This window comes from Drosophila miranda, chromosome 4 (assembly GCF_003369915.1).
Source record: "Drosophila miranda strain MSH22 chromosome 4, D.miranda_PacBio2.1, whole genome shotgun sequence".
NCBI lineage: Eukaryota > Metazoa > Arthropoda > Insecta > Diptera > Drosophilidae > Drosophila > Drosophila miranda.
Genome location: NC_046677.1, coordinates 4,870,814 through 5,011,437, shown reverse-complemented (window position 1 = coordinate 5,011,437; position 140,624 = coordinate 4,870,814). Strand labels below are relative to the sequence as shown.

The 140,624-nt window shown below is 38.1% G+C and overlaps 16 protein-coding genes and 4 long non-coding RNA genes across 22 annotated transcripts; 13 read left to right on the top strand and 7 right to left on the bottom strand.

The window, feature by feature from the left end:
• Positions 1-2,782: 2,782 nt before the first annotated feature.
• Positions 2,783-3,404, top strand: LOC108162443 (partner of bursicon). Its single transcript, XM_017297185.2, has 2 exons — positions 2,783-3,082; positions 3,148-3,404. The coding sequence occupies exons 1-2, from the start codon at positions 2,825-2,827 to the stop codon at positions 3,316-3,318; spliced, it is 429 nt and encodes a 142-aa protein (XP_017152674.1). The 5' UTR covers positions 2,783-2,824; the 3' UTR covers positions 3,319-3,404.
• Positions 3,405-10,523: 7,119 nt separating this feature from the next.
• On the top strand, positions 10,524-37,161 carry LOC108162434 (zinc finger protein Elbow). The gene is made up of 3 exons (XM_017297168.2): positions 10,524-11,790; positions 34,250-35,135; positions 35,959-37,161. Exons 1-3 carry the CDS (start codon positions 11,722-11,724, stop codon positions 36,711-36,713), a joined length of 1,710 nt encoding a protein of 569 aa, XP_017152657.1. The 5' UTR covers positions 10,524-11,721; the 3' UTR covers positions 36,714-37,161.
• Positions 37,162-53,015: 15,854 nt separating this feature from the next.
• Positions 53,016-56,155, top strand: LOC108164313 (pickpocket protein 28). Its single transcript, XM_017299962.2, has 7 exons — positions 53,016-53,750; positions 53,810-54,073; positions 54,352-54,862; positions 54,925-55,064; positions 55,133-55,263; positions 55,317-55,557; positions 55,632-56,155. The coding sequence occupies exons 1-7, from the start codon at positions 53,482-53,484 to the stop codon at positions 55,888-55,890; spliced, it is 1,815 nt and encodes a 604-aa protein (XP_017155451.1). The 5' UTR covers positions 53,016-53,481; the 3' UTR covers positions 55,891-56,155.
• Positions 56,156-64,732: 8,577 nt separating this feature from the next.
• LOC117189110 lies at positions 64,733-65,623 on the bottom strand. Of its 3 annotated transcripts, none has more exons than XR_004473191.1 (3): positions 65,546-65,623; positions 64,938-65,129; positions 64,733-64,873 (listed from the first exon to the last, which is right to left on the bottom strand). It is a non-coding gene; the product is annotated as an uncharacterized LOC117189110 (long non-coding RNA). The 3 variants fall into 3 exon arrangements; XR_004473190.1 differs by having other exon boundaries at positions 65,188-65,606; XR_004473192.1 differs by lacking the exon at positions 64,938-65,129 and having other exon boundaries at positions 65,173-65,606.
• A 10,978-nt stretch (positions 65,624-76,601) lies between these two features.
• Positions 76,602-78,715, top strand: LOC108164037 (cdc25-like protein phosphatase twine). The gene has a single exon (XM_017299614.2). The coding sequence runs from the start codon at positions 76,991-76,993 to the stop codon at positions 78,281-78,283; it is 1,293 nt and encodes a 430-aa protein (XP_017155103.1). The 5' UTR covers positions 76,602-76,990; the 3' UTR covers positions 78,284-78,715.
• Positions 78,716-80,062: 1,347 nt separating this feature from the next.
• Positions 80,063-81,668, bottom strand: LOC108163779. The gene is made up of 2 exons (XM_017299258.2): positions 81,500-81,668; positions 80,063-81,431 (listed from the first exon to the last, which is right to left on the bottom strand). The coding sequence occupies exons 1-2, from the start codon at positions 81,566-81,568 to the stop codon at positions 80,388-80,390; spliced, it is 1,113 nt and encodes a 370-aa protein (XP_017154747.1). The 5' UTR covers positions 81,569-81,668; the 3' UTR covers positions 80,063-80,387.
• An 8,957-nt stretch (positions 81,669-90,625) lies between these two features.
• On the top strand, positions 90,626-92,530 carry LOC117188871. Its single transcript, XM_033393392.1, has 2 exons — positions 90,626-90,825; positions 92,459-92,530. Exon 1 carries the CDS (start codon positions 90,698-90,700, stop codon positions 90,821-90,823), a length of 126 nt encoding a protein of 41 aa, XP_033249283.1. The 5' UTR covers positions 90,626-90,697; the 3' UTR covers positions 90,824-90,825; positions 92,459-92,530.
• LOC117188870 lies at positions 90,938-93,552 on the top strand. The gene is made up of 3 exons (XM_033393391.1): positions 90,938-91,082; positions 92,459-92,536; positions 93,060-93,552. The coding sequence occupies exons 1-2, from the start codon at positions 90,955-90,957 to the stop codon at positions 92,496-92,498; spliced, it is 168 nt and encodes a 55-aa protein (XP_033249282.1). The 5' UTR covers positions 90,938-90,954; the 3' UTR covers positions 92,499-92,536; positions 93,060-93,552.
• A 1-nt stretch (position 93,553) lies between these two features.
• LOC108161429 (protein tyrosine phosphatase type IVA 1) lies at positions 93,554-96,768 on the top strand. Its single transcript, XM_033393388.1, has 4 exons — positions 93,554-93,965; positions 94,136-94,302; positions 96,383-96,514; positions 96,579-96,768. Exons 1-4 carry the CDS (start codon positions 93,846-93,848, stop codon positions 96,688-96,690), a joined length of 531 nt encoding a protein of 176 aa, XP_033249279.1. The 5' UTR covers positions 93,554-93,845; the 3' UTR covers positions 96,691-96,768.
• Positions 96,769-100,422: 3,654 nt separating this feature from the next.
• Positions 100,423-101,896, bottom strand: LOC117188677 (putative mediator of RNA polymerase II transcription subunit 29). The gene is made up of 3 exons (XM_033392869.1): positions 101,356-101,896; positions 101,176-101,289; positions 100,423-100,924 (listed from the first exon to the last, which is right to left on the bottom strand). The coding sequence occupies exons 1-3, from the start codon at positions 101,679-101,681 to the stop codon at positions 100,423-100,425; spliced, it is 942 nt and encodes a 313-aa protein (XP_033248760.1). The 5' UTR covers positions 101,682-101,896.
• A 113-nt stretch (positions 101,897-102,009) lies between these two features.
• On the top strand, positions 102,010-106,027 carry LOC117188868 (protein tyrosine phosphatase type IVA 1-like). The gene is made up of 4 exons (XM_033393389.1): positions 102,010-102,417; positions 102,588-102,754; positions 104,832-104,963; positions 105,028-106,027. Exons 1-4 carry the CDS (start codon positions 102,298-102,300, stop codon positions 105,137-105,139), a joined length of 531 nt encoding a protein of 176 aa, XP_033249280.1. The 5' UTR covers positions 102,010-102,297; the 3' UTR covers positions 105,140-106,027.
• Positions 106,028-107,226: 1,199 nt separating this feature from the next.
• On the top strand, positions 107,227-108,061 carry LOC108161430. Its single transcript, XR_001775464.2, has 3 exons — positions 107,227-107,339; positions 107,405-107,921; positions 108,047-108,061. It is a non-coding gene; the product is annotated as an uncharacterized LOC108161430 (long non-coding RNA).
• Positions 108,062-109,423: 1,362 nt separating this feature from the next.
• On the bottom strand, positions 109,424-111,106 carry LOC117188873. Its single transcript, XR_004472927.1, has 2 exons — positions 110,304-111,106; positions 109,424-109,886 (listed from the first exon to the last, which is right to left on the bottom strand). It is a non-coding gene; the product is annotated as an uncharacterized LOC117188873 (long non-coding RNA).
• Positions 111,107-117,843: 6,737 nt separating this feature from the next.
• Positions 117,844-119,883, bottom strand: LOC117188867 (GATA zinc finger domain-containing protein 14-like). The gene is made up of 3 exons (XM_033393387.1): positions 119,347-119,883; positions 119,167-119,280; positions 117,844-118,915 (listed from the first exon to the last, which is right to left on the bottom strand). The coding sequence occupies exons 1-3, from the start codon at positions 119,670-119,672 to the stop codon at positions 118,507-118,509; spliced, it is 849 nt and encodes a 282-aa protein (XP_033249278.1). The 5' UTR covers positions 119,673-119,883; the 3' UTR covers positions 117,844-118,506.
• Positions 119,884-119,999: 116 nt separating this feature from the next.
• On the top strand, positions 120,000-123,206 carry LOC117188869 (protein tyrosine phosphatase type IVA 1-like). Its single transcript, XM_033393390.1, has 4 exons — positions 120,000-120,408; positions 120,579-120,745; positions 122,827-122,958; positions 123,023-123,206. The coding sequence occupies exons 1-4, from the start codon at positions 120,289-120,291 to the stop codon at positions 123,132-123,134; spliced, it is 531 nt and encodes a 176-aa protein (XP_033249281.1). The 5' UTR covers positions 120,000-120,288; the 3' UTR covers positions 123,135-123,206.
• A 1,994-nt stretch (positions 123,207-125,200) lies between these two features.
• On the top strand, positions 125,201-126,023 carry LOC117188872. The gene is made up of 3 exons (XR_004472926.1): positions 125,201-125,313; positions 125,379-125,883; positions 126,009-126,023. It is a non-coding gene; the product is annotated as an uncharacterized LOC117188872 (long non-coding RNA).
• Positions 126,024-126,812: 789 nt separating this feature from the next.
• On the bottom strand, positions 126,813-128,296 carry LOC117188864 (GATA zinc finger domain-containing protein 14-like). The gene is made up of 3 exons (XM_033393384.1): positions 127,769-128,296; positions 127,589-127,702; positions 126,813-127,337 (listed from the first exon to the last, which is right to left on the bottom strand). Exons 1-3 carry the CDS (start codon positions 128,092-128,094, stop codon positions 126,839-126,841), a joined length of 939 nt encoding a protein of 312 aa, XP_033249275.1. The 5' UTR covers positions 128,095-128,296; the 3' UTR covers positions 126,813-126,838.
• Positions 128,297-128,420: 124 nt separating this feature from the next.
• On the top strand, positions 128,421-131,571 carry LOC108161428 (protein tyrosine phosphatase type IVA 1-like). Its single transcript, XM_017295693.2, has 4 exons — positions 128,421-128,830; positions 129,001-129,167; positions 131,244-131,375; positions 131,440-131,571. Exons 1-4 carry the CDS (start codon positions 128,711-128,713, stop codon positions 131,549-131,551), a joined length of 531 nt encoding a protein of 176 aa, XP_017151182.1. The 5' UTR covers positions 128,421-128,710; the 3' UTR covers positions 131,552-131,571.
• A 3,553-nt stretch (positions 131,572-135,124) lies between these two features.
• LOC117188863 (myb-like protein D) lies at positions 135,125-136,745 on the bottom strand. Its single transcript, XM_033393383.1, has 3 exons — positions 136,214-136,745; positions 136,034-136,147; positions 135,125-135,782 (listed from the first exon to the last, which is right to left on the bottom strand). Exons 1-3 carry the CDS (start codon positions 136,537-136,539, stop codon positions 135,284-135,286), a joined length of 939 nt encoding a protein of 312 aa, XP_033249274.1. The 5' UTR covers positions 136,540-136,745; the 3' UTR covers positions 135,125-135,283.
• A 118-nt stretch (positions 136,746-136,863) lies between these two features.
• On the top strand, positions 136,864-140,017 carry LOC117188866 (protein tyrosine phosphatase type IVA 1-like). The gene is made up of 4 exons (XM_033393385.1): positions 136,864-137,275; positions 137,446-137,612; positions 139,690-139,821; positions 139,886-140,017. Exons 1-4 carry the CDS (start codon positions 137,156-137,158, stop codon positions 139,995-139,997), a joined length of 531 nt encoding a protein of 176 aa, XP_033249276.1. The 5' UTR covers positions 136,864-137,155; the 3' UTR covers positions 139,998-140,017.
• The last annotated feature ends 607 nt before the right edge of the window (positions 140,018-140,624 follow it).

Genomic DNA, 140,624 nt, shown 5'->3' with positions numbered 1-140,624 from the left:
CAAAAAATCAGATTCCTCTAGGGAATTGTTCCCAAAAATAACAAAAAAAAAATAAAACCAGGGGGGAACGTTGTAAGTCGCTACTACGGCCGCGACTCTACAGTTATACTGTACCGAAGCGAACTCGACGAGTTTTTTGTGGGTCTTTATCTCGGCGATTCTTGCTCCTAGATCCTCCAGTTTGGCAGGTCCGCTGAGTGTAGCCTGGCGAGCCTATGCAGGAGTCTGCTACTGGCAAGTCGCCTCGCCAGCACGTTTGGGTGGCTATTGAGCCTTGTAGCATGCCTCGCGGCTTGCCGGTCGCCTAAGAGTGGGACGCAGATGTCTCTGGCGATGTCGCAATTCCGGATGTACCAGTCTGCATCGGAGATCCTGCGCAGCAGAAGTATAGCATCGCCCAAGCACACTGCCTGGCGGTACTCTAGCCCTGATGGTTGTGGTCGAGGATTCTGCACCATCCTGGACGATGCGGAAGGTCCTCTCTGTTAGGAAGCTTTTGACGGTTTCGAACAGCTGCAGGTACCTTGAGCTTGGCGAGCAGTTCCCGGTAATCAGCCTGCAAAGCCTTTGCCATGATATTGTCGATCCTGTCATCGCCAGGTGCCTTCTTGGACTTTAATTTCGTAATAACCACCGTGATTTCTTGGAAGGGAGCTCCATCTGGTGGGTATCGTTCAGCTTTTCGGCTTTAGTGTTCTGTCTCTCTCTCTCTCACACACTCTTTCGTAGTGCAATGTGTGCGCCCCTTGGCGGAGAGGAGCCATACTGCCTGAGTATCGGGTATAAATGTGGAGTAGCGGCCGTAGCCCTCTTTTTTTATCTTGGGCCTGTATATTGAACATTTTCCATTTATCCCAAAGACTTGTTCCACCGATTCCCAAGACACTACTCCAAAAACATTTCATTTTGTTGTTGATAAAGATTGAGATTCATATATGTACAATGTATGAACATAGGATAAAAATGTATTCGCCTTCAAAGCCTCTAGATTTTTTGGAAAATTGTCATCAAAACTGCACATAAAAAAAGCCGAAAAAAAATATGTCAAAACAAATGAGAACTTTGGCCCAAACGACAGGCACATATGCATAAAAATATATGTACATAAACGATATATGGTATGTATATAAGAAGAGAAAGCCGTCTGAATGAACAGCAATTTTGCAAACGGAGGGTAAAAATAAAATCAGCATTTTTAGTAGTTAATTTAATTTATTGCAGCATTTTTATGGTTGACTTTATTGCATAATAAAACATAATTTACGGCGCCATTGAGACTTTTTGCGTTTGCGTCGATGATTCTAAAGCGCAACCCATCGACCATATCCCCACAGAGAAAGAGAGAGAGAAGTAGCAGAGAGATGGCCAGAGAGGCATCAACTTTGTGGATGCTGCAAATTTTGGGGCGAAACACAGAGAGCGAGAGAGGGGTTCACAGGGAGATACGATTACGAGAGGTGATGCCAGAGAAAACGGCAGACAGATTGCGATTTCATTTCTTATGTTTTTTTGTTGTTTTTTGTTATGTGGGGAACACCCATTGCGGCAGACATCCGAGTATCGTCTACTGATTAAAGCTGGAATATTACGTGAATATATTTTACAATAAATATGTGTATGCCTAAGCGTATGTAGGCTGATAAAAAAAATATGATTGGTGGCAATCGCTGTGGGAATTGCTGGAGAAATCCGCAATTGCTCGTATTTTATAAAAATAAAAATAAAACAGTATGGCAAAGCAAAAAATATTCTAAAAAAACAGCTGGACCGATTTTTATGACATTTTTTTGTTGTATATTGAGTAGGAATGAGAACAGGTCGTAAGGCATTTTTCACCTTGGTAGACAACGACACATTCGAGTGCGTGCCAAATAATAAATATTCCGCTCATTCGAAAGTGATGAACGATGCTGTGGACAAGGAATGTGCACATTGTCATGGGCTCAAATTCAAAGATAGGTCAGAAGGTGTGTGTTGCGCATTAGATAATTTAGATTTAAAGATGTATAGCCGTTTATTTGCTCTGGAGGCTTAGAAATGAATATTAATATATTCAAATAAATATATTTAATATATTAAATAAATTTTTTCATATTTAGATAAAATATATTTGCTAAAAATTACAAATATTTCATTTATTTTAGAGTGTTTTATATTTAGATTAAATATGGGTCGTGTTTATAATGTACTTTTAAATACATTATTTATTTTTATTATTAATAGAATATTTTTATTTTCTATTTTCTTTATTTTTATTTTTTATTATCTATTTTTATTATTTATTATATATTATTTTTTTTTTTTGATTATTTATTATTTTTAAATCAAAGTTTCATTTTACTATGCTTGTATTTAAAACCGTATATTTTAGTTAAATATCTGTATTTTTTTTTTTTTTTTTACTATGCCAGGAATGCCTTAATTGTTGTTCAACTTCCCTCAATTTTTTTGCACTTCTGTTCCCAATCTTTCCCTACATTTTGCACTATGTGGCCTCATAAAAGCTTTAAGAGAAATATGTACGAGTATATGCAAAACTAAAATACTCGTATCGGATGTATTTCATGCACCGCAAAACATAACTTGTGGTCTGGCCATTCGATTTAATTGCCAATTAAGAGAACAGAAAAGTGATTGGAGCATTACGGCGTCGTCCTACCGCAACATAACCGACTTTCCCGCCCGCTGAGCAGGACACAAACATTCCATCAGCCAGTCATTGACATATATCCATGTATTGAATCGTGCAACTGTTTGGCCCTTCTATAAAAGCAGCCTCTGCGCCGTAGAAACCAAACAGTTGGGAGTTGGTTGTTGGTACAGAATGCAGGTCCAGGAATTGCTTTTCATTGCTGCGGTCCTGATGCCCCAATGCCTGAGGGCCTTGCGCTACAACCACCAGGGCACCGGCGACGAGAACTGCGAGACATTAAAGTCGGAGATCCATTTGATCAAGGAGGAGTTTGACGAACTGGGACGCATGCAGAGGACCTGCAATGCCGATGTTATAGTCAATAAATGCGAGGGACTGTGCAACAGTCAGGTGCAACCATCGGTGATAACACCGACGGGGTTTCTGAAAGTGAGTAACCAATAACCAATCTGGCCAGATCTATACCCTACTCGTATACCCCATACCCACGTTAGGAGTGCTATTGCTGTCGCGAAAGTTTCCTCAAGGAAAAGGTCATCACGCTCACCCACTGCTATGATCCGGATGGCACTCGTCTAACCTCCCAGGAAATGGGTACCATGGACATACGTCTCCGAGAGCCCACCGAATGCAAATGCTTCAAGTGTGGCGATTTTACGCGTTGATAAATGTAATCGAATATTTATACATATATTTCTAAACATTTCATAGTGAATGTAAATCGAATGTATACAACACACGGATAGTATTGGTTTTTTTTTATGGTTTTTGGTTTTGCCCCAAAGGCCAACAGATGTTTGATCCAGCTCTCTCTCGGGGGGAGGGGGGGGTGTTTCACATGTGACTGGAGGGCTTCAAAAATATTGGCAGCTATTCTCTATTAAGTGTCGATGCACTTTTGTATGGACTCTGATTGACTCATTTTGAAGCGAGAGTCGCCTGCCAGCCACCCGGAAACTCTCTCTCTCTCGTCTTGAAAATATTATAATCAAGCTTAAACTGCACTTGAGATGAAAACACGCTTGCTGGTTGTTAATTTTCAACGTTTTTCAGTCTTGATTAAAAGGCAAGGCCTGTCCCCGTCCCGTTCCGAACCGAAGGAAAACCCGCTTTCTGTGTTCTCGGGGGCTAAATTATAATTTCATGTTCACAAGCACATTTGCACGCACTGTAATTTACTTAAGCATTTTGCCCGCTGCGCTCCACCCAAAAAAAAAAAACACGGTACAAGAGTATGATCTCTCTTGGTCGATGCTGCTGCTGTTCCCGTGTCTGTGTGCGAAGCTCATAATTTATTTGACACGCCCATTAACAACTGGCAGGCAGGCGATCTTTGCAGGGCAAGGCAGGGACGTTTGGGTGGCATCAGTCGCCGCGTCAGTTGCTCCATCAACGGTAACAGCAACAGCACAACGTGCCGACACAATATAAATTATATGCTTAAACGAAATATACACCAACAGAGGGAGATTCCCCAGTTCAAGAACGGATCACTGGAAGACAAAAAAAACCTTTTAATCAAAAATTATGTAGTTTTTGTATGGGGCCTCCGCTGCAGCTGTTGAATGAGTTATTCAAGAGCACTTCTTGACCATCTTAATAGAAGAACTAGTGGTAGATACATCCCCTTATGAGCTAAATACATACCTTAATCGGTTGTCCATTCTTTAGCATTAGTCTCCAGCTATCATCGTAATAAACACCACATAAATTTCAATCAAAACGACTGGCCAAACCCAAAAAACCCACACAAAGAGAGAGAGAGAGATACTTTTCAGAAGATAAAGCCCAATCAATGATGTCACGCCTTCTTGTCTTTTTTTTGTGGCGTCTCTTGACACTAAAAGCATTTTTCCAGCCGATGTTTACATTTCGCCTTGGGCTTTGGGGGTTTTATTCAAAAACAAAACACAAACATATTTCACTCGAATGACAAACATATCAAATTAATTGCAAATTCATGCAAATCAAGCAACGTATATCGAAAATATCGAAAACAAGAAACAAAGAGTCCCCAAATGATGAAAATTAATTGCCATTATTAACGCGTTTTAACACAAAAAGTATGTTAGAAAATAAACATAAATAAAGTAGCTTTCGATTAAATGTTGATAATATTTTTGCTCTGGTGAGGTTTCAAATTTGTTATTAATTAACAAACATTAATTATCATCAAAGTGGAGAGGTTCGCTCGGTCTGGGGCTTTTGTTTTAATTTATAACTAATTGATATTCAGAAAATTTAGAGACCAATTGAAATTTATGAGTGTATTTAAAGATATGTTCTTAGGACAAAGGGTAACTGGAATACTGGCGGCCGATAGGAAGAGAGCAAAGATTGAAGTTGAAGACACTATATCTAACCCTTTCGGTACCAGTAAAAATCCTAAGAAATTAAATATTTTCTCACACAAAACATGAATTTTTTTTAGGAAATTTTTCCTAGCTTTGTGTCTTTTATAAGACTTCAAAATTACTCCTCTTTTAGGTTGCTAAAGAATAAATATATTTCCTTGAATAAAAATCTTCTATCCCCGTGCCTTGCCCGTCTCTACAAAAATTTCTTAGAGTATTTTTTTAGGAAGCTTCCGCACAATGCCTCCTCGTATATCATATTTCAGTTAGAAGATGAAAAATTCAGAATGCTGAGTGCCAGAGGGGAGGTTGGAGAGGTGCGAGAGAGGGTTCACCTGTCAGTGGGGTAAAAGCGCAACGAAGCGCAAAGCGTTTTTGCATTTTGCATTAAATTTATGATTTTTACAGCTGACATTTGTTTTGGGGCGTCTCCACTTGTGTGCCAGGCAGCCAGGCAGCCCGGCAGCATGTGCAACATGCAGAACATATAACAACAACCATCATGACAGCAACATATTTTTTAGACGCAACTGCAACTGCAACAGCAACAGCAACAGCAGCAGCATCAGGAGGAGCAGCTGTCATAAGATAAAAATTTGCCCGCGCCTGCATCATGCATATATGCAACTGCCACCCATTGCTGCAGCAGCAGCAGCAACGGCCAGAGGGGAAAGCCAAAGAGACAGCAACATGCAACATATTCTAATGCGCTGCGACATCAAGTGACAGCAACGGCGACAGTTGCTGTTGCCGCATGAGAGGCGGCGACAGGCGACAGCACCCAAAGATGAAGAGTGCTGCCACAGCCACGGCGGCAGCAGCAGCATGAAAAGCGAGCCTGCCTTTTCTTGGGCATGCAAATGAACTGCAATTATGATAAACGTCAGCAGTTGACCGGAAATGAGCAACTAAAACGAAGACCCAGAACGGAGCCTCTTAAATCACAATTAAGCTAATGAATAATGCCAGGGGACTGCAAAACGGTGAGAAGAGTGTAGGAAGTACCCCGATATGATCTCGTGCTTAATAAATTAGACAGAGAGAAACGGTTAGGAAATACTTCAGATACGGGGGGGTACGGTATCCGTTTGTTACACGTTTTATTCCGGTTCTTCTACGAGAGACTGAGAAATACTGCCAGAAGGTAGATACTTTTTCCCCTCCTTTGGATAGGGCTCCTTTTTCGTAGTTTCAAGCCTTTGCAGGGAAAAGAATGATTCGTAAAGCAGTTCTTCAACTAAAAACCTGAAGCTTTGGTTTCTTTTTTGTTTAAACCTGAACGTTTCGTTCGTTTTGAAACTAACATGCAAGCAGTGCGCTACTGAAACCTGAAGATTTGATTTCTTTTCCCCCCTTGGCAATAAATTGATCAAGCAGTGCACGGCTGAAACCTGAAGGCCTGGTAGGCTTTCTTTTGTAGGCAGTGCACGTTTGAAACGTTTTCATGCAAGCAGTTTTTCTACTTAAACAATGCGTTAGTTCCTTCCAAACGATCAAGCAGTAAACTGCTGAAACCTGAAGCTGTGTTTTTGTTCCCCTCGGCAAATAATTGATCAATCAGTGGTCCTTTGAAACCATAATTTATTCTTTAAATTACCATTGAAAGCAGTGCCCTGCAAGTTGTATTCGTGTTGCTGTAAGCAGTGCACCTTTGAAACCTGAAGCTTTGGTTCGTTTTCAGTTCTTCAACTAAAAAAATGTTTTTGTTTTATTTTTTTCTCCCGACAATCAATCGATCAAGCAGTGCACTGCAGAAACCTGAAGCTTTGTTTTTCCCCCTTGGCAAACAATCGATCAAGCAGTGGTCCCTTGAAACCTTAATTGCAAGGTTGCAACCTGCAAGTTTTATTCGCTTTCCTGCAAGCAGTGCACTGCTGGCCCATCCATTTTCAGCACAGTCCAAGAGGCTTCCATCCAGAGAGAGAGATGAAAGACGAAAGCTTATATTCCAGTATATTAAAAAGTAAAATGAAATTGATGCTAACATATGTTGCCTGCTGGCCTATGGCTTTTAGTATATTTTCTCATTTCTTTGCGCACATGGAGAGGGCGACACACTGCTTCTGCACATTACTCATACGCCCCAGTGGGCAAATTTATGAACTTGCCAGCACACTTGAGGCGGCCCCCGACCAGCAGCAGAAAGCGCAAAAAAAAGGCCAACGCACACACGACAAACAATCTCAAACACACAGAGCCCTGTACAGTGTACACCCACTAACAATAAGTGCGTTTGTATGTCTTCCAGTGCGGCACTGCGGCGGCGGCGGCAGTCAAGGAGTAAAAGTAAAGCAGCTTGTAAAAAATAAAATATGCCAGGGGTTAAAAAGTGTGCAGCATATAATTCATACTCGTACACACACGGTTACGTACACACACTCGTGGCAGAGCCCCAACATGGCCAAGGGTTAAGCAGACCAAAAAGACAGGGTACGGGTACAGAGAGAGAGAGAGAGAGAGAGAGAGAGAGCGAGAGAGAGAGAGAGAGAGGGAAAGTGCTTGGCAGTCTTTTCTGCAATAAGTAGATGAAAACCGGGAAATGCAGCAGCTGCTGTGCGAGACGCCACACTTGGAGAAATCTTCAATAGAAATGGGAAAAATGTATGAAAACTTCTGCTAAAATGTATCAATAAATTCGAATTAAACATACTGGATTCCTTTTTTTTCCGTTTTCCTAAATTCTCAAAGTTTTGGTTCGTTTTCCCTTGAAATTTCCGTGTGAACCTCCATTTCTGGTGGCGAAATCTCCCAGCAAGCAGTTCTTCAACTAAACCTGAAGCCTTGGTTCTTTTTCTCTTTAAAAGTGTGCTTTTTTTAGTCCTCTACGAGCAAACGATCAAGCAGTGCGAAGCTGAAACCTTCAGGTGTGCAAGCAGTTCATCGACTAAGACTGAAGAGTTGGTACCTTTTTCTCCACCAAAACCAAACGATCAAGCAGTCAGCTACCGATACCTGAAGCTCTGATTCGTATCCCATTGCAAGCAGTTCATCGGCTAAACCTGAAGCTCTGGCTAATTTTTCTCCTCCACAACCAAGAGATCAAGCAGTGCGAAGTTTAAACCTGCAGGACGATCAAGCAGTGCGCAGTTGAAACCTGAAGGTTTTGTTCCTTTTTTTTCTCCTTCACAACCAAACGATCAAGCAGTGCATAATTTACTTATTTAATGTTCAGCTCCTTTCCGCACCAAAAGGCACACTTCAAGAAGCCGACACATTATCTAGTCCGACCCACGGCTTCCTAGTCCGGTGGGGCTGTTATCCGGGATTCCCCCGGACAAATGACAACCACTCAACCACTTTGGTGACCATTTTGTGTCTGTAAAATGCCTTTTCCGGTCACATGCGCCACATATTGTGTACCCGTCTCCCGTCTCCATAAATGAACTGCTAAAATGCCAACAAAAAGTCCGTAACCGAAACCGAAACGGAAACGACCCAAACCCCAGAACTTATTTGTCTGTTGGGGATAGAAACCGACCAAAAAAAAGGATAAGGACATGCCCAGAGCTCTCTCTATTTTTTTTCCAGCCCGCTTTTGTGGTTTGTAATGCGGTTGTGGCCACAAAATACTGTTGGCCACTTAATTTTGTGGTTAACACGAGGATAGAGACTGGCAGAGAGCACAGTTTTTGTGTGAGGTTAATTGAAATTCGATTGTTTTTGTGTTAAACCAGAAATGAGTCTATTTCAAATGAAACTGAAGCGATATTTTGAAACAAAAGGAAGTCATAAAACGTTTTTGACTACGACTTCGGGGCCCATTAAAACGGCATCGAAATGGACATTTTATGAGTTTTGAAAGGCGAAACTTTCAAAAGCTTCCTAATGAACATGACAAATACTCGGACCACGGACGGGGGCATTTTTTATGAGAGCATCACCAAAAATGGTAGAGCCAGAGCCCCCGAGACAGCTGTCAATATATGGTCGAAATATGTTAATTATCGATTGTTAATTCAAAGCGCCACAGATTAGTATAATTGTGTATTTCTCTTTCCACTCTTTCCACTCCAAAAAAAAAAAGCCAAGAGCATTTAAATGCCATAAAGCTGGAGCAACATTTCGGCTCTTGAATTTCGGATTTCGGTTTTGATTTTTTTACGAGCGTTTTTTACGATTCTATGACGACCTGAATAGAGTTATTTTCCCCGGAGGTTATTATTTTTATAGGCTTTCGGGACATTCTTTTTTTTTGGTGTTGGTGTTTTTTTTTTTTTTTTTTTTGTTATTTAGTCGTTAAAATTTTTGCATATTAATTTTTGTGTAAAATAAATAAAATAAAGCTTGGTGTGACGCTTACAAAATTTTAGGGAATATATTTATAAAAATGATGCAAGCAAATCAGAGTTATATATATTTTTCAAAAATATTTCCCTCTACAAAAAAAAACACCCAAAGCGGTAAATTAGTCAAAGTTTTGCGGCAGACATATCCTGTCTCTCTCTCTCTCTCTGAGCCTCGGTTAACTTTTCCACCAGCTGTTTTCTGTTTACAGGACGGGAAAACACAACACACTCTCTCAGAAACGACTCTCTCTCTCTCCGCTAAACTCTCTCGCGCAATGCTCTAAATCATATTTGTTCCAACATACAACTTTTAACACATTTTCCACACGAACATGCGCCACACGCCCACCTGCTCGTAAACAATTATGGCCGACGCCGTTGCGCTCTCCAAAAAAAAACAAAAAAAAAAACCATTTCTACAGAAATAAAAATCCCACACAAGCAACAACAAAAATTACCCAAAATGGCTACACAGAAGCGTCGATCGTCCAATGGGGTGGCCAGACCGTATAAACACCATCCATGAGTACGGTATATATTTTTGGCGGTTTTGTTGATATGAAAAACGTTTTTGGCAATAATTTATTGGTTTTGTGGCTTACTCAGAGGCGTGTTTATCCATTAAGATTGTGGTGTTTCCGTTCCATGAGAAATGGTAGAAAATTCTGGAAAGGGTAAAAATAAATTTATTTTAGACGAAAATTTTTTGTTTTGAATTTTTTATACAAGATCAGTTCAAGTTTTCACTAAAGCCTCTAAAGAAAAGCCTTCCTGCAGCTACTACTTTTGGTTTCTACTACTATTTGCTCCACCTACTACGAAATGGCATTAATTTCTACTACATTTTTTTTGCACATGCGCAAAGAGCAGAGCATAAAACTAAAGCTCTCTTCGTTACTCTCTTGTTTGCTTTCTCTCTCTCAGCGCATGGCGCATTGTTGTTTGGCGGGGGGAGGGGGAGGAGTGCGCCTCAGACAACAACAAAAGCACACTTGTTGAAAATGAAAACCGACCACACAATGACAAAAACTGAACTGGTTTTCTCACCCAGACACTCGGCTCTCTCGGTCTCTCGCTCTTGCTCTCAAAAAACTACTCACTAAAAACTTTCAGTGAGAGAGATAGAGAGCATGTTGTCGTCTAAGAAAGAGAACAATAAACGACGGCATGCGAGCGGGCGAGTGAGTGAGCGAGCGAGAATGAATGTTGTTTATAGATTTTTAGTCGAATTTTGTTATTTCACGTTTAAAGTTCGTACGTGCGCTACGACCGGACTGTACGACCGGAGTGTTGCCACAGCCAGAAAGCCAAAATAGCGTGTGTGCGCCCCGCGTGTTTCAAAAATATCAAAAATAAATATCTAAAAAAAAAAAAAATTATATTTTTGAGAATCATTTATTGTGTGATGTTTGTTCTATATAACATGGTGCTTTATCATAATCTAGACTGAGTCTTAATCCAAAAAAAATCCGTATATACACGAGTAAAAATTTATACTTTCGTTTTGTTGCGGGGTAAATCTTTGGAATAACACACCCCAACAACACGGCACACCATACCATAATACTCTATGAGAAATCGGTTCCAGGCGCAAAAACCCAATCCAAAACATATACCACACGTACGTGCCTCATCATAAAACGCGCCCTCAACGAGTGGCATCCAAGCAAAACCACAAACCAAAAACGGCCAAGCCAAAGAAAATACAAATAAAAGCACATAAATAAAAATAAACACACAACAACAAAAAATTAAGTAAAATAAAAAAAATTAAAAATTCCATTAGCTAAAAGTGTAAATGTAAATTCTTTTACATATATTATTATATTTCGTGTAGCATTTTTGCAAAATATATTTGGCGCGTAAAAAAAAGTGTGCAAGTTAAGGCAATTATAATACTTAATGAATTTATTACACAATTAAAGCAGAGCGGCAACGGCAACGGCAACAAAAAAAAAATATAAATAAAAATTAATATGCCACTGGCGTGAAAGTCACAATATTCGAGGCATGAAAAAAAAGTTGAATTATTAATGAAATCAAATTGCAAACAAAGGCCAGCACCGCTATAACAATTGCAGATTAAAATAAATAACAACAACAAATAATTAATAACAAATCGAGCAGAGGCCGCGGCGTTACGGGCGTACGGCTTAATCAGCGAAAAGTCAGCGGAGCATCCATCATCGGAATTTCGGAAATTATTGCAACCGAGGCGCAGGCGCCGCTTTTCACACGAGTTGGCTGCAGCACACGCCATACATAAATTGGCATTTACCGTTAAGCGTGCTGCCTACCTGGCCACCATCTCTGCGGTCTGGAACGCACACCAACACAACACCACACACACACACAACTCAACACCTCTCCAACACCGCCGAATCACCAAAGAAAAGCCGTCAAAGTGGATTTAACAAATTATAATAAAATGCTGCAATCCAGCAATCATCATTATTTAAGGCCGGATTATATGACAGCTGCAACAGCCCCAACAGCGGTAAGTCTCGCGCATTCTTTTTGGGGATTCTTTTTTTTCCATTAAATTATAGTTTTTTGGAGGTGTGGGCAGTGAATCGTGTTGTTATCATATTGAATGTTTAACTTTTGAGGGTATTCCTTTGGTTGGGTTTTCCTTTGATTTGATGGGGGGTCTAAATAGTACAAAAGAGAGAGTATTCTACTTAATCTAGGATGGTTCTATATATGTTTACCCTTCTATCTACATATCCTAACCATAAAGAAAGAGTTCCATCTATCTTAATATTCATATCTCTGTCTATCATATCATACATAAACATATGCCATCTCTCTATCTAAATATCCATAATTTCCTGTTGCTATTACACTTCCTGGCTATCATTCAGAACATTACCTTATACCGATATTTGAATACTTAGAAGCATATTCTATCAATGTTTATATCCATATTTTCATAGAAGGACCTATAACTAACTCAAATACCTATCCTCCTAACTTTCTATTCGCATCTCCATTATCTACCTGTCGATCCTGTTGTTCAGTAATCTTATCAGAAATATCTATCATCTATATCCCTCAATCTATCCATTTCTTCTTTGATTCTTACAACCAATCTACAATCCTGCAATATCTTTCCACCAATTTGCAATTGGAACTAACTCTATACCCCTATCTTCGCAATCAATTATCTCTCAATCTATGCCTCCAATAAACCATCTGACTGATGGTTAATTTTTCCTTTTCCTTACTGCCATATCTATCCATCTAACGAGCTCCCCAAATACTTTGCACATTTATAATCGATTTGTTTCGCATTTCCTTTTTCATAAGGGCTTTGGGGCTTGAAATATTGTTTATAGATTTATAAGGATTAAAAGAAGAGTTATGATAGAGATTTGCATGATCTTTCGCTGTCTATGTCACCCCAAGGCACGTTCCAAGGCAAACCCAACTCTGTCTTGGGCCATGTGCCACCGAATAGAACTGTTTACAAAGGCGGTGGAGGGGGAAAAAAAGCAAATAACAAATTCACAATCGTAGAACAATAAATTTTCCAATATCTGCACATAAAACTTATTTATGTTTGTTCATATTAAACTATGTAAATCTGTGCAGCCTGCGGGGTCCCAGTTGCCCCGTGTCTGTGCAAGTGTTTAGAGAGTCTCGAAAGCACTACCACTCGTACCTCTGGAAATTGTATTCAAATTTATGGCGCGCCAAATTTGAATTTATAATGACAGAAAACAAATGCAATTTCTCGCACCGACTGAGACTGAGATGCAACGCAACGCAATGCTGTGCTGTGCGAACGAGACTCGTGTTCGAGCGAGAAACTATGGCAGTTAATCAGAGTCAAACTTGTGGCGGTCTCCTCCTGCTCCTGCTCCTCCTACCTCTCTCTGTGTACCATCTCTTTCGAACTGCCGTGAGAGCCATAAATTTCCATTTTAATTTGTAGAGTACATTTTGTGCATAAAGAACGGAAGCAGTTTATGGCAACCAGCCCCAGCGATGAGTACTCGTTGAGAACGAGTATCTGCGTTTATTAACTGTGTGGAACATCCGCAGTGATTACCATATTCGTTCGGGTGAAAGCTATTGAAAAGCCACGAACAGCGAGCTATTCATTTTCAAACAACAAATCTCAATGCCCGGCAAATGATGAACTGGTTCCGGTGGGATGATGATGATAATGCTAACAGGTGCTATAAATCATTCTCATGACTTATACCCAACAATTATTCCTTGAAAAGAACTGCCCTCAAATTTTATGGAATGGAAGCGTGTTCTAGAGGTTTTTTTTGGAAATAGTAAAATATTCAAGGGTTAACAAGAATCTCTTTAGTTTCTGGAATATTTTAACTATTTCAGAATTTTGGGATCTGAAAAAATATAAGAGACACATCACGAGGTCTTCACTATTCATTTGGCACCAAAAATCCAAGAAATAAATTAAAATATACTTCTGTCAAAATTTAAAAAAAATTAGATATTTTACTTTTAAAATTAACTAGTTTAAAATATTAAGGAACTAGTTCATAACGCATTTTCACTATTTGTGATTAAATGTAATAAAATTAAAAAGTAAGCCAAAATAAATAAATTTTAAAAAATAAAAAAATACAAGTACAAAATCTAAAAAAAACATAAAACAAATTGTAATAATAAACACAAAAAAATTATAATAATAATAAAAAAAATAATAATAATAAACCAATTTAAAAAATAATAATAAAAAAATAATAATAATAAACCAATTAAAAAAAATAATACTAATAATAAAAAAACAATTTTAAAAAAAATAATAATAAAAACCAATTAAAAAAATAATAATAATACAAAACAAAGTTAAAAAATAATAATAACAAAAAAGAAATAAAAAAATACCAAAAAAAAACATGCATAAACATCAGTTCTTAAAATCGGGTCCAAATATTTATTAAAATAATGTAAGGCTTTTCCAATACTTTCTTGAATAAAACAAAAAAAATAAAAGCGTTTCATGAACTAAAACTTAAATAAATAGAAATTCTGTACCAAAAAGAGTTCTTTTAACCTTAGATAAATTTTTGAATAGCCTTTGAACTAGTCCTTTAGCCCTAAAACAGAATAACTAAACTATTTATAACCCATTTAACTTCTTTAAATGTTGAAAACTCCCTTAAATCTGTATAGAAACTACATGAAATTAAATGTAACCCACAAGAAAGTTTCTCCAAGTGCATAAACTGCAAACGGGCACTTTAAATACTTAATGCTGCCCCCCTCAAAATTATTTATATGGGATATAAAATTTATGACTCTGTGTTTAATAAATTTGCCTTTTGCGTGTCGACTGTGCGCGACTGCTGGTGACTGACTAACCTTCTTCTTGGTCCGTTTTTCTGTTGTGGTTCGTGTATCTAAGATACTATCGGCTGGCGAGTGTATAAATTATTCAATGATTAATGGCATCTGCTGATAATTAATTATAATAAAATCAAATAAACTAAGCTTGACAGCTGTCAGTGTCATCATTTGTGTATATGTTTTGTGTGGCGCCTCAGAGCACAGACGATCCAAGCGAGAGAAGATCTCGAAAATGACTGTTGATAATTTGCTGTCACATGTTGAAAAATTACATTAAAAAAAAAATCAACTTTTCGCTGCCAAAAAAGGCAACGAAAAACGGCATTCGAATGGATAATAACTCAAAATCCAAAACAACAACAAAATTTAAAATTAAAAGGAATGAAAGTTAGTTTAAACAAACAAGAAGTTGGAATACTCTTGCTGGTTCCATTATATTCCATTATAGGGATATATATCGCATAGGTTGAGGTGGAAATCTGATGCTTATTAATTATGATAATTATTAGGACAGTATATAAAAGACAAGTCAAGATTTGCTTATGGGCTTGTAGTCTTCACAATAAAATTCTGAATAGATCGTTTCGATGGCAGATCCGATCCTAAACCTAAATTTCATACAAATTTCTTTAGTAAATAGTTATACCTTTTCGATCCGCCTGTTGCCAGTCATTTCTAGAAATAAAGACAGCCTTCAACCCAAGAAGATTACTTCACATAGAAACACCTACAGATGGACAGATAGACAGATAGACCTGCCTCGATTTGACATTATCTGTGATGCCTTTGGTCTCTGGCCTCTCGCCTCCCTCCCTTGTCCCGTGTGTGACCCAAATGGCAATACCCCCCACTTGACAAAGGGTATCTGTGAAAGTCAGTTCCAGTTTAGTTCATGTCAGTGCCAGAGCTCAGCGGAGAGCTCAGCTCAAGTCAGTTAAAATGACAGACGACCAGTGGATGGGAGATGAGAGGCGAACAAAAAAAGAAGGTGAATAAAGTGCAAATGTCAGATGACCGCAAACATCATTAATATAATTAAATGTGTCAGTCAAGCAGCCATTTATGCAGTCGGACATTCATTTCAGTTAACCACACGGCTGCCTGCCGTCAGTTTCAGCCACCGAGCGACCCACCGACCGACCGACAAACCGACAAACAACTGCTGTGGCAGCCAGTCGTTTGGTGCTCTCTTAACTGGCAGTTAAAGTGTGCGCTTGACACAGCGACGGGGCTCTCCAGTCTCAGTCTCAGCCTCAGACTCCCCTCTGACTACGACTTCTGGGCCATTCTTTCACTGTCTGTATGGCTGTATGTCGGGGGCTTTGTGTTTGCGTGTGGCTCTAATTAAAGTGTCATCAACAGCAAAAGCAATAGCATACAAGCAACAGCCAAACAGCAAACACAACAAATGAGCAGAGCAGGGGAGATGAGAGTGGAGAGCGGAGAGTGGAGAGTGGAGAGCGGAGAGCGGTGTTGTGTGCCCCAGCATGTTAGTGATAAATTGCCATGTCTAGAGCTGTCATGTTAATTTTTTGTACTCGCACACAAATAATAGTTTTTGTGCCTAAAGTGTTAATTAATTCTTGGAATATTTTTAATAATCACACACGTACAAAAAAAAACACACAGCAAGCAGCAGAGAAACCACTGGATTGCTTTGCACTCTAAATGAGGTTGGGTCTGGGTTAGAGGTCACATTTTATGGGAATGGTATGGGAATTTCAAGAAAGAAAAAAACACTTGAAATCTGTAAAGTTTCACTGGGGATTTCGAAGGAAAATTATTGAATTTAGTTGGGGAATGACGACAGGAATTTGTTTGTAAAATTATGTGTGAAAATAAAAAATATTCCAGAAGAACTGTGGCTGAAAGATCATTCTCTAAGAAAGTTTTGTGGACGAAATACACATTCTAGAAGAATCTACTGTCCCTGCGATTGTAGGTAATTTTTCTCAGGGATATATATTTTTTAGGGATGTTAAAAAGGTTTTCTTCAGGGATATATATATTTTAGGGATGTTAAAAAGGTTTTCCTTAGGGATATATATTTTTTAATGATTTAAAAAGGTTTTGCTTGGGGATTTCTATTTTTTAGGGATTTTATAAAGCTTTTCCCAAAATAAGAATTTTTTCTGCGTTCATAAATTTACAAAAAACACAAATAAAATATTTTCCATAATCCCAATCATTCAAAATATTTTTAAATAAAATTCCTTAATGTTCTGCAATCAAAGTTCATTCGAAATTTATACTAAAAATCAGTCCAATCCCGCGACTAAATGTCGATTGGCACTGCTTATAGAAATTCCTAGGAAATACTTATACGAATCGATTATACATAGGTATTTATATCTGTGATCAGCAGATGGATTAACTGAAAAAAGCACTTGGCTTATGGCGCGATAAGAAATCGATTAAGAGCGTTGCCTTAAACAAAAACAAAAACACAAACACGAACCGTCATCGAAGCCGATATCTTGTGGTGTTTCATTAAGAAATTTATTGCATTTTATGGCCCCGATCATAAATTTAACGATTCAACCAATTTCGTTAATAAGCAACTATAAATAAAAAGAAAAAAAAGAGAAAAAGTAAAACCATCCATAATAATCCATCTTTATGATGACGAGTATTATTGCCTGTTTTTGGGAGGAGAATACGAAACGAAACGAATACAATCGAATGGCATTTATCACTCGAGACACGAATGCTGTTCGACCCGTCAATCGTGGCCCTCCCTCCTCCCCCCCCCCCCCCTCGATTCCGTTTCAATCCAATTCGGACTTTAAAAAAAAAACCCAGCCCCACACAGCCACAGCGATAGCCATAACCATTCATGGCAAATACTCGCGTACCATTTGTGAAAATCGAAATGCTTACGAGTCGGGAGTCGGGCAGCGGTGTACAAATTGAATGAGTCGAAGCCCAATGAATTCATTTAAATGCACGCGAGGCGGTAACTATGATAATGAATTGCAATCGCCGCTTTAACCGCAAAATAATAACCCGTTTTTTATATATTATTTTATATTTTTTTTTTTTTTTTAGAGTAGAGTCCCGACCGAGATAATCGATGGGGTAGTGCGCGGGGTGGGGGGTTTTGGGAATGAAAGGTTATAAAACAGTCAAAGCCAATAATCGTAAAATGTTCCAACAAATTAACCAATAAATTCATATAGAAATAATCAAATTAATGTCCATGCTGATAACTGTCAATTGCATTATCGTCATTAACAGCCACAGCATCAGGCATCAGACTTCAGACATCGGGAGAGGGACAATTTTATATTCCAGAAATGGAAACAAGTTAAGCTTCCAAGAAATAAATAATCGAAGTAACTAAACTTTTTATGGGAGAACGTTTTAAGAAGACGAAACGCTGGGAGTGGCGGCATACGTGCTGCGACACTGGAATATACCCAGAGCTCTGGTTCCATAAACTGATCTTCTTGTATTTTAAAAACTCTGAGCAGAGGGTTTTTAATTGTTTAATTTGTAATACCTTCTTGCAGAAGATTTTTAACATAAAAATGTTTTTTTTTAAGATCATTTCTTAAACTTAAAACCAAAAAATTAGGAGTTTTTTTTAAACGTTCAAAATAATTTCTTAAATTATTATCATTAAACAAACAAAAAATTAAAAAGTATATCTTAATTATTTTAGAAGCTATGATTTTAATTCCACCAGATCGGCCGTTTCGCCCACTCTGCAATGTAAGGAAAACTCTCGAATAGCTTCAAAAAATTTTATTTCAAATAATTTCCTGTTAGTTTTTCAATTAAAAACTTTATCAATTTCCCCTACTGCCATTTGTTACCTTAAAAAAGCCATCATAACAACACTTTTATACCCAGATTAGTTTCAAAAACGGTTGAAAACTTTTCAAAAGAACTTCCTAATGTGAAGGAAACTCCCGAATATCTTTAAATGCTTTTGAAAATATTTTACCTCTCAATCTTTAAATTAAAAACTTTATAAATCTATTCCACTGCTATATTTTACCTTCGAAAGCCATCATCAGAACACTTTTATACCCAGATTGGGTTCAAAAACAGTTAAAAAACATTCTAAATATGGTCTTTATGTGGCCCCAATGTGATTAAAACTCTCCAGTAGCCTTAAATACTTTTTGTTCAATAGTTTCCCCCTCAATCTTTAAATTTAAAACTTTATAAATTTCCCCACTGCCATATTTTACCCCAGAACTCATCTTAAGTACACTTTAACACTAAATTCTGTTCAAAAACTGTTGAAAACTTTCTAAATAGTAGCTAGAAAAACATTTTGTAGCCACTCTTTTGGCCCCTTCCTTCCTGATTATTCAAATCGATAGATAATGCTAATAGAGAGATAATTTATGAGCAATTTCATTTTTTTGGTTTTCCATTCCGTTTTTGTTATCGCAATCGATTGAAAGTGCCCGATCGGTGGGTCCGACCGACCGTCGGTCTGTCTTTTGGTCACTTTCACTTTCTGTGTCTGTTTGTGGCTGCTTGCAACACGAAAAGTAATTTGAGACGCTTTCAAATGACTGCCCCACAAACAAAAATTAATGGACACCAATCAGACGGGACAGAAAACACACTCCTCTTCGACGGTGCGAGATTGAGAGACGGCGTTCAAGTGGCGCCAATTAAAATGATTAACATCGTGATAGAGAATAAATAAATACAAAATGTGTCCCGCAAGCGTACCCAAAAATAAACAAAGAGGTGGGGGGGGGGGGGGGGGGGGGGAATATGGTTGGCTGATGATAAGAGCCCGTGCTTTCATGGGGGCTCACAAGAGTTGTTTCAGCGCATAATTGATGTGATTGAGATTGATTGTTTATTGGTTTCTCCCCTCGAACACATCGCACATCGCACACACTCTCAGGTCTCAGGTCTAGCATTGGGTTCTCTGATTTGATTGAAATGGCCCCCGTGACCCGTCCGTTGGAGCCACGGCCGGCGCCAGTTTGACCGCTTTTGTGAGCTTATCAATATTACATTTCAGTTTATTTCTTTTTCTTCTTTTTTTTTTTGTATTGTATTTTGTTGTCTCGCCTTTTGGTCAGACAATGGTCGCCACATAAACGCCACATCAATAGCTCCCTTTTTTCGAAACCCCATACGAACGATACCTCCATATATGTATATATATATATATGTATATATTTTTTTTTGTGTGCGGCTTTGTGGCTTCTTTGCCTGGGCTTCAAAAGCAATTTGTGTGCATTTAGTGTCAAATGTTTTTTGTTGAGCTCTGAAAAGCCCTCTCCCCATTTGGCCCAATGATCTCTTTTGTGCCCAACACTGATTAATATTTATACACAATTTTCTGGCAATCAGTCATAGCGACCACCACACGGTGTATTAATGATTGATACCATTTGAAAACCATTTAATTTACTGTGGATTACCACGCATTACGTCCGTCCATGGTCAAGAGAGCCCTGGAGGATTTTGGGCTTTAAAACACATTTTGTTGTGGGCTACAAATATTTTATCATGTGCTTTGGTCAACTGTTTACTCATGTGCTTCGAAATGAATATAAGAACTTTAATCAGTAAAAATGTTTAGGCAAAAACCCTTTGGTAAGACTCATTTCCCGTCCTTAATTGGCACGTTTCTTGAGACCATTTTTAAACCCTTTAACTGACACTTGACACAGAGCAAAGTCTTGGATGTTTGTTCTTTTAAACAATGGAAATCCAAGGCAAAAGTTCATTTAAATACGAAAGGGACAGATGTCAAAGTGACACTTTTTGATTGCTATTCGGTTACAGATTTTCTAGCGCTCTTCTCTGCTGTAGTTGACACTTTTTGAACCCCACAGACAGACAGACAGATAGATAGACACTGTTTGTGACACTTCAAGGCAAAACGAAACGAAATCGCAAGGTTACAAACACATAAAAATATCCACAAAATATACGACTTGTATAGAGAGTGAAAAGTGAAAATAAATTAAAGACTGTGTCGGAGCTGTGTTACGTTTTCCAAAATGACATGAATGTCATGTCAAATGCCAAGGCGGGAATAACATTTTGCAGCGACAGACTGTTGATGGGTACTGTACGGTTTCTGTGTCTCTTTCTGCCAAAAATGTTGCATGAAATTAGAAATTAAATCTAACTTTTAACATTGCAATTTAGATGGGGAAAAAGTAAAGGATTTTTCAGTAAACTCTCCTTAGAAACTTTTCGTTTTTTAACTCAAAAATACAATATATTTCCTGTTTTTTCTGCCTTCAACAAAAATAAAGAAATAAAATGGCACAAAACAATGGCATTGCACATCTCACGCCTTTTTGCAATTTTTCCCAGGCTTTTGGCCGCATTATCACGTGTCAAATATCTTAGGGCCTGAACAAAAGCTTTCCACACTTTTTATAGGGATAGCATCATCATCATCATCATCAGAGGGATGGTGGCAGGGGCCCTCGGGGCAGATATACCCCCGCTACTATTGGACTGCCTGCCTGCTGCCTATTCAAATTAGCCAACGCGCGAGTGTTGCGAATAAAATTTACCTACTGCAATTCATTTATTCAGCTGTCTCCCTGCCTGTCTTTTTGGCTTGTCGCCCTGTCATTTTGGCGTACTTTTGCGAACGGTTTTTCGTTAGCTGCTGCTTTTTTTTTTGCAGGAGGGGGTTTCGTTTCTTTTGCTTATCGCAGGGAAAAAATCTAACGAAAAGGAAGACCCAGACCCCAGACCCCCGGCTACCTACGACTATCTCTGATCCATGCCATGTGTGTGGGTTGTACGGAGTACTCTTTGTTTTTTGGAGAGGGTATGAGGTTTGAGCGAGGGTTTTTCGAAAGTACATGGGGAACATAATAGATAAAATAATAATAAATAGAAAAATAATAAATAAAACAATAAAAAAATAAAATTAATAATAAATAAAACAATAAAAAATAAAATAAATAATAAATAAAACAATAATAAATCAAATAAAAATAAAATAAAAATATAAAAAAAAATAATATAAAAAAATAATAAAAATAAAAAAATTATAAATAAAATAATACCAAATAAAATAATAATAAATAAAACAATAATGATACAATAAAAAAAAATAGTAATAGAAATAAAATAATAACAAATAAAAGAATAATAATAAATACAAGAATAAAATAAAATAATTATTATTATATATTTTAAAATACATATGTTAACACATAGATTTGTATTCTTTGATTTTAAAGATTTCTGTTGGAAATCAATCGATTCTTTTAGCTTCCAAGAAACGCTAAATCATGTTTGTCTCTAAATTCAAACATTTTTCATCCCAATGGATCCCAAACTTAACGAAAATAAAAGGATATTGGATCCCTATATCCCAATTATATATTGGAAACAAACGGACCACATTTTTTGGTATAAAAATACATAAATCAGCCATATGCAGAAGCTACTCTTGCCCTTTTTCGACAATAAGAACTACAATAATTTATTTAATATCCTTTTCAACTAAAAATCTGCTCCAAATCGAACATTTTTCTATCAAAGATCGATCTCCAAGTGTATTCCTCTCTTCGGTCTTGTCTTTCATGTTGTGTTGCTGTTTTCTTGGTTGCATTTCTCGCGTTATTTGGGTCTATTTGCATATTTTCGCATTTTATTATGCAGACAGACACCAAAAGACCTGAAAAAGAGCAGAAGGGGGCAAGAAGAGGCGTCAGCACGTCATTCAGTCGGTCTCTCCATCTCCATCCCTCTTCCCTGTCTCATCCCTCTCCCTCCCTCTCTCTTTTCTTTCTGTTATGTTACAATTTTTTATATGCCAACTGTATCTGGTTTTTTATTTTATTTTTTCGGAGCTCCAGAGTGGAGTAGCGGGGTCCGAATGAACAGCTGTGCAACACAAAACTGTCAGACGTCTGGCAGAGAGCCGATTCGCGCGCTGCAGAGTGCTAAAATAGTGGTAGCCTCTCTCTCTCTCTCTCTATCTGTCTGTATCTCTCTGTCTTTCTGTCAGTGTTGACAGGCACCGGAAGTGCAACAACAATTTGTTTTCCTTTTTTAAGTTTTCACAGTTTGTCTTTTCTGTCCCGCTATCTGTTTTGTTGTGTGGCTACAGTGAATAATGGCCATGAAAGGAAACTAAAAGTGTGGGAATTTCATAATCAATATAAGGTTGAAGAAGATCAAGGATTTATTCTAGAAATATCTGAAAAAATAAATAAATATACATAAATTTAATTCATATAAAATAAATAAATAAAATAATTCAAATAAATATATTATTAAATAAAATAAATTAAAATAAATAAATTAAATAAAATAGATCAAATAAATAAATAAAATCGATCAAATAAATAAATAAAATAAAATAAATCAAATAAATATAAATTAAATAATATATAAATTAAATTAAAATAAATAAATAAATTAAATAAATATATTTAATAAATAAAATAAATATATTGAATTCATAAAATAAATATGTTTTAAATATTTTTAATTTATAATAAATATATTAAAAATAAAATAAATATATTTAATATAAAATAAATATATTTCAAAGTAATTCATGATTTTATTGATTTTAATATTACTCTTTTACTGCATATTCCCTGTAAAAATACATTCAATTTATTTGCGGAAATTAAAAACAAATGTTTAGAAAGTTAATTAACTCACAAAACATAAAAACGGGTTGGGGGGTAGAGAAAAAAGTTCAAAATATTTATTGCAAATGCAAATCAAGCACGCAAGCCTCAAGGAAAAGTGAATTATGGCAGGAAAATGTCGCGGAAAATTCACTATTCAGGTGTAGTGCTCGGTTCGTAATGGGTGAAAGGGTGCCCCGCAGAGGGGTACGGGGTAGGGGGTAGGGGGATGCTGACAACAGTTGTCAACGCAAGTGTAGAGGCGGCATAATTATAAATAACATGTAATTAACGCGATGCCAAAAGCGAATGACACCTCCACCTCAGAGGAAGAGCGCGGTCGAGTGTCGTCCCATTTTGTGGATCTGTTCTGTGGGCCGGGTCTTCCCCGCTTCAGCAGGGAGGGGTAGGGGAAGGGGGGGGGGGCTTTGGCATTTTGACAGGCAAGCCAAGGCGACAGCCAGTTGACAGGCAACAATGCCACAGATACGACCAGAGGCGACACCATTGCACTGCAATGCACGGTCTCCTTCGTCTCTGTCGCTGCTCTACAAAAAATTATATAGTGTCGTTGGATTTATTACGCCGATCGGTAGAGAGATGCAGCGAGAAATTTCATTAACGTTGACAACTTGAAATGCTAATTATTGTCAAATTAATTTAGTCAGCTGTCAGCTTAAAGATTTTTCATAATAAAAACAAAAAAAGGAAAGAATAAAGAAATATCAGTCGGAGAGCAAGAATTAATGAATGCCGCATGTGGGCACACGGGGCATTCAATTCGCTTGACAGCAATGACAGACACCTTTTTCGCCTGGCTTTATGCTAATTTGCCGGGCCAACAGCTGCCGCCGCACACCGACACAATTTCTGCTAAATAAATGGAATAAAATATCGAAATTATTGTTTCTTGATGAACAGCAAAGATTTGTGGCAATATAATCGGATGTGTGTGTGCAGGGAGCGGGGAGCGGGGGGGCCAGGGCATACTAATTTCTGATTCCGCGTACATCCTCCAGTTGGAGGTGCTAAATATATTCTACTTAACATTTTTTCTTTCTTTCTTCGTTTTTTTTTTTTTTTTTTGCGGCTAATGCGATTCTCAGAAGCCTTACCACATGGCAAACAAATTAAGTCTGAAGGCATTTTGTTTTGAGAAATATCAGCAAAAAATTAACAAAAAGGCGTACATATATTTTTATTGAGTGAAAGATGTAGTCTATAAAAGTATTTTTTATTTAATAAGATTTATTAAGGACTGAAAGAGATTTATTGAAAAAACAAAGGGATATAAATTAAAATAAAAAAAAGAATAAAATGCCTATAATATGGGAATATTTCTAGGGACTGTCCAGCTCATTCTTCTTCTTCTTTGACCAAAAAAATAAATATAAAAAAATCCACATAGCCCCATTTTTCGCTACTTCTGCGGCTGTTCCACCCACCTAATCCCTGCTTTCCCTAGCCCTCCCCTAAAGCCCTCCAAAACTGTATTCCCCATTCTCCATACAAGCCAAAAAGTAGCAGATCATTTGAAAGTTTCCCGCCGACAAAAATTGACAAAAGTAATCAAATATGTATATTTTTTCAGTAAACAACAATGAGGTATTTCTTCATGGCGCAGCTGTTCATATGTGGTTGAAAACCTTATAAAGACTTGCGGTGCCCCTCCCCCCAAAATGTAGCGCCCACACACTGCGGCATTCCATCCGAAATGCGGCACTCTGACAGGCTCACGTTGCGTATGATTGATAAACACGTTGTCCGACAAAAATTATAGACACGAGTGAACGAATCGCGAATGGCAAATGGCGCGTGAATTAAAAAATAAACACAGCATCTCCCCGAAAAAAAAAACGGGCGAGACAGCTGCGCTAATCTCTAGAGCACAACCTTGACGGTTGCTTCGTCTTTGAGTAAAAGCAAACAGAAATTTATTTTATTTATTTTCCGCTGCCTCAAGAGTGAGTGATGGGCCGCATAATGGAATCCGCCAATTGGCGTTGACATCAATCGCAATGACAGAAGTCAGCATTCGGGAAGTGGAATCTTAACAGAGAGAGAGGAAGAGAGAGAAAGATGTGTAAAGAGCAATGCCTTGTCAAGGTCACAAGGTTAATTATATTGCGTATACGCATGGGTGTCTTTACAGACATTGATGGAAGGCCTTTTAAATTTATTGAGAGGCAATCATTGAGGATAGAGGTCAATATTTACCTGCCTGTCTGTAGATCATTGAACCTCCTAGAGATTGACGCCAGATCCCCATCAATCTTGGGGGTTCCAGCACTCAAGCGACTCCCTACGAGGGAAAACCCTCGTATCTACAGTCCCCTAATTAACGCAAAACATTACTGTTTTCCCCAGCCAAAAGCGCACAAGAATTTGCCAGGCAAATACGAAAAAAAAACAACCCAGTAATTTGCAAAAAAGAGAGAAACAAAACACAGAAAAAAAAGAGATAAGTAAAGAGCCTGCCTGGAATGCGGTGACCAAAAACAAATGTTTGCATACACAATACGGGTAAAAAAAATAGTTGCGGGGTAAAAAAAAAATACAAGTACGAATACGAATACGAGTGTCTGCCTGTAAAACTGACAACTAAATAGACACGTAATGTTGACAAAAGTCTGACATGAAATCTAACAGAGAAACAAGACACGACCCGGGCAGAGTCGAGGGCGGGGGCGGCCCCGCACTGGGGGCACTGGCATCAAATAAAAGAAAGAGTGACACATGAAAATGGCATTAATGTGTCACTCAAAGTGCAACGGCAGCAGGCTGCAAGCAGCAACTGTGCAACTGTGCAACAACTGTGCAGCCAACAAACAACTGTGACAATTGCAATGATATGTCTGACAGTTGGGGACTCATGCAACGTCTAAAATTGCAACATTGTCTAACGCCAAGTGCACTTCAACTCTCGCTCTGTGTGTGTGTGTGCTGCCTCTCTGGCTTTGTGTTTGTGTCAAATTAAGTGGCAACTCTATGCCCTGGCATTGCCACATGCCGTACAGCACAGCACAGCACAGCCACAGTCGAGTGCTAGAGATGGCCTCGTCGAGTCTCAGTTTTATTTGCTATACGTCCCCCCTCCCTATCTCTCCCTATCTCTCTCTCTCTCTCTGTCTCTGTTCTTTCTGACAGTCAAATGACGCTGTCACTTGTCAATATGACAAGTGTCAGTGCTTTGCAGCAGTTGACAGTTAATGTGACAGCGTTTTGTGTTTCTCTCTCTCTTATTGCCATGCCATGCCATGCCATCGGCTGAAAATAAACCAACAGGCATATTGAATTGCATTTTGCGGTTGGTTTGTGCTCATTGCTCTTCAAGGGGGGCGCCCCCAAAACCTGGGGCCTGGCCTGGCCTGTCTTTCGGCTTGCTCAATGTAATTATGTTGGTTATTTTTAGGCTCTGCTCACGGTAGCACCCGTCAAATGGTTTTTGGGTTTGACAGAAAATTTAATTGTTTTAATATACATATCATATTTTTGGCTAAAACGAAACCCAGAAATGTAATTATTTTAATGGCATTTTACTTGTGCCATATCATATTCTGGCAAAGGGAAAGGTATATACAATATATCATATTATTGATTGCAAAAATTTGTAATTAAATAAAATGTACAAAAAGAGGATCTATATTTATGGGAACAATCTTTATTAGGAGAAATGATAGATCTCTAAGCCTTTTGCAAGCCAGCAAGAACAAGATTTTAGGGGCACAGATTTACAAAAGATTTCTACAAAAGAGGAGTCATGCAAATGAAGGCTCTAAGGGCAATGACTAGTGACCAGTGGTCTGTTCCGACCATAATCCTTGGTAGAGATCTACATATCCCCAATATTGAGGGTCACATTAACCACCATAGCAGTCGATACAATGATAGGCTATTAAATCGTCCAAACGAAGCAGCTAGAGGATTGCAGCACCCTCAAATCCCACGTAGAATCAAACGTCTCCACCAAACGTCAACGTCTCCAAAAAAAAAAATTTGTTAAAAAAAAATAATAATAAAAAACTTAACTATTAAATTGTTAAGCCACTGAAAATATCTTTAATATTAAATAATGTTTTAAACATGATTCAAAAAAAAAAGGTGCATATTTCAAAGAAAAATTTGAAATCATATCCATAATTTAGCGCTAAAATGGCAAAAATATTTTTGATAAGATTTTCATGCTTACGGAACTTCTGTAAAATTGTTTGAGTCAAGAAAAACTATATAAATTATTTATTGAATATATTTGATAAAGAAACAGGATGATCTAAGAGGAGCTCTACCCTCGAAACCTGGACAAATAACTGAACCAAATAATATCCCTCTCCAAATTCATTGAGCTTGATGTCAAGAATTTTTAAAATTTTTTTGTTTTATATCATTGTAATTTTTTCTGCGACTGTTGTATAAGTTGCTCTAACAGTAACAACAAACAACATAATTTGTATCAGTGATATTATCTTATAATCAAAAATATAAAATAAAATCCTAAGTATAATTAAAAAAAAAAAAATTGTGATGTATGGCTACAATAAAATGAAATAAAATAAAAATAAAAAAAAAATTAAAAAAAAATAAAAAAAAATACATAAAATAAATAAAAAGATTCCCTATATTATAGTGATAACCATTCCTAAGTAAATTTGTATAAAATCGTAGCATTCGCTGCAAAGGTTATCTTTCTGTCCAAGTATTTCCTAATCTTCTGCAAGCACTTCCCCATTTGCTCCTCACTATTTTTAGAGGCCAGACAAAGCCCAGCTACTATCGTACAAAGAATTTCTGAATACTTGAGTATCCGTATCTCCGATATGAATCATTTAATTCAACTAGGGTCCAAAGACCCACAAAAAGGCTCTTAATATTTGTATGACCATTTATGTAAATTTCTCTGTGTGTGTGTGTGTGTGTGTGTGTGTGTGCGGCAATATTTATTGTCACCTTAAAAATATACACACAAAGAGGTGTTAACAGGGGAAAATGATGCATAATATCGTATTTATAACGAGGACAGAGCCCATATTTCCAGTGAAAGACTTGGGGGGGGATATCAGACAGCAAAGAGAGTGAGAGAGAAAAAAAAAAATACAAAGTCTGCATAAAGTTTTATACAATTTTTATCGCTTATTTTATAATTCCCAACAAAACTGCAAAGGCGTCTTAAAAAAAGAAAATGTAGCCATGGAGCCATGGAGCCATGGTGCCATGGAGCTCCCCATTCCGCGCACCCCCTTTCCGTTGGCTTATGCAAAACGTTGTCGGGGACGACGTCGGCGGCGGCGGCACACAATTTCCGCTTTTTATGCTTATCCTGTAATTCATATTTATAGCAGCTATTTTCTATATGTGTGCCGTGCACGAAGGAAAAGGCAAAAGGAAATTTCCTGAGCCGTAAGAATCTTTGAAAATTGCATTTTCACAAAAAAAAAGAAATATTATACCCATAGGAAGCCGAGGAAAAGATGCTAAATTCTATTAACGATACAGTTTAAGTCAAAATAAAATGAAATATTAAAGTTGTTCAATGATTTGGATTGGGATACTTAATACCTATATTTTTTATGGGTTCCCTTAACCTGCTTTGATGTAGAAATCCCCATTTCGGCGCTACTTCAAAGCCCATCAAAAGTGCGCGAAAGCCATCAAAAAGTTTCAAATTTTTTCAAGAGTCAAACAATTGATCTTGGCTTGGTTTGAACTCTCGGCTGGTGAGGGGAGGGGAGGGGAGCCTGTCATTGTCATGCAAAAAAGTTTCAACATTTTGTTTGTCGTTTGATTTTTCAAGGGTCTCCCCCCGCCCCATCCCCCATCGAGTGTGTGTTGTAGCTTCGCGTGCCGGCTTTTATTTGTTTATAATTTACTTTATTTTTATTTTTATATGCCCGTAAGAGGAGCCCCTCTCTGTACTGTATTGTTTCAAGTGTATCTATCGTTGTTGTTGATGGCTAAAGTATGTCGATGTGTCATAAGTTTATTGTCGAGTGAGTCTCGTACGCGCACTTGTATCAAATAATTTGACACATTTAGCTTTTTGTTGTTAATTTGTATAATGCTTCAAGCATTTACTTGTGACAGTTGTGTAAAATGTTAAGCAAATAACACGCACTCCACTCCACAGCACAGCAGAGCATAGCACATGACGATGATGATGATGATGAATTGTTGTTATGGCTGGGAACTACTTTAAAAACTACAGTGGTAATTGCTTAAACAGAGAAATATTTGAATAATGGGTACACTCATTGGGTATTTACTCTATAATGCTGAGTGTTTGGGTTTTTATGGGATCTATCGATATTTTATGGAAAGGACAGGGTATAAATTAACATTTAAACTTAAGATACCATCGTTAAGACCTAACAGATACAACCAGACTTAAACGATATTTGAGACAGCCTGTTGTTGAAAGCAGAAGCGAGAAAGTTGAACAAAAGTCGGGAGACCATACTCATTAACTGTACTGTGTACTCTTTTTCGACTTAAACATTATTAATAAACGATACTTTATTATAAATCTCACATTTATAAGATTTCGATATTTATAACAATTGCTTATTGCACAATAATTACCCTGGTGTGTGCCTACCCCAACAAACATGCCTCAAACTTACAATAATGATGAGTTCTATAGTTGCCAGAAGCTAAAACATCTAAAAAATAATGCTATACATTTATGTGACCCCTAAGGTCAGGCCACAAACCTATGCACTAAGCTAAAACCCCCCATTATACAAATTATAGGCATATACCCGCTCTCTCTCACACACAGAGTGGCTTAGCAGCACCTCTCTCTATCCCTCAGGGATAGCACCAGAAAATAGATACATAAAAGCAGCAAAAGAACCCAAGTGCCGGGTGTCGCGATACGTGTGCCTCGATATAAAACGTTTCAGCTGATTTCTTCGTCTGAGCCAATGAAACCTGAACCACAGAGTGGCTTAGCAGCACTTCTACCTATACCATAGCCCTCCTCCCAAAAATAGATACATAAAAGCCTCGAAGAAACCCAAGTTTCGGGGTATTGCAGTGTCGCCATACGTGTGCCTCGATTTTAGCTGATTTCTTCGTATGAGCCAATGAAACCTGTCCACAAAAGCAGACCTCTCTCAACATTTACCCTGAAAAGCCTTTGTGCACACCTTTTAAATTAAAATTAGCATTAAAAATAATAATAAAAAATGGCGTTAATAAAATGTAAGTAAATCATGACAGCTCTGACTCCGACCACTCTGTGGCTATTTAGTCTGAAGTGTCTAATTAAATTATATGCATTTAACAAGCGACTGTGACTTGATTGTGCAAAAGGCATAACTAAAATGCATTCGACCCATGGCTACCTGTACTTTTGTTGTTGTTGTTGTTTGTTCACCTTGTTAGGCCACACATTTTTTGTTCCCACAAGGTGTAACATTTTAATTAACACAATATTCATAATTTGTACAGACTACAGTCTTTTTTTTTGCGAGTGCTAATTGAGTGTTAAAAGTACACTTTTTTCGGATTACAACGTTTTAGCAAGTTCATTAAAAAAAAAAAGAAATACAAAAATAAATAGCATTTTTAAAAGCACATTATAAACATAAAACTAAAGTTGATTTGTATGGCCTCAATTATTATATGGAACCCCCCCAGACCCAGAGCCAACCTCATATATAAACTATACGTACGATAAATATCCATACTCGTGCGTACACTTTATGGGCGGCCATTGTCCAATCATAAATTAAACACAGACCCATATGGGGCTCATTGTATCTATAGACACCACACACACACACACCGCACACCGCACACCGCACAATATTTATTATAAACTAAAATCACAAACAAAAACACTGCTATGTGCGACACGAATATGCGTAATACCGAAAATCAATACGGATACCTTATCAACATGGAAATAAATTATGACTAATTGTGCTAAAAACGAGACAGAATGTGACGGCACGGCGATGGAGCTCTAGAGCTGGAGCTGGAGCTAAAGCTGGGGCTCACAGTTTGTGTGCCAATAATTAATAAAGTGTTGACCATCGAGGAGTGGGTGATTGGTGGTGGGGTGGTGGGGTGGAGTGGGGTTTTTCTGTGAACAAAAATGCAAATCAAATAAATAAGCAAAAACGTCGCAGTGTCAATTGGGGGCCTGACTAATGGAATACACTATAAATGTTGTGGACAGAGGGGGAATATTTACACATTTGCAGTTGAGTAAATAGTTTGAGATTCTTTGGGTATGTAGAGGCATTCCCTAAGCTATACAGGACCTTCTTCCGAATACAATACAAAAGAGAAATTAATGTTCTTTCATTAAATAATTTGTATTGAAAATAATACTTTTTTTTAACATTTTCCAAAGAAAGAGACCAAATTCATTCGGCAAATACTTAAAATTTTGAAGTCCCATATATCCTATGGCACTTTTTTAAGCTTATGACAACCCTGACAAAAACTTTGGTAACTGTTATACAGTATGTATCAGTGTGTACACATTGCTATCGAAGAATAATAAACAGTGTTGGCACAGCTGTAACTTTTCAGTTTACAGCTGTTTTAAGAGCTTTTTTTTAGCGATTTTCAAAAGAAAAATAATTTTATCCCATAAATGAATCAATTTTCTATAATATGGGCTAATTTTGTATTGCCTTAATTTTTTTAATTTTTTAAACGAAAAATGGACCTAAATTTGGCCTGCAATGTTTTATCATGGAATGGAATAAATCTCTAAAATTTAAATAAAAAATAAAACACTCCCCAAGGAGCTTCCGATTCCCTGCCCTCCACGTATCATAACCTATTCCCAAGAGCTCAAATTCCTTAAAACTTGAGTGCCCCTTTTGCTACCTCCTGGCTCAGGGAGTGTACACACTCTCGACCAGATAATAGGGCATCCCAAAAAGTACTCTTAAGTACCGATAAGAAATTGTTGCCATTACAATAGTAGTATCATAATAATTTATGACAGCCCATTGAGTGTTATAAAAGCTTCAATATTTTGTAGTTTATGACTTGCGCCAGTTGGGGCACAAGCGTAATTACGCCAAGCAGCCAGACACACAAACTGCCACACCAGCGGACATACATATAAGGCGTATACGTCATTACATGCAATGTGTGTGTGTGTGTGTGTGTGTGTGTGTGCACGGATGAGTTATGGAACGAACGTTCAACTCTTGCCTCAGTTTTTGGGTTTTTCCCTTTTCCTTCCGCTTCCTTCTTCTTTTGGATACCATTCCACCACTCCTCCTCTTCCTCCCCTCTCTCCCCACTCGCCCTCTGGTAGTGTTGTGCCATAATTTATGGCATGCGGCGAAATGGATTTTATTGCAAAAACCGTGTTTCGTATTTATGGCTGAAACTTTGAGTGGGTAATATTCATTTCATTTATGTACACACTTACGACTCACGCCTGACTGCGACGACAGTACCGACTGCAATTCCATTCCACCGGCTTTGTCGGCACTCATCCGATCCCTCTTGATAGCACTACTCAATCGGTAATTTTCAATCTTATAGCTTTTCGCGTCTCGTCCGCCTGATGCGCGATTGCGGTCATATAGTACGTATAGATTGCCTGACAAGTGTCCCAATAATACGAATACGAGGCCCTCGATTGATTAGCCATAAGCGTAAAGCAATCAAACAATTTAGGCACAGAGACGGTGTAGGCAAAGGATTGTCAAAGGGGTAAACAGAGGGAAATATTTGTGAAGAAGTATTACTCGGATATACAAAATATTGATTGATCTATTAATTTTTATTCAATGCCCAATTTAAAAGAATATTTTCTTAAACTTAATTAAAGAATAATATACAAAATATTCTTTTGAAATTTAATACAAAAATATTTAAAAATTTTAGACACAAATAAATTCTTTTTAGGTATTTAATTCAATAAAATGTAGACCATTTTTCGTCTATAAAATTTTAAAAAATAATACTTTAAAGTCACGCTTATAAAAATATATAATAAAATATAAAAATTGATTTTTTGGAAAAAATTATTTTTCTTTTGAAAATATGGTAAAAACTTAAACCATAAAAACTTACGCCTTCCTTCTTTCTACAATTTGAAACCCCCTTTTCTACTCCGCCACTGTCCCCCATATAAGGTCTCTCCCCTGTGGTGTCATTTGTTTATTTTATGAGTAATAAATTTATGGGCTCATTAGGAATTCATTGGGGGCTCATTAGAAATGGCCTGATTAAATATTAATAAGAATTATTTTTAGAAAAAAAACAAAAACACTTCCTAGAGTGAGGAGAGTCTTTAAAAATAACATGCATTTGAAAAATATTCCTCCTCCACTTTAATACTTCAATACAGCTGTGGCTTTAAGACACTTTGGGGGTGATTCAGTGCACAAAATTTCCCCTAAACGAACAGACACATTGGTGAAACTCTTTATCTTTAAAGATATTTTTCTACACAATTTCTTAGATAAAAATCTATATGATTTTTCTGAATTTAAAAATACATAATACCCAATTTACATTCCCCGATATCTTGGCTTTTTGTACACCCCTCAGGGACCCACCCAAGGGTATATTTCTTACATTTTTTTTTGTGCCTTTTAGCACCACATTGGCATCGTTATATTAATGTATTTTTTATATCTTCTTCCGTCGAATTTTAATGGCCTCATAATTCCTTTTATTTTGTCTACGTTAGGATTATAAATATTTATGGTTACGCCAGAACAGAACCTTATTTATGTGGTTAAAGAGGGTCAAATACCCGAATGGGAATGGAGTGGGTAGTGGGGAATGGAGTGGGGAATTTGTTGTGAAAGATTACAATCTGTGGGGATGTGCGGCGACACACAACGTGCCACAGGGCAAGCAAAAAACCAATCGTTTACTCGTGGGGCACAAAAAAGTGTTTGCAGAACAAAGAGAAGATGTTATCTGCGATGCAAAACGCACGATATCGAAGATACAGAAACACTACAAACAATATATATATATATCTACCTTTACTTATGCATATCTCTCTCTCTCTCTCCCTCTCTCTGTGTTTCGTTACAGCTGGACAACAAAAGCAGTCCATTGGCGCTATTGGCGCAAACATGCAGCGCCATTGGAGCGGACACCACAAATCCCAAGCTGCTGGCGGCCAATATTGAAAAGGCCACAAAGCAACAGCAGCCCAAGGGAGGAGGGGGAGGCGGCAATGGTAGCGGCAGTGGCAGTGGCAGCAGCAGCTTCGGTCTGGGGGATAACAACGCACGCGATAAATCCTCGCCGGTTAGCAGTCATTCATCCAGCGTCAGCACCGGTTCTGTGGAACAGCAACAGCTGCCGCCGGCTCACAGCAGTAAGACCCCGAGCACCTTCAAGCCCTACGAGCCCAACAATAACCATACCACCACCGCCAATGCCACGACCATTGCCACCGATTGCGGCGCCACAAATCTCACCAACAGCAGCAACAACAGCGGCAATGGGCAGCACCAGCACCAGCAGCAGCAGCAGCAGCAGCAGCAGCAGCAGCGGGTAAAGACGCCCAAAACGACGTCAAACGGCCAGAGATGCGATTCGAACCAAAGTGCCAGCTCACACAGAGAATCGCCCACAGCTGGCGGGGCACGAGACTCCCTAAGACGTACCCCCACCTCATCATCAGGGGGCGTCGGGGGTGCAGCCCCTGGCCAACAGAATGGCAGTCCCGGACTACCCTCCGGACGCAGCAATTCCAAAGAGTCGGCAGCAACCATGCACAGCCCCAGTGCAGCAGCCCATGCCCATGCGGCAGCCGCCCAGGCGGCCCAGGCGCAGGCCAGCTCCAATCGCCTCCAGGAGGCGGCCATGGCCGCCGCCAAGGAAGCCAACTATGTGAAGGCTCTGCACGCAGCCAGCCAGCAAGGACAGGCCTCGGCAGCAGCAGCTGCAGCTGCATCCTATTATCCTCCAGGTGAGTGCAACGCAAAAGCAACGCAAAGCAACGAGGAATTACGAGGCAGGAGACCATATTCCGCCGCACCACCACAAGGGTGAGGGGCCAGTGGGCGAGGGGAGGGGTGGCCAATGTTGCATCAGTGAATTCTGCAATTTCGCCTGCAGCAAAGCCACGTGGAAATAGGGGAAATGCGAAATTAGGAAACAGCTTTAAAGGGAAATATGAAAATTATCCATGCACCGAACATCAGAAGGAATGGGGGAAAAGCAGGTCCTGGTAGCTTAGACACAGATCCTTAAAGGCTTTACTATTGCATGGAATAATCAAAAGACATAATTCTCATTCCATTAGGGGACATTTGGGCAAATTCAGGCCATTGTTTTCTGTACAAATTTCCCATAAACGAAAGGCAACATAAATTTCGAATACAAAAAAACAGAGAAGAATATTAGCCGCAAATGTAAATGGTAATAGAACTATATTCCAGATCTCTCTGGAGGGCCGAAGAAGAATTTTCCACAAGTAAATCTCCAATCATAGGAAATTCTTCCATTAAATATCTGGAATAGCGTAAAACGTTTCAAGAATCTTATGAAATAGTCAAATATTGATATATTTAGAGATCAAAAAGGATTCCGTGCTTTAGAAATTCCATTTAAGCTTTGTGTATTTATAAAGAACCCATATTTGTACTTCAGATTCGATTAAAATAATAGAAAATATAAAGAAAATGGTTAAAAAAAAGACAGAGACTTTTCTAAACTCCTTCTTCTATTTCCATTGGATTCCACATCTATTCCCCATCCACTTATTCAAATATTCTATCTTTCCCTTCCAGGCTATGGCAGTCCTTATCCCATGGACCTGATGACAGCCAGCTCCCTGATGTCGCCCCATCATGCCATGTTCAAGGCGTCGGCAATGAATCCATATCTGAACTATGCCCGACTCAAGGGTCTGTCGGATCAGTCAATGATGGCGGCCACACCGAACGTATGCCGGGATCCCTACTGCACCGGCTGCCCGGCCAGTCCGCATTATATCAACAAGGCGGCCGGTCAGCCCTGTCCGGCCGGCTGTCCGCAGTGTGAGGTGTCGGGCGGTGGATCGGGTAGCAGTAAATCGGGCGGACAACAGGGATCGAGTGGTTCCTCGAATGCGGCTGCAGCGGCGGCCGCAGCGGCAGCCCAGTCATATCACGCCCAATTGGCAGCCCTGGCCGCCGCCTCGCAGATGCCGTACGTGTGCTCGTGGATTGGCAGCGATGCCGCCTACTGTGGCAAACGGTTCGGCACCTCTGACGACCTGTTCCAGCATCTGCGCACGCACACAGCCTCGGTGCCCGATGCGGTGCTCAGTGCGGCGGCCGCCGGTGGCATACCACCTAATCATCCGTTGTTCCAGCGCACATATCCGACACCGCCGCTGAGTCCGTTGTCGGCAGCACGCTATCATCCGTACGGAAAGCCCTCGATGCTGCCGCCATCGTTGGCCCCGCCCGGCATGCCGGGTCTGCCCCCACACCCAGCATTGGCCCAGTACTTTGCCCCGTATTCGTTATACGGACCGAGAATGGGCTCGTCGCATCCGTAGTTGTCAGAGCGCGAGGATGGATCGGGATTGGGATCGCGATCGGGATCGGGTGGATCCGGGGATGGGCCGAAGTCGGCATTCAGTCAAGTAAATAATCATTTCTCTTGAGTCGCATATGAATATACATATAAGTATATAACTCTATGTCTATATGTTTTGTGTGTACGTATGGATTGACTCACTCGTGAAACGAAAAGCTAGTGATCTAATGTACTATAGTTACATACAAATGTGTTTACAATTTTAGGAGTCTAAGGAGTCTATCGATATACCGATAATTGATATCTGAAACAAACAAACCGATAAAATTATGATCGACAAAATGCAGCAATATCGCTCGTCCTTGCGTGTGTCGCGTCCTTTTGCCGATGTAATTATATGCTTATGTGTAGTTTTAATATTATTTATTACATTAAAAAACAAAAAAACGAGAAAAAACCAAGCGAAAAAAACAAAAAGAAAAATAATTGAAAAATTAACGAAGAAATGAAAAGATTGTCCAAAAACTTAAAGTTGTAAAATTCTTGTAAAATATATGATTAAATGAATATAAAATATAATAAATAAATTCGATATATATATTGTATGTATAATTATGAACAATATTTTAATGTTCAATTAAGTCACTACGAAACAAATCAATAAATCAAAGAAAATTAAATACCAAACAAGTTTTTTTTCCTTAAGAATATCAAATCGGATGGGCGGTATGGAGGGGATTATTGTTTCACTTACTTCTTGTCCATATACACTGCTTGTCGGCTGGCCTCTTACTGCTTTCCGCTATTTATCTAGTTCTTTCATTGTCTTTCTTTTCAGACGCAGTTCCACTCATTTTTGGCGTATATCGCCTTGCACTGCTTACAGTAGTCTACTGCTTGTCGCTTTTTATATAGTTTTTGAGGTACATTACATTGTTTTTTATTTTCACTCGTAGTCACTTTTTGCCCATATCGCCTTGCACTGCTTGCCGCCTGATACCCCTTGCCGTCTCAATGACCATCCTTCACTTGTATTTTATTGATTGATTTGATTTATTATTATCACATATTTTGCCAATATCGCCTTGAACTGCTTACATTATATTGTTTGATTAATTGATTACCACAACTTTTACAATGCACTGCTTGCATTTTATTTCACGATTTGATTGATTATTATTACACATATTTCCAATATCGCCTTGCAACTGCTTGCCTCCATTTTTTATTCACTCACTTTTCGCCAATATCGCCTTGCTACTGCTTTCCGCCATGAACTCCTTGCCGTCTTGATGACCATCCTGCACTTCACTCACAGAAAAAAACGAGGTGGAACGTTGTAAGTTGCTGCGGACACCGCAACTCTACAGTTATACCCGATACTAAGTCAGTATGGCTCTCCTGCGGCAGACGCCGCTAATATTGAACCACACGACAAAGAGTGCGTGCGAGAGAGACAGAAAATCAGTCTGAGCGTGACGTCGGGCGCTGCGTAGCCACTGAAAATTGACTTCTTGCTTTTGGCTACAAAAATGATCCGATCTGATCCAGATTCAGCAATCTGATAGATATGGTGATTATCTATGATTCTGCGTTTTCTCGAATGTGCAATATTGTGGATGCAACAGATTTTCGTCTTTTGTGGGGGCGGAAGGGGGTGGGGCGAAATTCTGAGATATACGTTTTATAGTGAGATCTAACAGAAGTGCGTATTCCAAATTTGGTTACTCTAGCCTTAATAGTCTCTGAGATTTGTGGATGCCCCAGATTTTCGTCCTTTGCGGGGGCGGAAGGGGGTGTGGCGAAATTTGGACACGAAACGGTCAAAGTCCGATATCACAGGAGTGTGGATACCAAATTTGGTTGCTCTGGCTCTTATAGGTTCTGAGATCCTTGAACTCATATTTTGCAATTGACAAAACCGACCATGAAACCTGTGTGTTAGAGAGAGACAGAGCGAGAAAGAATGAAATTGTTTTCTTGATTCTGGCTATAATCATTATACGATCTGGTTCAGATTTTGCACTGTAGAAGATATGGTCATCCTCACCGATTCTGCGTTTTTGGTTTTATCGTATCTTTAAAAATGTGGATGCCACAGATTTTCGTCCTTTGTGGGGGCGGAAGTGGGCGGGGCGAAGTTTTGAAATATTTTTGTAGCAGTGACATATCACAGAAGTCTGGATCCAAAACATCGTTGCTCTAGCTCTTATAGTCTTTGAGCACTAGGCGCTGAAGGGGACGAACGGACGGACGGACGGACGGACGGACGGACGGACGGACGGACGGACAGACTGACAGACAGACAGGGCTCAATCGACTCGGCTATTGATGCTGATCAAGAATATATATACTTTATGGGGTCGGAAACGATTCCTTCTGGACGTTACACACATCCACTTTTACCACAAATCTAATATACCCCAATACTCATTTTGAGTATCGGGTATAAAAACTCTAATTGTCTGCTGCCATTCATTGCGCTCAATATTTCCGCTCTTTATATAGTTCCTGCGGTACATTTGATCATTTTTCTTTTCACTCACTCACTTTGCCAATATCGCCTTCCACTTCTTGCCGCTTTGCACCCTTTTCCACCTTGATGACCATCCTGCTTCCTGCTCCAACTCTCGCAGAAAAGAAAAGCAAAAAAAAACTCTAGTTGAAAGGTGACATCATCGCATGGTGCCATGCATTTCGCTCAATTTTGTCTTGCGCCGTTTTCACACTTGCTGCGATCTTTTTGTTTCATTATTTCGAAACCTTTGGCGCTCCACAATCATGGGATTGCATATTCCTGCCTTTTCGACCACTTTTCATCACTTTTTCGGCTTCTCACAAAACTTTTCACCACTTTTCCGACTTGTTACAAGACTTTTCTGGCGCATTTTCATTATAAGCACTGCTACACTTATCACACGGGTTTTTATATAATTTTCCGAACATTTTCCACTATTTTTCAAGATTTTTTTTGCTCCACGGCACGGAAAAACGTGCGTCTGCGCTGGCAGCTCAAATTTGACACAGCATTCGGCCATTTATTTGTAGGTGAACGAACCGTAATCGGTGAGAGCATTGAAGCTCTCGTTTTGCTTTTGCAATTTGTGTGTGTGTGTAGTTGCTTGAGCTTATGCTCTAGAAAGGGGCGGGTGGGAGATGGTCAGTGCATTGATGAGATCATCAGCATCGAAAAAGTCTACTAATTTGAAGAATTTTTGTCTTTGATCCTCTCTTCCCACTTCAGTTGGTGAGAGTGCAATGAACTGAAGCAGAGGCGAAAAGGTGAGAGCGTCTTTGCTTTTGCAATGTGAGTGTGTGTTAAAGCTTCTGCTCTTGAGGTGTGGGTGGGAGATGGGCAATGCGTTGTTAGTGTGTTTAGTTGCAAGAGTTTTACCTTTGATTGGGAGTGTGTTTAAGCTTGAGCTTATGCTCTAAAAAGGTGGGGGGTGATGGTCAGTGCATTGATGAGATCATCAGCATCGAAAAAGTCTACTAATTTGAAGAATTTTTGTCTTTGATCCTCTCTTCCCACTTCAGTTGGTGAGAGTGCAATGAACTGAAGCAGAGGCGAAAAATTGAGAGCGTCTTTGCTTTTGCAATGTGTGTGTGCTCTTGAAGGGTGGGTGGGAGATGGGCAGTGCGCAGCTAGTTGGTTTAGCCTGTGTAAAGCGACGGCAAAAAGTAAAAAGCGCACCTTTGCTAAGAAATATTAAGAGAGCTTTGCTCTTGCAATCATTGGACTCTGGTTCTCTGCTGTTGTAAACTGTCTATGCACATATGTATGTGCATATATGTATGTGTATATGCTCTGCACGGTGTGTGAAAAAAGGGAGCGCGTTGAAGAGAGGAATAGAACAGTTGATGGTTCATTCTATGTGAGTTATTTTCCTTTTACGTTTTGCATGCTTTTTATGCGATCTCTCTTTCTTTTCACTGCAAAGCGATGATGTCATTCGAAGTGGAGTGCTGTAACTTTGCTGAGATAGGATTTAAGAGTGGACTTGCGTTTGAAATGTGGATTTATTGTTTTTGCCCCATGGAAGGGAGATATGGAGTGGAATACTATATAAATGATTGAAAGCAAAGTCAAATGAGTTTAAAACACAAATACCAAATACTTAAGTAACATTTTTAAAGCCATGCATTACACATGCAACCCAACCATTAAAACCCAGTCCAAACACTTGCTCAACGTCTCGAAGTTCAACACAAAATCCATCAAAACCCAAAAACATAACCAGCAAAGTGTGCCCATTCTCTCAATTTCCTGTCATTTTTCTGGACAAAGCACTGCATTAGAAACTGCCACAACAGGCCATATCTGAAAAGCTTTAAGTCATAGCCAAAAGGCAAACAAGTCAAAGAAACCAACAAGAAAAAATTTATGTATCTGTATGTAGCATGCAGTATGTATGTATGTGTATCCATTGGCTCACAAATCATAACATTTCGGTTACGTTTGCCGCTAAATTATACCATGGGAGCTGGAGTTGGAGCTGCTGCTACTGGAGCTACTGCTGCTACTACCACACACAATATGGCAGTAAATCAAATTTTATATTTCCTCCAAAAAGAAGTAACACGGCCAGTGAGCTAGAGAGAGAGAGAGAGAGAGAGAGAGAGGAACTTAAGGGGCAGGCACGGACACGGGCATGGGCACAGTCACAGGCAATAGTTCCCTCTGCTCAGTGCCCACATATGGCGTCGATAAATTAAAATTTTCCAAACTGGTGGCAGGACAGGGGGGGGGGGGGGGCGGAGAAAGAGAGTTATGCCCTTGCATTTTGACAGCTAGCCGCCCTACCTGACAATTTATTGTATTATATGGCTCCCACACTGTGGAGGGGAGCAAACTCTGACCTGGCCAGGGCTCTGGTTCAGGCTCTGGCTACGGTCACCATCTCTTTCCCTCTATGGGAGTCATAAAAATATATGCCATAAACTTTGAGGCTTTCCCACCCCCCAACCCCCACACACACATCAATAATTCTTTCATAAATGTCCATTTCGCCACATATAGCCGAGAATCGTTCTGGCATGGTTCTGCGGTAGATGCAGATTGGGAATGAAAATCGAGCTTATACATATGTATATATGTACATAGTTATACGTATATGTATAGGTATATACTGGTAAGTGATGCTCACGTTCAATGCTTTTGACAAGCAGAGTATGAAGATCTCTCGCTTGGACCCACAGGACACTCCTGCATCTCTCTGTTACACGGTTTTTTCTTCTTTTTTTTGCAGGTGAAAGCCACCGCCATCGCCATCGCGTTGGCCATTATAGTGGGTTCCCTCTAGCCGCGTCCATTTATCATTGGGAGGTTACCGCCATCCCAACCAATCCATTCAACCAGGCTGGACTTGTCACCCAACCTCATACAGAAAATACAGAAACGAAACGAAAGGAAAAAATGGCCAAAACGGCCCACTGACTGGGTGGGTTGGTGGGTGGATAAAATTTATCGGTTGGGGATTTTGTGGAAAATATTTCTTCTACCGTTTGCAAATTTATTTTTCCTGCAAAATAATGGAGATGAAAAATCGCCAAAAGATACAAAAATATTACAATTCAAGGAGAGAGAACAGCAAAAGAATACAAAAATAAATGAAGAACGAAAGTTCGCATAAAATATGACTGTTTCTTCTTTCGGATGGGGGGTGGTGAAGGTAGCAGCCAATTGGTAAAGAAAACCCCACAAAACACACACAGGAGACTCTCCCCCGGGGTCTCCTACTTAGTCACAGTGCCACCATCTTGGCAGCCATTAAAATCGCCGACTTGTTGTACCTCCGCCGCGTGATAAGTGTTGACTGCATATTTAAAATGCAGACATGCAGACAGCCAGCAGTCCTGTATACTGTGCGAAAGCAGGTAAAATCGTAATTCACTGAAATTTACGATTGCAGCACCACCACCGACAGCAGCAGCAAAAGCAAATGGAAGAAAAACAAGTAAAATGCTAAGCACTTGCGCGCGAAAAAAAGGAAAGCGACACGAACAACGAGTACTCTTTGATAAGATATTTTTTTGGGGACAAAAGTTGCAGATTTTCAATTAAATTCAGTACAAAATGTAGCTTCAATGTGGCATAATGGCTTTTAATCAGTGTTGGATAAGGGATTTAGTAAGAATTATGAGATTTTCCAGTGTTAAAGAGTTCATTAAGGAATGCAATTTATCATTTTAAATTTCTAATATACAAATTTATTCAATATGTTTGCTTTAGTTAAGAGTAAATTATAGTTTAAGCAAACTGCAGTGTTGTAGAATGTTTAAAAACAGTGTTGGTCAATAATTGAAGTCAATGAAGCTACTGCAGTACCGTAAAACGATGTGTAATATTGATATTTAATATAAAGAAATGCATAAAAAATAAAATTAATAATAAATCGTAAACTTTTGAAAGAATTTTATGTAAATTACTCTCAAATGTTTAATTTTCTAACCCTAAAAATCACCTCTAAAAAATAATATAACCATACGAGTGCAGTTTTGCTGAATGTTTAAAAACAGTGCTGGTCAATAACTGAAGTAAATGAAGCTGCTGCAGTGCCATAAAACGATGTGTAATATTGATATTTAATATAAAGAAATGCATAAAAAATAAAATTAATACTAAAGCCAACATTTTATTGAATCTACTCCCAACTGTTTAGTTTTCTAACCCTAAAAAGTACCTCTAGAACTCTACTGAACGAAAAAATAATATAACCAAACGCGTATATCCTTAAAAGAGTATCGAACAAAAGACACTCAAAGACGCCCAAAGTGCAGGCGGCCACCACAACAATAATTTTCAAAAACCAAATGACAGCCGACAAAACCATATATCATTGCGCATGGAGGCAATGCCAAGCCACCTCTTGTCTGATTCTCTCCGACTTTTGTGCCACCCACGAGCTGAACTTTTGTCACTTAACGCGTCGCGCAAGGCGTCGCGTCGCTGTCTCTTAACCAATGTCTGTCGTCACCCAATTTGCCCCCGGGTCCCCCCACCGAAAAAAAAATTGTAATTTCTTCAAAACCGAAAGAAGGAGGAGGAAAAATATGTACGAGTTTAATAAATTACCATGCAAGTGCTGCTTGAAATTGTCGCATGTGTTGGATGCATTTGCAAGCAAATTGTGCAAACTAAATGTATTTTTTCCTTTTTTAGGCGGAGAGAGACCTCCCCACAAGGGAACTACGAGTATCATCATCATCATCATCATCGTCGTCTGATGACATTTCCATAATTAGTCGAGCGTGTCTCGTTTCGTCTCTCGTCCCGTCTCCCGTTGCATGTTGCATGTTTGAACGCTTGCCTTGATTTGATTTGATGCTCAAAGTGAGCTGCACTTTGGAATTGAATGCGAAACTGGAGCTAGGAGAGGGAGAACAGTTTTGAACAGTTGGGTGTGTCGTCGTGAAGGCCTTTCATATTTATTTATTATGCACACAATTTCTGCAGACATCGCTGTGCATGTCCCTGTCAACGGGCTCTCCTTCAAAAACCCATCTACCATCTACCGTCTACCGTCTCCCCATGTGCGAATTGACGCCGCATTTATGGTGTTGAAATATTAATGCCCGAGAGTTGGTCATGTCATTTTGATTTATGAGTCTCTTGTACGTTTTTATACTCGCATACATAACGCACAGGGCGGGGGGCGGGTCTCAGCATTGAGATGTTGTAGGTACATGTCGCATATGAAAGAGCCCCCCCAATCCCGACTGACTGACAGACAACTGAGTGACATTCGTGAAGGAGAATTGTTAATCCTTCTATTGTGCATTCAAAATGATCAACTAGGCAGGGAATTTCCTCTATAACTCCACAATTCAATCGATTTATCTCTATCTCTTCAAACACTAAAGAACAAGCAGAATAACACCAAAAAAAAAAAGAGCCAGCACCCAATGCCGCGACAATCGCCACAAGAGGAAAACAAACTGGGGAACAGCTTACCAATCTCTGGCCACCAGAACAGGCAACAGGGAACAGGCAACAGAAAGCAGGGAACCAGAAGCCAAAGCTGAAGCTAAAATCTGCCAGATACTCCGTACGACAGAAGCAGGAGCTGCTACTACTTGTTTGTTTTTGTTTGAGTACGGTGGAGCCACGAGGTTGAGGTCGCCAAACGGCAAACTGCATTTTATCTTTTACTTACTCTTTGGGTTTTGGTTTGTCTTTTGTATACACTTTTATGGAGGGTATGGGGGTTTCGAGAGAGATGTTTGCAACGGAGGAAGTGTCTATAAAGTGTGGGTACATATTGTAGATTGCCAGTCCCTAAAGGCCATGAAGTGTGTTTCTTTATAAGCATTCTGTTGTTGGATTTTGGGACCGACTTATCGCTTAGAAAAGTTCCGCCACTGAATCATAGATTTTTCCTTAGATCGAATGGTCAAGAAACATATCATTATAAGAACATATTTGTCTACATATCCCAAGGATCTCGAGTCTGCAAGAGCATCTAAAGCTTCGCCTGGAATCTGGTGTTTTTTTTTTTTTACCCAAAAGCCAGATGAAAATGCTTGGACATTAAATATGCATGAGAGAACATTACATATAAATAAATTTTAGCAACAGTTTGTATGCAATGCAACGCTGCATTTTTATCGATGATGATGATGGTAATGATGATGCCCGTTTGAAGGTGTTGAAGTTTCGGCCTCGATGCTCAAACACGCAATGGGTACGTACCCGACTCGGGGACCCAGGAATGGAGATTGGAATTGGGATGGGGGTCTGCGACTGTGACTGTGACTGGGACTTTGGGACCGCCATGAAACCACTGCTTTTGACAGGCCTTCAGGGAGCACACCACACGGACCAGGGGACCGACCGACCGACCATGCACGAAATACTTTAGAGCTGGAGCTGGAGTTCGGGATGTCGATTGCCAATTGCCAGCATCCACAGCATCCATTGTGATGCTGGTGATGCTGCTGGTGGTCAGAATCGTTGGCCATTTTAAATATGAGCACAATGTATGGACAATATCTTGTTGGGGAATGTTTCTGCGCTGGCAGGCGCTCCTGACACTCCACGTACTTTGTCGCACCATTGACTCCAGCCATCCAGCCATCCAGCCAGCAGCACTCCAGAGAGACTCCTGTCATCGGCCTGTTGTCGTGTTGCATGTTAATTTTCTCTGTATACTGTACAACGTGAATATATATGCCACGATTTTATGGCCTCCACTTAGCACGCGCGTCTGTCACAGGAGAAATTCAAATAAACGTTCGTCGATCGTGCGGCTGTGTAAAAATTGTAATTGTCATTCAATCAATTTTTACGATTCTCTAATTATTTCTATATTGATCTTTGAATGGACGCATTTAAAGTTGAAATATTTAATATATATCTGAGCTTTTTTATGCTAATTGGCTGGGATTTTATGGTTTGGATTAGAGAGATATGTCTTACGACTTGGATAAGATTGAATAAATGTTTAGTGAGAGAATATAAGTGTGTGTTTCCATTTCCGCTTTGTTTCTTTAACTCGCATGCGAGTACGAGCCATATATTGATTATTCCGCTCATCCGAAAGTGCTGATTTTGCCTATGGACAAAGAACACGAGTCTGATGGTCTGTCTTGCACATCCGGAAAAGTGCAACTACCTGAAATAAAGCCACTATCAGAACTACCATTGAACAGATCCAGATTCAAACCTGTTTATGGATTCCATTCCCACATTCAAGTCATGATTCGGGGCAACAATACTGCGGCAAAAGGTTTGCCGGGTCAACTAGTAATCCATTAAATTAGCCACAACTACAGCTAAATAGAAACCAATTTAAAAAGTAAGCTTTAACTAAGCTTGAACACTAGTTAAGCTGCAGATAAAAAACCATTCAAGCCCACAATTTAGTTGCAGTGCCACAGGAATTTATTGGGCGTCCATTTCTGAGACAGTTGATGGGAATTAGCAATCAGTAGGGCGCTCACTCACTACTTAGTTAGATGCTATATCGGGCCATACATATATAAACAAGTACATAACTATATGGCTATCGAAATGAGTGTGTCAACGATATTAATCATGGGCTTACATTGTCATTAATAATGCCGCCAGCATCGGGCGAGTGAGAGAATTGTGTAATTCTGCGGCCCACTACCAGATGAGAAGTGAAGTGTACAAATGGCAATTTCTATGCAAATTTATAACAAATAATTACTGACAGCCATATTTCATTAATAATTGCAAGTACAACGCGCTCTCGTTCGCCCTCTCTCTCTCTCTTTCCCTCTCGCTCTTTGCCACTCAATCACTAAACTACAATATTTTAAAGATACTGAACAGATCGGAAAGTATCTGAACCGTACTGAACCCCATAATAGAGTGGAGTGGAGAGGAGTGGAGTGCCGCCTGGGCACAGTGTGGCAATTAAGCTGATGACGTTGATAAAAATCAACAGCAGTCAACTTGCCATAGCCCATAATTTATAGCCCACGGCACTTGTAGCAGCCACTCGGCCAGTGTGGAAATTATCTACATATGAAAATGTGGCGACACATTATTAAAAGGTTGAGAGTCTGTCGTATAACATGTCTCATATATATGCACATATATTGCAAAATCTCTACGGCTATACGAGTACTCTGTATAGATGACATACGATAGTTAACAAGTGCGATCAACTTTGTGGCTATTTATCTTTAATTACAGTTGTGCAAACAAAAAAACAAAGGCACGTTGCATTTATCGATGGATGATGGCCTTGGTCACTTAGTTGACCTAGTCTTTCAGTCTTTGAGGGGTAATTGATGGTAATGGAAGTGGGACTACAGATTCAGTGGAGATATTTGGGACTAAGTGGAGAGTTTTACAAGCAAAAAAGGTCTGAAATGTTGTTTTCAGATTGATTCAGATATTTCTGAATTACGATAACATTTTATATAGTATTTTGTTATGCTACGCATCTACAGTGCCTCGGAATGAGGATCTAAGTTCGGAGCAGCGCCTTCCAATGCCTCTTAAGATAATTCCTATAATCTCTACTCACATCTTCTAACCGAATGTTCTTCAATGATCTGTTTCTTATTGCTTATAGTGCATTGCCTTGCCCTTATCTAACTTGTAGTCCAAATCTTCGTCGAACGAGCAGCATCGGTTCCCATTGCCTTAGGTACAGTTGAACCCACTACTCGTAGTTCACGGCCAATCCCACTAACTTTGTACATAAGAAAATCGAAAAGCAAAACCCTAAATTAAAATTTAACAATGGAGAAATCTTATTCGTAATTGTGGAATCAAAATTGCCGATAAAGTTCGATAGTTGCCAACAAAGATAATTTATTCATCGATTTCTCTCACTTTTGAGCCTTTATTTTTCTCCTAAAAAGTATTAAGCCTCTAGACATCTCATACTTTAAATATTTTTGATTTAATTTCACAGCATGCATGTGAAAATTCCCAGCTGCGTGTGGAAATGGCGCCTTTTAATGAGGAAAATCAGCGACCAGCTAATTCGAGCCACAATTTACATTCAAAGTGGGGAAAAGTGGTGGACAATTTGCAAACAATTTGTGCGGTGGCTAATACTGAATTATACATTTAATTAGTCGTAATGATTGCATCGGATTTTTGCGATCCCAAACACAGAGACAACTTGAATGTCATAAATATGCCAAGGGATTGTATATGCAGCTGTGGGGAATATTTGTCGTAAAATAAATGTCTTTTCATAATTGAAATTCTGTGTAATCGAGCCCAAGTTTATAATAGAAATGATGATTAGCATTTGCTGTGCATAATTATAGTACATTTTGTGGAATACAGAACGTAAAATGTGAAATTACCTTGCGGGGCGAACTATGTAGTAATTTTGGCAACTGACAGTGCAGTCCGGGCGGGACCGACCCCCTGCGAATAATGTTAACAATCTCTTGACCAATTTAGCCCAAGGGTCTAGCTAATCGTCTGAGGTAATTCCACAACAAAAACGTTCAGCTCAACATGCATAATTTAGGTAACAAATGATAACTCGAAGAAATGTGAAGCCATGCATAAATTTCCCTGCACACGGACACAGGTACATGGTAGATGCAGATGCAGATGCCTCATGTGGCTGACAGGCAGACAGACTCCAGGCCAAAACGACACACAATTGCAGACGAAACTGCTTTTGATTTATTACAGAGAACCAACGTGGAGAAGGTGCACCAGCTGAAGGAGCTGCAGGAGCAGTCTTTCTCTCTCTCTCCCCGTCTCTCCCATCAGCAGCTGCAGTCAGCAGTCAGACTCTACCTACTGGCTCCTGCCTCCTTCCTCATAATTTATAAACAAATGTGAATGAGTCAAGTAGGAGATGCAATGCCAAAAGAGAATAACAGTCGTCCATCAGAGTGAGTCTTGAGGTTGGGAGGTTTCTGGGTTATGAATGTACACGGTTATCCATCCCCCCAGTTGAATGGAAGGCATTCTGAATTGATGAGATCATAACGTATGTTATGTTACCATATACATCTACTCGTACACGTATCCTTCACGTTTCTTATTCGAATCATAAAAGTAGTACTGAAAAATATACTACAAGAGTATCTTTGAGAATTTTAAGAACAGATGTAGTATTATCAGAACTGTTTCCTAAAGGCCAAACGAACTATAGAATACGGAATAGTCGTCTTAAAAAGAACTTCTTTGATGGAAGTCGAAATGTTTGTGTCGAGACTCACGAGTCTCAACCTTAAGATACCTGGAACTAAAAAGAAAGAAAATAGTAATAAACCACTTTAAACAAATTTTTGAATAATAATCAAACGGAGTTACTTAAGGAAGAGCTATTTTTAAAGATAAAAACTATTTCTTCGTTCAAAATTCAATCATAGTTTATCGAATAAGATATTAAACAACAGTACCTCGATGAAAATTTCACCCCGTCGAGCTCTCAAACAATCAATGTGTCCACACAGCAACAAAAAAAACCGTAGCATTCATTTTCAATTTAACTAACAAACTAAATAAATGAAATCAAACATCTAAACAACGAATTTTAAAACGAATTTCAAAATGAAATTGTATCAAGCCCTACTCGTATTTATTATTTTCGTTCAATTTTTGCCTGCAGTAAATAGTTAATAGAATATCTATGCCGTCGGGGACAACTAGCAAATATTCAATTTTTCAACAAAACTTCACATGGCCTGCAAAACCCCCGCCCTCCTCACAGGGCAATCAGACCATTTACATTCCACATGCAGCATCCACAGACCGACCTAGCGTCAATTATTCAAATAGAATTGCTAAAATGTGTAGACTGTCGTGACGTTTTGGAGCACTCGCCAATTTAATTACAGTTCCATCAAATGCACACTCGTCGGACTCGTCGTTGGCCAAAAGGAAGCAAAACACACACAAAAAATTCAGACAGGCAGAGGCAGGCAATTGAGTTTTTTGTGTCCATTCCCGGGGAGCGTTGTCTGCCATGAGATTTTTGCGAGTTGTGGCATATGTTCGGAACACATTAAAATATGAATAATTTAAGCTAAATTACTCAAGGGCCCTAGACAGAGGTATAAACATATTTGTGTACTCGTATATCTTTGTTAATTTATGGGAAATTCTTTTGATGGCAGTCGACAAAATATTTTGTTTGAGAAAAATTAAAAAAAAAAGTTTACTGGTTTTATTTTATTTTATTTTAAGCAAGAAATGTTGTTCTTAATTTTAAAACAGAACTAAAACAAATTGAAACTTGATCTGCATAGGCATCCAAAATATATATGCACTCAAAAGCGCCATTCTCAAGCATTACCCCAAACGGTAGGTATTTTATTCCTAATTTATTCGGTAATTTTTATTTGCTTAAAATATGTATAATTATTTTTTGCTGTTACTGTTGGAGAAACTTATACAACAATCACAAAAAAATTACGATGATTTAAGAAAAAAATAATAAAAATTAATTTAAAAATTAGTTTAAAAAAAGTTAATTTAAAAAATACGTGTCATCATGGTCGAAGAATTTTGAGGGGAATATTAATTGGTTTAATTATTTGTCCAGGTTTCGAGGGTAGAGGTCCTCTTAGATCATCCTATTGCGATGCTTTTCTGCAATCTAGTAGACAAATTTATACTTTATTATTCGTCGTTCTTTTTTTTTAAATATCGTTCCAGAAATTCCAGCCCCCGTTGATTGTCAATCAGTTTGTGATTCTATAGGTAACACTCATTAAGACCATTTATCAATTCAGTTAAGGGCATGTTAAGCCCCACAACTTACCCATAATAATTATCTCCGTAAGCCTAATGACTAATAACCATATACGAGGTGGAACAAAATGCCCAGAGACAGTGTTCCAGTGCGAGTGCTCGTAGGCGTTGGCTGTTGGGACCTGGGGGCATCACATATACGTAACAAACTCTATCTACATAATAATTTAGTGTAGTTTTTAAAAGGCCTTTAAGCCAATTGATCTGATATTGAGATCTTGTTAAACAGTAGGCACTCGGAACGAAGGCGTTTTTGCTCGGTCGGTGAACAAAACAAACAATAAAATTAAATAATTACAAGTCGTGAGTGAATTTCACGCGAAACCAAATGCTGATGCACACACTCTGATAATGGACAAAAGCAAGAAACCCAAAGAGTTGGCTGACTATTCGAAAAATGCGCAACGGATGCCTCCTGACCAATGGACAACAGAAAAAGCAACGGCAACGGCAAAAGCAACAGCAAAAAAGCCCGTTTTATATCGATGACAATGTCCCCGAAATAAGTGCCAACAACTAAGGATAGCACTACGCAGACAAAATCAAACCACGCACGAATGCAGTCAGTCCAACAGACCGCCAGTCAGGCATTCAGGCACTCCTCGGACAGGGGGGGCCCACCACCATGGGGACCGACCGACGGGCCGACCGGCAGTCCAGCATATAAGGCGAGCATCCCCACTAAATTCCAGGAACATGTTTAAACGATGTCGAGCATTCGGAAAAAAGAGTAATGTACGATGGCATGCCGGAGGCCGGCCATATGGGTGACAATCTTTTTAGCATAAAATCAAAGTAAAGACTCGCAGGATGCTGCCAAAATTGGCCGAGATGATTTGATAAGTGTACACCATCTATATAGGGTTCTTTTGATGCTCCCCAATGGTTTCGGCGACCACTATCTGATGTTGTAAATACTCATAAATGCTCATTCCTGTCACTGTAATGTAAATATCCAATAAGGGAAATTATTAAAGAAAGAAATGAATGTTGTATTGCCTATTTGGTACAGAATTCAATTGGTAGTACTTAAAATTGAATAGCTCATAAGTAAATCACCGCTGGGTGGAATTGCGTACCTGGAATAGAGAGAGAGATAATATTTTGTTTCATAAAGTAACTTTTTAAATTTAGTTTAGATATATAAAGTAGTAGACCCCAGAGCAGACTCTGCACTTGTGAAGTATTTTAAAGAGAAGGGAATAACAAAGTTAGTGGAATTGAGAAAACATTCATGTCACCAGCATCTTTACAATAAATCACTAATCTGTGATCCATTTGCAATAATTTCAGATTGAATATATAAATAGCAATACTGAATTTATAAATAAAATACAAAAATGAGTAATAATAATTAAAACAAACAAATACAAAATAATAATTTAAATATAAAAATAAAATTAATTAAAAGAAAATTGTAATAATGTTAATTAAAATAACAAAAATTGATGCCAATAGTTAAAACAAAAAAAAAAATAAAAATGTTACTAAAAAATAAAAAAAGTAATAATAACAAGGAAAATAAAAAAGCATTAAAAATTAAATTAAAAATAAAATAAACATTCATATTTAAAATAAATCAATGGTATAAAAATAATAATAATTAAACTAAAAGAAATTAATAATAATGACAAAAAAATAAAAATATACCAATAATTAAAATATATAAATACAAATAATTAAAAGAAAAATGTAATAATGTTAAGTAAAATAATAAATATGGGAAAAGTTAAACAAAAAATAGTAATAAATAAACTTTAAAAAATAATAATAATGGAAAATGGAATTATGGATAATAATAGAAAAATAACCATTAAAAAAATATTTAAAAAAAATTGCTAAGAATAAAAGTACAAACAAATATTAAAAATAGAAATATAAATTAATACTAATAATATAAATAAAAAATTAATTAAATAATATAAATACAAACTAATAGTAAAGATTCAAACAATCCAATTTAATAATAATAATAAGGATAAAAAAAAAATGTATTATGTTAATTCGATTAATAGCATTTAGGTATAAACCTTTCCTGCATGTAACTTGTCCAGCGTCATGCAGCAGTGCCCTACGGTTGGTTTAATAGAGGGAGGTTCACATGTGAAAGGAATTTAGATACTAGATACTTCAACAACTTTTTATTAACATAAACTAGACGATTTCGTTGACATATCTCTGTCCGCTGTCCTTCAAAGAAACTGAGGAGGAGCATTTCCAAGCTTTCTATAAAGACGTCCCAGCGAACATTAGAGCTAAAAACCTTAAGATATTACTTAAGGACCCCTTTAATAGGATAATGCAAATGAGAAATTAGCAGTCACTTTATTATTATTAACACCTTCACATATGTATGTACGTACGATATAGGGTGTGTGGGTCTGTAATTAAGTTTAAGTACACGGAATACGTTGCTGGTGCGTGCGAATCGAGGTCCCTGGAGTACTCCGAGGACTACGGAACATTCCCACTGGAGACGAAGAACGCACCCAGTTTTTGCAGCTGTAAAAGCTATAAAAGGACACGCCGTATGGCTGGCGCAGCTTAGTTGGCGATACGCTTACGGACACAGTGCAACATGTCCGAGATCAAGGAGGAGGCGGCGGAGGAGAAACCGTGCAACATATTGCCCGGACCAGAGCTCCTGGGCCTGCCAAGCTACGATCAGAGGGCCAGCATTGCCTCCGCGGCCCTGAGTGATGTGCCCAGTGATGTGATCATCAAGTCTCGCATTCGATACGGCAGTCCTCTGTCCGCCTGCAAGGGTCTGCTGCTGGAGTACTCCAAGAGCACGACCATACACGGCATACGATATCTGTTTGAAGTCCATCGCCCCATCTATGAGAAGTATGTGGTGTGATATATCGAGGCTCTTGCTTGGTTGGCTAACCCTGTTTTGGTTTCAGAGTTTATTGGCTGTTCTTCACATGCATTTCCGTGTACTTTGCCATTTCCCTCATCTGGGATACCTATCTCAAGTGGCAGGATTCACCGGTGATACTTGGCTTTGATGAGACCCTGGTGCCAGTGCATAAGATACCATTTCCTACGATAACCATCTGTCCGGAAATCAAAATGGAACGCAATCTCTTCGATTATACGAATGTATCGCGTTTGCTATGGGATGAATACCAGAAGAATGGTAATGCAACCAGCATGGATGAGGAAGAGTTGAGTATTTATGTTTCTATATCTCTTTTATCTTTAAGATCTTTTCGGAACCATTTACTTGTTATATTTCGTTAGATTATACTCGTAATGTGGCAACATAAAACGTTTTCTTTAGAAACCTTATAGATTTCAAAGGGTTTCTATCATTGTTTTCATAATATGAAGCTGTTATCCTTACTGTTCGTTTCCAATACACATATATACCTCTTCTTGCAGTATTATATCCCTCAAAACTTGTCGAAAATTCCCTAAATTAGGCATATCATCTCTATTACAGATTGGCCCGCATGGCTGCTGCCATGCACATCTGTGATCCGGATGTGGTTCATCGTTTCATGCCCATACTCGCGGAAATGAATCCGCCCTTTGTGGACGTAACCCAAACATTGATAGACCTGAGTATATCCAAAAATGAGACTGGTCCGTTCTGCAAATGGAATGGACGGTTCTATTTTTGTGATAAAATCTTCGATTTTGTTGCCACCGATGAGGGTATATGCTATCAATTCAATGGCCTTCGTCCCAAGGATATTTATCGTGACGAGAACTTCATCAGCTATAAGGATCCCGATGTTGTCGATTTCAATAACTTCTTCGATGTTGATCTGCCGCCCTTGAATAACATCACTGGCAATTGGTCGCTGGATACGGGTTACGGGAATCAGGGACAGAATACCTATCCACAGCGCACGGTCTTCTCATCCGTGGGCAATGGTTTCTTTGCCTTTCTGCAGGGACTGCAGCACAACTTTGACTACGATTGCCGCAGCTTTAAACAGGGCTATAAGGTATAAGGTATCATTATACAGAAACTGGGTGTGGCGTGTCTTCAGTTGTGTTATTTTTCCAGGTCTTTCTCAACTCCCCGGAGAGTGTGCCGCTCACGTCAGGCAATTACATTCTGGTGCCCCATGGCGATGAGGTGTTGGTCAGTGTATTGCCCAACTATGTCATGTCTACCGACAATTTGCACGAAATCAGCCCAGAAAAGTAACTACAAAAAAGGTGTTGAAAGGAATTTCGCTTTAGACCAAAACCAATTTCCCCTTTGTTTTCAGGCGTCAGTGCCTGTTCGATGATGAGCGCTCCTTGACCTTTTTCCGTTCGTATTCGCAAAGCAATTGCCAAACCGAATGCCTGGCCAACTTTACGATTTCCAAGTGTGGCTGTGCCAAGTTCTGGATGCCCAGTAAATATCTTTAATCTTTATTTAAGTTCCATATTAATCTTCTTTTTTTGTAGAACCTTTGGGCACTCCTGTGTGTGGTTTGGATGACATTAACTGCTATACGTCTGCCCAGGATGAGCTCTATACTTTATTGCAAAATCAAACCATGGAAAAGAGTGTCAATGACAATGTGGAAATCATGTGCAACTGCATGCCGGCCTGCACATCGCTGGAGTATAATTTTGAGATATCCAGAGCACGATTCGATGTGGCTAAGACTATTAGGGCTTTTCGGGAGGTCTATGAGCATACGGAGTGAGTATGGAGTGTATATACTGTATATATCTCCATGCATCTATCATTATTTCATCCATCTATTTTCCTTCCAGTGCCATTGGTTCACGTCTCTCTGTGTACTTCAAGGAGCATCAGTTCACGGCCATCAAGCGTACCATTCTGTTCGGTGTCTCCACATTGATATCCAACTGCGGTGGCATCTGTGGCCTCTTCATGGGCATCTCGAGTCTCAGCTTCCTGGAGCTTCTCTATTTCTTCTGCATGCGCATCTGTGGCAGCTGCCGCGATCGTCGCAAGCACAAGATCCAATCCATGTGCCCCGAGGATGAGCCAGAGCAGAAACTGGAGTAAAGTCAGTGGATCTACAAGATCCTGGCATACATTAATGCCATTTGAATATTTTAATTTTATCTACAAACCATTTAATAAAGAAGTTGTACGGCAAACAGTTATTTCACACTGTCAATAACACTTTCCGGGTGTCCACAAAATAAATGTATTTATTTAACAGACACAAGCGACTGGTGGTGCACTTTAATTGATTACAAATTAAAAATGCATTTGATTAGCACATGGCCAACGCAATTGATTCGCTCTAATTAAACGATTGTAACACTTGAGCAAAACATTGGAAAACTGAAATAAATTTAATTGCGGAATGGATTCTAATGGAATCAGAATAAATAATACACTCAACCTGTTTGCCACACACAGCACAGACCAGAAATTCCTGCATTTGGGCCATAATTCAGCTAAAGGCAGAAAAGGCAAGTACTGAATATTCCTAAAACTCATAAGCGGGTGGCTCTGGCCTTAATAGTGCTCGAAAGCCAGGTGTTCAAAGAGCCAAAGAGCCTGCTTTCGTTCATTCTGCCTAAAATAATGATCCGATTGCAAAATTGTGATCTCTGAGATCAGGAATATATATGATTCCTACGCCCTTCATTTGTTTGAGTAACGTGCATAAAAACCATTTTTAAATTTAATCTGTTAGCACCAGATGTCACACCGGTTGACTTTTGTCACTGGCCATAAATCATAAAAGAATATTTAGCATTATTAATAAGGCACGACAATCAGAAATATATGTTCGCTCGATTTCTTTGATCTTTCCCCCTGTTCGGGTCGTGTGGCTGTCAAAACGGCCATACAGGCCGGAAAGATAATGGAAATTTATCGGCGACAAATATTTGCTGCCTTAATCTTTATTCTGCGTATAGGTTAAGTCTCTAAATATCTGTGTCACAATTTGTTTTCGAAGAAATTATGAACAATTTTTAGTATCAGATATTTTACGATAAGTGTCTGTGATATATATTTATTTCGTTCAGAAATTTCGTTCATAAAAATTATATATTTATCTGTGTGACTGACAAATTGTTGGCACAGCTGTTTGTGTTTGAAATAAGCGCATGGATTTTAGTTAATGACCCTCAAAAACCATTTTCTACTTAAGTTGTTTATGGCTTTTCTGTGTGCGACGAAAATAAATTTCAATTGGAAATGGCCAAGGAAATGTGTGCCTTTCCATACAAATATTATGTTTAACATAAATCAAATGTGTACGCAGTCACAGCTCATAAATTGCACTGAATTTCACAACATTCTTTTGGGGGCAAACTCAAGACTTTAGTTTGTAGGCATTTCATTGAATGGAATGTCTATACAGAACCTCATCTAATAAAATTCTGGATCTTAACAGATATTTTATAAATTAATCAATAAGCGGAAGGGCTATAAAGATCGCGTCTAGACATCTTGATCGCTAACCGCAGGGAGAGAGAGGTACACTCCAACAGGGTACCGCATAAGAGTATCTATAAGGAAGATAGAGTACCGGTTGAGGATACTATGGGATATGCTAGGGCACTCAGGTTATGGGGAATTCTGTATTTAGACCTTAACAACATTCACAATTTTAAAATATCATTGCCAGCGGAAGATCCTGGCGATTGCCCACTTGTAGTGGAAACATCTTCATCTTCTTCCTGCATCACCTGCTATGGCTGCTCCTCGTCAGATTCCCCCGATGAGAATAGCTTCCTGCAGATCTTAAGGGCTGTCAACTTGACATACTTTGTCGTTGCATCGCTCTTCACCGACATCCGGAAGCAGCCAATCACATGTTTCTTAGGGCATTGCTGGTTCGTCTCCTCCGCCTGAAAATGATCGATGATCACTTTGAGGCAATCCGGCCGTCTAGTACCCGGCTGTAACCGAATGGTATCTGGAAAACCAGCCTCAATGTCTGTCAGCGGCATTTCAAAACTCAAAATTTGTACATTAACTCTTTGCTTAGAAATGTACATATATACTACTCGTAAATCTCAGATCTGATGAGAGCCCAAACGAAAACCAAGAGCCAGCTTAGTTTTAGAATGAAGCTATACAGAGAGGGTTAATTCAAACCAACAAATATATAAATAAATACAAAAATACAAAAATTAACAAATTTAAATGGAAAGTGAATTCAATTAAAAAATATTTAATAAATGTATTAAAATCGAATAAAAATAGGAGTATATATATTTAACTCTTTGGGCTATTTTTTTCAAGAACATTCTTTATATCTATAATAATTTCAATATAACTCTTGGCCCATAAATTCCCCTTGAGGGATTTAAAAGCGTATTTCAACATGACAAATACACATACATTAGAGAAATAATGCCACACAACGAAACATAAATCAAGTAAAATAAACACCATTGTGCCTCATAAGCGAATAGAATGTTAGAATTCCCCACAAAAAAAAAAGAATATTTAGATATGTAAAACGCACAGAATATAGTCGAAGAGCTCATAAATAAATCGCACAAACTACAACGTACTTAGGAGGGAAACGAAATAGATGTGAGGCGAAAAATACAAATTAGAAAAACAAATAAATAAAAATCTTAAGCTATGCCAGCACCCGCCAGCCAGCCAGCCCAACCCCATGCCCGAGGCGAAAGCATTTTAAAAAGTATTTTCAAATTAATTTTTATTAGCAGAAGGCTAATAAACAAAAATAAAAAAAAGAACGAACATTTGGATACCCTGGTAGAACGCCTATAAGTAGATCGATTCATAGAAATATTCTTCTGGTGAGCTCTAAAATTCTGGCTCTTCTTTTAGAATGGTTTTTTTTGCTCCCTGATTCAGCAAGTTTATTTATTTTTAAATCAGCCTTTTTAATGAGTCTATTCGCTTATGGGAAATTTGTACAGCAAATCAACTGGAACTGGGGTATAAGTCCTGTCTTAAGCCTGAAAAAATACCATTTTTTAATGTTTAGAATATTTAAGAAAGATAAAGCTCTGTGGTCTCATCACACCCTCTGTAGAGTTAGCTCTTGTTCAATTTTAAAAGAAAATATAAATCTATTCTAATGAGAGAGAGGAAGGAAAGGCAAATATTTTTATTAGCATGTCGCGACATTTTTCAAGGCACATGCCTAGTCAGTGTTTAACAATTTCATTTGAGAAATTTCTTGCGAGTGTTTCTGTATGTTTTCCACTATTTCGTGTGTGTCTTTCAATTTAATTTATTAATCGTGCGTGCTCACCCGCAATACATTTGTGGGCGAGCAATGTTGGATGGATGGACGGTGTTGGCAGTCATCGCGGCTCACTTAAGATCTGTCGTCTTTTCGAAATTATTTTTCTTTAGATTTTTCGCCTGTGAATTGGTCAATGAGCACACAACCCACAAATTGAGGTGCAGCCATGAATCATGGGGTGGAGTGGAATGAGAATCCATTAAATTAAATATGTTATGGTTGGCTAATAGGAAACTGTGGTTTTTTTCTATATAGATTAGATCTTTGTGGAATATTTAAATATTTAATGGAGAATCTATATCTGAAAGACGACACTAGAAATCCCCAAATGAGGATCTTCTAACTACCATTTTTAGAAACATTTTAAAGAATTTTTTGCACCTAAGAGACCTACTTTCATTAATTGTTTTTTTAATGCTGTATATCTTTCTTTAATTTCTTAATTGGTATTTATTTTAATTAATATTTTGTTATTTGTTTTTCGTAACCTGTATTTTCCCTTATTCAATATATATTTATAAATTTAATTGGTCTTAATTGCTACGGAATACGCTCTTCAGTTACATCACATTTTTTTTTTTACATTTTAAGCGAATTTATTTCATTTTGCAAATTAACCAAATTTATTGCTCAGCCTTGGTTTTACGTTATTTATGAATGCAATCAATGAATAACCAAATCAACTGTCAATGTAAAAAAAAGCACAGAAAGAGTTATATAAAACGACATAAAATTATTGAACAATTTTCATTAATCGATGGCAATAATGTAATTACGATATACGCAAAACCCACAAGCAAATAAATAATTATAAACAAACAGCACGGGCAGCGCCAAGAAAAACAACAAAAGAAAACTGAGCTTTGGGGCCGAATATTTGATACCCTTGTAAATGATTAATTTCTGTTGGAGACACTTATTTTTAAACGATTTTTAAAACGATTAATTTTATTTATATTTATTTCGCAAATTAACCAATTTTTTTTTTCTTTTCATTTTTTTTATTTTTTTATTTTTATTTTTTTTATTTCTTTAATTATACAATGCTTTTGTTTGGAATATAAATCTTTGATTTGCCAAAATTACTGAAACTAAATTTTCAAATTAATCTAAAAATTTCAAACTTTAAAAAAATACCCCAAAAACTCGTCTAAACGTTTGGAGTAGCGGGCCACGTGCCGCGACATCATAATACCCGAAATCTATTTAAAATATTTATACCCTTCGTAAATAAGTGTATAAAAACAACAACAACAAAAAACTGATAATTAATTGTGACACAATTTGTATGGCATTGCGTGTTGACAGATTTATGTTTATTTTCGAAACAATATTTGTACGTGGATATTTTGTTTTTGCATAACAAATGCTTGATAAGCAGACAGATAGATATACTATACATACATATATTCTACTTAATGCTCAAATTGCGTCATATTGGAGCATGCCGGATCGTTTTGAAGCCATTAATTATAGTCAAGATATTTGTATTGTGAATACCACGCCCAATGGGACATCAATGCGATTAATAAAGTGTGAAAAGAGCAAAACAAAAATCTATGATTAAGGGTACCAATTAATAATTTATTTTTTGTATTTAATTTTAAATTTACAATCCATAAATTCTATGAAAACAATAGCTAATTACCGACAATTGTCGAGCCCCTCTCTAAACATTTGCATATCGGTAAACAACAACAAATTGAGAAGACCTAACATTTTAATAATTTAATGCGCAATTGTTTTGCAGTACAGATCATTAATATATGTCAAACACGTGCATAAATCAGTTTGACAGGCAAACGCTGCCGTTTAGAGACGGCAAGGGGCCAAAGGAGCTAAAGAGATCAACAAATCGAGTGGGTTAGAGTTAGAGAGTAGCCTTAAAGGAGATGGAACCTATGATACCTTGGATTATGATACAGATTTGGCAATAAATACTTAGAATAAAGCCAATGATTCGTTGGAGAATGTGTACAACTTCGGTTCAATCATGATACCAAGAGAAAAATATAATTTATTATGTACTCTATTTATTTTTCAAGAATTTTTGGGGTCATTACATAGTTATAAAATAAATATATGTTACATTGGAAATTTCTTTACACTATAACTAGAAGAGTTTTTATTTCTAACTGTAACTCTCAATTTTGGAGTACCCTCAAAGACCTAGAACATATGATACCCTTCAGAATTTTGATTTCAGACATAGAGTACCACTTAAGCAATATTGATTTAAACAATTTGTCACTGTGGGGTAAGAATTTTTAGTGCCAAGCTACTCCGCGAGAAAGAGAGTACGAGTACAAAATTTAGAGGCTCCAAACATTTACCAATCTGATCCATATGATGTAAACCAACAAAGAAACTTCCTTATATTTTGTAGATTTAAATTCCCTTGAACAAAAATCTGCAAATATCTCTGAAATCTCCAATCAAATAATGTCTGCTATTCGAACACAAATCAAGCTACCTCTAAAACCCTCTTAATCTAGGGTAATGAAAACCACCACATATACGTTATTCTCTTACCTCCAACCCTACAAAAACAAAGTCTATAAGCGGTAACCGTCTGTCATTCAGACTCTCCGACTGTCTCGGCACTCGAGACTGTCTGTCAAATGCTGCGATTGATTGATTTATGCATGCATTTAACTTGGATTTGTGTACTTTTTTTTTTTTTTTTTGCACTCAACAGATAAACCCTTACAGATATTTATATGTATTTGCGATTATAGGTACAAATGAATCCATGTATAAATGTATCTTGTGTTCGTTCGGAATGTGCGCAAAAATAATTTAGAGAGGAAATATGACAAAATAAAGAAAAATTTGCATAGAACTTCCGCCTCAACTGTATCCGTTACCAAAAAAGAAAAAATCACAAAACTGTTTTTGAAGACTTTAAATTTTTGTGAGTGGAAAATTTGTGGTTTCTAAGAAAGAATAATGGTTACTCTATCTGTGGGGATGCTATAACTGATAATATATAGAAAATATATCCAAGGTAAGATAACATATTTCTTTCCATTAAAAAATATTTTCTATATATTTTCCTCACTCATATATTCGCAAATTCTTGTTCTTCTATCAATAAAATTTCTGACCAATCTATTGAACCTCTTTTCTCATAGAGTATGCTTTATAATTTATAGCAAAAATCTAGAAAATGATATTCGACTTTGGCTTTGGGCTTAGCACTTCATCATAATCAACTGTCGCGAAAAAACTCCAAGCCTACCAATCTGGCGACCTACCTCTAGCTCCACCATACCAACCCACATTACTGTTACTGTCCCCGCGTGTCTCTAACTGTTATTTCTATCGAGAGGCGGCTCTTGCTGTGCCACGCTGCGAGCATCGGTGTCCCATGAGCACTGGACAAAAAAATATAGACAAAACCATTTGGACACGCTTGGAGTCGATACTACAATACCCAGTACTCAGTTTTTATGTATCGAAAGAGTGCAATGCTTTAACATTAAAAGTTTTCGAAAGCCAGGTGTTCAAACAGCCAAACTTCTTTTGTTTGTTCTGCCTAGAATAATGAACCGATCGGGTTGATCTCTGAGATCTAGGTGTTCAACAAGACAACGCAAAGAAGGACAAGACAATACAGCCTATAAAGCCTTTATATAATATTAAGAAACACTTCCTTCTGTCTGTACATCTACAAAAACTGAATGTACTCCAGTACCCTTTTGACTAGCGGGTACAAAAATGGAGAACTGTGTGCATAAATCAAAATTGTTGACGCTATGATTATGGCAGCTATAGGTTTCGGGGTTTTGGTTTCGTTTTTTTTTTTTTGAGGCCTCTGTGGGAGAGCAGTAGGAGCCGCACCGCAGCAGTCGAGTAAGAAAATCGTGCTCAAAGGTGTTACGGCTCTGACAGTTATTCTATAAATTATGACAACTGACAGCTACATTTATAAGCCACAACTCTTGCATTTGTGCATAAATAAAAACGTGGACACACGGCAACAACAACGGGCCACGGCAGGCAACAATAACAAGAAGAAATGTCTGCTGATTGAGGTCCCAGCTAATTAATTTGACCGCATTAAAAATGTATGCAAAGCAATTAACTTAAATATGACGATGGTCAAGTGCAGATTGGGGCCAGGCCAGTCCAGGGCGGGCCAGGGCAGAAGAAGTTGTAAGAAAATGAATTAATTTGCCACACGGAGCTGCAAAGTTTAAATTGTGTGCGCTTTATCTTATCGAACGCATCAAGCTAATTAGCATATAGCCATACTATAGAAGGGGTTTCGACTCGGTTCGAACTGCAAGTCCATGTCGGAAGTGCACTCGAGAGTTGGCCACATCGATACGGGGATAAATTAGGTTAAATTAGATATGTAAAAAGTAGATCAGAGTTTATTTGGATTGAAGGAACGTTTTCCCGTGGGAGATACATCGAATCATAGGTACACAAATGTTTCAACGAAGTTCTATGTGATGGATTTTTGAATACTTTCAATGGTTCAAACCTTTGTTTAGCTCTGAAACATGGCTAATAATTAAAGGAATTTCGAAAGCGTCAACATCAATGCAAAAAGTTGGTCAATGTCACAAATAGATAGTGTTGTACGCCTAAGATCTTTTCGTCATCAATATATATGGTAGATACTGTAGATATACTGCAGGTTTTCGATTTGGGTTTGGGTTCAGATTGGTTTTTGCTAAGCAAAACCAAACCAAGGCCTATTATGCGCGTAACCCAGTCAAAAATGTGACAGACAGAGGTGCGCTGCTGCATTACTCGCTACATATATAACGAGAATAACGTATAAAATGATTTTAAAAATGATTTAACTTCCAATTTAAGCGTTTAGGACTGCGCTCTGATCATTTTTTGCACTAATTCCTGGTCTCTATTCATATTTATGTCATTCAAAGATGCCATACCCTAGAAATCGTTAAAAAAAAGCCTCAAAAATACACCTCACAAAACTGTAGTTTCTTTAAACCAAATACGCAAAAAACAGTCTAAACAAAAGCATTACATTTACGTGCTGAGTGTCTTTAAGCCTAACCAGATGACAATCTATTATTTAGCACAACAAAGCAATTTATAAAAGCTTTAATTGTCGTTGCCTCTAACACCTGACATCATAAATCGAGCAAACTATTGTCGTGCCATAAATTATATGATTGAATCTTTTGTGCTACTTCCCTGTTGATTTGCATAGCAATGGCAGTCGGTGGACTCTTTTGATTGAATCGAAGGCAATAAAATATAGATTTAAAAGCGCATTACAAAGGCCAAATCCACAGAATCCGCACCGAAACTAAGAGAACAAGTCTCTTCACATAATATACATGGTTTATAAAATTATATATCCATTGTCTGCCGCTGACATATCGTGAGCTACGTCGTCACTTTGCATTTTGCAAGCAATTAACATAAATTATACATATATTATAAACGCTTTGTGATCATTTTCCATGGGTATTAATGACTTCTGACAGCCTGAACTTCGATATTATCATTGATAGCCTGAAATCCGCAATAAAAAAAAAGGAAAAAAAAGAAACGTCACATAAATTCCATGTTTAAAGTGACAATTTTTCGGCTCGATTCTTCGCTGTTTCATTGGGCAACACAGTCTCTCAGTCCCTGGCTGTTGCATAAAAAAAACCTTATAAATTATTTATAACATTTCATATTAATACATTTCAATTTGTCCGAAAAACATTTCACACAAAAATGCCGCCACCGCCGATGTCGATGCCGACGAACTGTGTTTCGTTCCGAGCCGTACAATAAATATCAAGAGAGCTGCGTAAACTAAACGAAATGGAAATAAAAAAAATAATCAGCAAACTACTTTATAAGAAAAAATAACACATACAAATATTTTAATGAATTTTACGATGCGTGCGCTTTCCACTGACATTAAATATTGTGTTAATTTAATATTCAAATTTTGTTTAATGAAATGACAAAAGCATCAATGAACTAAGCGCATCGGCATAATCTACTGTCCACTGTCAGATATCATCACACATTTGATGCTCTTTCGAAAGTGGAACTAATAAGTGATCTAGGGGGGGTTTTAAATTAATTTTAAGACTATTAAAACTTACAAAACCAATAAAAACTTTAGCATTAATTGAAGCTTTATAAATCAGGCTTATTTTTTAGTTCCAGCGCAGGTTATTCAATCGATTTTAGCAGAGAAACGATGGTCGAAAGCACTTGTCGTTTGGCTATTTGAACACCTGGCTTTCGGGCTCTATAAATGCTAGAACGAAGCGCCTTGGGCGTACACTTTTATGACTTTTTTTTTGGCTATAGTACTGGGTATTATAGTGTGTTCGGACTGAATTTAATTGATTTAATTTCTCTATAAAAAGTTTAAATATTCAATATTTTATTTAATTTTGTTAAATTCCCCTCTTATTGCTTTAGTAAAAATCCCACCTTCCCACAATCAACTCGATTATTATGGTCATATACCTCAAAAAAAAAATCACTCGCCCAACACATGTTTCTAATTTTAATATTATTTTAATTCAAAACTCATCGCCCACTTTGCGTTTATTTTGAGGCTAACGAAATAACGAAAAACAATTAATTTTGTTGGCCTTTCTGACAAATCATTAAAATACAACATTTTAAGAGTGCAATAAAATTTGATAATAAACTTCATTAGTGGCTCGCCATTGATGTATATATGGTGGTTATTAAACTTTTTGATTTTTTTTTGTTCGTTGGCGAGCTACTATTAGCGCGAATCAAGATTATCGAACGATCAAAGATGGCAAAACACCAACAAAAAAATAGAGAATGAATTTAGTGGAATTTAGTCATCATTGTCACACCCATTTTTGGTGTAGATTTCATTTCGATTTAATTTCTGGCTTTTCAACAGATGAGTAAACGAATGCAGGGGAATTAGTATTCATTCAAAAATATTTTGAAAGATTTTATAATGTATTTAGTTTATATAAGGAAAGAAATCTATTCAATTTTACATAAATTGTTTTAATCAGAGGTTCGATTTTCTTAGAGGGGGCTTACTAGTAAGGGGAATATTTCTTAACAAAATTTATAGATAATTTATGGAACAATATGGTATTTATGGGTGTTTATTTATTGATGTTTAAAAGGATCTAAATTTAATATTAGCCTTCAAATTAATTAACGAGTATAAATATTTATAGATTCTGTGATGAGGAACAGGAAACATCTGAACATGTGTATTCCAATTAGCCACTAACAACTTTTAGACACCTTTAGGTCTCGGGGGCATTCCCTCCCTGTACTAGATATTGTCCTTCACTCTCTCATAGAGGTCTCATAGTTGGTTCCACCTCCAGGGTTGATGGTTTTTCGTAGCCTTTGATGCAGGCTTTTGAAATTCGAAATAAATACACGTATTAATCTTTTCTATAGGAATCTCCTGTATAAATCCCACAAACAAGTAAAAAATCAATTTCTTATGGTATGGTACTTATTCTATACGTTCTACCAAGCCACCTTTTAACCATCTTCAATTGATTCCATGGCTAACTCCTTTTCCAAAAAGTTTACCACCCAAAAGTTGGATTTCCCCCCGTTTCACTGAGCAATTAAACTCCGCAAAATCACAGAGACAGAGAGAGGAAACCGGGGGCAGGGGCCAGGCGTCAGGTAGAAAAATAAGACACCAAGAAAACGTTATAAACGAATGTCATGCAAATTGATATTGCAAATAAACTAATCGCCAATTACAGAGACTTGAGCCAGAGGCATTTTGGGCTAGATTAAATGGCACAACACGCACCACACCACACACCACACCACAACACACACATAAGCCAGATCCAACTCAAACTTCGGTCTGGGACTCGGAACAGCTATCTATATCCAATGGTCCTCGGACTCTGCACCTCCTCTGCTGCGAATTGGAAATCGTTGTCAACGTTGTCGCTGTCGTTGCCATGGTGGCATGTCCTAGACGCATTTTATTAACATTTTGCAAATGCCAAAAGTGGACAAAACGGACTGACATGGAGATGACAGAGAGTCTGGGTCTGGGTCTGAGTCTGGGTGTAGTTGTTGTTCCACAGCTAATTGGACTATGGGTGGAGGCAATATACAGCTGGAGTTTAGTACGAACGAGTACGACTACGAGTATCACAGACAAAGCCAGCTCTCTGCCAATTGAGAGGTTTGTCTTTTGACTTTTTGTGGAAGTATGTCTATAAGAAAGGTGGTTATATAAAGCACAAGAGGAAGGCAGTCATGACTCATTTTTAAAGGTATTAAATGGGTTTAAATAATGAGAAATAGTTTCTACATTTCTCTTTTGAAAGAAGTAAACTTAAGATCATACAAATTAGGTCTATATATTCCTGAGCAGCATCAACAGTCTAGTAGATTCAATTAATCTCTGCTTCAAGGTCGGAAATAGGAACTGCTCAGATCAGAGCATTGATTCCAGAAACTTAACTTAACTATTGGTCGAAAACACACATACTTTTCTATTCCCAAAGATAATCTAACCACAAGAGTAGATGCATGACTCTTCAAGTCTTCAAGGGACCATCGTTAAATCACTGAATCATATATCTATCATATGAAACCTAGAACCTTTGAGGTTCTGTAGATCAAGTCCCTTCTTTAAAAGTTAACATTTAGCACTATATGACACAGCTCTCCTAGGTACAAATGATTTGTAAGGGTGTCTTAAGCTTCGAACACCATATTTTTGCTCCGAAATCATTTGATTTTCGATGTGCCTTTGATGTGGGATTTATTTTGGAGTTTCTGTGGTGCCTTTTTTTAGATTTATGATGGAGTTCCAATGGTTATTGTGGAGTTTCTTGGGTTCCTTTTGTCCTCACTTGGACCATAAGGACCCTCACAATTTGTATCTTTATGATTAAAAAATAATCCTCCCCCATCTGGGATGACTCTAAAATCTCCCAATTTTAGCCAGCCCCCAGCTAGAATTATTAACACCATCGCCATGGCAGCCCCATGGGCCGGCCCACTCTTGCTGCTATCATATTTCGTGTTCCGCTCGGTTCATTTCAATCGATGCATCGATGGGTTCTCTATCATCGGGCCTTCTGGGGATCCCACGCCGTTCCGTTCCGGGCACTCCGAATGTGGTGTTTGCCACTTTATTTTCCTTTCGGTTTTTGTTTTTCCCTGCGTGTGTGTTTTTGTTGTAATATTTCGATGACGATGCCAATGGATACGTTGATGGCAGGACGGTGCATGCCACCACTCATCTGTGTGGGGCGGTGGGGGGAGGGCTCCCCTCCTCACCTTACCTTACCTTACCCCATGCCATGCTGTTTTCTACTACTCTTGGGCTCATATTCGTATTGTTGGGGGTTTGTAACGTTTTTATGATGCCTGGCGGCATGTTAAAATTGAAAAACGCATTTGCGTGATAAATTGCAATATTTAACACACACACACACACTGTTTGGGGCACACAGAGGAGGCAGCTGTAGATGTGGCTGTAGCATGTGGTGTCCAGTTGTAATTGCAACAACTGGTGCCCAGGTCTCAGACTACACGGCTCTCTCGAGCCGTAGACGAGGGGCTGGCGAGAGGTACATTCAGTTGGGAGCTGGGGGGCATCGGGCAATGAGTTATGGCCACCCGTCATTCTGTAGCTCGTTGTTGAATGTGGCGAAATACGAGCGTATAATGCAAACGCCATTGCATGGCAACGCACACACAAGAAAGCAGTTAACATGTTTCTCCTTTGGCTTTTTCTTGTTTTAAGCCGCCAGAGAGTCCGGGGCCATCCAGCCCAGGCGGCCCAGGCAGCCCAGGCAGCCATCCAGCCTGACGATATGAGTTACATGCCGTGCTTAATGGCATAATTTAAAGCTGCAAATTTTGTCATAAATTTTAAAATTGATTACCACAAGAAGGCAGTTTGGTAGTTTCCATGTTGCAGTCGTTTTTGCTGTTGCTGTTGCTGTTGCTGTTGCTGTTTTTGCTCGTTAGTTGAACATTGCATGCCGCCTGATGGCTACATTGGCGGCAGTGGCGGCAGTGCCAGTGCCAGCGCGACGGCAGTGTTAAAATTGTGCCTCAAGTGTTGGTATATCAAAATTACACACGTTTCTTTTTTTTCCTTTGCTTTTCTTTTCAGTCATTTTTCTTTCAACCTAATCATTTACCATAATATATGTCCCCCCCCCCATAGGGGATCCACTGAATACTCACCCGTATGTTGTAAAAAACATTGTATGAAATTTATTCATGAAAACATCTTTATAAGCCCTCAACATGATATTTGATTAATGCGCTTAACTTTTAATACAAAGTCGCAAAGCGTGTTAAAGGCGCATCAGTATGTGGCAGACTAATTAGAAGGGGTAATCGGATGCAGGCGATGAAATTGAAAAGATACATTTTAATCAACTCGAAATTTCATAAGCAATTTATGAGCCGTAAGAACGATTCCCAAGTGGGGTGGAGTCTGTCATAAAATGGCTTAGGCAAATATTTGTATAGGTATTTCTTTAAAAAAGTTTAAAATTTAATGCATACATTTTTATAAAGATTAAGTAGGAGAATATGTTTTAGATAGTCTTGAAAAGTCTCAAAAATTTATAACAGGCAGGTGTTCAAAGAGCCAAATAATAGTTTGTTTTATTCTGGTTATAATTTTCATTCGATTTCAACATTTTTGTACCATCAAATATTATAATAAATAAGTAAATAATAATAGATAAATAAATAATAATAAATAAATAATAATAAATGAATAATAATAAATAAAAACCTAATAATGAATAAATAAATAATAATAATAACAATAAATAAATAAATAATAATAAATATTCAATAATGAAAAATAAATAAATAATCGAATTAAAATATAATAAAAAAAAATTATATAATCAATGAATAAATATATTGAATTTTATATTGGGCATTCAATGATTTAAACCAAACATCCTTTGCAGTATTTAAATTAAAGCCTGACCCAAAAAGGACAAAATTAAATCGGAAAAAAAAATTTTAAAACAACTTTAATCAAATAATTTAATAATTAAATATAAATAAATAAAATATTAAAAATTCAAGAATTTGTTTAGACGTAGAAAGTCTGTCAAGGGGATTTCGTAGAGCCGAAACTACCTATAGTCTTATAAAAAAAACCTAAGGTAGAAGAGATATAGGACAAAAGCAGGGAAGATGTGTATTATTTATGAAATTTATAAAAATTTTAGGAGCTCTTTAACCTTGGCTGGCACTAAAAATATAGATAGCAAGGAATATACATATGTTACATATAACCTTTCAACTTTGTCTTATATATGATGCCTTCTATGTCTGAATCTACCTTAATCAGTATCAAAATATTCAGCTCGTGTACCATCTAGCTAAGACCCCTAAAAATTTCCCAAGCTCACTTCATAACTATCTAGAATCCTTTATCAGAACTTAGTTAAACCCTTAAGTTTTCCTTGAAAACCAATCACCATAATATGTACTATATCATTTTTAATACAATAAAAAAGCGAGTATGTAAAATGTAAAATTACCTATTATTTAAAACAAAAGTACGACCCATTTTCCAGGACCTGTCGAAAGGGCTTTTAATTTTAGAAATATAATTTGCATTGTTCGATCAAAAAGAACTTCATTTAACGACGCTGTGACGGGGCCACGAGAGCCACTTTTTCCCTCGAAAACTAACTGAATAATTTGTATAATTATTTCATTTCTTGGGGCATGGGGCATGGGGCAGCGAGTAAACAGTAATTACATAACTACTCGTACATGTTTACCCTCGGACACGATTTCGCTTGTTGGTGTGTTTTTTTTTTTTTTTTTTGTTTAAAACAAAATTGAAAACAAGTACTGAAAGGGAGGTACGCTATGCGAAAATATTGTATGAGAATGGAAGAGTAAAGGAGTAAAAGAGTGGATGCAAGCCATTGATTATATTACATGCTATAGGCGGCACACATCTTGGTGAGTGATATAAATGGCTTCATAAAATTTTGTAACCATAATTTACAAACGAATGAGCGAGAGATGCAGATGGAGATGGAGGAAGAGTAAATTGTTTTATCAGTGGATTAATAATTCCACCATTTCTCTGTGGTTGTGCCAGCGGCAAAGTGTGGGCCCCATTAAGCGATACATTATAATTAAGGGGAACAAGACGCGTCGAGAGCAGCAGCTGCTGCTGCCACAGAAGGAAATTGTTTGATAAGACAGCAACTAAGTATAAGTGCATACGAGTAGCGACTCCGAGTCCGAGTCCGAGACCGAGTCCCATGATAACATCATCAATGGGGGATGGCATCTCCTATGCAATTACCTAAATTATATGCATAGCTGCCACAGGGTGCTGCTGCTGGTGCTGCTGCTTCGTTTAAAATGAAATTAGTATTATGCATTGTGCTCTCTCCCCGCCGCCAAGTTACACCTTAAAGTCTATAATCAGTTGCAACCGGACCATCAACTTCTTCTTCTCGTAATTTGTCATGTTTCTTCCACCATTCGGACCGAACGATCTCCATGGCCAATCGGCAAACACCATCGCATGATATCGCTTTGGCGGCTCTGCTAATCATTCTTTGATATGGCCCATAATTATAGGCATTCCATCCATTCGAAGACCATCCATCCATCCATCCATCTGCCCCGTTAAAGGCTGGCAAGATAAGATTTTAATGGTTTTCCATTTCCATTTGCTCTTATGACTATAATTGATTGACTGCCGTGCTCCGTTGTGCTGTGGTGCGGCAATTCCAAACAGGAAAATAAGGGGCCTCGAAGCCACAGCCCAAAGGTGTGAGAGTGGATAAATGGGACATAAACACGAGAGATAAGGTGGGAAACCCTTCAGAGGGAAAGGTGTTTCGAGTGTTGATGGGGGCTGGCAGGCAGGCAAATGCAAAAAAAAACTGCTGCATAATTACATCCCATGAGATCGTTAGGATATTAATTTATGGTAGGATATAATAGTGTTGTTTATAAATAGTTAGATGAGTTCCAGTTTTAAAATTACAGCTGGATAGCACATCAACAGCTCTAGATATGATAAAAATAACGACGTCGAAGAGAGCCTTTTCCCCCTTTGGATTCTTTTTGGCATCATTGATGACTACTGATGGATTATTGGCATTACTTTTAAGTACTTATGGTTTTTAATAATATAAGTACCATTAAAGAAGAACTCCAAAATGTTACCCTGATCCAGTCTTAGCCTAAAAGAAAGAGGAACTCTAGAATATTGTGCAATAAAATCTATCTTTGGTGCCGATTCTTAAAGATCTAATTTTTTTCGACCAGCATTCGTTCCATTCTAGATCGGATTACAATATTTATGGGTCTGACCATTCAAGGGCGCTACATGTCAGTGGAGCCACGGATTCGATTATTCGATATCTCGATTTCAGCATTTAAGACAGTATTATAAAATGTATCAAATCTATTAAAATTCAAGAATTCAAGAATTTTATTTAAAATTTATTTAAATACAACATCAACCGATTGATTAGTCTACTAGTCAACAATATTGACATTTTTTCCGACTTTTTCTGCTTTTTTTTAGACTTTTCTTCAGAGGTTGTGCTTTTTTCACTTGACTTAAGTATCTTACGCCTGGTTGTATTTTCAATTGCAATTCTGAAAAGCTGATAAATGCAGCTATAAATCGGACACAAACACTTTGCAGCTTAGGTTTAGCGCTGGGAATTATAAAGCTTTCAAACCCAAATTGATAATTTTTTGCGGTATTATTCTTCCAAAGTTTTGACTTTGAAAAGTTGGGAAAAGTCGAAACGAATTTTGTCGTAAGCTATTGTATATTTTTTGTATAGGTCGTCTTTCAAGGTATCGTTCGTAGAAATCTATTGATAAACAGCTAAGATATATCCGTTTGACCAAACCTTCTAGTACCGCATTTTAGCCAAAAAATTTTAAATCTAGCAGAAGAACACGGTTTATTGCACAGCGGAAATCTGGTGTTGCATTGGGCTATCAAATCTATTAAAAACCGTGTAATATATCATGCTATGAACCCCCCAAAAAGCTCCAGTCATGCCACTTTGGGTCACTTTCCAACAACCAGCATGGGCATGGTCTTAGATCATATGAGAGTACGAGTATAATCAACTGCTGCTGCCATAAGTTCATAACACATACTCAGGATCTGCAGTCTTTGGCCATCGTTCACAACCTACGTTCCATCATTAAGTCGAACAGACAATTTGTCAAATGAAACAAGAAAATTTGCATAAAAAACTAACAAACAACTAACATTAGACACACGGCAACAACAGAGCAGAGAAAATTTGCATGTCTGACCGACTGAATGTTGGCCAACGATTCCGTGGCAGCTACAACAAACAGGCAAGACAAGCTGCTACCAGCAGCGGCAGCAAATAACAATTTTCCACACACAAAACTGGCCGCGAGAAGGGGCACCTCGTGGACGTGGGGTCTCCGAAAGGGGTCTCTCACTCTCTGGACGGTGGCCGTGGCTGTGGCTGTGGTAACACAGAAGCAGTGGACGAAGTGCAATTACCAAAAGCGCGCCACAGACCCAAGCCAGGCCAGGCCAAGCCACCAGATATCAAAGGAGATCGGCACAAGAGGCAAAGAAGTAACCAGTAAGCAGTAACCAGTAATGGTGCTTGTTGTAGCTTTTTGTTGTTTCTTTTGTTGTAAATTTTCGTTGCCGTTTGTTGTTGTTGTTGTTGCTGTGGCCAAACAACATGTGCGTTTGTGTCCGCAACGATTAAGTAAAAACAATTTACACGCCTGCCTGCCAAGAAGACCAGCCGCAGAAGGACGTCCACGAAAAGAGCCGGAGACAGAGGGACAGACACGGGGAGAAAATGAAGTGCTAGAGATGAACTTTTTGGTGATACTTGGGTCCATGGGAAGGAGTTTCATCTGGTAAAAGCTACAGAGACTGCCAAAGATCAAGGGAAATAATATAGGTCCTCTAAGAACCTCATCCGGAATCCGCTTAGATTTTATATTACACGTTACTAGGGACAAGCCCCATACGTACTCGCTACACTTGGGCGATAACCCTTGGCTCACTCGCCTCTCTCGCTCACTCCGATATGAGCAAAATATCAGACGATAGAGACAGAGAAAAACTTTTTGGTGCTTGCAAAGCCAAGCTTAAGAGTCTCTTTTAGAACAGCTGTTTCCGCAAAAAGCTTTAGAGCCACAAGCCCATACAGAGATAGAACAGATATAGCAAAGAAATCTTTTCGTGACTTATAACTTATTTCCATTATATCCAGGAGGTCCACGGGCGCACAGGAATCAAAAAACCAATAGCTCCTTCGTGATTCCAAAAACTCTGCCTTCGTTGGTCCATCTCTAAGGCAAGCCGGTCCTTGTCTCTAAAACCATGGCGTTAATATGCGTCGCTCTGGCTTAGCTTGTTGGCCAAGTTACTACGTTTCACCTTGCTGTTGTTGTTGCTGTTGTTGCCTGCATGTTAGTGCTTCCTTTTTGGCATCGGCAACATGTCAATTATATCGTATCAAATTAATAATTGTACACGTCGCGCCGCATTGCACGTCTTCGCCCCATTCACCAAATGAAGTTGGGTTTTTAAAGGAGAGAGCCTTGGTGGATGCCTCCACCGATGCCTGGCCTGTGCTCGGATGCCTGCCTAGTGTTTGCCTGTTTTGGAGCTGCCTCTTTGGAGCGGTGTGCCTTGTGCCTTGTTGGCCTGCTGGCTGCTGGCTGCTTGCCACTAATCGTGGCAGACAGGCATGCTGAACGGCCCCGCAAATGTAATATATTTTAACTTACCTGTCAATTTTGGATGCTGTTAAGCGTTGCTAACACGCCATGTTTGCCGGCCGAGTATTCGATATCAAACTGAAATGTGTGGTGTACCCTCGTACATACCATACGTATACTTATGTGCGTGAATGTGTTTGTTAAATAAGTGGCAGGAGTGTGAAATTAAACTATATGTGTGTTGATCATTGAAATGTTTGGTGATTTCGGTTTAAATGCCAATTTTATGGCTCACTTAATGGCTGGGAAAAATCACGAATGGTTGAAATAAAAAAACTAACCTGAATAACAGACTAGACTCTAAAATGTTCCAATGGTAGTTTTACGATTCAAATATTCAAATCACAGAAATTCGCCACGCACCTAATCAGCTGTGAAAGCATTTGCCATCAATTGACAGCCCCTAAAATGAAAAGAGAAATGAAAAGAGAAATGTGAAATGGGAAATGGGAAATGTATAAATTTAAACAGAAGCAACCAATACAACAAAAATCGAGGCCTTTTATCAATCACAAGGAAAATTTATCAACTAATTATTTGTTATTAGAGATTTTATGTCTGTAGAAAGCTTAGCTTTCGGTTTTCACTTCTAAAATTATTGATAAACGTTGCTATTTGGGCGGATTTTAGGTAAATCAGGGAAATCACACCCTACCAGGGTGTAGGGATGTTTGGCTTCAAAGATATTATTTAAAAATGGCAGGAAATATGTTAGAACTTAGAAATGATCTATTCTGTATCATCTAGACTCTTGATTCCAGAGGCCGACTAGGCCTGAGAAAAAAATATACATCTATTTACGCATTATTTCACACTTTTAATTTAAGTTTTTCAACAGAACCGCACGCACACACTTTTTTTGTTCTACTTTTTGTTGTCTTGCAGCATTCCGTTTTTTGGGGGGGCTGCCAATTGATCCTAAAAAGCGTTCACAGCTGATCGGGTGCGTGGTGAATTTCTGTGATTTGAAATTTCAAATTGAATTTAGTTGTTTCGCAGAGGCACAACGAAATAATGCAATTAATCAACGAATTTAGTGGCATTATTGAAGCACAGCAAGCCAGACAGACGCAAAAAACTGGTTTAAGCCTTTTAGAGCTGCTGCTGTTTCTGCTGCTGGTGCGATGTCTGCGTCATTTAGTTGTCTGTGGCCAGGGAAAAACAAAATAAACAAAAAAAGCTAAGCTAAAATCAAAACCAAAACGGTAATTATCTTTTGACAGCACTTAAGTTGAATTTGGTAATGACAGTCGGGCTAAAGATCGGGGCAACACACCGATAAAAGCGGCGCTTTAACTTAACTGACAGTTGAGGCTAAAGAGTGGCCGATTAAATTGACAGTCTGTCAGGCGAGTATTTTGCTCCGTGCTGTGTGTTAAAATGCGTGTCCAACGTGCGTGTGTGTGTCTGCGTCTCTCTTGGGGCCTCTGGTAATGTACCTTGAATGTTATTTATGGTGGTATAGTGATTCATTTGTTCACTTAAAGTTGGCGGGAAACCCGTTGAATCATCTATTTACCTGTCTAAACGTCTTTTCTTGCAAACTGTCTAAAAAATTGGTTCAAAAACCCGCAATAAATATTCCCTGAATATCCCTGAATAAATATTTCTTATTGAAATCACGAATAAAATGCAATCAAATTGTAAAAAAAAAACCCAGAGTGATCTTTTATCGGCTGGATAGATAATAGTAGTCACTGGCACAGTTTAAACGAACATTTTTTAGTCTTAGCAAATCTTTCACCTAAGTATATTCACTCAATTTTCATATTCTAAAATATTGTTGAAAAATTCAAGTATAAATCCCCCATAATTTTAAATTCAAATTTAAATAGCGTGAATTCACCACACTGCTTATCGGCTAGAGCTCATCTCTATAATTCTGCAATGTTTACCAACCTGATATTATGCCGGTGACTCGAACTAGAAAGGGATGGGGAATCGGTGAAAGGCGCCAAAAGGTTTTGCCGCGAAAAGCGAAAAGGAAAAGACAGACTAAAAGGAAGGCAAAAGAATCGCACCCAAAGCACGCTCTTCACGCATTTAAAATAATCCAAAGAAAAATTAGGAAAATCAGCGTATTGATCAAGTGAAAGTGCAGATCGCCAGCTGATCGGTTAATCGCAGAATTCTCACAGCAGCTGTCTGTGAATTATGGCCTGCAAGCGGCTGATGCTCGACGATGAGGAACAAGATGATGGTTTTAGCTTCGATTTGGAGAATCAGGAGAATATTGCGACCAATAATATGGCGAAACGTCGCAAGGGGCTGCTGGAGACGCCACTGCAGCGCATGCTCAAGCGGCACATTCCCGCCAATTCGGCCACCGCACTGTCGCCCATCACCGAGCTGTCGTACAATATGCGCGGCGCCCGTCTGAATGAGTGCGCCGGTGGCACACCCAAGTCCACCAACACCCTACGAACCTTCAATAGCATCAATAGCATAGCCTCTAGCTGCGATTCGGGCAACTCCCTGGACGACGAGTACCTGCACATGTTCGAATTAGACCAGAGAGATGCTGTTGACCATGATTTGCCTGTGGGTTTGCCCGACGATCTGGAGCAACTGATTACTGGCCAGCTGAAGACGGACCACATCTCGGAGAGCAGCAGCGAGCCAAAGGCCCGCTCGGCACGTCGCTGCCTGAGCATGCTGCCCAGTGACCCAGCGGAAGAGGACTCCAATGGTAGCAGCGTGTCTGTGCTTAGCCACAAGACGTCGCCCACCGCCACCCGCATGCTGCTGCGCAAGTCCGTGTCCATGAACGATGCCGACATTCTCACAGCCCTGGGCGACGAGCCCGAATTGATTGGGGATCTGAGCAAACCATGTGCCCTGCCCTGCCTGATCGCTGGTACCCGTCATCGGGACTTGAAGACCATTTCGTGTGATACCCTGGCGCGCCTGATCAATGGGGATTTCGGCGAGCAGATGGGGAACGACTGCTACCAGATCATCGACTGTCGCTATCCGTACGAGTACGAGGGCGGGCACATACGCGGTGCCCAGAATCTGTACACTCGGGCCCTCATCAAGGAGGCCTTTCCGGCTGCCGCATTGAAGCCTGTGCCAGGACAGCGCTACATCTACATCTTTCACTGTGAGTTCTCGTCGGAGCGTGGACCGCAGCTGTTGCGCTTCCTGCGCAGCAACGATCGCAGCCAGCACACGCACAACTATCCGGCCCTGGACTATCCGGAGCTGTATCTGCTGCACAACGGCTACAAGGAGTTCTTCAATCTCCATGCGAATCTCTGCGAACCCCGCGGCTATGTGCCCATGCTGGCGCCCGCCTACAACGAGGAATTCCGACACTTTCGGGCCAAGACCAAGTCGTGGCAGTGCGGCGATGGCGACGGCGGTGACAGTGGCATTGGCGGCGGCGGCAGTACCGGATCCCGTACCCTGCGCAAATTTCGTTCCCGCTTGCTTTACGCCGAGTAAGCGGCGCCCATCCTCATCCACCTCTCCATAAAAATTATTCTAAAGCTAAATTAATCGCTAGGATTGAAAGGACGCAAATTTATAGTTTCGTTTCGTTGATTTTTGTTCAAATGTTAAGTTTTTCCTTTTAAGATTTAATGTTTATTCGTATTTCGATTTCTAGCTGAGAGTTTTATACATAGAAAAACCCCACACCAACCAAAAAAAAAGAAAAGAAATGTTCTCTAGTCAGTGAAAGTGAAAATTTCGAATTGATTTAGTTTATTGTTTGTGTTCGGCATTTTAAAGTTTAGTTGCAGAATATATATATGTATTTCGTGTGTAATTTTAGTTTTAATAAATTAAATTTGTAAATCAAATGTTTCCCCAAATCCCAAATCCAATATATTTTAAGCCTTGAAGGAAATTAAGAAAAACTATTCAAACAATTGAGTTTCGGGTTCTTAAAACTTATATAAATTTCAGAAAGGGATTTCAAAACAAAACTTAACAACAAATTTTAAAGCCTAAGGGATTTTAAAAAAAATTGGAAAAAGTTTAAAATAATTGCTTAAGCGAATACAAAAAAAAAACCGAAATAAGCAGAAGGGATCTACTTATATTTCTATCCATAAAAAAAAAAGATTTCAACGCTTTGGGGATTTTAAAAAAATATTGCACAAAGATTTAAATGATTGCTGAAATAAAAGCACAAAAATCTGAAATGGGCATTATGGAAGTGTCTATAAAATAGAACGAGAAAACAATATTACTTTAATAAGATTATAGCTTTAATACTTTAATTAAGATCCTTAATGTCTATAATTTTGGATCTTTAGAAAAATCATATTTAAATATTCAAATTATTATTAAAAATATTAAAAAATTAATTCAAAATCTATTACTAATATTTAAAATATAAATAGAATTAAAAATTATATATAGTTTTTTACTAATAAATTAAGAAAGTTATTTTTGAAATTAAACAAAAAACTTGGGTAAAAAAAATGAATTGTTATAACACAAATGTGTGATTTTTTTAATATAATAATACAAATTTGTAGATTTACGAAAGTTCTATAAAAAATATATATAAAATAAATTATATATATAATTTTAAACAAAATCTAGAAAATTTGATTTTAAAAATATTTGCTTGAATTCAAAATACAATAAATAATAACAAAAAATAATAAAGAACAAAAATAATAAAAATGGGTTTATACTGAAGCAATAAAAGAATTTTAAAGTTAAATTAAATAAATCCAAAAAAAACCGAACTTGATAAATAAAAAACTATAACAAATAGTACAAAAGTCTTCTGTCATTAATACCAATTATTTCAAATAAATAAGTATTCTCGCAAATCTAAATCACTTTCACAGACTTGCGATTACAGATGTTCCTATACTATGCTTGTTCATATAGTAGGAAAATCCAGCGATCCCCTGGGCCAAAGCCAGTCTCCTACTGATAGCAAAAGCTGGCATTTCACATCACATGAATCACAGCTCATAGAACCTGATAACCTTCACAGAACCTGAGAGCTCTGCGAGCACCTTTTGCTATTGACAACAAATAAAAGATCGGAGGGGAGGCTCTTGCCTTATCAGTACCCTCGATGCAAATAAAACAGTCTTACAATGACAATGGAAATTAATTGACTTAATTATCTTGTGGGTTTTTCCATATCCCCCTGCACGCTCCAAGAGACTTTCGATTTGGTTTCAAAGCGAGTAAAGAAAATATTTTCTTTTATAAATATAAAACATCTTTTAATTGCATCATTAATTAATAGATGAAATACAAAAACATTATAATTTCAATGTAAAAACTCTTTTTTAAATTAATATGAAGGACACTTTTTATATTCGAGGAATTTTCGAAACACTTTTTGCATACGACTTTAAACTTATTTTCACATTTAAATGAGATTTTCAACGCGCAACGCATCTCATAATAAATCTCTTAAATGTTCAAATGTGTTTAATTTAATTTACAGACCAAGAGAATGAGTTGCCAAAATTATTTGTGCGCCACAGACTAACGAAACCATAAGACAAAATGTAAGAAAAGCTGCAGGCAACGACGTGGTGGCGGCTTCAATGGAGGAGCTCCTGTCCATCTAGGTATCGGCTGGTGGATTGAAGGGCGCCTTGCAGCCAGCCTTGTTGTAGAACTCCAAGGGTACATCATCATCGTTTTCAAAGAAATCCGAGTCGCGGGACCAGCAGGGACCCAGCTCCAGCTTGACGATCTTCTCCCGCCAAAAGTCGAGCAGCTCTTTGGCCAGGACCTCATCGCGCAGCTTAACAATCCACTCGTTGTAGTCCCAGGGGCCATAGAAGCCGGAATCGGTTTTATACTCCTGCAGCAGATCGGCCGCCTTGTCTTGATCCTCTTGCGAGGGCTGGCCCTCGAACAGAATCTGCCAGATGACATCCTGGGCGGCCTTGGCGATCTTCTTGACACTGGCCTGCTGAATTTCATCGGGTACAATGACATCGGTCAGCACAAAGCGCGTCATGAGGTCGCGGTATTCGCTGAGAGGCTGATCCCGGGTTATAACAGCATCGAATACACCCGTGAAGGCTGCCTCATCGTCGGCACTGCGCTCTGCAGATCTCTCCTCCCCCTCGGGTGCCTCCCTGGACGACTCTGCATCGGAGGCTTCTGATGCCCTCAGCTCATTGTTGGCTGCTCGCACCTTGAGGCTGGCCGCAAACGGAGCCGTGCATCCAGCGTGGGCGTAAAACTCCACTGGAGGCGTATCGTCACTGTCAAACAGATCACAGTCGCGCGACCAGCACGGTCCAAGCTGCTTCTTTACGATTGTGTTTCGCCAAAAGTCGAGGAGTTCCTTCTTCAGCACTTCGTCCCGCAGCGTGATAATCCATTTGTTATACTCCCATGGATCATAGAATGTGGCATCGCCTTTGTATTCCTCTAGCAGTTCGGAAGCCTTCTGCTGTGACTCAGAGGTGACGCCGCCGTCGCCATCCGTTCCGGTAAATAGCAGCTGCCAAATGACGCCACGCGCCGCCGCTGCTATACCTTCGAAATTATTCTTGATGACTTCATCGTCGACAATTTCATCAACTTGCACCTTCGTTTCGATCAGCTTCTGATAATCTTTCAGTGGCTCTGCCAGGCCAATGTTAAAATTGTTCTACAAAAAACCCGAAAAAAATAAAGCCCCAAATCTTTTGTTTGCAAAAAGTGTATTTTTATTCGTACCTTAGGGCTGATTTTCTCTTGACCTGATGCCATTTCGATGTTTGTATCCTCGGCTTTGCGTTTGGACATTCCCTCTAAGCAGTTTTGTGAATATTTTTATATTTTTAATTCGTCGAAATTTTTGCGTCTTGAACAATGGACAGTGTGACCGCGGACTACCGGCCGACCCTCAGAAATATACAGAAACATACCGTCTCATTTAAAAAATATACCGTAAGTATACTGAGGAATTCAAGTTCCATTTTACATATTCCTCGTTTTTAATTTTCCGTGGAATATTCTCAGCTATATAGCAAATTTAGCCATGCCTACATAATTTTATACGATTCATGCATAATTTTTCTACTTAACTGGCTTATTCTAAATACTTGCTCTTATTGCATTTTGACTGAAACAAGGTTTAAACAAAATAGTTCAACAAAAAAAACAGTCGCCATATTGCTGGTATTTTAAGACATAATGCCCGCATAACCTTTGTATACCCTATTTCGTTAATTTTATATGAAGATAAAACGTAATTTTCAAAACCTTTTCTCAAGTCGATATGTTTTAGACATATTGATGTATATTATTAGTATCTTGTATATATTTATCTCGATCCGATCCTGATACGGAGCCTGGGATGGCAAACATTTTCTCAACTCTATAAAATCCTTTTCCCTGGGTATGAAAATTAGTGTTGCCGGGAATCATTGTTGTCAACCGGTTATTCACCAATAAATACTCGTTTTTGATCTTCCGTCGAATATTCCCAGCTATATAGATCTCTCAGCTTTGCCCAGATAATTTTATATGATTGATGAATCAATTTTGTTCAAGATTAACTACTTTTAAGTACTTGCATGTTTTTATTTTGACAAAAACACGGTTTCAACTACAATGTTCAACAAAAAAATCAGTCGCAGTCTTGTGATGTTAATGTTGCTGGTATTTCCAGACTCATTTCTTGTCAACCAGAGTATGGGCATTTGTATACCCTATTTCGTTCATATTATATAGAGATACTGTTTTCCAAGCTGCTTTCAAACGTAATTAATAAAGACCTTGTCTTAAATTGCACTTTTTTGGCCAATTCATGCATTCGATTCGTTTCTTGTATATAAATCCTGATCCCAGGACCAGTTCTTGGTCTCTGCAAGAGAGCACTAATAGCCAAATATCGTTTAAAACAGAGACAGACTAGTTTCTACATTAATTAATGTCTGGGATGACAGATATTTTCTCAGTTCTATAACATCCATTTCCGCCAGGGTAACCGCGGACTTCCATACCTCAAGACATAATTTTATTAAATTGATAGATGAATTTTCTGCAGGATATGCTAATTTTAAGTACTAACTTTTTCTACAAGATAAACTACTTTTAAGCACTCCTTAAGCACTATAAATCACCCACCAAGCGGCTATTGATACCATCGACATTTGCGCGCCATATTGAAATTGATGGCCATATACGGCCCAGTCCTGATCACTTTTTAACAATATGAATGATATATGAATAAATCTACAACAGTTTGGTCAGTTTTTGGAATACCCATATTCCAGCTATCGACTGTGAATAAAATGCAACCGATAGGACGTACTATCGATTCTGGGTGACCATTTACGGTATTTCTGTATAATTTGACGCCGAAATTAAGTATATCAGTATATAATAATATTTTCATCAATTTCATCAAGTTATTAAATTTCATTTTTAAAGAAGGAACTTGAATTTGTCAGTATATTTACGGTATATTTTTCAAATCAGACGGTATATTTTGGTATATTTCTGAGGGTCGGACGGAATATTTTATCGATAAGTCGATAGCCGCTATCAGCAACAGCAACTCTAGTTAGTCTTCAATTAAAAATCCTACGAAATCCATATTAATTGTATAATACCAAGTGCTTGACTTAGCCAGAAAATCAAAGGTGGTCGTTTTAGCCTTCAGTGATTTCACACCAACAACGTCTGTTGTTCCAATTGATATTCGCCTCGCGCTGTGTCTCGCCCATCTGTGCGTGAGTGTGTGTGTGTGTACGTCTGTGTGCCACCAAAGAAATTTGAGGTTAAGCCCTTTTTGACCACGGCAGTAGCTGAATACTGTGTTAATGTCGCCCAACAGCAATCAATTGCCAATTACATTAAATATAAAACACTTATAAACTGAGTTGTAAAGTTTTAAAATACAATAAAAGCTGGGATTCTGCCTAGACACAGAAGCCAATTGCATTCGTGGAATTCGTGTGTCTGTGAGAATAGTCTCTGCCTGAGTGTGTACGCCCGTGTATTGTGCTGTGTGAGTGTGCGTGAATTCAATTTTCTCGTGCACCCAAAAAAGCAACGAAAAAGCTCCAAAAGTTATACTCAAATGTGTATGGCAATTGTGGTAAGTGTATATGCATGTGGGTGCGTGTGTGGGTGTAAAATAGAAACCATCAAAATATATTTTTATAATTTTAAAAAGAGAATATACAAAACGATAAGCCTGAAGGCATACGCATACACATGCTCAAGGCAGCAGTGTATATGTATGCATGTATGTATATCGCTGCTTATGCGAATTTGCACGTGTGTGGGCTTTTGTTAATTTCTGGTTATTTATGGCCAAAAATACAGCATTTATCACATAATTTATGAGAATTATTGTGTGTGAATTAATGTTGGAAAGGAAATTACATTTTTATTGGGGTTTTGTGCAGTAATAATGTCAAATTTAGTGATTTTTTCCCACCTAAAGCCATTCGAGTGTATGAGTGCACTGTTGTGTGCTGTGTTAGTGTGCGTGCGTGCTGTGCAAAATCAGAAATACTTCAGTATTTCAAATTGTGGCTTAAATTTATTTATTAATGAAACTCCTTTTACTTTCATTGACCCGGGAGCTCAGGAATTTCCGCATTTCACAGTCAAATGTAGGACAGCAGTAAGAGTTGACCCAGTTTCAGCAGCAAAAGTAGTAGGAAGTAGGACAGACCTGCCCCAGATCTACTTTTGCACGAAGACACTCCTTTTGATTTTGATTTTGATTAACTTTCTTGTTTTTGGCAACTTTCAATGCCTGCCTACGTCATTCGGGCACGTACGAAAATATCTATCTAATCTTTGGGAAGACTTTTTCAAATAGATTTATCATATCTCAAAATGAAGAGAGCCAACAAGTCAGCCGGAGATACGCTTTCAGCCCGCAAACCAAATCAGTCTACATTTTATTCCAGTCGAAAGAGTTTAATTCTTTTTTATCATCGGTTATTCAACAGAGATTGGTGGGTAGGAGTAATCGTATTTGATTTTGCAAGTGCCTTTTCGCTTTTATCTCACATTTTTGTCGCATTCTGTCATTGTATTTATCGCAATAATGCTCGGTTGCTAATCGATTTGACGCGATTCGTCGTATAGATATATCATATCAGGGTACCGCACCGGACCGAACCTACTTCCCCATTCATTTGCGTCAATGGTAATCGACTTCCCATTGAAAAGGGAGAAGGCGTGGAACCAGAATTTCAATTGAAAAACAAGTACAAAAAACAGTTAAAATCGCTTTTTAAAAAATCCCACCACACAAAATGTTGATTTCTCTTTATTCTGTTCTCTTGTTGGCTTCCGTTCTGGTTTGATTCTCCCTGTTCTTTCTGGTTCTGTCCTTGAAAAAGTTCAATGATATTTTCTACCCATACAAATGAAATCTGTGTGTATTTTATACAATTTAGTTGTTGATTTTCTCTTATTATTTATTCTTGATAAAGAAAAAGGAACACACAAAAATGAAATCATGTCAAACATGGGAGAAATGTTGGGACGAACGAAATGTATCGTATATAATGTGCCCCGTCCCCAACCCTCCCCCCACGGTACACAGCCGAAAATTAGGAACAAGAAAATGTTTCCGAAGTCGAAGTGTTGCATACCCTAGATATATGATATAGTAGTCTGATTTTTATACGATTTGTATAATCTATGAAAAAACATAGGCCACAATTCGTTTACTTTTTATTGTAGAAAATTCTTAATTTTTACTCAATGCAGACACCTGGGAAATATGAATATACTCTGAGGAAGGGTATGAAAACCGTATGAAACCATTAAGTATGATTTATCGACTATAACATACCCCTTTACCGCAAATAGGAAGACAGAAATGCATTACTTAACAGAGCGCTTAAAAATGTACCTCAATAGCAGTGCCTTTAACAGAATGTTAAGGCGCACTCTTATCTCACACACACACACACACACCCAATTGCATGCATTTGCTCGCTCTTCGGTGGATGACAAACTTTTGAACAACATTGATATAGTCCGTTCCTATCCAAGGGTATGCAAAGATAGATAGAGATAAGGCAGTGTATGTATGTACCCATGCATGTGTGTGTGCACACAGTGGATCCGATTCCCCCCCTCCATATTATTTTCCACTCACTCTTTCTTTTGGCTGCCTTGCGATTGCCGTTTTTTCTGGGTTCGTCTGCTTTATGCCAGTTTTTGAACGTTCCATATTCTCTCATGCACATTCGCATAATTCGTGAATACTACATAGTACACGCATACTCGCGCAGGGAGATCAATTGAATGTGGAATGACTTATGAAAAGGCTTTTATGATCATTAAAATGAATCATTTGTTGGCCATTTGTTTTTCGGTTGATGAAATAAATTATTTTTATTATTTATTATTATTATTATTTGATCAAATGAATCTTTTCATGTGCCCAAAACCGAACATTTCTTGGCATCGACATAATCCACACGTTAAATCTTGGTTCCCCAAACTCTGGGATTGCCTCGTTTCACTGTAGAAGTGCCCGTTATATTCATAATCACCTGCTAATTGAGGCCCCAGTTATCTCCGGCAAGACGCATTCTCCCTTTCACACCCTCCTACTGCATTTGTTTACTGTTGTCACGTTTCGGTGGCTTATGTGCAGAAAATTTCACCATTTCCACATGTCATTGCTATAAATAGATGGAAAACCAAACGACAGAACGACAAAAACATGCAATACAATTCACAAACGTCAGTGGGGGGTCGAGAATGAATAGAAAATGGTTGGGAATGGGGGAAGATGTTTCCACCGACCGCGCCCCATGCCCCATTACAGCCCGCCCCCGCGCGATAAGCAACAACAGTTTCTGGTTTCTATATATAGTACAATAAATATTCTGTGTGTGTGTGTGTGTGTGTGTGTGTGTGTGGTTTTTGCTTTTGTTGTTCCCGCAATAGTTTTGGCTTGCCCTTGCGCTTAAAGGCAAAAAGCACAATAAAAGGCACGTGGAAGAAGGCAAAAAGAAGCAGGAGGAGAGAGTAAAAAGAAGGAAGAAGTCGAGGATTTCCACAGTAGTTGATTGTGGGATACCCTGTACTAATCCATAGGATTTATTTAGCCAAAGAATAAACTTTTTAATGAGGCAATATTTCGATTCAAAAATGTCATTGTAATAATTTATACTATTTATTTAGGTAGATAATACTTTTGCCACTAATGCCACAGCTTGATATAAATTCACTATAATGAGTCCTTTCGCTTATGGGAACATTTTCTATAGTGAAGTCAGGGATAAACGAGTCAGCATCTCTTCCTTCTCCTTTTTTCTATCACATACCTCCCCACAAACACAATATACCCTCTGGAACCCTTCTGAGTACCAGGTATAATTGAAAGAAATTGCAACAATGTGATTTTTCGACAAGAGCTAACCTTGAAAGACATGCAATTTGTGAGGCAGAGGCAGCCAAGTGACAGAGGACATGCATTCCGATAATTGCAATAACAAGTTGATTATTTATCATTAAGACAAACATCAGAACGGAGGGCAGCTGTCTCTCAGCCCACACTTGCAATCCCTATCGCTATGGGGAGGGCAACACTCCAACCCAACCGAACAGAACTGAGCCTTGGAAGTACGTCAAAGCGATAAAGGCTCTGGACGGAATGACGCATAAGAAGCCGTCAGTAGCAACAGCAGAACACGCGTCATACAAATTATTACGAACGGACGGGCCACTTGGCAACTGACAGATTGTTAGGTTTCCTCCGATTTTTCCACTCGGAAACTCTCTAGATCCTACCAGCGCCTGCTTCTGCTGCTGTCCCCCTCCCAATTGATGCAAGAGTTTCCTTTAGAAATTCAAATTTCCATTATGGCGAAATAGGTTTCCCCCAAAGAGAGGAACAGCGCTACCCCTCCCTTTGCAATTTGTCGCAGAAAATCAATAATTCCCAACAGAGGCCCCATTTGCGGCTCGTTTCGGCTTTTTCTTGCTTTCGGGTTCTGTTTGTTTTCCTTCACTCTGCCCTGAATTTCTGTCTGTGTTCTTAACGTGTCTTCTGTTTGATTAAGTTGGCTGAAACAGAGAGAAGCCTTGACTATGCCGATAGACAGCTTAATGGTGGCTGCTCTTAAAGCTGTGGCTGGAGGTAAAATTAAACCTTAAGGTTAATGTTTTGTGGGGGAAATAATTCAAAGAAGATACACAAATAGGAGAATATTAATAGATGGAAAGCCTTGACTATGAATAGATCTTACTTAAAATGTTCTTTAAATATAGAAAGAATATTTAAGGGATTTTTAAAGGTTGTGCAATAAGTGGAGAAAGCCCCAGCCTTAAACATCGTTTGACTCTTAGAGAACATCTGTTCCCATCGAATTGAATTGCACACTAATGCACTCGTAATAACAATAGACATTTCCCAGGCATTTCCATATCTCTCACTCTCTGTTTATATAATGTCTGGGCGGCTGTCCGGGTGCGTCTGTCTCTCCCGCGCTAATCGACACCTCTTCTCTAGTGTCTAGACTTTGGTTCAGCCTCTGGTTTTGGGACATCAAATTACTTGCGCGCACTTTCATACTTTCCGATTTGTTTATGAATAAACCACGTCAATAGACATGATATAGATGTGTCCGGCTGCAATTCCAGGGAGGAGGTATTGTGTTGAGTCTGGGAAAAATTGAAAGCGAAAGCTGTTGCACGTACATATACAAAAAAAAAAGATAGACAGAATTTTGCAGTACTTTGAACCCCAGATACCAGACGGGAGACCCGAGACGGAGAGACACAGACCCCGAAATTCAATTCCCTTTTTTTTATGGTTTGTATCCCTCTTCACATTTTTTTTTTGTGAAGACGTTTTTTGGGTTCCTGTTCGGGAAGTTCTTTGTCTTTCGAAATGCCATTGACTGTTGCCTGTGCGGAGAGTCCAATAAACTTTTATCCCTGGCCACAAAGACAGCTGTTAGCCAAAGTGCAAAAAAAACTGTATTTAAAACTTTTAATAAATGTCAAATATATGGGGGAAAAGGGGTCTTGTCCAAATAGTTTCTTGAGTTCTGCAATGGAATTTGCAATAAGAAATTCCAATGTTGTACAGCAACCCTTATGATGTTGCTTTTGAATGATGATTGCCATGATTATACGATTGATTTCACGAAATGCGCTGCCAGATGGGGATAACACTTACTTTCTTAAGAGGTTTTTCCTTCAAGAAGCTCCATTTGTTCGGAAGTACTTCAAACGTTTTATTTTCCACCTCTTTGTTGTTTTTAAAGTTAGTTTTTCTGACTGTTCTGGCTTTAACCAACTGAACAGCTGATTTTGCTGCTGCCACCTGTTTTTTGTACGCAGTTAAGTTGGTTGCGCCTCACCATATCGCGAAATGAGGACTAATCCTTAATAAAGATATAAACTCTCGAATTAATTTGCACTGTTCACAGCTTTTTATATTAAATTCAGTTGCAAATTTTGTAATAGATAGATACCTAATAGATAATGACTGATGATTAGATAGGATTACATGGCCATCGGTAAACCTCTATTTAAAGTTTCAGTAAATGAATAGTTTCGCAACTTTTCAATGATTATATGTACATATAGGGTCCATATATACTGTGGAGCAATATGCTTTCTGTTTATGTCTGAGTGAGGGAATGTGCACTCAAGTGTAGCTAATTTCTATAGTAATAGAAACGTTATTTGTGGTTCCACTGACGTCATTGGCATTTGCCCAGATCTCTATGGAGGGTCTAACAGGTTTCAGTGCTACGAACCTTAAGACCATTTCCATATTAGGTTACACGTTTACGCGTGTAAGCCACAGCCTTAGCCTTGATTAAACCTCATTATGACTTTGTTTACGGCCCTTAAATAAACGCCCTGGCCTTCAGGCCCAAAGTTATATTGATAAAATATAACTTTCTTTTATGTGGCTTTTAATTATAATATTTTGTACAACGTCCTTCCGAAGGCAGGAAGCTTTAATCTGGTGCAGAGACCCCACTCGATGGCACAGCAGGCCACTCTTCCACTGAGAAGCGCTTGAAAGCCCCTGTGGTGTGTGCTATTAAATGGTGATGGGAGTACAGGTGGGATAATCAGAGTCTGGCCTGTGTTTGGGCATAAAAATTCGCCTTTAAAAGGCCATCAGTTTCCCAACCTTGACCTTAGGCATTGGGAACTAGGCTGTAGATTAGGCGCTAGTAGGTTGTATTAATTATATATCCAATCCCCAACTCCCACACATCATAATAAAAAGGGTTCTTCAAAAAACTTGGCATTTTCAAGGCTATGTATTTCCCTGGTGCACGCCCCAAAAAACTTTTAACATAATTCCCACGCGCCTGCCAGTGCGTTCCACAGTTTCCACATTACTTTTTCCTGTTTTATACGAGTATATTTATCCATTTACAGCCGTCGAAAGCGATAATGAAACAATTAAATTGGCAATAAATGAAAGTGTTTACAGGGGGAGGGGGATAGAGGGGTTTCAAGGGTGGGCTATATGTCATAAGACCATTTTGTATGTGTGCTTTCCGCAGTAGATATGTATTTATTCGACAGCCGCCTTTAAAGCGCTTTAAATATTCACCAGACTGTAAAATCTGTATATTCGCATGGCCCCCTGGGCAAGGGGAGGGAGCTGCAGAACGGCAGCAGAGCGGTAGGCGCCTCTAGAGTGAGAGCGAACGGTAGGGGGACGAAGTAGGTGCTTGGAGAGAGCGAGAGCTTGCTCTCTTCGCGTCAATTGAGTGTAGAAATGTGCGTCATTGAACAACTGACAGTCGTAACGTTTCACTCGCTCTCCACTGCTCTCTCCTGGTGTATGTTTTGTGCTCTCTTGCTGAAAGTAAGTCTCCACTTGGCCGAACCCGGACACGGACCCGCTTTTGGGCGGCCTGTCGACGTGTGGAAGCTCCCTCTCGCAGCATTCGACAGAAAAACATGAAACAGTGCTCATCGTGGAGCTTCAGAAGTCTGCTCCTCAGTGTTGCAATCGATCAACGTCTTAGAATTGACACCTGTCGATATCTAATCGAGATCCTCTCACGCCGCATTACGGGCGATTAAAGGTAATATCAAACAGCTGCAGTGTCTCGTTTAAGAAGTGCTTAGAGTAAGTCTCCACTAGCCCAGAGAGAGAGCGATTCTGGAAGTACAGGCCGCGTCGGCGATTGGCGCCCTTCACTCAGTCGATAGCAATGAAACAGTGCATATCGCGCAGCTTTAACTGTAATCTGCTCAGTGTGGTAATCGATCAGCGACTCAGAATTGACACCTGTCGATATCTAATCGAGATACTATCGCGCCGCATCTCTGGCGATCTACGGTAAAATCGCAACTAATTTCTGAAGTGTCGTCATAAGCCAGCCCCCCCCTTCAACAATCGGGCAGTACCTATATATAATCATATACAAATATATGTACGGACGTAGTCTGTGTGATTTTTTCATTTTCGCCAAGACGCAAAAACACAAAAAATACTCTCGGTTCGCTCATTGCATAAGTCACGAAAGTAAGAAGGAATCAAGCAGGCAGGCAGGCAGGCAAGAGAGGATGCCAAAATAAATGGCACCATCAACAAAAGTCTTCCAATCTGTTTCTGTCTGTTGTTTATCGTGTCATGAGGTGTATCTGAGGTGTATAGTCATATGCTAACAAGTGAAAGTAGTTTTTTGGTTTTTGGTTTGCAATTGTATCAACAATCGAAAGGTGCTGTTGCTGGCTGGCTGGCTAAAAGAAATGTGTTAATTAGTTCCACGCGTCTAAGAACCGATTCGATAAGTAATCTATAATGGTTTCCATTCGCAAGTATTTTCCCTGGTAACAATTCTTGCTTGAGGCCAAAAAATTCAATGGAATTGTTTGTCTAATACCAAAATAAACAAAACGGCTAGCAGCCAGACATCCCACCTATAAAAAAAGTTCAATATTTGCTCGAAGAATTATCAAATGTTTTATATATATCCATCCACTCATACAGGCACAGTGTTCGGTCTTCATTTTTGTGGACCATTTTTATACATATGTTTTTCAAGAACAAAAACACATTTAAATAATGTAAATCTTTTGTGGAACGGACACGACATTTTCGTTGACTTTGGCTTTGTCTCGGTTCGCTTTTAGGGAATATATTTGTTCAAAAAGATTTTCTTTTACGACAGCCAACGACCTACTTATTAAAATTCACAGAAATATGAAGAAAGTATACACCGGGAATATTATATTCCTTAAAAGAAATTGACACGGAACGGACTATTTATAAAACTTTTAGAATATGATAGCTGTTTTTTTCCTCATGGGCTATGATAAATATTATGGTTTGGAGATTATTTATGGTGGTATTAAATATCTACTAGATTGCATTTTCTGAGCGGGAATTGTACTAGACTTGAAGTTTCCTTTCTTTCGCAAAAATGGTCTATAATTAAATTGAGAAAAAAGCCTGATCGATCACCCATAGCTGATTAAGCTTTGAAATACTATATTATTTCCTATGATACGAATATCAGTCTCTTGCGAGTAGCCGAACCCATTTTGAGGATGTAAAACCGATTGGTTTTAAGGTCAGACCTTCATTAAAACCTAAGCAGTACCTTAAGTATTCCTTCATTGAAAGCCTATATATAACTATCTTCAGTACCCTTAGATATCTCCTTAAACACAATTTTAATATAAACATTCCATCATCTTTTGCCTTTGCAGTTGGTTAGACCTGTTCCCACATCTATGGAGTTTCATCTAGACAGTGCAGAATACTGCCAGGCACAGCACAAATAAAAAGTAAGTTTAAGTTTCCTATAGAGCCCATGATCCAGAAATTTCCACTTCTGATGGAAAATTAATTGGCTCAAGGAACAGAGTAGCCTTCGGGCAGTGCGTGTGCCGTGGGTGGGTGGTTCTTTGGAAAGACTAAGGTCAACTGGCTTTAACAGGGAATTAAGTGCGGTTGACCTTTATAGCCAATTTATTGCTCTTGCCGCTGCCACTGCCAATGCCGCTGCCACCGCCTCCCGCCTGTAAGAACTGAACAGAATGGATAATGGAGGAAGAATGGCAGAGCGCGCGTGTTCCAGAGATATTTTGCAAGAGTATAGAGTCTCTACAGAGTCGCTCCTCAATTATTCCATTGCGTGTAATTGAACTAAATTGCTTTTTCGTCTTCAATTAATGGGAATAATACGAGAGTATTGCTCCAACCAGTAAGGGTGCAGCTTTGGGCGATTTAAACCAGATTTTTCTGGGGACCAGCTTTTGCTGTATTTGATGCTTACTAAAGAATTCTTTTTCATTCTTTCGTTTGTAGGTAATCAAACCTCAAGCAAGGCGGTGATAGCCTGAGTGAACACCGGTCACCGGTCTGTCTCTTCAGAAGTGTCGACGCGTCGATAACTTGTGTGTGTGGATCATATCAGCGGATCAGAAGATCGGCTGGATATAGGATATATAGCGGCAGCAGCAGCAGCAACAGCGGGCCAACACAACGTCTGTCCGGTCTCTCACTCCGGTCGTCAATCTATGAGAGCGAAAGAAGGAGAGAGAGAGAGAGAGAGAGCGGAAGCAGCTAAATCTACACCTCCTTAAATTTTTTAGCATCGCAGCATCGTCTTCATATCATCGCTGAAAAGGAAATCTTTTTATTGTAACATCGAAAACTGAAAAAAAAACGTTGTTAAATCCGAGAGATAAACTGAAAAACTAACAGGGATTTAATTCACGGAAAATTTCATACCATTTTCTTTGTGATAGAAGGAAAAAAAAAATCTACAATTGTACTTAAATTAATTTAAAAAAAAAAAGATCACCTATAATTTTTACTTGGAAAATTGTACTCTAGTTTTGTGTTTTTTTAGTGTAGAACGATACAAAAAGGAAGAGAGCTAATTATATTTAAATTTATTTTTTATACACTAAACGAAACATCAATTGTAGCATCTAAATACGCTGAATTTTTAAAACTAGGAATCAAGAAAACTTCCCCTCTAAGAACTCAAATTGTAAAAGAAACAAATCACCCAAAAACTTTTCATTTCTAAGTGGGAAAAACACCACAGTTAGGACTGCTCTTTTTTTCCTGTAATTTACTGTTTTTATGAGCATCACTATGCGTCAAAAAGATCTACGCCCAGCCCCGGCTCTAATAGAGTACAAGGGCATGAAGTTCCTAATCACCGATCGACCTTCAGACATAACAATTAATCATTACATTATGGTGAGTGCATTTAGAATAAGAGGTGGGCATGGAGGTAATCAAAAAAGAGTGCAATCAGTCCGAATAAATGACTATAAGGTGAATTTTTGAATGCCTTCATGCCCCGATCTCTACCCCAAACCTATTCCTAAGGCATCCCCGCACTTATATCTTATTTGTTTTGTATATAGGAACTTAAGAAGAACAATGTCAACACTGTGGTGCGTGTTTGTGAGCCAAGCTATAATACAGTCGAGCTGGAGGCACAGGGCATCAATGTCAAGGATCTGGCCTTTGAGGATGGCACCTTCCCGCCACAAACAGTCGTTGACGAGTGGTTTGAGGTCTTGAAGGATAAGTAAGTAAACGCTATACCAAATATGGATCTCTTGTTAGTCACCTAGTTTATATATATTTTTTATTTTTCATCATTAAGCATAAGACATTTTAAATATTGTTTACATTTATGTAATGGAGTTATGGAACTATGATTCTATATTGTATAAATTTGGAATAGAATATGTACATCGTAGACCACACCATATTCATCGAATGTAAAGCCCTAAAGAACCTTCTCTCCAGATCCAACGAAGTGATTGTATAGTGTGTAGTTTTTTAATATTTTAGAGTGTATAAATGCAGTAAAATCATTCAATTTCAGTTCTTATTCTTATAGAACTTAATTAGAAATACATTCTAAGTCATTCTGATGTCTTGAAGAAAATTTACTATAGATCTAGATCATTCTTGATCAATTTCTTGGCGTGTAATATATACGAAATCAATATAGTATAGATCCATTATTGATCGTCCAACAATTGCCACAAAATTAAGATCATTTAAAGGTTTTGCATAGATTATAGATCAATTTCTGTGTAAAAAAACCATTTAATAGAGGCAGATCCATAGATCAGACATGGAATTCTCACAAATGATGTATCTTAGATGCAAATTGGTAGCTTTTCAATCGCCTGAGAGCTGTAGGGCCATGGCAGGCAGGTGCCCAAAATTTTATTCGGGTCATAAGAAGAGAACCTCCTGCGACTATTGCACTACGGGATGCGAATTTGTATGAGACCTTCTCAAAGGCATGGATCGACATGTTAACGAGAATATTCGGAGATATGCGAGTAAATCCAGGTCTAAATCGGTTTTGCAAATTGATTTGAAGGATTATAGATCAATATTCATTACGTTTCTAAAGCAGACTGTATACAGAACCGTATTTTATAGATATTTTGTTCATTATGGATCATTATAAAGAAACCATTAAATCGTATTCCCGAATCACAGATCTAGTTCCGCGTTGCTCCATTACTAATCATAGCTTAAAGTCATAATTATAGTGTATTATTTATATCATAGATCATTCGTTCGAAGTGTACGCGATAGAAAATACCTCAAGCGATCTTTATCAATTTATTCAGTATTATTTGTTGCTTTGAAAATCAAAAGAAAACTAAATTCCATTTTAAATAAAAATCAAAATCAAAATGAAAAATCTTTATGCTGCGCTAGCCAAACAAAATATCAAAAAAAAAAAAAACAAACAAAAAAAGCTGTCATAAAATCGAATAAAAGATGCAAAATAATCAAAGAAATATATAGAAATATGTAGCGCCCCCACCCCATGCTGTCCGGCTTAGCTCTCCACCGATTTATGATTTCTATTAGAACTCTTTTTATGATTTGCCTGTACAGATTTTGTGTTTGAAACCACTTGTAATTTTATCCCAACAAAACTATCTGCACATTTTTATCATGTTTTCTTGATACTTTTTTTTGGTTGTATCTCTCCATTTTTCACTTGATCTATTTTGAACCTCTTTAATCTATCGAATCTATTACCAAATGTGAACTTACGTTACTACCTTCCTTCCTTGTGTGTGCTATATTTGATTGATACAATTAACGCTGCCGCCTGTGCCCCAAAAATAGTTTTAGACAGTCCAACACCACAAGCGCCACACTATCCTACTACAAACATAAGCGTTTCTCGCTCAGACACATACCAAAAACAGTTCCACCAGAAACAACAGCAACCGGTACGGCCACTACTTCAACAATCAGGCATTCGGCAACCAGAGCCAGCCTCTCGTCCTCCGTCGCGGCGGCATCAGGTCGGAATATCACAGATACCGATACCATTCCCCTAACAACAGCCTATGACAATCTCAATCTCAATGATAATACCGGCAATGATAATGAAGCAGCATCATCGGCAATTTATAATAATACTGCATTTGTTGATAATGAAACTTGTCGGTAAGCCGTAGACCTTAGACATAGAGACACAAAATCAAAACCAAGTTTTAGCTAAGCGAATAATCAGTTTTTCAAATATCCTAATCTATGTAACGTATGTGTATAGGAATCTGTTAGATAACTCTCTGTATAAATATCCCTATAATGTTTATTACTTTTGTTTCGTTCTTTAGATATCGACAAACTCCAGAGGCCTGTGTGGCCGTTCATTGTGTGGCTGGTCTGGGACGAGCTCCTGTTTTGGTGGCCCTGGCACTGATCGAATTAGGCTTGAAATATGAGGCAGCTGTGGAAATGATTAGAGAGTGAGTACCATAACCTTACTCTATAAAGAATAAACCCAACTAAAGTTCAAATTCTATCTTCCAGTAAACGACGTGGCGCCATCAATGCCAAGCAGCTCTCATATTTGGAGAAATACAAGCCCAAGGCGCGTTTAAAGCACAAAAATGGCCATAAGAATTCATGTTCTGTGCAATAGATTTCCAAACACCATATGTATATTCCCACCAGATAAAAAGTGTTCATTTTTTCAAAAAAAAAAAAAAAAAAAAAAAAACAAAAGGAGAAGAAAAAGAAAGTAAAAGTAAAAGTAAAGAAAAAGCGGATTGAAAGGAATTAAAACAAAAAGAGAGAATCACCCAGAAACACCACAAAAAATCCCATAGGCGAACAAATTGAATCACAGCCCCTCCCCAGCCCCCCAGTAATTATTATAAAAAAATCTCAAATTTCATAATGTATTGGCATCCAATTGTAATTTTTTGTATGTATTATTTAATGTAATTTATTGTTATTTTATGATTTCCGAAAACCCCACAAAAACCAATGCTAAAAGAAATTTCGATTCACGATACCATATTCACAGACATTGTAATTATATAGATGATGTTTAGGGCCCCAAATACCCCATAAAATGGTTGTAGAAATGGGCCACCCCCCACGAAACGTAGTTTACATTTACATATTATTCTGGAAACAAAAGAAAAACAAAAAAAGCTACTACTCTGGAATAAACAGAAATACGAGCAAAAGAGAACACACAGAATGTGGAACAGTAGAGGTATCCATCCCTTAGACCCAAATTAAACAGATAAAACAAACAAGTGTAGAGTGAACAAAAATATAGATACTATATATACAGATATATATATATATATATATATAAACCAATTAAGCGGAGCGGCAGACATAGACAGAATTTAGACACCACGAAAAATGTACTTAATGCGGTATTTAGTTGTGAAATTTTGAATACTTTCGATATGGTTTTTGTATGCTTACTCTCTCTTCTTTAGCTGCTATCAACGAACGGAATTATATGTCTAAATACTTGATTTTCTACTTGCATTATACAATTACATATATATTATATATGCCAATCCCCTCTTTTATATATATAGTACATATGCTAAGCCCCCCCCCCCCTACCCCGTTGCCACTGAGAGCATCAAGGAATATACATATATAGTATATATATTTGTATAATAAAACTACAAATTTTTACATTAATGACTTACATACATTCAGTGAAAAAAAATAGAAAATACTTCAAATAATTTGCAGCAAATAAAAACACTCGAACAAGAACAAAACACCAAACAAAAACACTAAGTAAAAAATTGAGAAAATGAACATGAAAAAAAAATTAAAAATAATTAAACCTTATTATTAAAAAATAAAAAAATAAACAAATTATAGTGTGTGAGATGTGACGAAGATGAAAATAAATTTAAAAGAAAAGAAAAAAAAACAAAAGCCGAAAGTAAAAACAAATATAAAGCTTACAAATTAATTTATCTAAAATATTGAATTGTAATTTTTTAAAATGTTAGTCATTACAAGGAAATAAAAGCGATATATATTAAAATTAAAACAAAATCAATTGTGCGATGATCAATCAGGGATGGGATGCAGAGGCATCAAGGATGTTCGCCCGATCACGACCAGATCGAACAATAAATGTCAGCATTATGCGATGTGAGAGAGGCGTGGAACGGCAAAAAACGGAGAAAATTAAATATGACTGGTGAAAATATAATCGATCCTTGATTGGGCTCCATCAAATCGGGGACATTTTTGTTGTGAATTAGTGCCACTAAAAAATTACTTTGTTAAAGAAGGACCATAACAAAAACAAAAAATTAAACTTTAAAAATGGTATAAAACTTTAAGTTTAATTTTCTATATCTTTAGGTATATCCACTATATCGACACGAATAAAAAATCCTGTGAAAGATCGTTCAATTCTCTTTTCAAATCATCAATTTTGCGGCTATGGATGCTGCAGAGGCCGAGTAAAAATTATAAAAGTCACCAAAGAGCAGTTTATGACTTTTTAAAAAAGATTTTGGATTGCAAATTTTATGCATGAGGATGCGATCTACAGGCCTCCAAACTAATTTTGGCGTCGTGCCAAGTACAAAATGATTTTCGCATAGTTTAATTAATTTTAAGCACTTTATCCCATAGTATATTTCTATATTTATATAGTACTTTCACAGATAACTTGATGGAATTAATTTGATTATGTATATGGCATGTTATGCCAATCACATTACCCGAGGATCTGAATGTATAGCTGTCAAAATCTTGTAATATGTTCTATTGCATTATTTTTCCAGTTGTTCATCACACTCCAATAAGCACAGATCAAACAAATTTTGTTTAGTTTCAGGCTTCTGTTTGTTTTCTGGTAACTACTTTAACTTTTCTTATAACATCAATAGAGTTCAACATTTTTGTTTTTATATTTTCCAGAACTTTTACGGATCGAATATGTGTAGCCCTTGTGGATCGTGCTGCAGTCCATGCTGTGGTCCGTGCTGCGGTCCCTGCTGCGGTCCTTGCTGTGGACCCTGCTGTGATCCGTGCTGTGGGCCCTGCTATGGACCCAATGTCTGCGGACCGTGCGGTGCAACGGGACCCTGTGCAGGCTGTTGTGGAGGCTGTTGCTGAGCAATAGGAATTGCAAACGACAGGGTCTAAACCTTCCATCACAAGTCCGATGAAACCTCCAGAAAGCTTGAAGCTATCGTGTAGTCTCTACGAATAAAGCATTTACAAACACAAAAATTTCACTAATCACTAATCTTCTTTATATAGTAAACTATTAATCTTGCCGGAGCTGTAGCGAATTTTAACGTTAAAAATGAAAAATCCTTGTCCTTGATGCCACAGGGAACAGTCGGGAGCAGTCTCTCTATAAGAAGGAAGACTCGAAATAGCGGAGCTACATAATGCGACTTAACTAAAAATCGAATACAAAATACAGGTACAAATGCAGAATCCTTAATTTCCTTGAAGTCAAAGTGATTGAAAACGATCAGCCTAGATCGATAGCTGTATAATCGAGATATATCGTCCCAAAAAAAAGCTGTAATTAAATCATTTCCATAGGCAAAACTTGGCGAGGACTTCCTAGGATCGTAAGAATCCAGACTGTCGTTCTGCATCAAAATCTCACGCAAGCAGATCGGCCTCCAAATAGCCGATATATAGTCAGAGAAAAAATGCGAATTAAATCAGACGTCATGAGCGAAAACACTCGGTATTAGGCGAACAGAAATCAGCAAAAGATCGCTAGTTTTTGTTTGTTGGTTGTACAGTGGCGGCTCAACCGGTGATTTTTTGCAGTTTCTTTATCGGCAGCCAAAGCTGGAACTAAATGCATAACGCCTTTTTAAATTTGTAAACCGATTTTGATTACAATCGCTATAGCCCTCCCATTTGTTGTCCGATCTTGGCGTTTCGCGAATCCTTTTGATCGGGCGAGTGTCCCGGATTGTTTGGATTCAGATTTGCATCTAGGACAATAAGGATATTGACTGTTAATCGTTGTAAATCACTCCCGGCCTGTGCTCGGTGGCGACCAATCCTACAGTCGAGGTACATCGCTTTCCTCCACAAGGACCTCTACTTTTGATGCAATCCTTGAAATGTGCAATATATTAAGTGCAATTAGGGCAAAGACTGCGGGATTTTTCTAAGAGTTTTAACTCTCAACCGCTGTTGAAAAAACTATCTTATTGAAAATAGATGAAGAGCTAAGCCAATATAATTATATTCTATATATATGTATTTGTTTTTGATATATTAAAATCCTATCGACATCAATTTACGCGTAAATTAGACCACGAATAAGACATATGTACCATCAGGGAAATATAAATATACATATAGACATATATATATATATATATATATATATATGTCAAGATATCACAATGGATATGTTTTTTTTTCTTTGTGCTCGGTAGATGGTAACTTTATGAAAAGGTAGATGTCGTAGTGTCGGCGGAATGTCGTGAAGATCGTCTTTTTCAGATGCTTTTGGCGCTTGTTTGGGGACTGTCTGATGAATCTTCAACGCGTTACCAAAATCGTTGCTGGTGTCCTTGCTCTGTGTTATATTTTTATGGATGGGTTTCGTATTTGTGTCGATTTCTGTGAGTGTTCTGCCTTTGTTGTGTTTCTGCTCCAACTCCTCTTTGTCGGTATTATTAAGGACTTTTTTGTCGGTATTATTCTGAATAGTGTGGATGGGGTTTGTATCGGTTTGTGTGTGGGTTTTGCTCTTGATGGGCTCCTGATCCAACTCCTCCTTATTTTGGGTATTGTTGAAGGTCTCGTTGTGGGTATTGTTAAGGATCTTGTTGTCGGTATTATTGGTTATATGATTTTGGTCCTTGGTGTCCGTTACGTCCTCAGTCCGGCTGCAAAATATTTCAATGTTAAATATTTTGTTATAAAAAGAATCGATTTCACTGTGACTGGACTAGAAATTGTGTCTTGACTTATGATTATCTCGTTGGATAAAGGGATTTATAAACTAAAGGTGTACAGCGTGTGGTGGTCTATTACTTTATGCATCCTTCCGGACACGGAGGGTCAAAATGGGTTTCCTAGAGTTGCTATAATTCTTTATAGAAAACTGTTAAATGGAGTTTATTGGATATATATTGACCTTTTATATTGTTTATTTTTGCTGCTGTTCCTTCTCGAATCTTTTTTTCTTTCTTTTTCCGCCTTTCTGGATTTCGTAGTGAATCTATCCAAGAGTTTGGTTATATTATGCATTCTGTTGAAGATAACATAAGTATCTATTGAAAGTATTACAAGAATTTTAGGTATATGATGGCTTTACCTTTCATTTTGTTCTTTTCTAAAGGCATAAAAGTCGTTATTTAAGATATTTAAGGACCTTGCCAATTGCTGAACAGCTGCTACAGTGCCTGAGATTGATTCTCGTTTTTGATATCTTGGTCTATTGCCTTTGGATGAACGGGTTCTGGCAGATGGTTCTATCGCCAAGGAGCCATCGCCCGAAGAGTTGGTTGAATTTTTTGCCACACTAAGAAAGTTTAAGTTTTCGACAGTCTCAACGGATTCGTCACTGTTCTGATATGAATTTTCCAATGAATACTCGCGTATTATGGTTCGATAGTGCTTTGGCTTCACACGATCGTGCATATGACTCTCCAGATCAATTCTCCTGCGGTGTTTTCTTAGCTCTCGTGCCAAACGGATGGAGTCGTAAGGGCTCTTGTGGCGATACCAAGAGAAATTTATGTGGAATAAAAAGGTCGTGTCTATTAAAATTATATTCTTTTTGTTTTTGTTATACAATATTTTCTGCTTTCAATTTCGGTTTTCCCAAAGTTCTGATGTCATACTTTGATGCGAAGCATTCAAAATTATCCGGTTACCAATTGGTAACCATTGGTACCATTTTCTTTGTGATAGAAGGAAAAAAAAAATCTACAATTTGTACTTAAATTAATTAAAAAAAAAAAGGTCACCTATAATTTTTACTTGGAAAATTGTACTCTAGTTTTGTGTTTTTTTAGTGTAGAACGATACAAAAAGGAAGAGAGCTAATTATATTTAAATTTATTTTTAATACACTAAACGAAACATCAATTGTAGCATCTAAATACGCTGAATTTTTAAAACTAGGAATCAAGAAAACTTCCCCTCTAAGAACTCAAATTGTAAAAGAAACAAATCACCCAAAAACTTTTCATTTCTAAGTGGGAAAAACACCACAGTTAGGACTGCTCTTTTTTTCCTGTAATTTACTGTTTTTATGAGCATCACTATGCGTCAAAAAGATCTACGCCCAGCCCCGGCTCTAATAGAGTACAAGGGCATGAAGTTCCTAATCACCGATCGACCTTCAGACATAACAATTAATCATTACATTATGGTGCGTGCATTTAGAATAAGAGGTGGGCATGGAGGTAATCAAAAAAGAGTGCAATCAGTCCGAATAAATGACTATAAGGTGAATTTTTGAATGCCTTCATGCCCCGATCTCTACCCCAAACCTATTCCTAAGGCATCCCCGCACTTATATCTTATTTGTTTTGTATATAGGAACTTAAGAAGAACAATGTCAACACTGTGGTGCGTGTTTGTGAGCCAAGCTATAATACAGTCGAGCTGGAGGCACAGGGCATCAATGTCAAGGATCTGGCCTTTGAGGATGGCACCTTCCCGCCACAAACAGTCGTTGACGAGTGGTTTGAGGTCTTGAAGGATAAGTAAGTAAACGCTATACCAAATATGGATCTCTTGTTAGTCACCTTGTTTATATATATTTTTTATTTTTCATCATTAAGCATAAGACATTTTAAATATTGTTTACATTTATGTAATGGAGTTATGGAACTATGATTCTATATCGTATAAATTTGGAATAGAATATGTACATCGTAGACCACACCATATTCATCGAATGTAAAGCCCTAAAGAACCTTCTCTCCAGATCCAACGAAGTGATTGTATAGTGTGTAGTTTTTTAATATTTTAGAGTGTATAAATGCAGTAAAATCATTCAATTTCAGTTCTTATTCTTATAGAACTTAATTAGAAATACATTCTAAGTCATTCTGATGTCTTGAAGAAAATTTACTATAGATCTAGATCATTCTTGATCAATTTCTTGGCGTGTAATATATACGAAATCAATATAGTATAGATCCATTATTGATCGTCCAACAATTGCCACAAAATTAAGATCATTTAAAGGTTTTGCATAGATTATAGATCAATTTCTGTGTAAAAAAAACATTTAATAGAGGCAGATCCATAGATCAGACATGGAATTCTCACAAATGATGTATCTTAGATGCAAATTGGTAGCTTTTCAATCGCCTGAGAGCTGTAGGGCCATGGCAGGCAGGTGCCCAAAATTTTATTCGGGTCATAAGAAGAGAACCTCCTGCGACTATTGCACTACGGGATGCGAATTTGTATGAGACCTTCTCAAAGGCATGGATCGACATGTTAACGAGAATATTCGGAGATATGCGAGTAAATCCAGGTCTAAATCGGTTTTGCAAATTGATTTGAAGGATTATAGATCAATATTCATTACGTTTCTAAAGCAGACTGTATACAGAACCGTATTTTATAGATATTTTGTTCATTATGGATCATTATAAAGAAACCATTAAATCGTATTCCCGAATCACAGATCTAGTTCCGCGTTGCTCCATTACTAATCATAGCTTAAAGTCATAATTATAGTGTATTATTTATATCATAGATCATTCGTTCGAAGTGTACGCGATAGAAAATACCTCAAGCGATCTTTATCAATTTATTCAGTATTATTTGTTGCTTTGAAAATCAAAAGAAAACTAAATTCCATTTTAAATAAAAATCAAAATCAAAATGAAAAATCTTTATGCTGCGCTAGCCAAACAAAATATCAAAAAAAAAAAACAAACAAAAAAAGCTGTCATAAAATCGAATAAAAGTCGCAAAATAATCAAAGAAATATATAGAAATATGTAGCGCCCCCACCCCATGCTGTCCGGCTTAGCTCTCCACCGATTTATGATTTCTATTAGAACTCTTTTTATGATTTGCCTGTACAGATTTTGTGTTTGAAACCACTTGTAATTTTATCCCAACAAAACTATCTGCACATTTTTATCATGTTTTCTTGATACTTTTTTTTGGTTGTATCTCTCCATTTTTCACTTGATCTATTTTGAACCTCTTTAATCTATCGAATCTATTACCAAATGTGAACTTACGTTACTACCTTCCTTCCTTGTGTGTGCTATATTTGATTGATACAATTAACGCTGCCGCCTGTGCCCCAAAAATAGTTTTAGACAGTCCAACACCACAAGCGCCACACTATCCTACTACAAACATAAGCGTTTCTCGCTCAGACACATACCAAAAACAGTTCCACCAGAAACAACAGCAACCGGTACGGCCACTACTTCAACAATCAGGCATTCGGCAACCAGAGCCAGCCTCTCGTCCTCCGTCGCGGCGGCATCAGGTCGGAATATCACAGATACCGATACCATTCCCCTAACAACAGCCTATGACAATCTCAATCTCAATGATAATACCGGCAATGATAATGAAGCAGCATCATCGGCAATTTATAATAATACTGCATTTGTTGATAATGAAACTTGTCGGTAAGCCGTAGACCTTAGACATAGAGACACAAAATCAAAACCAAGTTTTAGCTAAGCGAATAATCAGTTTTCAAATATCCTAATCTATGTAACGTATGTGTATAGGAATCTGTTAGATAACTCTCTGTATAAATATCCCTATAATGTTTATTACTTTTGTTTCGTTCTTTAGATATCGACAAACTCCAGAGGCCTGTGTGGCCGTTCATTGTGTGGCTGGTCTGGGACGAGCTCCTGTTTTGGTGGCCCTGGCACTGATCGAATTAGGCTTGAAATATGAGGCAGCTGTGGAAATGATTAGAGAGTGAGTACCATAACCTTACTCTATAAAGAATAAACCCAACTAAAGTTCAAATTCTATCTTCCAGTAAACGACGTGGCGCCATCAATGCCAAGCAGCTCTCATATTTGGAGAAATACAAGCCCAAGGCGCGTTTAAAGCACAAAAATGGCCATAAGAATTCATGTTCTGTGCAATAGATTTCCAAACACCATATGTATATTCCCACCAGATAAAAAGTGTTCATTTTTTCAAAAAAAAAAAAAAAAAAACAAAAGGAGAAGAAAAAGAAAGTAAAAGTAAAAGTAAAGAAAAAGCGGATTGAAAGGAATTAAAACAAAAAGAGAGAATCACCCAGAAACACCACAAAAAATCCCATAGGCGAACAAATTGAATCACAGCCCCTCCCCAGCCCCCCAGTAATTATTATAAAAAAATCTCAAATTTCATAATGTATTGGCATCCAATTGTAATTTTTTGTATGTATTATTTAATGTAATTTATTGTTATTTTATGATTTCCGAAAACCCCACAAAAACCAATGCTAAAAGAAATTTCGATTCACGATACCATATTCACAGACATTGTAATTATATAGATGATGTTTAGGGCCCCAAATACCCCATAAAATGGTTGTAGAAATGGGCCACCCCCCCACGAAACGTAGTTTACATTTACATATTATTCTGGAAACAAAAGAAAAACAAAAAAAGCTACTACTCTGGAATAAACAGAAATACGAGCAAAAGAGAACACACAGAATGTGGAACAGTAGAGGTATCCATCCCTTAGACCCAAATTAAACAGATAAAACAAACAAGTGTAGAGTGAACAAAAATATAGATACTATATATACAGATATATATATATATATATATAAACCAATTAAGCGGAGCGGCAGACATAGACAGAATTTAGACACCACGAAAAATGTACTTAATGCGGTATTTAGTTGTGAAATTTTGAATACTTTCGATATGGTTTTTGTATGCTTACTCTCTCTTCTTTAGCTGCTATCAACGAACGGAATTATATGTCTAAATACTTGATTTTCTACTTGCATTATACAATTACATATATATTATATATGCCAATCCCCTCTTTTATATATATAGTACATATGCTAAGCCCCCCCCCCCCCCCCCTACCCCGTTGCCACTGAGAGCATCAAGGAATATACATATATAGTATATATATTTGTATAATAAAACTACAAATTTTTACATTAATGACTTACATACATTCAGTGAAAAAAAATAGAAAATACTTCAAATAATTTGCAGCAAATAAAAACACTCGAACAAGAACAAAAACACTAAGTAAAAAATTGAGAAAATGAACATGAAAAAAAAATTAAAAATAATTAAACCTTATTATTAAAAAATAAAAAAATAAACAAATTATAGTGTGTGAGATGTGACGAAGATGAAAATAAATTTAAAAGAAAAGAAAAAAAAACAAAAGCCGAAAGTAAAAACAAATATAAAGCTTACAAATTAATTTATCTAAAATATTGAATTGTAATTTTTTAAAATGTTAGTCATTACAAGGAAATAAAAGCGATATATATTAAAATTAAAACAAAATCAATTGTGCGATGATCAATCAGGGATGGGATGCAGAGGCATCAAGGATGTTCGCCCGATCACGACCAGATCGAACAATAAATGTCAGCATTATGCGATGTGAGAGAGGCGTGGAACGGCAAAAAACGGAGAAAATTAAATATGACTGGTGAAAATATAATCGATCCTTGATTGGGCTCCATCAAATCGGGGACATTTTTGTTGTGAATTAGTGCCACTAAAAAATTACTTTGTTAAAGAAGGACCATAACAAAAACAAAAAATTAAACTTTAAAAATGGTATAAAACTTTAAGTTTAATTTTCTATATCTTTAGGTATATCCACTATATCGACACGAATAAAAAATCCTGTGAAAGATCGTTCAATTCTCTTTTCAAATCATCAATTTTGCGGCTATGGATGCTGCAGAGGCCGAGTAAAAATTATAAAAGTCACCAAAGAGCAGTTTATGACTTTTTAAAAAAGATTTTGGATTGCAAATTTTATGCATGAGGATGCGATCTACAGGCCTCCAAACTAATTTTGGCGTCGTGCCAAGTACAAAATGATTTTCGCATAGTTTAATTAATTTTAAGCACTTTATCCCATAGTATATTTCTATATTTATATAGTACTTTCACAGATAACTTGATGGAATTAATTTGATTATGTATATGGCATGTTATGCCAATCACATTACCCGAGGATCTGAATGTATAGCTGTCAAAATCTTGTAATATGTTCTATTGCATTATTTTTTTAGTTGTTCATCACACTCCAATAAGCACAGATCAAACAAATTTTGTTTAGTTTCAGGCTTCTGTTTGTTTTCTGGTAACTACTTTAACTTTTCTTATAACATCAATAGAGTTCAACATTTTTGTTTTTATATTTTCCAGAACTTTTACGGATCGAATATGTGTAGCCCTTGTGGATCGTGCTGCAGTCCATGCTGCGGTCCGTGCTGCGGTCCCTGCTGCGGTCCTTGCTGTGGACCCTGCTGTGATCCGTGCTGTGGACCCTGCTATGGACCCAATGTCTGCGGACCGTGCGGTGCAACGGGACCCTGTGCAGGCTGTTGTGGAGGCTGTTGCTGAGCAATAGGAATTGCAAACGACAGGGTCTAAACCTTCCATCACAAGTCCGATGAAACCTCCAGAAAGCTTGAAGCTATCGTGTAGTCTCTACGAATAAAGCATTTACAAACACCAAAATTTCACTAATCACTAATCGGCTTCTTTATATAGTAAACTATTAATCTTGCCGGAGCTGTAGCGAATTTTAACGTTAAAAAAGAAATATCCTTGTCCTTGATGCCACAGGGAACAGTCGGGAGCAGTCTCTCTATAAGAAGGAAGACTCGAAATAGCGGAGCTACATAATGCGACTTAACTAAAAATCGAATACAAAATACAGGTACAAATGCAGAATCCTTAATTTCCTTGAAGTCAAAGTGATTGAAAACGATCAGCCTAGATCGATAGCTGTATAATCGAGATATATCGTCCCAAAAAAAAGCTGTAATTAAATCATTTCCATAGGCAAAACTTGGCGAGGACTTCCTAGGATCGTAAGAATCCAGACTGTCGTTCTGCATCAAAATCTCACGCAAGCAGATCGGCCTCCAAATAGCCGATATATAGTCAGAGAAAAAATGCGAATTAAATCAGACGTCATGAGCGAAAACACTCGGTATTAGGCGAACAGAAATCAGCAAAAGATCGCTAGTTTTTGTTTGTTGGTTGTACAGTGGCGGCTCAACCGGTGATTTTTTGCAGTTTCTTTATCGGCAGCCAAAGCTGGAACTAAATGCATAACGCCTTTTTAAATTTGTAAACCGATTTTGATTACAATCGCTATAGCCCTCCCATTTGTTGTCCGATCTTGGCGTTTCGCGAATCCTTTTGATCGGGCGAGTGTCCCGGATTGTTTGGATTCAGATTTGCATCTAGGACAATAAGGATATTGACTGTTAATCGTTGTAAATCACTCCCGGCCTGTGCTCGGTGGCGACCAATCCTACAGTCGAGGTACATCGCTTTCCTCCACAAGGACCTCTACTTTTGATGCAATCCTTGAAATGTGCAATATATTAAGTGCAATTAGGGCAAAGACTGCGGGATTTTTCTAAGAGTTTTAACTCTCAACCGCTGTTGAAAAAACTATCTTATTGAAAATAGATGAAGAGCTAAGCCAATATAATTATATTCTATATATATGTATTTGTTTTTGATAGTTTAAAATCCTATCGACATCAATTTACGCGTAAATTAGACCACGAATAAGACATATGTACCATCAGGGAAATATAAATATACATATAGACATATATATATATATATATATATATATATGTCAAGATATCACAATGGATATTCCTTGTTTTTTTTTCTTTGTGCTCGGTAGATGGTAACTTTATGAAAAGGTAGATGTCGTAGTGTCGGCGGAATGTCGTGAAGATCGTCTTTTTCAGATGCTTTTGGCGCTTGTTTGGGGACTGTCTGATGAATCTTCAACGCGTTACCAAAATCGTGTAACGTGCAACCACGATGTAGGCGAGATGGTCCTCTCAGCTTGAAGCGGCACGCTGTCAATTTTCCGGCTACTGGCTCGTCGGCCACGAGTGTGGTGTTCTTGTTTATTTGCTCCTAAGCTGAGGCCTACCCTATTATTATTCTACATTTAATGCGTGTCAATAAGCCATATGAAACCGGACGGAAAGCACAACACCTAAAACGAAAGACAATAACTGCACTGGTGAACGGACAACGAAAAGAATTCCTCAGCTGTTCATGAGGAGTGATGTTCGCCCACCCTACCTTGGTCTTGCTGTGCCCGATACCACATAATTTGTTACAAGACCCCTTATATTATGCGAGACCTACAGGGGCTTGCTGCAGGAGATCAAACACTATTTCTTCTACTCAGACATTATAAACGTTTATTTATTTCTAATGACTAAAATTAGTGATCCCCAGTAATTTAATGTTCTCATTTGCCCTTCCCGAGTATTGGCTACGACTTAATTTTAAATAATTTGCGTAAAGTACTGTAAATAAATAAGAAGCTTAGGCTAGATATGAGAGAGAACAGATGATTTGAATAGGAGTGAAAAGAAAAGAAATGTAAGAAAATTTTATGTGAGCAATTGCTGGCATAGCGATCCACCAAAAGAGAAGGTGTAATGTACGAGAGGCGTAGGGAAAAGAATCAAGAGGTGACTTTCTGATGCCCTCTCTTTTCAACCCACTAATTGGGTGCGCTCCCGTGGCGAACTTTCATATTTTTATATATTTTTCGAACTTTCATATACATATTTTATTTATTCAATTGAACGACTTACAGGAACCTCCATCGACGAAGCGCTTCCGATTTGGGCCCCTGAAAAGTATAAAAAAAGAACACACACAATTCGCACACACAAAAAAATTGAGATGACGACCGAGTGGCTCAGGCAGATCGAGTTAATTTTAACGGTGATTGCCTGTCTCTTTTCTTCCCGTCCCTCACGCCGCCTTACATTCCTCTGCGCTCAGTCTTGCATTCCTATGTGCAGATTAGCGGCGCTTATCGGGCGCCGGTATGTGGGGGCTCGCCCGCAGCGCAAAGTTAGGTGGAGAGAGATAGATAGGGATAGAGAGCTAAAGAAGCCTAAATGAGAGGGAGAATAAAATAACTCGGGTATTGATGCTTAGAGCATCTGACTACGATCCGTTATTTGTTTCTTATATTTGATTCTTTTTTTTTTTGTTATTGTTATTTTGGGCGGGGCTGGCCTTCTATGAGAAATTTTCTAACTCGATCTGCCACTATTTGTCGCCACTGAAGAACACTTTTTTTTCTTTGCCTCCTCCCATGCGCACGGGGTATGGACGCATACGCGGAGCGATGAACAAGCCGACGCGGCTGCCGTCTGCCGGGCACTCTTTGGCCTCTCCTCTCTGGCTCGCCGAACTGCTCCAAGGCGACGACCCAAAGCTCCGGCGAATTTCTACGAATTTCAGCTGGCGGTCGTGGAAGACGAGCCTCCTCCAATTTAAGACCCAAACGGGTGACCCGTCGAAAGGGTGTATCGAAGAGGTTTCACTAATCACCGTCTCACTTCCTGGCTACTTTTCACTAGTTATTGTATTTATATGGTTTTTCTCTTTTTTCTTTCTTTGAATATTCAACTACGGCTGACACTATAGAGGACACTTGGAGAACAAAATCCAATGCTGTCGACCAGGCTTGGAATCTCGCAATGGCGTCCAATGCCATCTATTTATAGCCGTTTATCTTGTCCGACTTCGACTTCGAACTCGCTCTCCTTTCGACGAGGAAGTCTGACCTGGCTCTGACCCACTCTTTGATCCCAGGCCCTCTTTGCCGACTGTTAAAGAGAGTTTGTCTTGCCTCTCGTTAGACGGTGCCTAATTTTCGGCGGACCCCAAAAACCCTAGGCCTCCTCACAGCAGCTACAAGCCTCACCGTACAACTCCCCCCTGCCAAGATCAGACTTGGGGTGCAGAAGGCTCACAAGGATGAACCGCTTGTAGCTGTTATTGGCGGATATCTTTCCCGTGGTATTTCCCAATGCTTCGGCCCTGCAAATCTTCCAACTCATACAGCGAATTTCCTAGCTTTCTCCGAACTCTAGCCTTTACGAAGGCGTGCCCAAGCTTAGCGTTGTATCCAGCTTGGAAGTTGCTTTGTTTAAAATTCCTTCTATAAACTTCCTGCCCAACCTGGTATACTATCTCTCTTGATCTTAGATTATACTGCTTTTCATTACGTGCATTTTGCTTATCCATTACTTCACGTGCTTTCTTCCTGACCAACTCCAAGGAATCCTCTCTTGTAAAAGCTGCCGCCCTGTCTTCCAACATCTCTAGTGATCTCAGCAGAGAGTAAGTGCCACCAGAAGTGATCATCTGCTGACCAAACACCATGTAGTATGGCGTAGCGCCTACTCCCGAGTGGATGGACGATCTCAGCGCGCAACAAATGCTGCTTAAATTCTCGTCCCAATCTTTTTGATCCGGACGCACACACGCTCTGATGGCGGCAATCACTGAGCGATTGACTCTCTCGGAGGCATTTGCCTGTGGCGCGTGTACCGCTGTCAAGGTATGTGAGATACGGTGGCTTTTTAAAAGGCTTTGGAATTTTTCAGCCCTGAATTGGGATCCATTGTCGGACACTATGGTTTCGGGCACCCCGAAAGTATGAAAGAGATCCTCCCGCAAGTATTTGATAATTACATCAGCTGTCAGCTTCTTAACGGCTTTGAGGAAAACAAATTTAGAATAATGGTCTAACACGATAAAAATAGCGACGTGACCACTTCGTGACCTAGGATATGGACCAAGAAAATCAATGTATAGTCGCTGAAAGAATCTTTGTGATTCGGCCGGCTTTCCCATGGGTGGCCGCAAGGTAAAGTTTGGCGCCTTTGTGGTCTTACACTCACTGCAATTGTTCACATAAGCTTTGACATCGTTAACCAATCCTGGCCAAAAGTAGTACCTACGGACGCGCTCCAAGGTCTTGTGAATACCCCCATGCGAGGCTAACGGATCATCATGTGACTGTTTTAAGATCTCGCCGATCAATTCCTTAGGCACCCATAATTTCCAAGCAAACGAGTCATGAAGTAAGTCGCCATTCGCATGCTCAGCTCTCCGGTAAACTAAGTTGTCGACCACTTTTACGTCTGGCAATCGTTCCTGGTTGCTCTTTACCCGCTGCACCAATTCAAGATACCCTACCGCTCTGAAGTGAGGAGAATCTAGATCCACCAGGAGCCCATTACTCTTGTCTATTGCTGCGATCTCATCCTGGTGAACCCTTGACAATGCATCTGGGACTATGTTCTGGGTTCCCCTTCGGTGCTCGATGCTAAATCGGAAACCTTGCAATTTTAGTGCCCATCGAGCTAACCTCGAGTGCAGATCATTTTGGGACATCAACCACTTCAGTGAGGCATGATCCGTTATCACGGTGAATTGATGACCTTCGACATAAGCTCTGAACTTTTTAATGCACACTAAGGCCGCCAGGCACTCTAGCTCGGTCACTGTATAATTGCGCTGGGCTTTATTCAGCTTTTTAGACACGAAAGCTATCGGCATCTCATCCCCTTCTTCCGTCTTTTGGACTAGTACCCCCCCTACTCCCGTATTGCTCGCGTCGCAATGTATATAGAAGGGCTTTCCAAAGTCAGGACTTCTTAAAACTGGCGCCTTGCACAGCGTTTCTTTCAATTTTTCAAAGGCCTCTATTCCATCCTGGGACATGACGAATTTTTTTTTTTGTTTTAGCAAGTCTGTTAGAGGGGCGGATAGTGAAGCAAAATCATGTATAAATTTCCTATACCACCCGGCCATTCCAAGGAAGCTCCTTAGGGCTCGGAGAGTTCTTGGGAGCGGAAACTTAGTAATGGCGGAAATCTTTTCCGGGTCTGTTTTAATGCCGCCTTCGCCAATTACGTGACCTAGATATTTTACGGATCTCCTACAGAATCTGCTCTTCTCTATATTTATGGTCAGCCCTGCGTGACGAATGTGTTCTGCCACCGAACGCAGTACCTCAAGATGCGAGGGAAATGTGTCTGAAATGACCAGCAGGTCATCTAAGTAGACAAAAACTTGATTTCGGAGAGCGGCGGGTATTACCTTATCCATGAGTCTGGACATGGTTTGTGAGGCGTTGCATAAACCAAACGGCATGACCTTGTATTGGTACAACGGCCTCCCTGGTATGGTGAACGCAGTCTTGTCTCTCGACGCCACCTCCAAAGGTATTTGCCAAAATGCATCTTTCAAGTCCAGGCTAGTTACATATTCTGCCTTGGGCAATCTACTCAAGATGCCATCAATCTGGGGCAACGGGTACGCATCTTTTTCTGTCACCGCGTTTACTTTTCGACTGTCCAGACAAAGACGAGCTTTCCCAGGCTTTTGGACCAGTACCACCGGAGAAGACCAAGCGCTTCCTGACTCCTCAATCACCCCTAATCTCAGCATCCTATCAACTTCCCCGTACAGCAATTTCTCAACAGCCGGTGAGACTGAGAAATGTCTCTGCTTTACGGGCTTCGCATCCCCCACATCGATGGTATGACAAAGCATATCTGTTCTTCCCAGACCCGACACAGCGAAGGATGGAAATAGGGAAATAACCTGGTTTAACGCCGCCTCCTGAGCGGACGTAAGTGTATGAACATCAGAACTCTCGCAAATTTCGGAAATCTTCCATTCGGACGGTAATAATTCAAAAAGGGACCAAAAATCAATACCTAAATATAAATCTTGACTTAAATTAGGAATTATGAATAGCTCTATGTTTTTAGACTCCCCACGGTACTCTATCTTAGTTGTTAACTTTCCTACTATTTGATGCTTCTTTCCATCAGCCGTAAAAGCATTGGACGACACCAATTTAAATGGTTTCTTACTGCATACTACCTCCTTTGCCAATTGACCACCCACGCAACTCATTCCGGCGCCGGTATCTAGCAATCCTACTACGGTTCTATCCAGTAACTTGACTTCGGCATAAGGCCTCTTATCTCCCTCCTTTTTCCTTATCTCATTAATACATTTGAGAGAATTAAAATGGGCCTTGATCCTACGTGCATTTCTAGTTAGTCTCCTTGACTTAACAATTTCCACTGGAGGTTCTAACTTCTTACCCTCTATCAACTTCATATGCCATCCCACTATCGGTGGTTCCGCCTCCCCAAAATCCCGAGAAGGCTCTCCTTGCGTTTCGCCACTTGCTACATCTAGTCCTGTTTCGCCGACCCCCTCTGCGGAACACTGGTCAGCCGACGAGACTCTGCCGTGTTCTCCTTGGTGTTTTTTTGACATTTTTTGCAAGATGGCTTATACGTGTTTGGCGCTCCGCAGCCAAAGCAGAATATTTTCCGTTTAGCTACGCAGTCGTGGTAACGGTGCCCTTCTTTTCGACAATTCCAACACACCAAGGATAAAGCTGCTATCTCCTCCCCAAACTCCGATTCCGAGAATTCTTCCGCATCCTCTCCCAAGGCTTCGTCCACTAGCTCCGAGATTTGCTTTCGAAATGGAGCAGGTTTTTGATAGCCATGAGTCCGACGCACCTCTTCCATAAAACATTCTCGCCTCCGACATATATCCCGTAGTGCTTCTATTGAGTCTATTTTTTGATTCAGGATTTCATGTTGTATTTCCGGCCGCAAGTTTCGGCGAACGATCTCGACCAAAGTTTTATGAGAAAGAGGCTGCTCTAACCTGTCAGTGAGCTTTTGGATTGCGTCAAAAAATACCTCGAAAGTCTCTTTTTCTCTTTGTTTCCTATCGCGAATCATCTGTCTAATGTCTACGTCCGTCCGGGAATCTCTGAACTGCTTCCTCAACGCTTCACACAGATCCATCCACCGCACTGAGCCAGCTGTCTTGTGATACCTCCAATAAAAATCAGATGCTTTCCCTTCAAACAGAGTGTTTGCATTGCTGCACAACAGCATAAAGTTCCCTTCCAACGTTTGATGGGTAAGGGCCTCTACTCGGTATATAAATGAATCCACGCTTATGGAGTCTGAGGCTCCCGAAAAGCGAAGCTTCCAATTATTCATTATATGACCCACCTTGTCAGGTCTCTGAGCTAAATCAGATGCTGCTGATCTAGAGAGCGAAGTCCGGAGTGGAGGTGTGTAAACTGCGCCCTGGTTCCCCTCGGGAATTTCTAGCAATTGATCCAAAGAAGCGTTCATATTCAGGCTCCCTACTGACGGCTGCGGAATTTGCGCATTAGAAGCTAGACGAGCTTCTACAGTGGTACTTATCATTTGAGACATCTTCTCCGTCAGGTGGATAAGTAATTCATTCTGCATACCCCTAATAGCCGCCCTGATCTCCCTAGACACTTGATTTGAATTAGCCGCTTGATTTGAAGTAGACGCTTGACTTGAAATAGACGCTTGACCCTCCGACCCTGCTTGGGATTGCTTACTGCCTCCCGCGAGAACTGACTTTGTCTGCTGTCTAGTCTTGCCAGGCACCAGAGGAGGCTGACCAGCCGTTGGGGCACTACAAACCGCATTGCAAACTGGACAGGTTGTTTGTGTCTTAAGGTATGTTCGCATGCATGTTTTATGGAATTCATGCTGACAAGGAGTTCTATAAACATCTTCGGGGGCCATTGTGACTTTGCACAGCCTGCAACAGATTGCTGAGGCGCTTGCCCCTTCATCATCAGACCGATCCAAGCCCATCTTTCTTCTTATAGGTGTTTACTAAAAAAACTATCTGCTTAACTCGTAAAGGTTATGTATGTTTTCTTATATATATGTAATAAGGAAATTTAAAAGTGAAATGAAATTTGAATATTAATTAAACAAAAACTTTCAACTCAACAGTTTCAAATAAAAAAATAATACAAAAAAATTCTAATGGTTTGATCTCCCAGCTAGCCTGGCTCCCTGCAGAGCCTCTCTTAATTGTCCGAATTATTTCACCAAGTACAGCTAAAGAGGAAAATACTTTCTGGCAAGTTAGAACACCTAGGCCGTGGGCAGTGGTAATTCTAAAATTCTGCGCACCTGCGTCCAACAGCGCTTATAGAAGCAGTGATCCAAACTGCCAAACAAAGATAAGACAAAGCAAACTGAGGCACTTAATGAAATGATCCGTGGTCAGGAGTGCACTTAAGCTAAATGCATCACCAGTGAATCCAAGACGGTTCAGTTTTCCCTTGGTCCCTCAGGCATAAAGTTGAGTAGCACTTACAGCGCAGACTGAAATGACATGGACAACAGATAGCTTCTTAAAGCTATTCTAGTAGTATTCCTATTAATCACGACAATCAGGCTATTTGTACAGAAATAAGTCAAACTCACTCAGAACCCTTAGAATCGTGGCCCGGAAACATCCCCTGGGGCTTAGTTTTCTATCGGTGTTCCAAAGATCCGTAAGAGAACTGAATGAAAGCGGAAATGATTTGCGTTTCTTTGTCTTCAATAAAGACATCGAACAGTCGATGGAAGGAAAATTTTAAAAGTGAAGGTTTGTTTTAGGTCATTGTTCGTGAACCACACCCCTAAGTACAAATTGTAATAATTCCCACCTAACAGTGAGGCCCCACGTTGGGCGCCAAAAATAATAATAAATGTAACGTGCAACCACGATGTAGGCGAGATGGTCCTCTCAGCTTGAAGCGGCACGCTGTCAATTTTCCGGCTACTGGCTCGTCGGCCACGAGTGTGGTGTTCTTGTTTATTTGCTCCTAAGCTGAGGCCTACCCTATTATTATTCTACATTTAATGCGTGTCAATAAGCCATATGAAACCGGACGGAAAGCACAACACCTAAAACGAAAGACAATAACTGCACTGGTGAACGGACAACGAAAAGAATTCCTCAGCTGTTCATGAGGAGTGATGTTCGCCCACCCTACCTTGGTCTTGCTGTGCCCGATACCACATAATTTGTTACAAGACCCCTTATATTATGCGAGACCTACAGGGGCTTGCTGCAGGAGATCAAACACTATTTCTTCTACTCAGACATTATAAACGTTTATTTATTTCTAATGACTAAAATTAGTGATCCCCAGTAATTTAATGTTCTCATTTGCCCTTCCCGAGTATTGGCTACGACTTAATTTTAAATAATTTGCGTAAAGTACTGTAAATAAATAAGAAGCTTAGGCTAGATATGAGAGAGAACAGATGATTTGAATAGGAGTGAAAAGAAAAGAAATGTAAGAAAATTTTATGTGAGCAATTGCTGGCATAGCGATCCACCAAAAGAGAAGGTGTAATGTACGAGAGGCGTAGGGAAAAGAATCAAGAGGTGACTTTCTGATGCCCTCTCTTTTCAACCCACTAATTGGGTGCGCTCCCGTGGCGAACTTTCATATTTTTATATATTTTTCGAACTTTCATATACATATTTTATTTATTCAATTGAACGACTTACAGGAACCTCCATCGACGAAGCGCTTCCGATTTGGGCCCCTGAAAAGTATAAAAAAAGAACACACACAATTCGCACACACAAAAAAATTGAGATGACGACCGAGTGGCTCAGGCAGATCGAGTTAATTTTAACGGTGATTGCCTGTCTCTTTTCTTCCCGTCCCTCACGCCGCCTTACATTCCTCTGCGCTCAGTCTTGCATTCCTATGTGCAGATTAGCGGCGCTTATCGGGCGCCGGTATGTGGGGGCTCGCCCGCAGCGCAAAGTTAGGTGGAGAGAGATAGATAGGGATAGAGAGCTAAAGAAGCCTAAATGAGAGGGAGAATAAAATAACTCGGGTATTGATGCTTAGAGCATCTGACTACGATCCGTTATTTGTTTCTTATATTTGATTCTTTTTTTTTTTGTTATTGTTATTTTGGGCGGGGCTGGCCTTCTATGAGAAATTTTCTAACTCGATCTGCCACTATTTGTCGCCACTGAAGAACACTTTTTTTTCTTTGCCTCCTCCCATGCGCACGGGGTATGGACGCATACGCGGAGCGATGAACAAGCCGACGCGGCTGCCGTCTGCCGGGCACTCTTTGGCCTCTCCTCTCTGGCTCGCCGAACTGCTCCAAGGCGACGACCCAAAGCTCCGGCGAATTTCTACGAATTTCAGCTGGCGGTCGTGGAAGACGAGCCTCCTCCAATTTAAGACCCAAACGGGTGACCCGTCGAAAGGGTGTATCGAAGAGGTTTCACTAATCACCGTCTCACTTCCTGGCTACTTTTCACTAGTTATTGTATTTATATGGTTTTTCTCTTTTTTCTTTCTTTGAATATTCAACTACGGCTGACACTATAGAGGACACTTGGAGAACAAAATCCAATGCTGTCGACCAGGCTTGGAATCTCGCAATGGCGTCCAATGCCATCTATTTATAGCCGTTTATCTTGTCCGACTTCGACTTCGAACTCGCTCTCCTTTCGACGAGGAAGTCTGACCTGGCTCTGACCCACTCTTTGATCCCAGGCCCTCTTTGCCGACTGTTAAAGAGAGTTTGTCTTGCCTCTCGTTAGACGGTGCCTAATTTTCGGCGGACCCCAAAAACCCTAGGCCTCCTCACAGCAGCTACAAGCCTCACCGTACAATCGTTGCTGGTGTCCTTGCTCTGTGTTATATTTTTATGGATGGGTTTCGTATTTGTGTCGATTTCTGTGAGTGTTCTGCCTTTGTTGTGTTTCTGCTCCAACTCCTCTTTGTCGGTATTATTAAGGACTTTATTGTCGGTATTATTCTGAATAGTGTGGATGGGGTTTGTATCGGTTTGTGTGTGGGTTTTGCTCTTGATGGGCTCCTGATCCAACTCCTCCTTATTTTGGGTATTGTTGAAGGTCTCGTTGTGGGTATTGTTAAGGATCTTGTTGTCGGTATTATTGGTTATATGATTTTGGTCCTTGGTGTCCGTTACGTCCTCAGTCCGGCTGCAAAATATTTCAATGTTAAATATTTTGTTATAAAAAGAATCGATTTCACTGTGACTGGACTAGAAATTGTGTCTTGACTTATGATTATCTCGTTGGATAAAGGGATTTATAAACTAAAGGTGTACAGCGTGTGGTGGTCTATTACTTTATGCATCCTTCCGGAAACGGAGGGTCAAAATGGGTTTCCTAGAGTTGCTATAATTCTTTATAGAAAACTGTTAAATGGAGTTTATTGGATATATATTGACCTTTTATATTGTTTATTTTTGCTGCTGTTCCTTCTCGAATCTTTTTTTCTTTCTTTTTCCGCCTTTCTGGATTTCGTAGTGAATCTATCCAAGAGTTTGGTTATATTATGCATTCTGTTGAAGATAACATAAGTATCTATTGAAAGTATTACAAGAATTTTAGGTATATGATGGCTTTACCTTTCATTTTGTTCTTTTCTAAAGGCATAAAAGTCGTTATTTAAGATATTTAAGGACCTTGCCAATTGCTGAACAGCTGCTACAGTGCCTGAGATTGATTCTCGTTTTTGATATCTTGGTCTATTGCCTTTGGATGAACGGGTTCTGGCAGATGGTTCTATCGCCAAGGAGCCATCGCCCGAAGAGTTGGTTGAATTTTTTGCCACACTAAGAAAGTTTAAGTTTTCGACAGTCTCAACGGATTCGTCACTGTTCTGATATGAATTTTCCAATGAATACTCGCGTATTATGGTTCGATAGTGCTTTGGCTTCACACGATCGTGCATATGACTCTCAAGATCAATTCTCCTGCGGTGTTTTCTTAGCTCTCGTGCCAAACGGATGGAGTCGTAAGGGCTCTTGTGGCGATACCAAGAGAAATTTATGTGGAATAAAAAGGTCGTGTCTATTAAAATTATATTCTTTTTGTTTTTGTTATACAATATTTTCTGCTTTCAATTTCGGTTTTCCCAAAGTTCTGATGTCATACTTTGATGCGAAGCATTCAAAATTATCCGGTTACCAATTGGTAACCATTGGTACCATTTTCTTTGTGATAGAAGGAAAAAAAAAATCTACAATTTGTACTTAAATTAATTAAAAAAAAAAAGGTCACCTATAATTTTTACTTGGAAAATTGTACTCTAGTTTTGTGTTTTTTTAGTGTAGAACGATACAAAAAGGAAGAGAGCTAATTATATTTAAATTTATTTTGTATACACTAAACGAAACATCAATTGTAGCATCTAAATACGCTGAATTTTTAAAACTAGGAATCAAGAAAACTTCCCCTCTAAGAACTCAAATTGTAAAAGAAACAAATCACCCAAAAACTTTTCATTTCTAAGTGGGAAAAACACCACAGTTAGGACTGCTCTTTTTTTCCTGTAATTTACTGTTTTTATGAGCATCACTATGCGTCAAAAAGATCTACGCCCAGCCCCGGCTCTAATAGAGTACAAGGGCATGAAGTTCCTAATCACCGATCGACCTTCAGACATAACAATTAATCATTACATTATGGTGAGTGCATTTAGAATAAGAGGTGGGCATGGAGGTAATCAAAAAAGAGTGCAATCAGTCCGAATAAATGACTATAAGGTGAATTTTTGAATGCCTTCATGCCCCGATCTCTACCCCAAACCTATTCCTAAGGCATCCCCGCACTTATATCTTATTTGTTTTGTATATAGGAACTTAAGAAGAACAATGTCAACACTGTGGTGCGTGTTTGTGAGCCAAGCTATAATACAGTCGAGCTGGAGGCACAGGGCATCAATGTCAAGGATCTGGCCTTTGAGGATGGCACCTTCCCGCCACAAACAGTCGTTGACGAGTGGTTTGAGGTCTTGAAGGATAAGTAAGTAAACGCTATACCAAATATGGATCTCTTGTTAGTCACCTAGTTTATATATATTTTTTATTTTTCATCATTAAGCATAAGACATTTTAAATATTGTTTACATTTATGTAATGGAGTTATGGAACTATGATTCTATATCGTATAAATTTGGAATAGAATATGTACATCGTAGACCACACCATATTCATCGAATGTAAAGCCCTAAAGAACCTTCTCTCCAGATCCAACGAAGTGATTGTATAGTGTGTAGTTTTTTAATATTTTAGAGTGTATAAATGCAGTAAAATCATTCAATTTCAGTTCTTATTCTTATAGAACTTAATTAGAAATACATTCTAAGTCATTCTGATGTCTTGAAGAAAATTTACTATAGATCTAGATCATTCTTGATCAATTTCTTGGCGTGTAATATATACGAAATCAATATAGTATAGATCCATTATTGATCGTCCAACAATTGCCACAAAATTAAGATCATTTAAAGGTTTTGCATAGATTATAGATCAATTTCTGTGTAAAAAAAACCATTTAATAGAGGCAGATCCATAGATCAGACATGGAATTCTCACAAATGATGTATCTTAGATGCAAATTGGTAGCTTTTCAATCGCCTGAGAGCTGTAGGGCCATGGCAGGCAGGTGCCCAAAATTTTATTCGGGTCATAAGAAGAGAACCTCCTGCGACTATTGCACTACGGGATGCGAATTTGTATGAGACCTTCTCAAAGGCATGGATCGACATGTTAACGAGAATATTCGGAGATATGCGAGTAAATCCAGGTCTAAATCGGTTTTGCAAATTGATTTGAAGGATTATAGATCAATATTCATTACGTTTCTAAAGCAGACTGTATACAGAACCGTATTTTATAGATATTTTGTTCATTATGGATCATTATAAAGAAACCATTAAATCGTATTCCCGAATCACAGATCTAGTTCCGCGTTGCTCCATTACTAATCATAGCTTAAAGTCATAATTATAGTGTATTATTTATATCATAGATCATTCGTTCGAAGTGTACGCGATAGAAAATACCTCAAGCGATCTTTATCAATTTATTCAGTATTATTTGTTGCTTTGAAAATCAAAAGAAAACTAAATTCCATTTTAAATAAAAATCAAAATCAAAATGAAAAATCTTTATGCTGCGCTAGCCAAACAAAATATCAAAAAAAAAAAAAACAAACAAAAAAAGCTGTCATAAAATCGAATAAAAGATGCAAAATAATCAAAGAAATATATAGAAATATGTAGCGCCCCCACCCCATGCTGTCCGGCTTAGCTCTCCACCGATTTATGATTTCTATTAGAACTCTTTTTATGATTTGCCTGTACAGATTTTGTGTTTGAAACCACTTGTAATTTTATCCCAACAAAACTATCTGCACATTTTTATCATGTTTTCTTGATACTTTTTTTTGGTTGTATCTCTCCATTTTTCACTTGATCTATTTTGAACCTCTTTAATCTATCGAATCTATTACCAAATGTGAACTTACGTTACTACCTTCCTTCCTTGTGTGTGCTATATTTGATTGATACAATTAACGCTGCCGCCTGTGCCCCAAAAATAGTTTTAGACAGTCCAACACCACAAGCGCCACACTATCCTACTACAAACATAAGCGTTTCTCGCTCAGACACATACCAAAAACAGTTCCACCAGAAACAACAGCAACCGGTACGGCCACTACTTCAACAATCAGGCATTCGGCAACCAGAGCCAGCCTCTCGTCCTCCGTCGCGGCGGCATCAGGTCGGAATATCACAGATACCGATACCATTCCCCTAACAACAGCCTATGACAATCTCAATCTCAATGATAATACCGGCAATGATAATGAAGCAGCATCATCGGCAATTTATAATAATACTGCATTTGTTGATAATGAAACTTGTCGGTAAGCCGTAGACCTTAGACATAGAGACACAAAATCAAAACCAAGTTTTAGCTAAGCGAATAATCAGTTTTTCAAATATCCTAATCTATGTAACGTATGTGTATAGGAATCTGTTAGATAACTCTCTGTATAAATATCCCTATAATGTTTATTACTTTTGTTTCGTTCTTTAGATATCGACAAACTCCAGAGGCCTGTGTGGCCGTTCATTGTGTGGCTGGTCTGGGACGAGCTCCTGTTTTGGTGGCCCTGGCACTGATCGAATTAGGCTTGAAATATGAGGCAGCTGTGGAAATGATTAGAGAGTGAGTACCATAACCTTACTCTATAAAGAATAAACCCAACTAAAGTTCAAATTCTATCTTCCAGTAAACGACGTGGCGCCATCAATGCCAAGCAGCTCTCATATTTGGAGAAATACAAGCCCAAGGCGCGTTTAAAGCACAAAAATGGCCATAAGAATTCATGTTCTGTGCAATAGATTTCCAAACACCATATGTATATTCCCACCAGATAAAAAGTGTTCATTTTTTCAAAAAAAAAAAAAAAAAAACAAAAGGAGAAGAAAAAGAAAGTAAAAGTAAAAGTAAAGAAAAAGCGGATTGAAAGGAATTAAAACAAAAAGAGAGAATCACCCAGAAACACCACAAAAAATCCCATAGGCGAACAAATTGAATCACAGCCCCTCCCCAGCCCCCCAGTAATTATTATAAAAAAATCTCAAATTTCATAATGTATTGGCATCCAATTGTAATTTTTTGTATGTATTATTTAATGTAATTTATTGTTATTTTATGATTTCCGAAAACCCCACAAAAACCAATGCTAAAAGAAATTTCGATTCACGATACCATATTCACAGACATTGTAATTATATAGATGATGTTTAGGGCCCCAAATACCCCATAAAATGGTTGTAGAAATGGGCCACCCCCCCACGAAACGTAGTTTACATTTACATATTATTCTGGAAACAAAAGAAAAACAAAAAAAAACAAACACACAGAATGTGGAACAGTAGAGGTATCCATCCCTTAGACCCAAATTAAACAGATAAAACAAACAAGTGTAGAGTGAACAAAAATATAGATACTATATATACAGATATATATATATATATATATATATATAAACCAATTAAGCGGAGCGGCAGACATAGACAGAATTTAGACACCACGAAAAATGTACTTAATGCGGTATTTAGTTGTGAAATTTTGAATACTTTCGATATGGTTTTTGTATGCTTACTCTCTCTTCTTTAGCTGCTATCAACGAACGGAATTATATGTCTAAATACTTGATTTTCTACTTGCATTATACAATTACATATATATTATATATGCCAATCCCCTCTTGTATATATATAGTACATATGCTAAGCCCCCCCCCCCTACCCCGTTGCCACTGAGAGCATCAAGGAATATACATATATAGTATATATATTTGTATAATAAAACTACAAATTTTTACATTAATGACTTACATACATTCAGTGAAAAAAAATAGAAAATACTTCAAATAATTTGCAGCAAATAAAAACACTCGAACAAGAACAAAACACCAAACAAAAACACTAAGTAAAAAATTGAGAAAATGAACATGAAAAAAAAATTAAAAATAATTAAACCTTATTATTAAAAAATAAAAAAATAAACAAATTATAGTGTGTGAGATGTGACGAAGATGAAAATAAATTTAAAAGAAAAGAAAAAAAAAAACAAAAGCCGAAAGTAAAAACAAATATAAAGCTTACAAATTAATTTATCTAAAATATTGAATTGTAATTTTTTAAAATGTTAGTCATTACAAGGAAATAAAAGCGATATATATTAAAATTAAAACAAAATCAATTGTGCGATGATCAATCAGGGATGGGATGCAGAGGCATCAAGGATGTTCGCCCGATCACGACCAGATCGAACAATAAATGTCAGCATTATGCGATGTGAGAGAGGCGTGGAACGGCAAAAAACGGAGAAAATTAAATATGACTGGTGAAAATATAATCGATCCTTGATTGGGCTCCATCAAATCGGGGACATTTTTGTTGTGAATTAGTGCCACTAAAAAATTACTTTGTTAAAGAAGGACCATAACAAAAACAAAAAATTAAACTTTAAAAATGGTATAAAACTTTAAGTTTAATTTTCTATATCTTTAGGTATATCCACTATATCGACACGAATAAAAAATCCTGTGAAAGATCGTTCAATTCTCTTTTCAAATCATCAATTTTGCGGCTATGGATGCTGCAGAGGCCGAGTAAAAATTATAAAAGTCACCAAAGAGCAGTTTATGACTTTTTAAAAAAGATTTTGGATTGCAAATTTTATGCATGAGGATGCGATCTACAGGCCTCCAAACTAATTTTGGCGTCGTGCCAAGTACAAAATGATTTTCGCATAGTTTAATTAATTTTAAGCACTTTATCCCATAGTATATTTCTATATTTATATAGTACTTTCACAGATAACTTGATGGAATTAATTTGATTATGTATATGGCATGTTATGCCAATCACATTACCCGAGGATCTGAATGTATAGCTGTCAAAATCTTGTAATATGTTCTATTGCATTATTTTTTTAGTTGTTCATCACACTCCAATAAGCACAGATCAAACAAATTTTGTTTAGTTTCAGGCTTCTGTTTGTTTTCTGGTAACTACTTTAACTTTTCTTATAACATCAATAGAGTTCAACATTTTTGTTTTTATATTTTCCAGAACTTTTACGGATCGAATATGTGTAGCCCTTGTGGATCGTGCTGCAGTCCATGCTGCGGTCCGTGCTGCGGTCCTTGCTGTGGACCCTGCTGTGATCCGTGCTGTGGACCCTGCTATGGACCCAATGTCTGCGGACCGTGCGGTGCAACGGGACCCTGTGCAGGCTGTTGTGGAGGCTGTTGCTGAGCAATAGGAATTGCAAACGACAGGGTCTAAACCTTCCATCACAAGTCCGATGAAACCTCCAGAAAGCTTGAAGCTATCGTGTAGTCTCTACGAATAAAGCATTTACAAACACAAAAATTTCACTAATCACTAATCGGCTTCTTTATATAGTAAACTATTAATCTTGCCGGAGCTGTAGCGAATTTTAACGTTAAAAATGAAAAATCCTTGTCCTTGATGCCACAGGGAACAGTCGGGAGCAGTCTCTCTATAAGAAGGAAGACTCGAAATAGCGGAGCTACATAATGCGACTTAACTAAAAATCGAATACAAAATACAGGTACAAATGCAGAATCCTTAATTTCCTTGAAGTCAAAGTGATTGAAAACGATCAGCCTAGATCGATAGCTGTATAATCGAGATATATCGTCCCAAAAAAAAGCTGTAATTAAATCATTTCCATAGGCAAAACTTGGCGAGGACTTCCTAGGATCGTAAGAATCCAGACTGTCGTTCTGCATCAAAATCTCACGCAAGCAGATCGGCCTCCAAATAGCCGATATATAGTCAGAGAAAAAATGCGAATTAAATCAGACGTCATGAGCGAAAACACTCGGTATTAGGCGAACAGAAATCAGCAAAAGATCGCTAGTTTTTGTTTGTTGGTTGTACAGTGGCGGCTCAACCGGTGATTTTTTGCAGTTTCTTTATCGGCAGCCAAAGCTGGAACTAAATGCATAACGCCTTTTTAAATTTGTAAACCGATTTTGATTACAATCGCTATAGCCCTCCCATTTGTTGTCCGATCTTGGCGTTTCGCGAATCCTTTTGATCGGGCGAGTGTCCCGGATTGTTTGGATTCAGATTTGCATCTAGGACAATAAGGATATTGACTGTTAATCGTTGTAAATCACTCCCGGCCTGTGCTCGGTGGCGACCAATCCTACAGTCGAGGTACATCGCTTTCCTCCACAAGGACCTCTACTTTTGATGCAATCCTTGAAATGTGCAATATATTAAGTGCAATTAGGGCAAAGACTGCGGGATTTTTCTAAGAGTTTTAACTCTCAACCGCTGTTGAAAAAACTATCTTATTGAAAATAGATGAAGAGCTAAGCCAATATAATTATATTCTGTATATATGTATTTGTTTTTGATATATTAAAATCCTATCGACATCAATTTACGCGTAAATTAGACCACGAATAAGACATATGTACCATCAGGGAAATATAAATATACATATATACATATAGACATATATATATATATATATATATATATATGTCAAGATATCACAATGGATATTCCTTGTTTTTTTTTCTTTGTGCTCGGTAGATGGTAACTTTATGAAAAGGTAGATGTCGTAGTGTCGGCGGAATGTCGTGAAGATCGTCTTTTTCAGATGCTTTTGGCGCTTGTTTGGGGACTGTCTGATGAATCTTCAACGCGTTACCAAAATCGTTGCTGGTGTCCTTGCTCTGTGTTATATTTTTATGGATGGGTTTCGTATTTGTGTCGATTTCTGTGAGTGTTCTGCCTTTGTTGTGTTTCTGCTCCAACTCCTCTTTGTCGGTATTATTAAGGACTTTATTGTCGGTATTATTCTGAATAGTGTGGATGGGGTTTGTATCGGTTTGTGTGTGGGTTTTGCTCTTGATGGGCTCCTGATCCAACTCCTCCTTATTTTGGGTATTGTTGAAGGTCTCGTTGTGGGTATTGTTAAGGATCTTGTTGTCGGTATTATTGGTTATATGATTTTGGTCCTTGGTGTCCGTTACGTCCTCAGTCCGGCTGCAAAATATTTCAATGTTAAATATTTTGTTATAAAAAGAATCGATTTCACTGTGACTGGACTAGAAATTGTGTCTTGACTTATGATTATCTCGTTGGATAAAGGGATTTATAAACTAAAGGTGTACAGCGTGTGGTGGTCTATTACTTTATGCATCCTTCCGGAAACGGAGGGTCAAAATGGGTTTCCTAGAGTTGCTATAATTCTTTATAGAAAACTGTTAAATGGAGTTTATTGGATATATATTGACCTTTTATATTGTTTATTTTTGCTGCTGTTCCTTCTCGAATCTTTTTTTCTTTCTTTTTCCGCCTTTCTGGATTTCGTAGTGAATCTATCCAAGAGTTTGGTTATATTATGCATTCTGTTGAAGATAACATAAGTATCTATTGAAAGTATTACAAGAATTTTAGGTATATGATGGCTTTACCTTTCATTTTGTTCTTTTCTAAAGGCATAAAAGTCGTTATTTAAGATATTTAAGGACCTTGCCAATTGCTGAACAGCTGCTACAGTGCCTGAGATTGATTCTCGTTTTTGATATCTTGGTCTATTGCCTTTGGATGAACGGGTTCTGGCAGATGGTTCTATCGCCAAGGAGCCATCGCCCGAAGAGTTGGTTGAATTTTTTGCCACACTACGAAAGTTTAAGTTTTCGCCAGTCTCAACGGATTCGTCACTGTTCTGATATGAATTTTCCAATGAATACTCGCGTATTATGGTTCGATAGTGCTTTGGCTTCACACGATCGTGCATATGACTCTCCAGATCAATTCTCCTGCGGTGTTTTCTTAGCTCTCGTGCCAAACGGATGGAGTCGTAAGGGCTCTTGTGGCGATACCAAGAGAAATTTATGTGGAATAAAAAGGTCGTGTCTATTAAAATTATATTCTTTTTGTTTTTGTTATACAATATTTTCTGCTTTCAATTTCGGTTTTCCCAAAGTTCTGATGTCATACTTTGATGCGAAGCATTCAAAATTATCCGGTTACCAATTGGTAACCATTGGTACCATTTTCTTTGTGATAGAAGGAAAAAAAAAATCTACAATTTGTACTTAAATTAATTAAAAAAAAAAAGGTCACCTATAATTTTTACTTGGAAAATTGTACTCTAGTTTTGTGTTTTTTTAGTGTAGAACGATACAAAAAGGAAGAGAGCTAATTATATTTAAATTTATTTTGTATACACTAAACGAAACATCAATTGTAGCATCTAAATACGCTGAATTTTTAAAACTAGGAATCAAGAAAACTTCCCCTCTAAGAACTCAAATTGTAAAAGAAACAAATCACCCAAAAACTTTTCATTTCTAAGTGGGAAAAACACCACAGTTAGGACTGCTCTTTTTTTCCTGTAATTTACTGTTTTTATGAGCATCACTATGCGTCAAAAAGATCTACGCCCAGCCCCGGCTCTAATAGAGTACAAGGGCATGAAGTTCCTAATCACCGATCGACCTTCAGACATAACAATTAATCATTACATTATGGTGAGTGCATTTAGAATAAGAGGTGGGCATGGAGGTAATCAAAAAAGAGTGCAATCAGTCCGAATAAATGACTATAAGGTGAATTTTTGAATGCCTTCATGCCCCGATCTCTACCCCAAACCTATTCCTAAGGCATCCCCGCACTTATATCTTATTTGTTTTGTATATAGGAACTTAAGAAGAACAATGTCAACACTGTGGTGCGTGTTTGTGAGCCAAGCTATAATACAGTCGAGCTGGAGGCACAGGGCATCAATGTCAAGGATCTGGCCTTTGAGGATGGCACCTTCCCGCCACAAACAGTCGTTGACGAGTGGTTTGAGGTCTTGAAGGATAAGTAAGTAAACGCTATACCAAATATGGATCTCTTGTTAGTCACCTAGTTTATATATATTTTTTATTTTTCATCATTAAGCATAAGACATTTTAAATATTGTTTACATTTATGTAATGGAGTTATGGAACTATGATTCTGTATCGTATAAATTTGGAATAGAATATGTACATCGTAGACCACACCATATTCATCGAATGTAAAGCCCTAAAGAACCTTCTCTCCAGATCCAACGAAGTGATTGTATAGTGTGTAGTTTTTTAATATTTTAGAGTGTATAAATGCAGTAAAATCATTCAATTTCAGTTCTTATTCTTATAGAACTTAATTAGAAATACATTCTAAGTCATTCTGATGTCTTGAAGAAAATTTACTATAGATCTAGATCATTCTTGATCAATTTCTTGGCGTGTAATATATACGAAATCAATATAGTATAGATCCATTATTGATCGTCCAACAATTGCCACAAAATTAAGATCATTTAAAGGTTTTGCATAGATTATAGATCAATTTCTGTGTAAAAAAAACATTTAATAGAGGCAGATCCATAGATCAGACATGGAATTCTCACAAATGATGTATCTTAGATGCAAATTGGTAGCTTTTCAATCGCCTGAGAGCTGTAGGGCCATGGCAGGCAGGTGCCCAAAATTTTATTCGGGTCATAAGAAGAGAACCTCCTGCGACTATTGCACTACGGGATTCGAATTTGTATGAGACCTTCTCAAAGGCATGGATCGACATGTTAACGAGAATATTCGGAGATATGCGAGTAAATCCAGGTCTAAATCGGTTTTGCAAATTGATTTGTAGGATTATAGATCAATATTCATTACGTTTCTAAAGCAGACTGTATACAGAACCGTATTTTATAGATATTTTGTTCATTATGGATCATTATAAAGAAACCATTAAATCGTATTCCCGAATCACAGATCTAGTTCCGCGTTGCTTCATTACTAATCATAGCTTAAAGTCATAATTATAGTGTATTATTTATATCATAGATCATTCGTTCGAAGTGTACGCGATAGAAAATACCTCAAGCGATCTTTATCAATTTATTCAGTATTATTTGTTGCTTTGAAAATCAAAAGAAAACTAAATTCCATTTTAAATAAAAATCAAAATCAAAATGAAAAATCTTTATGCTGCGCTAGCCAAACAAAATATCAAAAAAAAAACAAACAAAAAAAGCTGTCATAAAATCGAATAAAAGATGCAAAATAATCAAAGAAATATATAGAAATATGTAGCGCCCCCACCCCATGCTGTCCGGCTTAGCTCTCCACCGATTTATGATTTCTATTAGAACTCTTTTTATGATTTGCCTGTACAGATTTTGTGTTTGAAACCACTTGTAATTTTATCCCAACAAAACTATCTGCACATTTTTATCATGTTTTCTTGATACTTTTTTTTGGTTGTATCTCTCCATTTTTCACTTGATCTATTTTGAACCTCTTTAATCTATCGAATCTATTACCAAATGTGAACTTACGTTACTACCTTCCTTCCTTGTGTGTGCTATATTTGATTGATACAATTAACGCTGCCGCCTGTGCCCCAAAAATAGTTTTAGACAGTCCAACACCACAAGCGCCACACTATCCTACTACAAACATAAGCGTTTCTCGCTCAGACACATACCAAAAACAGTTCCACCAGAAACAACAGCAACCGGTACGGCCACTACTTCAACAATCAGGCATTCGGCAACCAGAGCCAGCCTCTCGTCCTCCGTCGCGGCGGCATCAGGTCGGAATATCACAGATACCGATACCATTCCCCTAACAACAGCCTATGACAATCTCAATCTCAATGATAATACCGGCAATGATAATGAAGCAGCATCATCGGCAATTTATAATAATACTGCATTTGTTGATAATGAAACTTGTCGGTAAGCCGTAGACCTTAGACATAGAGACACAAAATCAAAACCAAGTTTTAGCTAAGCGAATAATCAGTTTTTCAAATATCCTAATCTATGTAACGTATGTGTATAGGAATCTGTTAGATAACTCTCTGTATAAATATCCCTATAATGTTTATTACTTTTGTTTCTTTCTTTAGATATCGACAAACTCCAGAGGCCTGTGTGGCCGTTCATTGTGTGGCTGGTCTGGGACGAGCTCCTGTTTTGGTGGCCCTGGCACTGATCGAATTAGGCTTGAAATATGAGGCAGCTGTGGAAATGATTAGAGAGTGAGTACCATAACCTTACTCTATAAAGAATAAACCCAACTAAAGTTCAAATTCTATCTTCCAGTAAACGACGTGGCGCCATCAATGCCAAGCAGCTCTCATATTTGGAGAAATACAAGCCCAAGGCGCGTTTAAAGCACAAAAATGGCCATAAGAATTCATGTTCTGTGCAATAGATTTCCAAACACCATATGTTTATTCCCACCAGATAAAAAGTGTTCATTTTTTCAAAAAAAAAAAAAAAAAAAAAAAGGAGAAGAAAAAGAAAGTAAAAGTAAAAGTAAAGAAAAAGCGGATTGAAAGGAATTAAAACAAAAAGAGAGAATCACCCAGAAACACCACAAAAAATCCCATAGGCGAACAAATTGAATCACAGCCCCTCCCCAGCCCCCCAGTAATTATTATAAAAAAATCTCAAATTTCATAATGTATTGGCATCCAATTGTAATTTTTTGTATGTATTATTTAATGTAATTTATTGTTATTTTATGATTTCCGAAAACCCCACAAAAACCAATGCTAAAAGAAATTTCGATTCACGATACCATATTCACAGACATTGTAATTATATAGATGATGTTTAGGGCCCCAAATACCCCATAAAATGGTTGTAGAAATGGGCCACCCCCCCACGAAACGTAGTTTACATTTACATATTATTCTGGAAACAAAAGAAAAACAAAAAAAGCTACTACTCTGGAATAAACAGAAATACGAGCAAAAGAGAACACACAGAATGTGGAACAGTAGAGGTATCCATCCCTTAGACCCAAATTAAACAGATAAAACAAACAAGTGTAGAGTGAACAAAAATATAGATACTATATATACAGATATATATATATATATATATATATATAAACCAATTAAGCGGAGCGGCAGACATAGACAGAATTTAGACACCACGAAAAATGTACTTAATGCGGTATTTAGTTGTGAAATTTTGAATACTTTCGATATGGTTTTTGTATGCTTACTCTCTCTTCTTTAGCTGCTATCAACGAACGGAATTATATGTCTAAATACTTGATTTTCTACTTGCATTATACAATTACATATATATTATATATGCCAATCCCCTCTTTTATATATATAGTACATATGCTAAGCCCCCCCCCCCCCCCCTACCCCGTTGCCACTGAGAGCATCAAGGAATATACATATATAGTATATATATTTGTATAATAAAACTACAAATTTTTACATTAATGACTTACATACATTCAGTGAAAAAAAATAGAAAATACTTCAAATAATTTGCAGCAAATAAAAACACTCGAACAAGAACAAAACACCAAACAAAAACACTAAGTAAAAAATTGAGAAAATGAACATGAAAAAAAAATTAAAAATAATTAAACCTTATTATTAAAAAATAAAAAAATAAACAAATTATAGTGTGTGAGATGTGACGAAGATGAAAATAAATTTAAAAGAAAAGAAAAAAAAAACAAAAGCCGAAAGTAAAAACAAATATAAAGCTTACAAATTAATTTATCTAAAATATTGAATTGTAATTTTTTTAAATGTTAGTCATTACAAGGAAATAAAAGCGATATATATTAAAATTAAAACAAAATCAATTGTGCGATGATCAATCAGGGATGGGATGCAGAGGCATCAAGGATGTTCGCCCGATCACGACCAGATCGAACAATAAATGTCAGCATTATGCGATGTGAGAGAGGCGTGGAACGGCAAAAAACGGAGAAAATTAAATATGACTGGTGAAAATATAATCGATCCTTGATTGGGCTCCATCAAATCGGGGACATTTTTGTTGTGAATTAGTGCCACTAAAAAATTACTTTGTTAAAGAAGGACCATAACAAAAACAAAAAATTAAACTTTAAAAATGGTATAAAACTTTAAGTTTAATTTTCTATATCTTTAGGTATATCCACTATATCGACACGAATAAAAAATCCTGTGAAAGATCGTTCAATTCTCTTTTCAAATCATCAATTTTGCGGCTATGGATGCTGCAGAGGCCGAGTAAAAATTATAAAAGTCACCAAAGAGCAGTTTATGACTTTTTAAAAAAGATTTTGGATTGCAAATTTTATGCATGAGGATGCGATCTACAGGCCTCCAAACTAATTTTGGCGTCGTGCCAAGTACAAAATGATTTTCGCATAGTTTAATTAATTTTAAGCACTTTATCCCATAGTATATTTCTATATTTATATAGTACTTTCACAGATAACTTGATGGAATTAATTTGATTATGTATATGGCATGTTATGCCAATCACATTACCCGAGGATCTGAATGTATAGCTGTCAAAATCTTGTAATATGTTCTATTGCATTATTTTTTTAGTTGTTCATCACACTCCAATAAGCACAGATCAAACAAATTTTGTTTAGTTTCAGGCTTCTGTTTGTTTTCTGGTAACTACTTTAACTTTTCTTATAACATCAATAGAGTTCAACATTTTTGTTTTTATATTTTCCAGAACTTTTACGGATCGAATATGTGTAGCCCTTGTGGATCGTGCTGCAGTCCATGCTGCGGTCCGTGCTGCGGTCCTTGCTGTGGACCCTGCTGTGATCCGTGCTGTGGACCCTGCTATGGACCCAATGTCTGCGGACCGTGCGGTGCAACGGGACCCTGTGCAGGCTGTTGTGGAGGCTGTTGCTGAGCAATAGGAATTGCAAACGACAGGGTCTAAACCTTCCATCACAAGTCCGATGAAACCTCCAGAAAGCTTGAAGCTATCGTGTAGTCTCTACGAATAAAGCATTTACAAACACAAAAATTTCACTAATCACTAATCGGCTTCTTTATATAGTAAACTATTAATCTTGCCGGAGCTGTAGCGAATTTTAACGTTAAAAATGAAAAATCCTTGTCCTTGATGCCACAGGGAACAGTCGGGAGCAGTCTCTCTATAAGAAGGAAGACTCGAAATAGCGGAGCTACATAATGCGACTTAACTAAAAATCGAATACAAAATACAGGTACAAATGCAGAATCCTTAATTTCCTTGAAGTCAAAGTGATTGAAAACGATCAGCCTAGATCGATAGCTGTATAATCGAGATATATCGTCCCAAAAAAAAGCTGTAATTAAATCATTTCCATAGGCAAAACTTGGCGAGGACTTCCTAGGATCGTAAGAATCCAGACTGTCGTTCTGCATCAAAATCTCACGCAAGCAGATCGGCCTCCAAATAGCCGATATATAGTCAGAGAAAAAATGCGAATTAAATCAGACGTCATGAGCGAAAACACTCGGTATTAGGCGAACAGAAATCAGCAAAAGATCGCTAGTTTTTGTTTGTTGGTTGTACAGTGGCGGCTCAACCGGTGATTTTTTGCAGTTTCTTTATCGGCAGCCAAAGCTGGAACTAAATGCATAACGCCTTTTTAAATTTGTAAACCGATTTTGATTACAATCGCTATAGCCCTCCCATTTGTTGTCCGATCTTGGCGTTTCGCGAATCCTTTTGATCGGGCGAGTGTCCCGGATTGTTTGGATTCAGATTTGCATCTAGGACAATAAGGATATTGACTGTTAATCGTTGTAAATCACTCCCGGCCTGTGCTCGGTGGCGACCAATCCTACAGTCGAGGTACATCGCTTTCCTCCACAAGGACCTCTACTTTTGATGCAATCCTTGAAATGTGCAATATATTAAGTGCAATTAGGGCAAAGACTGCGGGATTTTTCTAAGAGTTTTAACTCTCAACCGCTGTTGAAAAAACTATCTTATTGAAAATAGATGAAGAGCTAAGCCAATATAATTATATTCTATATATATGTATTTGTTTTTGATATATTAAAATCCTATCGACATCAATTTACGCGTAAATTAGACCACGAATAAGACATATGTACCATCAGGGAAATATAAATATACATATAGACATATATATATATATATATATATATATGTCAAGATATCACAATGGATATTCCTTGTTTTTTTTTCTTTGTGCTCGGTAGATGGTAACTTTATGAAAAGGTAGATGTCGTAGTGTCGGCGGAATGTCGTGAAGATCGTCTTTTCCAGATGCTTTTGGCGCTTGTTTGGGGACTGTCTGATGAATCTTCAACGCGTTACCAAAATCGTTGTTGGTGTCCTTGCTCTGTGTTATATTTTTATGGATGGGTTTCGTATTTGTGTCGATTTCTGTGAGTGTTCTGCCTTTGTTGTGTTTCTGCTCCAACTCCTCTTTGTCGGTATTATTAAGGACTTTATTGTCGGTATTATTCTGAATAGTGTGGATGGGGTTTGTATCGGTTTGTGTGTGGGTTTTGCTCTTGATGGGCTCCTGATCCAACTCCTCCTTATTTTGGGTATTGTTGAAGGTCTCGTTGTGGGTATTGTTAAGGATCTTGTTGTCGGTATTATTGGTTATATGATTTTGGTCCTTGGTGTCCGTTACGTCCTCAGTCCGGCTGCAAAATATTTCAATGTTAAATATTTTGTTATAAAAAGAATCGATTTCACTGTGACTGGACTAGAAATTGTGTCTTGACTTATGATTATCTCGTTGGATAAAGGGATTTATAAACTAAAGGTGTACAGCGTGTGGTGGTCTATTACTTTATGCATCCTTCCGGAAACGGAGGGTCAAAATGGGTTTCCTAGAGTTGCTATAATTCTTTATAGAAAACTGTTAAATGGAGTTTATTGGATATATATTGACCTTTTATATTGTTTATTTTTGCTGCTGTTCCTTCTCGAATCTTTTTTTCTTTCTTTTTCCGCCTTTCTGGATTTCGTAGTGAATCTATCCAAGAGTTTGGTTATATTATGCATTCTGTTGAAGATAACATAAGTATCTATTGAAAGTATTACAAGAATTTTAGGTATATGATGGCTTTACCTTTCATTTTGTTCTTTTCTAAAGGCATAAAAGTCGTTATTTAAGATATTTAAGGACCTTGCCAATTGCTGAACAGCTGCTACAGTGCCTGAGATTGATTCTCGTTTTTGATATCTTGGTCTATTGCCTTTGGATGAACGGGTTCTGGCAGATGGTTCTATCGCCAAGGAGCCATCGCCCGAAGAGTTGGTTGAATTTTTTGCCACACTAAGAAAGTTTAAGTTTTCGACAGTCTCAACGGATTCGTCACTGTTCTGATATGAATTTTCCAATGAATACTCGCGTATTATGGTTCGATAGTGCTTTGGCTTCACACGATCGTGCATATGACTCTCCAGATCAATATCCTGCGGTGTTTTCTTAGCTCTCGTGCCAAACGGATGGAGTCGTAAGGGCTCTTGTGGCGATACCAAGAGAAATTTATGTGGAATAAAAAGGTCGTGTCTATTAAAATTATATTCTTTTTGTTTTTGTTATACAATATTTTCTGCTTTCAATTTCGGTTTTCCCAAAGTTCTGATGTCATACTTTGATGCGAAGCATTCAAAATTATCCGGTTACCAATTGGTAACCATTGGTACCATTTTCTTTGTGATAGAAGGAAAAAAAAAAATCTACAATTTGTACTTAAATTAATTAAAAAAAAAAAGGTCACCTATAATTTTTACTTGGAAAATTGTACTCTAGTTTTGTGTTTTTTTAGTGTAGAACGATACAAAAAGGAAGAGAGCTAATTATATTTAAATTTATTTTTTATACACTAAACGAAACATCAATTGTAGCATCTAAATACGCTGAATTTTTAAAACTAGGAATCAAGAAAACTTCCCCTCTAAGAACTCAAATTGTAAAAGAAACAAATCACCCAAAAACTTCTCATTTCTAAGTGGGAAAAACACCACAGTTAGGACTGCTCTTTTTTTCCTGTAATTTACTGTTTTTATGAGCATCACTATGCGTCAAAAAGATCTACGCCCAGCCCCGGCTCTAATAGAGTACAAGGGCATGAAGTTCCTAATCACCGATCGACCTTCAGACATAACAATTAATCATTACATTATGGTGAGTGCATTTAGAATAAGAGGTGGGCATGGAGGTAATCAAAAAAGAGTGCAATCAGTCCGAATAAATGACTATAAGGTGAATTTTTGAATGCCTTCATGCCCCGATCTCTACCCCAAACCTATTCCTAAGGCATCCCCGCACTTATATCTTATTTGTTTTGTATATAGGAACTTAAGAAGAACAATGTCAACACTGTGGTGCGTGTTTGTGAGCCAAGCTATAATACAGTCGAGCTGGAGGCACAGGGCATCAATGTCAAGGATCTGGCCTTTGAGGATGGCACCTTCCCGCCACAAACAGTCGTTGACGAGTGGTTTGAGGTCTTGAAGGATAAGTAAGTAAACGCTATACCAAATATGGATCTCTTGTTAGTCACCTAGTTTATATATATTTTTTATTTTTCATCATTAAGCATAAGACATTTTAAATATTGTTTACATTTATGTAATGGAGTTATGGAACTATGATTCTATATCGTATAAATTTGGAATAGAATATGTACATCGTAGACCACACCATATTCATCGAATGTAAAGCCCTAAAGAACCTTCTCTCCAGATCCAACGAAGTGATTGTATAGTGTGTAGTTTTTTAATATTTTAGAGTGTATAAATGCAGTAAAATCATTCAATTTCAGTTCTTATTCTTATAGAACTTAATTAGAAATACATTCTAAGTCATTCTGATGTCTTGAAGAAAATTTACTATAGATCTAGATCATTCTTGATCAATTTCTTGGCGTGTAATATATACGAAATCAATATAGTATAGATCCATTATTGATCGTCCAACAATTGCCACAAAATTAAGATCATTTAAAGGTTTTGCATAGATTATAGATCAATTTCTGTGTAAAAAAAACCATTTAATAGAGGCAGATCCATAGATCAGACATGGAATTCTCACAAATGATGTATCTTAGATGCAAATTGGTAGCTTTTCAATCGCCTGAGAGCTGTAGGGCCATGGCAGGCAGGTGCCCAAAATTTTATTCGGGTCATAAGAAGAGAACCTCCTGCGACTATTGCACTACGGGATGCGAATTTGTATGAGACCTTCTCAAAGGCATGGATCGACATGTTAACGAGAATATTCGGAGATATGCGAGTAAATCCAGGTCTAAATCGGTTTTGCAAATTGATTTGTAGGATTATAGATCAATATTCATTACGTTTCTAAAGCAGACTGTATACAGAACCGTATTTTATAGATATTTTGTTCATTATGGATCATTATAAAGAAACCATTAAATCGTATTCCCGAATCACAGATCTAGTTCCGCGTTGCTCCATTACTAATCATAGCTTAAAGTCATAATTATAGTGTATTATTTATATCATAGATCATTCGTTCGAAGTGTACGCGATAGAAAATACCTCAAGCGATCTTTATCAATTTATTCAGTATTATTTGTTGCTTTGAAAATCAAAAGAAAACTAAATTCCATTTTAAATAAAAATCAAAATCAAAATGAAAAATCTTTATGCTGCGCTAGCCAAACAAAATATCCAAAAAAAAACAAACAAAAAAAGCTGTCATAAAATCGAATAAAAGATGCAAAATAATCAAAGAAATATATAGAAATATGTAGCGCCCCCACCCCATGCTGTCCGGCTTAGCTCTCCACCGATTTATGATTTCTATTAGAACTCTTTTTATGATTTGCCTGTACAGATTTTGTGTTTGAAACCACTTGTAATTTTATCCCAACAAAACTATCTGCACATTTTTATCATGTTTTCTTGATACTTTTTTTTGGTTGTATCTCTCCATTTTTCACTTGATCTATTTTGAACCTCTTTAATCTATCGAATCTATTACCAAATGTGAACTTACGTTACTACCTTCCTTCCTTGTGTGTGCTATATTTGATTGATACAATTAACGCTGCCGCCTGTGCCCCAAAAATAGTTTTAGACAGTCCAACACCACAAGCGCCACACTATCCTACTACAAACATAAGCGTTTCTCGCTCAGACACATACCAAAAACAGTTCCACCAGAAACAACAGCAACCGGTACGGCCACTACTTCAACAATCAGGCATTCGGCAACCAGAGCCAGCCTCTCGTCCTCCGTCGCGGCGGCATCAGGTCGGAATATCACAGATACCGATACCATTCCCCTAACAACAGCCTATGACAATCTCAATCTCAATGATAATACCGGCAATGATAATGAAGCAGCATCATCGGCAATTTATAATAATACTGCATTTGTTGATAATGAAACTTGTCGGTAAGCCGTAGACCTTAGACATAGAGACACAAAATCAAAACCAAGTTTTAGCTAAGCGAATAATCAGTTTTTCAAATATCCTAATCTATGTAACGTATGTGTATAGGAATCTGTTAGATAACTCTCTGTATAAATATCCCTATAATGTTTATTACTTTTGTTTCTTTCTTTAGATATCGACAAACTCCAGAGGCCTGTGTGGCCGTTCATTGTGTGGCTGGTCTGGGACGAGCTCCTGTTTTGGTGGCCCTGGCACTGATCGAATTAGGCTTGAAATATGAGGCAGCTGTGGAAATGATTAGAGAGTGAGTACCATAACCTTACTCTATAAAGAATAAACCCAACTAAAGTTCAAATTCTATCTTCCAGTAAACGACGTGGCGCCATCAATGCCAAGCAGCTCTCATATTTGGAGAAATACAAGCCCAAGGCGCGTTTAAAGCACAAAAATGGCCATAAGAATTCATGTTCTGTGCAATAGATTTCCAAACACCATATGTTTATTCCCACCAGATAAAAAGTGTTCATTTTTTCAAAAAAAAAAAAAAAAAAAAAAAGGAGAAGAAAAAGAAAGTAAAAGTAAAAGTAAAGAAAAAGCGGATTGAAAGGAATTAAAACAAAAAGAGAGAATCACCCAGAAACACCACAAAAAATCCCATAGGCGAACAAATTGAATCACAGCCCCTCCCCAGCCCCCCAGTAATTATTATAAAAAAATCTCAAATTTCATAATGTATTGGCATCCAATTGTAATTTTTTGTATGTATTATTTAATGTAATTTATTGTTATTTTATGATTTCCGAAAACCCCACAAAAACCAATGCTAAAAGAAATTTCGATTCACGATACCATATTCACAGACATTGTAATTATATAGATGATGTTTAGGGCCCCAAATACCCCATAAAATGGTTGTAGAAATGGGCCACCCCCCCACGAAACGTAGTTTACATTTACATATTATTCTGGAAACAAAAGAAAAACAAAAAAAGCTACTACTCTGGAATAAACAGAAATACGAGCAAAAGAGAACACACAGAATGTGGAACAGTAGAGGTATCCATCCCTTAGACCCAAATTAAACAGATAAAACAAACAAGTGTAGAG

Bases quoted from the DNA above. Each gene is read 5' to 3' on its own strand.
- LOC108162443 (XM_017297185.2), top strand. From the start codon at position 2,825: ATGCAGGTCCAGGAATTGCTTTTCATTGCTGCGGTCCTGATGCCCCAA. The intron at 3,083-3,147 runs GTGAGTAACCAA...TACCCACGTTAG, and splicing joins CACCGACGGGGTTTCTGAAA to GAGTGCTATTGCTGTCGCGA.
- LOC108162434 (XM_017297168.2), top strand. From the start codon at position 11,722: ATGCTGCAATCCAGCAATCATCATTATTTAAGGCCGGATTATATGACA. The intron at 11,791-34,249 runs GTAAGTCTCGCG...GTTTCGTTACAG, and splicing joins CTGCAACAGCCCCAACAGCG to CTGGACAACAAAAGCAGTCC. The intron at 35,136-35,958 runs GTGAGTGCAACG...TTTCCCTTCCAG, and splicing joins TGCATCCTATTATCCTCCAG to GCTATGGCAGTCCTTATCCC.
- LOC108164313 (XM_017299962.2), top strand. From the start codon at position 53,482: ATGTCCGAGATCAAGGAGGAGGCGGCGGAGGAGAAACCGTGCAACATA. The intron at 54,863-54,924 runs GTATAAGGTATC...TTATTTTTCCAG, and splicing joins GCTTTAAACAGGGCTATAAG to GTCTTTCTCAACTCCCCGGA. The intron at 55,065-55,132 runs GTAACTACAAAA...CTTTGTTTTCAG, and splicing joins CACGAAATCAGCCCAGAAAA to GCGTCAGTGCCTGTTCGATG.
- LOC108164037 (XM_017299614.2), top strand. From the start codon at position 76,991: ATGGCCTGCAAGCGGCTGATGCTCGACGATGAGGAACAAGATGATGGT.
- LOC108163779 (XM_017299258.2), bottom strand. From the start codon at position 81,568: ATGTCCAAACGCAAAGCCGAGGATACAAACATCGAAATGGCATCAGGT. The intron at 81,432-81,499 runs GTACGAATAAAA...GGTTTTTTGTAG, and splicing joins AAGAGAAAATCAGCCCTAAG to AACAATTTTAACATTGGCCT.
- LOC117188871 (XM_033393392.1), top strand. From the start codon at position 90,698: ATGAAACAGTGCTCATCGTGGAGCTTCAGAAGTCTGCTCCTCAGTGTT.
- LOC117188870 (XM_033393391.1), top strand. From the start codon at position 90,955: ATGAAACAGTGCATATCGCGCAGCTTTAACTGTAATCTGCTCAGTGTG. The intron at 91,083-92,458 runs GTAAAATCGCAA...TTGCCTTTGCAG, and splicing joins CGCATCTCTGGCGATCTACG to TTGGTTAGACCTGTTCCCAC.
- LOC108161429 (XM_033393388.1), top strand. From the start codon at position 93,846: ATGAGCATCACTATGCGTCAAAAAGATCTACGCCCAGCCCCGGCTCTA. The intron at 94,303-96,382 runs GTAAGTAAACGC...TTCGTTCTTTAG, and splicing joins TTTGAGGTCTTGAAGGATAA to ATATCGACAAACTCCAGAGG. The intron at 96,515-96,578 runs GTGAGTACCATA...TCTATCTTCCAG, and splicing joins GCTGTGGAAATGATTAGAGA to TAAACGACGTGGCGCCATCA.
- LOC117188677 (XM_033392869.1), bottom strand. From the start codon at position 101,681: ATGCACGATCGTGTGAAGCCAAAGCACTATCGAACCATAATACGCGAG. The intron at 101,290-101,355 runs GTAAAGCCATCA...TATCTTCAACAG, and splicing joins AGAAAAGAACAAAATGAAAG to AATGCATAATATAACCAAAC. The intron at 100,925-101,175 runs GTCAATATATAT...AATATTTTGCAG, and splicing joins AAAAATAAACAATATAAAAG to CCGGACTGAGGACGTAACGG.
- LOC117188868 (XM_033393389.1), top strand. From the start codon at position 102,298: ATGAGCATCACTATGCGTCAAAAAGATCTACGCCCAGCCCCGGCTCTA. The intron at 102,755-104,831 runs GTAAGTAAACGC...TTCGTTCTTTAG, and splicing joins TTTGAGGTCTTGAAGGATAA to ATATCGACAAACTCCAGAGG. The intron at 104,964-105,027 runs GTGAGTACCATA...TCTATCTTCCAG, and splicing joins GCTGTGGAAATGATTAGAGA to TAAACGACGTGGCGCCATCA.
- LOC117188867 (XM_033393387.1), bottom strand. From the start codon at position 119,672: ATGCACGATCGTGTGAAGCCAAAGCACTATCGAACCATAATACGCGAG. The intron at 119,281-119,346 runs GTAAAGCCATCA...TATCTTCAACAG, and splicing joins AGAAAAGAACAAAATGAAAG to AATGCATAATATAACCAAAC. The intron at 118,916-119,166 runs GTCAATATATAT...AATATTTTGCAG, and splicing joins AAAAATAAACAATATAAAAG to CCGGACTGAGGACGTAACGG.
- LOC117188869 (XM_033393390.1), top strand. From the start codon at position 120,289: ATGAGCATCACTATGCGTCAAAAAGATCTACGCCCAGCCCCGGCTCTA. The intron at 120,409-120,578 runs GTGAGTGCATTT...TTTTGTATATAG, and splicing joins CAATTAATCATTACATTATG to GAACTTAAGAAGAACAATGT. The intron at 122,959-123,022 runs GTGAGTACCATA...TCTATCTTCCAG, and splicing joins GCTGTGGAAATGATTAGAGA to TAAACGACGTGGCGCCATCA.
- LOC117188864 (XM_033393384.1), bottom strand. From the start codon at position 128,094: ATGCACGATCGTGTGAAGCCAAAGCACTATCGAACCATAATACGCGAG. The intron at 127,703-127,768 runs GTAAAGCCATCA...TATCTTCAACAG, and splicing joins AGAAAAGAACAAAATGAAAG to AATGCATAATATAACCAAAC. The intron at 127,338-127,588 runs GTCAATATATAT...AATATTTTGCAG, and splicing joins AAAAATAAACAATATAAAAG to CCGGACTGAGGACGTAACGG.
- LOC108161428 (XM_017295693.2), top strand. From the start codon at position 128,711: ATGAGCATCACTATGCGTCAAAAAGATCTACGCCCAGCCCCGGCTCTA. The intron at 129,168-131,243 runs GTAAGTAAACGC...TTCTTTCTTTAG, and splicing joins TTTGAGGTCTTGAAGGATAA to ATATCGACAAACTCCAGAGG. The intron at 131,376-131,439 runs GTGAGTACCATA...TCTATCTTCCAG, and splicing joins GCTGTGGAAATGATTAGAGA to TAAACGACGTGGCGCCATCA.
- LOC117188863 (XM_033393383.1), bottom strand. From the start codon at position 136,539: ATGCACGATCGTGTGAAGCCAAAGCACTATCGAACCATAATACGCGAG. The intron at 136,148-136,213 runs GTAAAGCCATCA...TATCTTCAACAG, and splicing joins AGAAAAGAACAAAATGAAAG to AATGCATAATATAACCAAAC. The intron at 135,783-136,033 runs GTCAATATATAT...AATATTTTGCAG, and splicing joins AAAAATAAACAATATAAAAG to CCGGACTGAGGACGTAACGG.
- LOC117188866 (XM_033393385.1), top strand. From the start codon at position 137,156: ATGAGCATCACTATGCGTCAAAAAGATCTACGCCCAGCCCCGGCTCTA. The intron at 137,276-137,445 runs GTGAGTGCATTT...TTTTGTATATAG, and splicing joins CAATTAATCATTACATTATG to GAACTTAAGAAGAACAATGT. The intron at 137,613-139,689 runs GTAAGTAAACGC...TTCTTTCTTTAG, and splicing joins TTTGAGGTCTTGAAGGATAA to ATATCGACAAACTCCAGAGG.